Raw genomic sequence first — 142,846 nt, 5'->3', positions numbered from 1 at the left:
GAATATTAGCATAAAAAGGGGCTCAGCAAGATAGCATCAGAGAACTTGTTTATTCTGCTTGTTACACACCACGTATTGCCAAATTAGCTTCACTGCATGCTTGCCCTCTGGCCACCCCCCCTCATCCTATGCAGTAGATGCAGAGGCCTTAACCACATATGGTAAGGCACTGATTTGTAGAGTGGATGCCTATCACCAATGGAAATATCACATGTAGTTTTAAATATCACATGTGTTTTAAATCATTTCATTAGTGGTACAAAACATCCCAACCCTTCCCCCACTCACCCACCCAAGTGGAGCTATTGTAATTAAAATCACCACAGTGTAATTACCACAAGAATAACTGAAGACTCTGGAGGAGTTTGGGAGTTAATCCCGCCCTTTGAACCCCCTAAAGCCCCTTTAAAGACCTTCTTTTTCGTTCAGAAAGAAGCTTCACGGTAGTTGGAAAAATCCAGGTGGTAGAATGGGTCTAATAATGATGCTACTTCGATCAGGTGTTTTAAGCAGGACAAGATTCAAGATCCAAGATCCTTTATTTGTCACATACATAGTTCTGAGTACAGTGAAATGTGTACTAAAAAAGCATTATAATAATGGCAGTATATGCTTATTTTATATAAGGATAAAAAATAACCCGATAATAAATCGAGGGAAAGTGAAGATCTGTTCTTTTTTACGCGCTCAACATTTAAAAACAGAATAAAACAAACAAAAATCATGTTCTAATATTTCTGTTCAATCGTTTCCAATGTTTTCATTCTTTTCCTCTTTCAAAGTGGTACGTGCGCTCCGTCACTAACCCAGCCCACACTTTTATGTGATGGTGGTGGAGGCTGTAGCTGACTCACGGACACCTCATTGGGCCCACATGTGGTCAAATGAAACAAACTGCGACATGAAGGAAGCATTACGGCAACGAGGAGATTACAGTGTGTGTTCACTGTGAATAAACCACCTTTCTGTGCCAGTAATGGGACAGCGGGTTCAGTGACGTCACGGAGGATCTCGTGTGGGGTTTTTCCGCCCCATCCATCAGTGCCGGTGGGCACGTTGTAGCTCTTCCGCGCGTAATTGCGCGTTCAAAGACTGCGGAAGAACTCAGGAAAACTGCCAGCGGAGCGGAGAGATGTTAAAGCCCCAGGCAGTTTATTTATTTATCTATTTTTTTTATTCTTTAAAAAAAAAATCAGGACCACCGTAATTAAGCAGTTTGAGGATATTAGTTTCCTTATTGATGTTCGACAGAAGCAGCTATACACATTCAGCAGAATAGAAACCCGGTGATGGACTACACAAAGTTAATCCAGCCTCCACACAGAAAACGTATGCTAGAGGTGCGAGTATTTGGTATTTGAGGGATTAATACATCATAAATAGAGTCTGCCTACACGAGTAGTTGTAATCACACACAGATGTTTAGTCTTTAATACGAATACAAAAGGAAGGTATGAATAGTTCACTCACCCAGAGATAAACTCAGACATGATGGAATGTGATTCAGATGGAGTCAGCAGGTTGTTCTGTGTTAGAGTGAGTCCTGTCGGTATTATTCGGGTTTCCTGATGTGGGACCGGTTTTAGATTCACACCCCCACCCTTCTATGTCACTGCTGGCATAGCATGACATCGGAGGCTCTGATTGGTCCACCCACAGGCGTGTGCCTCTGATGCACTGGTTAACACAAGTAGTCATAGCAATCGGTGCTGCGTTCAGGATACAGCGCGTCGACATAAGGAAGGATGTGTGTGGAATTAAGACAAAAATCCACACGAGGCAGCCTCTTGAGGAGCCGGGATCCGTCCTCTGTTTTTGTTACAAAAGGAAATTAGTGAGACTGCTCCCACTTTGACTGAAATACACCTCTAATACTTAAGAATGAAACTGAAAAAATAACTACGAATTATTAATACGCATTTGTCCAAATATACCAACTGTAAGACATTCTTTATTAATTATATATAATATTCCCTTAAGATGAGTTAACCTTGTTAGCCTTTTATTATAAACCATTTAAATTTACTTACTTAGCTCATATATTCTATATTACCTCGCTTTCTTAACTTTCTCGAGCTTTTATTTAGCGTGTTTTACACCCAAATAAAACTGCTGCGCACACAAGAATATACCCACTTTGGGATAGATAAAGAACAACAACGTTTTTAATAACGGGATCAAAGACAAGCAAATGTTTCTGAGGGATATTATTGTTATACTATTTGAAAAGGAGATTGAAGGTAAGACGTTGGGAGTTATTCTTTAGCTTTTTGAACAAGCATCAAAACTTTGGTCGAATTTCCCACAGGACTTGAAGGCAGCACCGAACCCCATTCAAGAACGTGGTTGTGCAGATTTTGGTGCTGATGCAATCGCCCTGCACGTGATACAAAAAGGACCATAAGCTACATAATATCCGGCATATTTTAATTTCTTCTAGTATTTACTAGAAATATTAGAAGGAATAAATTGTCACAGCTCAAAAAGCTTACCGCATACAGACTTTGTTGACAAATGATGGGGAAAGGCAAATCAACTTTCCAGAGTAACTTAGCCACACGTGGTAAGAGTAGGCATTTCTTCATGTACTTAAAACAATGAAAAATTCTAGTTTATCATCGATCTGTGTTTGGAGGGATGAACTGATTCACAGGAAAACGAACTCAGAAGATTTTAAGCTGTAAGTGTTGATTGAGATAGTGAGAAGGCGATTGTGGATCAAGTCTCAAGGTTGTACATTCCCATGTGGCACTACTTAGCAGTGTGAGCTATCCTGGGTTCTGTGTGCAAATTTTACGCTTTTAATAAAGTTATTATGAAAGAAAAAAAAAGTTTTTTTTTTTTTAAAGCAACAGCTTGCAATTGTTTTCTAAAGATACAGTCATTTAAAAGAAAAAGAAAAGTAAGCCCACTTTCAGTTCTAAGGTTTTATCTTTATATTTATCAGGACATTTTTTAAAAAAAAGTCATCTGTCAAGCACAGGGGGTGGTCCTCGCGGTTAATGAGCTGACCATGATCTACACTGTATACCAAAGTATTCTACAGTTAATGATCCCAAGCACTGCAGCAAACTGAATGGTTGAATGCTGGATTGTAATTAGTTTTTCACTCACTGCTTCAGCATTTTGCTGAATTTCTCTTTAATATATAATAACACTGTAATAAATCATGTACCATCAATCATCTGAGGTTGTTCTTAAATAATTTTAGAACGTGCTGAGAATTATTTATAAGATGAGTGTAAGTTTTTCAAGAGCTGAAAAAACATTTTTCAGCCTCTTCAGATTATTTTGTCAGTCTGCTATTTTCCTACAGCTGTTGCTGCTTACAGAAATGAACTGTCAGGACTGGGGACCCTTCCTCTGCTCATGGCTGAACATGCACTTCTCCTCAGGCATGAGGGGACACTTGGGTAAAAGGGCTGGGCGTCTTTAACATTAAAACGTTTCATTTCATTGGTAGCGAGGAGTTCAGCACTAAATCTGCCCTTGGGCTCTTACATAATGAAATACTACACTTCAGAGGAGACATACTGCAGATGTTGGTGGAACTAGAAGAAAAGTATATGTTCCAAAATGAAGGATATGTTGCTTTTGGGATTTAGTGAATATTTTCCATGGGTTTTACCACAAACATTGGGTCTAAACTCCTAAAGATCATTGCAAGTGTTGCCCCAAATTTCACCAAAATCTAGTGAGCACTGTTTAAGCACCAGTCATTCTTTAAAGTGTTGACTAAGTAAAAATCCTAAATTGATGTTTTTACAAAAGGAAGGCCGAACACTTTTCCAAAATAATCAGGAATAGTCCTTCAAGTACAAATTAAATGGCAGCCCATTTGTATGCATGTGAACATAACAGTAGCTTTAGTGAATAAAGAGTTTTAAAACCAGATGGTTTTAAAATGACAGGTTCATACACGTGTAATGTATGCATGCCAGAGTTTATGTGTTCACTATATCACAGTGTGTCCTGTGTTATATACCTGCTTTGGGAGCTGTACAGAGCAGCCAGTGTTCTGTTACATACTATTATGTAACTGCTGATTTGCATTCACACGGCTTCCTGACGTGCAAGCCAAAGCCCGCTGCTCTCACTCTGAATATAAATTAGTAACAGGTCACAAGTGCAAGAATTTTGCTTTGATAACCCAAAGCAGATTCGAGCTACTGTTTAATTGTAGGTTAATTGTCCTTTGACGTCCTTTTAAGGAGCAACAGGTTCACAATTAATTAACCAGAATTCCAGATAAAATTGGAGTTTATTATTTAGGCACGGCCTTAATGAAAGTTGTTACATGCATACTTTATTTTACTCTTTTTTTCCCCCTTTTACTTCCTCCACAACATCCACAACCTCAACCCTTCATCTTGAATTGAATTCAGTTGAATGTTGAACACATTCATGTTATTTCCTGTTGTTTGTAGGCCTCAAACCTAACCAAGCTAACCAGTTAGATTTGAGCTGCAGTAGTGAGGCATCCATGCGCATGTGGATATATTATATATAGAAACACAGTCAACAGAATGCTGAATGAATGAATAAATTAAAAAAAAAATCAATATTAACAACTTAATTTAGTGAACCAGAGCTATGATTTGTTTATTTGAGTGTTGGATCCTGGAACAAAGTATTGTTCTGCACTAAAACCCTTTTTTCCAGAAGCAGGAAAGTCAAAGTCGCTACGCGAAGGCTGAGAGTTGTCAAGTAAAACTGTCTGCACAAGGACGACTGGTTCAGCTGTGGCTCACCAATCAGCCTCTTAGACGATTTAACATTTTGGTTGAGTAACTTTCTACTTTCTGTTCTTTTACAGATAAACTTCCAAACCACGATACCAAGGAAAAGGATAAAACAAACTTGATCTTCTTTTGCTTTCTGTTGTTTCCTGTAGGGGTCGCCACAGCCCTCTGATAAAGGACGAATGAGGCTGAACTGTGAAGCTGAAGAAACTTTTGCCTTTAACGCACATTTATGTGTTTCAGTGTGTCTTTGAAGGGGAGCATGTCCTACTGGATGCAATGCTTATTCTGTAACATGCATTTCTTAACAATGAAAGAAACTGGGTCATTTTTTGTGTTCTGACTACAGACCTATGAGCTGACTTTAGCCCTCATGTTGTGTTCATTTCGTGTCAAACAATTTTGTGTTCCCACTTTATTAATCTCATTAATCTGATCTTATATGTCTTGAATTTGAGTTCTTATAGAAACACAATTTCTGTCTTATATTGATTATAAGAAATAATCGGATCAAACGGTAAACTGTGTATTAGAGACTACTCTGGGTCAATATTATAATGAACTTTTGTTTTGAAACATTTAAAAGTTTTATACAGTCACATAATGTAACCTGTTGTGTTCCTGGTCAAAAGTGAATGTTTTATTTGTGCACCGAGGAAAGTATCCCAAAACTACACTTGCTTCTGACACAGTTCCTGACCAAGACCGCACAAGATGAAGAAATTATCATCTTATGTCCCCGAGACCTCCAATCAAGCTCCAGAACCACAACCTTTGCTTGTTTCTTTTCAGGAAATCTTCTTTGTGGACAAAGACATGGAATCTTAGGTCAGTCTGATAAGTCAACTACATTTTTTGGAGGTAAAACTTTTAAAGTTGTCAAATTTGACCTAACACAACATTGGGGTTAAAAGCATCATATCACTAATGATGGCAGTTTTGAATAGTTAGATAATCAACTTGTTATTTTGTCAAAATAAAGAAAATAATAAGTAGTATCATATCCATCCCTAAAGACTGGAGTCGTCGTGGAATAAAGTGGTTATTATAGTTGCTTTCATTATTTTTCATGAAACTTTAACAATGAAGTCACACACCAACGAGCATAAATTGAGGGTTGGTGCCTTTGGCCACCAGTAGGGGGCGCTCCAGTCTTAAAAGCTGCTGATTCAGTAGGGGACGCTGATACTTCACTAGGTAATGATTTGGAATTCAAAGAAAAATTCTCATACTGAGCAACTGTGGTTCTAGCAGCAGTGCCAGAGGTATTATAAGTGTTGTCTGGACACCAGATCAGATAAGTTTTCATGAGGACTTTCTTAAAATTCCTTGCTCTTGGACTTATTCATACAGGGAGTGCAGAATTATTAGGCAAGTTGTATTTTTGAGGAATAATTTTATTATTGAACAACAACCATGTTCTCAATGAAACCAAAAAACTCATTAATATCAAAGCTGAATGTTTTTGGAAGTAGTTTTTAGTTTTAGCTATTTTAGGGGGATATCTGTGTGTGCAGGTGACTATTACTGTGCATAATTATTAGGCAACTTAACAAAAAACAAATATATACCCATTTCAATTATTTATTTTTACCAGTGAAACCAATATAACATCTCCACATTCACAAATATACATTTCTGACATTCAAAAACAAAACAAAAACAAATCAGCGACCAATATAGCCACCTTTCTTTGCAAGGACACTCAAAAGCCTGCCATCCATGGATTCTGTCAGTGTTTTGATCTGTTCACCATCAACATTGCGTGCAGCAGCAACCACAGCCTCCCAGACACTGTTCAGAGAGGTGTACTGTTTTCCCTCCTTGTAAATCTCACATTTGATGATGGACCACAGGTTCTCAATGGGGTTCAGATCAGGTGAACAAGGAGGCCATGTCATTAGTTTTTCTTCTTTTATACCCTTTCTTGCCAGCCACGCTGTGGACGCGTGTGATGGAGCATTGTCCTGCATGAAAATCATGTTTTTCTTGAAGGATGCAGACTTCTTCCTGTACCACTGCTTGAAGGTGTCTTCCAGAAACTGGCAGTAGGACTGGGAGTTGAGTTTGACTCCATCCTCAACCCGAAAAGGCCCCACAAGCTCATCTTTGATGATACCAGTACTCCACCTTGCTGGCGTCTGAGTCGGACTGGAGCTCTCTGCCCTTTACCAATCCAGCCACGGGCCCATCCATCTGGCCCATCAAGACTCACTCTCATTTCATCAGTCCATAAAACCTTAGAAAAACCAGTCTCGAGATATTTCTTGGCCCAGTCTTGACGTTTCAGCTTGTGTGTCTTGTTCAGTGGTGGTCGTCTTTCAGCCTTTCTCACCTTGGCCATGTCTCTGAGTATTGCACACATTGTGCTTTTGGGCACTCCAGTGATGTTGCAGCTCTGAAATATGGCCAAACTGGTGGCAAGTGGCATCTTGGCAGCTGCACGCTTGACTTTTCTCAGTTCATGGGCAGTTATTTTGCGCCTTGGTTTTTCCACACGCTTCTTGCGACCCTGTTGACTATTTTGAATGAAACGCTTGATTGTTCGATGATCACGCTTCAGAAGCTTTGCAATTTTGAGACTGCTGCATCCCTCTGCAAGATATCTCACTATTTTTGACTTTTCTGAGCCTGTCAAGTCCTTCTTCTGACCCATTTTGCCAAAGGAAAGGACGTTGCCTAATAATTATGCACACCTGATATAGGGTGTTGATGTCATTAGACCACACCCCTTCTCATTACAGAGATGCACATCACCTAATATGCTTAATTGGTAGTAGGCTTTCGAGCCTATACAGCTTGGAGTAAGACAACATGCATGAAGAGGATGATGTGGACAAAATACTCATTTGCCTAATAATTCTGCACTCCCTGTACAATAATCTTGCATCTAAGATACATTGTAGTAATATATATGTCTGTATATACATATATATTTCTGCAATGTATCTAAAGTGTTGTTGAGGAGATGAAATACTATCAGGTGTGAGTGATTGGGCCTGCAAAGAGCATAGCAACTGGTGGCCTGAATGTCTGCTGTAAACTCACATATAGTACCTTAGATATTGAGGTCATTACCCAAACTTCCTGTTCCTGTTAAGCACATTTTCACCTTAACTTTATCTTATGGAAACTTGCTGTTTTTTCCTTGCAAGGGAAACAGGTCCCTGTGATGTGGCTGTGTGAAGAAATAAAGGTCATCTGAAAATGAGTAATACGTGTACCACACACACACACGCAAACACTCACTCACACACACGCACACACACGCACACACACACTTCTCAACCCTCACCGTTACCTAAACCACAGTGAGTTATACTATAATGACTTGTTTTTTTTTATCTTAAAAGGGAGCTCATTCCTCAAATGATCAATAGTAGGAAATACTGTCATATGTTTCCCTCTGCTGACTAAACCTGGAATTGCAGCAAAAGTCAAACTTCTGTAATTGGTCTTGCACAGCTACTATTTTTTAAACAAAACATCAAACATCCATCCATCCATTTGTCTATTGCCTAAAGCTCATCTGAAGCTGACAGATATTGAATGAAACATAGTATGATATTATGTATTTTTATTGTTATTATTGCGGCATCATAATTACATAATGCTGGATGCTAAACATAATGAATGAATGAACCAAGTCTACATTTTAAATAAACCCTGAATTTGTAAGTCTGTCATGAATATTGGCAACAAGTTTTTTTTAAACTCTCTGTAACCTGATGTCTGTGTTTTCACCTTAGTGAATTCACCAAGCAGAAGTAAGAACCGGAAGGAAGTGGGAAAAACAGCAAAACAGCAACTAAATGTGCAGAGAGAATCAGATAAAAGGCTGCAGAGAGAAAAAGGAGGGTGAGAAAAAGAGTTTCTAAAGAACGGAGGTAAGTTCACCAACACCAGCCAAGAGCACTGACTGACCCCACCACACACACACACACACACACACACACACACACACACACACACACACACACACACACACACACACACACACACACACACACACACATACCCCTACTTTTTTTCCCTAGCATGCGCATGAAGAGAAAAAACGGTAAACAGCTGATTTTTTTAACAGCTCTTCATACTGAAACTGAATCACATGCATGCACGCATGTATGTCTCGATGTCTCGAGTACTTCAGCACCTTGAGGTTTTAAATGATCAAAGTCATGCTCAAAAAGAGAAGATGGTGAGATCATTACTTTTTTTGCAGGTACCATATTTGATGACATATCTTCAATTAGAATATGTTGATACTAATACTTTTTAACTAAGTGAGAAAAAAACCCATCAGTAAGTGGTATAATAAAGATAAAGTTTTAAAGTAAAAGGGAAGCCATATTTTTATCGTTCCCCCTTGCTTGGTCCAACTTCCTAGTCAAGTCAGAAGTACTGACTGTAATTTACAAGAACTGTGGAGGAAATTGAATGTGGGTTGAGTGATGCTGATACAGGTTGGGGTAAAATTAGCACTGAGGGTCGACTTTACGTTCAGTGCACAAACTTACATATAATTAGTGTGCAGTACAGCAACTTTATTTGGACAGATACTTTTCTCACATAGTTACATAGTTAATAAAGGTAGTTTCCGCACATAATATACCTGCCAAAAACAGATAAACTCTAGACTGCGGGGCTATTAATGCACGTGCAGGTTAGCATGCATTATTTTAACAAAGTGAAATACTTGGCTAAATGCTCGAATGTTGTTGTGTTGTGATAACTGGATTTTCAGGCTAAATTACTTAGAGCTTGATTGTCACTGTGACCACAAAACAACCCTTGAAGAAAACTATTACTTCTACTTTTACTTTAAACTTTATAAACTAACACACACTTTATAATTCTTGCGCTCATACACTAATGTTGAAGTACAAGCACCTTGCGTGGAGATGCCCTGCAAAATGCAGGAACAAATAACCAACTAACTGCCACAAATGAGAAGAATAAACGTTCATGCTGCTTCAGCCTACGCTTTGATTTTAGGATTCTTGCTCCTGCAGCTTTAGAGATGTGCATGCAAAAACTGACTGCGTAAGAAAAGTTCAGACAGCGTGGTTTAATCTTATCTTTTTCCTTCCTCTTCAAAGGCCACACGCTTGCATTGCCACGATCACACATATTTTCCGTTTCTTTTGAATACACAGAAAACTTTTACACAGTTTCACAGTGGTTATTTAGTTTCCACGATACTGACTTCCTCTTCATATATGTGTCTTGTTTTTTTGGCGGTCGGGGGTAATACAGAAAGGCTCCAGTGTTGCTTTAAAATAGAACATCTTGATGGCAACAATAACAACACAAAAATAAAGTTCAGGGCTGATCCTGCACTTTGTTCAAAGTGGACTCTTCTGCACATGTGACCAATGGTCCTCATTGACCAATGGTCCTCTTTCTATTAAATAATGCTTTGTCACCCTCTCCTGAGCCAAACCATGGGGTTGTATTCACCTCACGGATGCCCCTCTTTATGTGGCGGAGCTTAACAGGATGCTCCGTACAGACGCTCTTGGACACAGCAAACGCCGGGCACAGAAGAAATGAATAGGGTGCTCTGTGGTTTCCCCTAAAAGAGTGTTTGTGTGTGTACTTGTGTGTGTGTAGGTTTGCTGCAGGGGGTGGTTTGTTAGGGCCATTTGTTGGCGCGTGCACATGTCCTTGTGTGCGTTTGTGCAGAATGTGCACGCGAGGCACTGAACATGTGTGTTTATTTCTCTCTGCGTGAATCTGGTGTGCTGCCTGTATGATGTATTCATGGCCCTTTGTGTCATTTTAATAAAAACAAAAGGAAAAAGGGAGACTGTGGGGAGTGGCGATCAATTATTACACCAATTACACAGACTTTCAGGACGCAACAGGGATTCAGGAATGAGAGAGCTCAGGGGGAACAGTGAGAGAGGGGCCTGTTATAAAGCCAAGTCCTGTCACTTTGGGAAGAATTTGTAGCCAGTGAGAGCGGGCTTTGGGTCCGAAACAAGAGCCCGATGAGCCAGTGACTGTCTCCATAATTCTCCTCAGCAGTGTATCAGTGTCGTGGGACGCAGGGTGTTGAAGTTACTCCTGCAGAGTTACAGTCCCAATTGTGTCCTGTGAGCATGACAACAAAGCAGCCATGTGGACGAAAGGCTGAGGCTCCAGGCTCCTAACTCCTCTCTGTACGGGTCAATTAGATTGCAGCCTGCGCTGAAAAGGTAAGCAAATGAATTCTCAACAAAGTGCGCTGGAAATACGAAAGAATAAATCAGAGTTGGACCCGATGATCATTAGACTCGTAAAGTAATAATTCTCCATGGAATTAATTCTCCAGGACAAAGCGATTGTGTAGATGTGTGTAATTATATATTTGAGCTTATTAAATTGATTTGATTTTTTACTGCATGTATTGTTGAACCTAAACAATATTTCAGAAAATGCTGACACACTGCAAATTAGATCATGAGAGCATTGCCTTGCACAATCAGAGGTTGCAAAACACAAAAATCCATGACAGTAGCATAAACGATCTTGAATATATCATTTACAAAATAAAAAGTTAATAAAGGGGACTTGTCTTTTTGTGCTGCATTTTGAAGTAAAGTTTCACAGTTCCTTAAAGTGTTTCTCTTAATATCTTGGTTTCCGGAAGATGATAGATAGATGGACATTTTATCAGCAATCAGCTTGTCAGCAATGATCAGTTTGTTCTTTCCATCTCTGTAAAACATACCATATAAAACAAACTTAAAAATGCTTTGAAAGCTGTGGATACAAATCGAGTTCAGTTTATTTCACAGTGTAAACCAGGCAGAAGGTTTATTATTGTGCATATTTGCTCCAGTTTATTATTTCAGTTTACCTTAAAAAAAAGTTCAATGCTGCCTCAAAAGAGGTAAATCAACAGTTTTTGGTGAAGATCTGATCAACACTTGAAGAAGTTTACACTTCCCCGCATCTCCATCGCAATGAAACTATAGCATGATATTGTCGATTATATTTCCCCAAATCTGATCTTTAAAGAGGGAGAACACGTCTAATAAATGAACTTTAGATCGTCAGTAAAAAGACGCTTAGAGGATGAGAAAAAAGTTTTTATTTCTTAATGAATCTTAATGAATTTTTTGACAGAAGGAAAAAAACAAAATAACAAATAAAATAAGAAGGGGGAGAAAAGTGTGTGTGAGTGTGTCTGGAGGGGAGGGAGGGGGATTACTCCTCACTCCAGAATACTAATGAGGGCCTTTTGTCACAGATCTTTCTCTCTTTCCCCTTCTGTCTGTGTGCTCTCATTTTCCACTTTACTCATTTCTCCCTCTCTTTCATTTTCACACACACACACACACACACACACACACACACACACACACACACACACACACACACACACACACACACACACACACACACACACACACACACACCACTTCACAGGACATTCAGGACTTTCACTCATTCATTCATTCACTCAAAAAACTTTAATATAAGCTTCCCTACCTACAAGCCTAATTCAACCAAAATGCACTGATTTGTGTTTACGTTGTGACGACTTGCTTTTCTTCCATCAGTGAAACGTTGAGTCCTCACAATGTGAAGACGTATTTATACTGACACAACATGACTGGCACACATGCATAGCTGTGCACTTGTATTTACATGCATACAAAATGACACACCTACGATCACATAAAAGACACATGTAATTTCAATCCTACTCTCACATAATCACACACACTCTCGCACACGCACACACATGGATGGGCACAGAGTCGTATTTGTCAATGGCGCCTTTTGTTTCTTTTATCTGAGCTCGCAACAAAGCATTCCTGTGTACACAGAGGGGAGAGAGATAGAGAGAAGGAAGGAAGGAAGGCGAGAGAAAGAGGAAAGGAGAAGAAGAGAGAGGAAAAGAGAAAGAGGGAGATCAGGAAAACATCCACTGCTCTTTTTGTCAGACAAAAGTTTTGATTGAGTTCTTGGATTCGTCTCACTGAGGCTGCAGGTACAGTAAAGTTGTAGCGCTGCCATGGAGATGGAATACATCCTGCTGGAGAGGTTCGTTAATAGTTTCCCTCTCATTTACTCTATTAGTTATCTGATACATGGCTGTAGTGGAATTTGCGAGCGTATTCGTGTGTGCGCGGCTGACAGGGACAGGGCTGGGTAAGAGGGTGATGCAGAGTTGAAAGAGTGAAGTTTTCAATTGATCCATTGTAAGTGCAAAGCCTTTGAATGGCTCACAAAAGTGTGATGTAATTAAAGCTGATCGGTTATGTAATCCACAATCAGCAAAGGAGCTATTTTTGATTTATGCTACGAGGCAAAAGTATATGGACACACCTGGTCTAGAGATGAGAATGAGGAAATAATATTTTCACATCTGTGCAAAAAAGTAAAAAAATTTTTGCAGTTTAGAATTTATCAAAAACCCTGACCTCAGCCCTATCTAATGCCTTTGGCACAGATGCTGGCTGCAGGCTGGACCGTGACAGTGTATAATAATTAAGTCCTTTACCGCACTTACATGCAGTTCACCGGAAATTTATTTGACATTGCAGACGAGTAAGAAAAGTGTTTCTAAACTCGTTTGCGTGCAAACTTCCTCAAAAGCATCTCTGGGCCTGTTGTCTTGTTGCAGATGTGAATTGTTACAAATTTCAGCAAAGCGATTTTTCATCTCTGAACTGTTTATATGAATTAATTTTATTTCGCTCAAATTTTCTAGGGGCAAAATCTGTTATTTAGAAAAAGGAGAGAAAGTAAGAGCTGTTTGTTTTTCTCTCCTATACCTTTTACACATCTTTGTTTTTATTGTGAACATCCAAGTAGGGTCCAAACTCTAGGCTGAGAATCCAAGTAAATGATAATTTTCGTTTATGCTATGAAGATGACACATGTAAGTGCCTCTAAAGTGAAACATAGGAGACAGAAAAACAGTCCCCAGCACAGCGGCATTATGAAGGGTGAGAATCTTGAATTAGGTTTAAAGTTTTGCTTTCAGATTCTGTTTGGCACTCTTGCCATCAATTCCTTTTATGGAGAAAACCCCTCAAAACTTTGCCTTGTTGTTTGTGTGATGTGATGGTGATTACACCAGACCTCATTTGCAAGACAGCTGAAGCTTGCCCAACTTATGCTTGCACGAGTAATTTACATTGTCATTTTTGGAGGAAGCTAGTCTGTCAGAAATAAACAACTGCTTTAGAAAAACAGTGTAAATGCAGCTGAAAATAGTGTCAGTTTGACTAGCTGCAAGAATAAAATGCCGTTAAGCCACAAATTCACAGTGTTTTTAGTAATATGTCTGTCACACTGATCATTATATGCAGAATATAATAAACACAATTTTATTACAAAAGATTTCAGTTGCATTGCAGGACTTCTTCTTACTTATACATCTGAGTATTACTTCCACCACTAATATACGTTTGGAGCTCACCGATGCTTCTGTCATTGAGTGGGATCAAATCCCTGAAGCCAGGCTCCAAAATTTTATCAACAATCAGGAAGCTGAAATAAGATTCCCAGTAATCACAAATTATCATGTTAACAGGTGGCCACTTACTTTTTGGCCTGAGAGGACCATGAAGACTAGAGAGCTTTTATATCCTTTTACATGAAAAGGAGAATTTTACATTCTGCTTTAATGAGCGTGAGAAGTTCTCACAGAGTGATCTTCTGAGGATCCAGAGTGTAAAACACCCGAGAAAAGACTTTACAGGAGTCAAGTCTCAGGCTGAACAAGGCCAAAGCACACAGAAAGCTGAACTGGCCCTTTCCCTATCCATCTCTCACTGTCTCTTGCTGTCTCTGGTTTCCAGTCAGAAGTTCACTCTTTGTCCACTAAAGGTCTCCCTGATCAGAATCAACAGTAAGCTTTTTAAATAAACGTTATCTTGATAAACGTCTGAGTTTCCAACAAAGATTTTGACCTTAATTGACTCTTTCAAGTTTCTTCTCCGTCCTTTGGATCACAAATGAGTCTCTGTGTGGGTTGTCTGTTGCGTCAATGAATGCATCCTAATTACTGTCTTCTTTCTTTCTTTCTTTTCACCTTCCTCTTCCTTATCTCCCTGTTTTGTGGGCTATTCTCTCACTTGACCTCCATCATTTGTTGAACGTAAGTGAGCATGTCAAATTATGCAGGAGCTAGCTGTCTGACATGACCTGTATCTAAATATTCTTTCATCTACATATTCATGCAAACATACCAAAATGTAAAAACTGAAAAACTGAAATACTTGCTATCAGATCACGGGGACATTTGAAATTCAATTTGTCTTTCTAAAGACAGAAATAGACAGGTCTTTTGTTTTAGATGAGGGTTAGTCCAAATATGGGACTAAAAATTGATTAGCAGCTGTTTCTCTTCCTGTTTTTCACATCAAGTATACATCGCCCAAACCTGGTCTTAAGAAAGATCTAACCACACTAACAGATGTGTGAGCTTGTACTTCCTCTAATACCAAGTCTCTCCTCTTTAGCATTCACCATCATGTTAACTGACACAAAGTGGAGCTGACAGCTGACAGTGATGGAGATGCTGTCAGTCTGAAGAAATGCATGCATTTCAAAGAACATGCTAAAGGAGTTAGCATCTATGAGTCAGAAATATATCATAGTTTATCTTTCCATCACTGGTCACATATTTGTTAGTTAGCTTTTTTGGTTAGTAGTTTACAGCTAGTGAGTCACAGGCACGACATGGTGAGAAAATGTATGACTTCCATGCGTAACTATACTTAGTCACTGAAATTTACTTTTTGAAACCACATTTTAATGACTCACTCTACCGTTTAACCACCATAAAAAGCACCAAGCAGCCCACCTTACCTGAAAAACATGTACAGACTATTCTAAAGAAATGATTTACACAAGAGGAGAGTTCTCTATCTTCTATGTGACACAACACATGAAGCTGAAACCCAATAAGTTTTGAAACGTGAAGAAAGGTTTGTTCTTCCTGTTTCAGGTTTTAGTTTCAAAGATCGCAATCAAAAGAAGAACAAAGCACCCCTTTTGGGCCACACAGTGACGGCATATGTCACTTCTTCATGACTATATTTCAGTAAATTTGCAAACACCAAGAATGCCTATTTACGGAAATAATGGGCAGGGTACAGACATTTAAAATGTGTTAGTGTTAACTTGCCCTCTAAGGGTTTCTTCTTTTATTTCTCACATTTTTTTAATGGTGTTATCTGTTTTATATTTTTAGGGTTTACACAGTCTAACTCATCCATACTATAAGAACAGCCAGATGGCACTGGCCTTGCCTTCTCATAATCCTTGATTTGCTGCCTCTAAACTGTTGGCAGGGTGGCACTTCTCATTGCTGCTAAAATATTCATGCTTCAGAAAACTTTCCTTGAGCCATGATATTGGAAATGAAATATATGGTACATGTTAATATGTGTATTTATTCATTCTTCTGTCAGAACTACTCACTGAATATGTGGTGTTCTAATATTAACACAGTGAATTTTAGTAAATTCCTCAAACTATTATTACATTCAATCAGTTTCTGTTGGAGAGTGACTCATGACCAGAGAGGATTCCTGTCTGAGTGAACTCCCAGAACAGTTTCACCAGCTAAAGAATTTCCCACAACAACATGTGTGGGTCTGCATGACCTTTCATCTTTGTTATTCTGTTATTAAAATTATTACCAGGCTGAAACAAACACATATTAGACACGTAGTTTAAATGTGTTAATGAGAGAGCAGATATCTGCAGGGAAGTTACTAACAGCTGCAGTTAGTCATAGTGGGAAGAGTGTAAAGTCTGTACACAGGAAGCCACTGTTATCAGATTGGCTCTGCTTAAATATGAAACTAAAGTTCCTCTAACATGTGTCGGATGTCACACTCAGCTTGCCTCTTTTCAGCTAGCAGGCTTACTGTTCTGAAGGAGCTCAAATCATGAGCTTTTTTTGAAATCCAACCAATTAACTTTGTGCCTACACCTAAAAGTAAAAAGCACAAAACCACAAAATGCAAAGGTTTCCTGCAGCTTACACCACAGCTTATACCTGCAGACCCCTAACAAGGATTGTGCAGATCCTGTATATTTTAAAACATAACATATTTTGCACTCCAGGATGAGAATGTGTACTTTGTGTCAGACAAATGACCAATAAAAACATTGTATTCCATTTTTTTCTATTTCCCAGATGACATCTGCCACACCTCCTTCCTCTCGTAGCTCCTCTCCACATAAAGTTTGCCACTCGCAGACACAGACAGATGTCTTAAAACCTTTACTTGGTGGTGGCATATCTAGTGGGGGAGGGTCTCTGAGGAAGAGGAGACGTGTCCTGTCCAAAGACGGGCGAAGCAACGTGCGCATCGAGCATGTCAGCGGACGGAGTGCTCTGTACATGCGTGACCTCTGGACAACATTTCTGGACATGCAGTGGCGCTACAAGTTCTTCCTGTTCACTGCCACTTTTGCAGGGACCTGGTTCGTGTTCGGGGTGCTGTGGTACCTGGTCGCACTGGTCCATGGAGACCTTCTTGGTGAGAAAGCAGGGAGAAATTTAAAAGAGCAAAGATCAGGTCATAGGTTCACACTGACACGCCTCACCGGCCTTGAGTTTGGCACATGGAGTCATTCTAAGTGATCTACAAGCGGGTTTTCAGTTAAAAGTTTCAACTGACATTAACAATCATTCACTATTACACCTGAAAAGTGTTTTTCAGTTACATAATTAGTAACTGAATCATACAGAAAGTTTCCAGTTTTGACTTCAAGTCATCTGCACAAAAAGTACCTAATCTTCCTGCGCAGGTTTGTGGTTTATTATGGGTCGAATACAGGAAATGTCTGAAAAAATGTCAGTGCTGACTTTAAAACCCCAAATTATTTATACATTTGAGAAACACTAAAACCTGCAGGTCAGTGCAAAAATATCTAACTATTCAAGTGTTTCAGTTGTCAACCACTGACAGTTTAATACTTAGACTTCCTGCTGACTTCTTTTAAGAAGTGAAAAACCGTTGTGCTGTGTGTGTGAATTCAAACCCATTCAAACCGAATGCACACAGTCATTGCATAAACTGAAACAGGAGTGTTTGCTAAGAAGCTTCCCAGACTTCAGGTGTTCATTGCGCTTTACACGTCATGACTTCTTGCAAAACCTCAGTCATGTCTGTTTAGGACACTCAACCTCAATGTATGTGCAACTGAGCAATGCAAGAAGAAGTGTGAAACAGATCTCATTTCCTTCTTCACACCAAAACAAAGAGACTACAGACAAGTGTGAAAACAACCATAATAGTGAATATAACCTTGACTAAAGAAGTGACTATAAGGGAAAGTGGAGCCAACAAGATCTCCTGTTCAAACTAAATGAAATGAAATTTATTTCTATAGCACATTTTAAAAGACCGGAGTACATCAAACTGTTTCACAATTGTACCGCAGTGCAGATAAAATTAGGGGCAGAGCATGACAGGTAAAACAAGGTACGAACAATACAATTACATAGTGCAATGCAACGGGTCAAAGTCAAACTAATTTGCTTCAAAAGCCAAGTTAAACAACTGGGTTTTTTTGGCGAACAATTGAATGGACTCAGCTGTGCGGACATCGACTGGGAGATTGTTCCAGAGTCTAGGGGTGGCCATAGCAAAGGCAGGGTCACCTCTGGTCTTTAATCAAGACCTTGGTTGCACTAATAACAGTTGGCTAGACGATCATAGTACTGTCTTAGGGTTATACAAGTCGAAGAGACCAGTTAGGTAGCTAGGCGCCAGGTTATTTCAAATTTTAAGACTAAGCAAAAGTATTTTAAAATCAATACGGTATTTAACGGGGAGCCAGTGTAAGTTAGCTAGGACAGGGGTGATGTGATCATGCCTTCTCCTGTCTTAAAGCTGCCAGTGCTATTCAGTTTAACTGCTCTATATTTTGTTATTTGTTTGAATTTAAATTTAATCATGCATTTAATAATGCATTTTACTTACAAATCTAACAGATCTATTGCCAAGAAGCATTGTTAAACAAAAAAAATAACTAACTAATTTCCTTACTTTTTGTGCTAACCAGGATGCATATGCAGTGAGGGTGAATGTTATAGGAGGCTTGTAAAGAGATGCAGAGGCTGTTGTTTCTTTTTTTTACTGAACTTATCTTGCGGTTAAAGTGAAGTTTTAGCTATAATCTGGCAACTATATCATATCTTTATTCTATCTTAGTTTTCGTTAACACACGCCTCTCCCCCTCTTCCGCTGATGTTACTCGTGTCTCAGCAGACAGTGTGTTTAATAGCAAAATCCCTTTTTTAGCCAGACTTTAAATATTCTGGTCTGTTGTTCCATAATAATGTGTATAAAACTAAAAAGCAAATAATAACAAAAGTGTTTATTTTTATATTTTAAAATGACTTAAAAGAGCTTTTGATGCTTTTTTAAACATTTTCCTCCAGAGTTTGACCCTCCATCAAACCACACGCCCTGTGTGATGCAGATGCAGACGCTAACGGGGGCTTTCCTCTTCTCCCTGGAGTCCCAAACAACCATTGGATACGGTTTTCGCTGCATCACTGAGGAATGTCCAGCTGCCATAATCCTTCTTATAGTTCAACTGGTTATCACCATGCTCATGGAAATCTTCATCACCGGTACCTTTCTGGCCAAGGTAGCCAATACATGAAATATCCATGTAAGATGCAATGAAAAGAGACAAGTGCCTTGTATCAACAAAGCCGTGCAGGTCTTAATTTGTGTTTTGAAAACATTTAAAAAAAAAAAAAAAAGCAGAAGTTGTCTTGACTAAAACAACACTGCAGTGTACATGTGAGCTGCAGGTTTACTCAATAATCATTAACAAAGATGACTCTGACCAAGTTCCTCCTGATCAGGTTGCCCGGCCAAAGAAGCGCGGTGAGACAGTGAAGTTTAGCCAACATGCTGTGGTGTCCGCCCACGAGGGCCGCCCCTGCCTCATGATCCGGGTGGCCAACATGCGCAAAAGTCTCCTGATTGGGTGTCAGGCAAGTATGCATGCAGATACTTTAAGTATACAGTAGCTGAGAAAAGTTCCACTTGTTACGGCAGGTCTAGCGGACCCGACCGCAACAAGAGGAATGATTCACCCCCAGTTCGACCCCAAGCAGCACATCACACCATAAGTTAAAATAAGAGATGGTTTATTTACAAGAACAAAACAAAAATGGGTTTCACAGGAGACACTCAGGCTTCGGGGTGGACCCACGCCAAAATAGCAGACAAAAGGAAACTAACTCAGAGGAGCGACTGCTTGCCTAGCCCCAAAGAAACATGACCAAACAACAATCACTTACTTCGCTGACTAACAAAACATGAGAAAACTGTGCCCAACTGCAAAGGCGGTCCACCCCTACTTCCTGCTGGATTCACAAAACAACACAGGGCATGTCGCAACCCCAGCTGGTTGAGGGTAAAACAGAGGATGGATGGATTGCCATCCTCAACCGTGTCATCTTATACCCCGCCTCCAGATCATCATCCAATCCAGGCACACCATCTTCAGGATCCACCACTCCTGGAGGCACACCTGCACAGTCACATTTATATGTCAGAACCCCAGCCCACGAAGACAGCCGTAACACACTCCATACTTGTAAAGACTAGACAATAAAAATAGGTTTAGAGGTCATAGATTAGTGTGAATGAGAAATTTGTCAAACTGGGAACCAGTTGAACTAAAGCAACATGTGCACAATATTCCTATCAGGTGACTGGAAAACTGCTCCAGACGTCTCTGACCAAGGAAGGGGAGACGGTTCGTCTGGATCAGAGAAATGTCCCCTTTCAAGTGGACACTTCCAGTGACAGCCCCTTCCTCATCCTGCCCCTTACCTTCTACCATGTCATCGATGACAACAGTCCCTTGAGAGCTTGGGCAGCCAAGGGTAAGTTTAGCGATGAGAGCAGTAGACTCGGCGGATGGTGTCACAAACTGCATCAGAATGATTTCTTTGACCTTTGTGTCTCATTCCTCTGTCATACAAACATCTGACCCTGAAGGTTTCTAGCACAATTTTACCTCCTTCCAAGGTGCTGGTAGGAAAAGGCAAATGCTTTCAGCAACACTTGTGTTATAGAGAAAAACATCATCCCTCATTCCTCCCTTTCTGGTGTAGGTGGAGAATTTAACAATAGGCCTGCTTTCCACAAATTGTAGTTAGTTAATAAGCCTAGTAATGAACTGTTAAAAATAGCTTCAGTTTCTGAGAAATGTCATGACTAGGTTTACAAAAACTGAATTCATGCAGAAATAAATTTCCTCTTTTTGGTTGTGAAGTCAAAAGATTAAAAAAAGACTTTAAAAAATGAAGCCACTAGCTTAATGTTTTACATGTTGCTTGATGCTGTATTTGTTAATGTAGTAACTATGTCACATTCTTCAGGGGTCTCACACTCATTTTAGTTCATGAGCCACATTATAGTTATTTATTGATCACCTATTAAATAGAGCCTAAATAAAACCAGCTTTTTAAAAACAGATGATCATTTGGAGAATTTTAACAGTACTTCCAGCAGAGACATAGTTTTGTTTCACTGAAAACGCAACAAAACTGTCTCAGTTCTTCATCTGAAAAAAAGAAATGTGAAATGAAACAACATGGTCTCTGATTCCCAACCAGACCATGGGTGATGTCCTTCCAGTAATTAAATGGCTGTAAAGCTGATGACAGTTCTGTCTCCATTACTTCTTTATCTGCATGGACACTTGTTTTTAACCCCAGTTTTCATCTGTATAAAGATTCACTAGCTGGGCCAACGTCCTCATTTTAGGTTTGACAGCGTTTTAGTAGGTAAAGGTGATGCTTGGACATGAATTGAGCTGCGGTTTGGGGAAGGCCTCGAAGGGGACTGTCGATGGCTCCCGGGCCTGGCAGATCTCCATGTACTAAATAGAAGTGAAGAAGTTAAGAATCGAAAACAAGGAGGGAGGGAGGGTGGGGCACGTCAACGAGAATGAACAGCTTGCAGAACTGGGGGAACCCATAGAGATGACAACCAGAAGGAGCGTGTTTGGAGGCGTGGTCCCGCTCCTGAAATTCCGATACATGATCTCCAATTAAAAGAAGATACACACAAAATGCTCATAATAACACAAATTAAGAGCACTACTAGTGGTTAAAAACCTTAACTGTGAGTCTTTAAGTGAAATATCTTTATAACTTTCTTTCATCCATTTTGTCCTAAGGATATTCTTGGTCTTTAACTTTAATGTGACATTTCTTTCCATTGTATGTACCTTCTTCAGGTGGTGGCTGGACTGACCCAGAATTGGCTGACTTTGAGTTGCTGGTGATCATGAGCGCCACCGTGGAGCCAACCTCCGCCACCTGTCAGGTTCGCACCTCCTACCTGCCAGATGAGATCCTCTGGGGCTACGAGTTTCCCCCTGTAGTTTCCCTGTCTCCCTCAGGGAAATATGTAGCAGACTTTGCCTTCTTCGACAAAGTGGCCAAGACCAAGACCGCCCCCATTTTTAAGCCATCCAGCCCCCAGCACGGGTACCAGAGCAATGGAGGGGGGACTGTACCTGAGGTGACTGATCCAGAGAAGATTCGTCTGGAGCAGAGCTACAGGGAACAACGAGGAGAGGACCGAGGTCGGGTCAGGGACGCTCCTCTGAGTGTTCGCATCAGCAACGTGTGAAGAGTATAAACCAGAAGGTTTAAAAAGCAACAGGAGATGTCGCCAAGTTCAGTGTAAATAACAAATCAGTGAAACATCATATCGATGAACAGAACAGATTAATGCTGACTACTGTATGAACATGTGGAGTATGTTATTGTCATATGCTTGCTGGGTATGATATATATAGATACACTCACTTGACTGTATTCATATGAAGGAATAACGTCATAACTACAGCTCTTTACATCTGATCACGGCACAAGTCCATTCACTTCACATACACTACATACAGTTTTAACTCAAAAAACTAAAATACAAATGATACAAAAATCAAGTAAAGAAGATGGAAATCTCAGTGGGCACTAACCAAGTTACAAAAAGGTGTGAGACAGTGGTGTTTAATTTTCATTTTTTCCAAAGTAGAGCAGAATAAAGAGTGGGTTTGGAGACGTTATTATGACGAAGTGAGATGGAAACACCCGCCCACTTAAGTAGAAGCACTGAACCGTGTATAATACGCCTAAAATGTATGCAAATGTGTGTTTAAAATACATACCCTGTTACATGTAAACATTTATGTACAAAGGTCATATGACTCTGAGTTTTTGCAGTAAAACAGGAGTAAAAGCAGTTTTTCTGCCTCCTGCAACCCCTCCCTACCCCCGATTTCCTCTAAATGAGTAATATATTTTATATTTCCTGGTAAAAACCCAAACATGTACTGTAATAGTTCAATTAAATGTAGCACTACAACTGAAAAGTAGACAAAGATGATACATTTTATGTTCAGTATGACCTGTATGTTGGTAATGGTGTTTGTATTTCATGATTTCTGTCGTGCGTGACTGCTGTTGCTGCTTCAGAACATAGCACTTTATGTATGTGATGTAAATTTGCACCTTGAAAGGTTAAGGTGAATGTGTGTTAAATTTTGAGTCTACTAAAAGCACTCAAACACTGAAAATTGTTAGTGTTAAAAACAGATGCTTAATTATTTAACAAATCAAACTGTTATGTCTCTCTAGCTTTAATAATGTTAATGTGTCCAGATATGCACAAACATTAAAGGAACTTGCCTTTATGAGAAAACTTGTAGCCTACTGTTCACTGAACACTTCCATGATAACTTTCTTGAATCCCCATATTTTATTTTAGTGTAGAAATCACAGACAAAAAGTGGAACAGTAGGATGAATACATCACAGGTGAGTACTGAAATGTGAGAATGTGGAATTGTAATAGTTAGAAATGAAGTGATCCATAGGCTTAATGGATCTGAATAGGATGAAAAATATGTTTTATAATATTTTATTCACAGCCTGTTGTGAGTCTGCCAACTATGTGTTTAGATATGAAATATATGCTCTTATTTTAATTAGTTTATTAGTCCATATACAGGCAATAATAAATCGCATTTCTGGCATCTGATGTACGTAACTAAAATGATTGAAAACAAAAGAGAAGCTAACAGGAAACAGGTTTTCAAAGTGTTATGCTACTTCCTTCATTGCTCAGTTGAGAGAATCATGACTCGTGGTGTAGTCCTGTTTGCTTTTTCTTTGCTCTACATAATAGAAGTACAAGGTAAGAACTTGCTCTTTTTTTCACAGCTAATGCATTGTTATTTTTAAAGACCTTTTAGCAATACAAATCAAATGACAAAAATGCTGTTTTCAGTAATGCCTTTATTTTAGTCATGACGCTGATAAAATGTAATATTATGCAGTTAAATGCAGTTTTTACTGAGATGTTCATTTAGTAGTGTGAGTATCTGCTCACATTAGTCATGGGGCATTGGGGGGCAATAACATATCAATACCGCTTTACAAGGATAATCTACTCAGTATTAACATTGCTTTGAAAGGGTACAATGATCAAAATGTGGTATGTACTTTAAAATAGGACGAAGCAACACAAAAGAACCATAACTCTGTAGGTTATAGATACATAAAATACTATAAATATAAAATAATGACAAAAGTAAAATTAAAATAATCTTTTCTGTTTCATATCAGTATCTGTATGTCTGTATGTTGTGCATATTATATGTATATTATATTTATCTGTGTGTCAAATGAATTTCTTCTGCTGCACAGCAAAAACCCAATGAGGAAACCAGAGTTGGAAATACCTTTTTTTCTTCTGCACATTTCGGTATTTCCTTTGATTGATTGATTGATTGGTAATTTATTTCAACATGTGAACAATATACAAGTACATTTAGAAAAGAAATGAGAGAAAAAAAATATACTATACAAATTACATACAAAAAAACATTCTGATTAATTTACATGTTGAAAGGGAGTGGGAAGAAGTATACACTTATTTAATCCCACCCCTGTCCCATAAATTATCAGTGAATATTTAGTCAGCTTCCTTACTGATATAATTTGTAATAAAAATAGTGAACAGATTTCTGATATACTATATACTATAATATCACATCATGAATTTTTTGTTTGTTTGTTTTTAAATAGAGACATTCACTTAATTTAAATATTTTCCTTTTCTTTATAGATCGAGAAGATCATATTTTTATAACTCTTTTTGAACAGTTTTATGTTTGGACATTGCTTTAATTCCATATTCAGACTGTTCCATAGTTTCACTCCTTGAACAGAAACACAAAAGCCTTTTCTTGTAGTACGTACCTTCATTGTTTTGAAGTTACAAAAACCCCTTAAATTATAACTTCCTTCTTTCAAAAAAAACATACTCTGAATATTACCTGGCAGTTCTTTATTTTTTGCTTTGAATAGAATTTGTGCTGTTTGGAATTTCACTATATCGTCAATTTTCAATATTTCAGACTGCAAAAATAGTGAGTTTGTATGTTCCCTATAACCTGCATTGTGGATGATTCGAATTGCTTTCTTTTGAAGAGTAAAAAGTGAATGTAATGTGGTTTTATAGTTATTGCCCCAGACCTCTGCACAATAGTATGTACAAAAGTATGGTGAAACCAGTAAACAGTAGAGAATATGAAGTGATGTTCTGTCGAATACCTGTTTTGCCTTGTTTAGTACTGCAATGCTTCGTGATACTTTGGAATGAATATATCTTACGTGAGCTCTCCAGTTAAGTTTTTCATCTATTATTACCCCCAAAAATTTATTTTCACTGACTCTTTCAATATCAACACCATTTATTTGAATCTTTGCATTTGTATTTAAACTACTATTTCCAAATAACATAAGTTTAGATTTATTCAAATTTAATGATAATTTGTTTTTATCAAGCCAGAACTTCACTTTACTTATTTCATTAGTCATATCCTCCAATAAATTCTGCAGATCATCACCAGAGCAAAAAATGTTTGTATCGTCAGCAAAGAGAACCATTTTTAATACTTTGGACACTTTACAGATGTCGTTAATGTACAAGTTGAAGAATTTTGGACCCAAAACTGACCCTTGGGGTACACCACAAGCAATGTCCATACATAAGGAGCAACCACCATTTATTTTCACAAACTGCTTTCTGTCACTTAAATAACTCCGGACCCAATCTAAAACTACCCCTCTGACACCATAACGTTCCAGTTTTCTTATTAATATATCATGATCTATAGTGTCAAATGCCTTTGTCAAGTCTATGAATAACCCAGCCACATATTGCTTTTTGTCTATGGAATTTGTGATGTATTCTATTGAATCTAATAGTGCCGATGATGTTGATCTGCTTGATCTGAATCCGTACTGACTCTCAGTGAGTAGTTTATGTTTATCTATAAATTTTTCCAGTCTGTTTTTAAACAGTTTTTCAAGAACTTTTGAGAATTGAGGTAGTAAAGAGACAGGCCTGTAGTTTGTGAAATGGTGTTTGTTTCCAGATTTGTATAGAGGTATAACTTTTGCTATTTTCATTCTGTCTGGAAATCGACCAGTTTGAAATGATAAATTACAGATGTATGTAAATGGTTTTATAATAGCCTCAATGACTCTTTTAACCACTATCATATCAATATCATTAAAATCCAAAGATTTGTGATTTTTACATTTTTTGACAATTTCAAGAACTTCATTTTCATCAACGGCTGTGAGAAACATAGAATATGGATTTCTGTCAATCAGTGTATCGGGTTTTTCCTGTGCTTTCCCAGGATGAGTGATTGTTCTTGCTAAATTTGGTCCAGCAGTTACAAAGAATTCATTGAGACTATTTGCCACAACATCCATATTGTATTCTTCATGGTCATTACAAATGAAATACTTGGGATAGTTCTTTTGTCCAGTCCCACATTTTATAACACTGTTCAGGATTTCCCATAATCTTTTATTATTATTTCTATTTATATCTAATTGCTTCTTATAGTATTCCTTTTTACTAAATCTAAGTATATTAGTTAACCTATTTTTATATCTTTTGTATCTGATTTCAGCATCTTTAGTTCTCGTTCTTAAGAACTCTCTGTATAGAGCATTTTTCTTTATACATGCATTTTGCAGACCTTTTGTTATCCATGGACAGTCCATATATTTCTGTTTCCTACTATATTGCTTTATTGGACAGTTGGTATTGTACAGTAATGTAAATATTCTAAGGAATTTATTATAAGCACTATTAACATCCTGTTCCTGATATACTTCACCCCAGTTTTCCTTCAATAAATCTTTTTTAAATGCATTCATTCTTTCTTCTGTTCTTACTCGTCTGTACTCTTTTTTACTGTCCATTTTATTGATCTTGTAATTCCTATCATAGATTGTAAAAATTGGAAGATGGTCACTTATGTCGTTAATCAGGAGTCCACTTACAGTCTTATTTTCAATGTCATTTGCAAAAATGTTGTCTATGAGAGTTGCACAATGTGATGTAATCCTGGTAGGTCTAGTAATTTTAGGGAATAGATTCATACAGTGCATTGTGTTTATAAATTCCTCAGTGGTTTTATGTTTATTTGGGTTGTGACGGAGTGACCCGTCTCAAGGCAGAGTCCGCTGAGTATGGCACCGCCACCATTAGATCGCCACCATTAGTTCGATTTGGCACCCGGGGTGGCGTATCTTTCTGACGACCGAGTAGAGGAATAAAAGGGGTGAGGAGCAAGTTGTCAGCCGCATCGGGGGTGGCTAGATTTTGGTTCCCACTTACTTGTTAAGGGCGTCGGTCGGGGAGACGTGCGGGGGGATCGCCAATCGTGCAGGGTGACGCAAGCCGATGGTATGGGGGTGTGGGGTTTAAATAATGAGTTCACGTGTGTCTGGACCGTCATGAGAATGGCCTCATTACGTGGGCCGTTAATGTGTATATGAAGTCGGGTAGACTTCTGGGAAATAGTTGAGAGCCTGTATCAATGTATATGTTTTGTGAGTGTATAATGAAAAAGAAATTCTGGGGGAGGGAGACGGGGATTAAAGTTAGAATAAAGAATTGGTGGTGACGCCAAGGGGGAGGGGTTACGGGATATAAGAGACGGCGAGCCGGATATGAAGGGGGGTGTGTGTTGTAACATACAGGCTGTGTAGCGTGGCTCTCAGTTTTATGTCTTTGCAACAATCTTTTTATGCACTGGGGAGGCCGTTTCAAATAAAGTATCCACACTAATACCTTACCGACTACGCCTGTGTTTGTCCGGGAGAGGTCGGGAAGGGGACCCCGTGACATATGGTGTCAGGAGTGGGATGGCTAGTCGGAAGAGGAAAACGCGCCTCCCAGCGAAGCGCACGGAGCTGCGGTCCCAGCAGCATGAGCTTCCGGGGGAGAAGACAGCAGAGGAGCTGGCGTGGGACACAGTGCCGGCGTCATCTTCTTCAGCAGAGGAGGAGGAGATTTCCGGCAGGATTGGTCCGGAGTTGCCTACAACCTCGACCGCAGCACGTGATGGAGAACTGATTGCGATGATGAGGGACTTCCTGGCGGGACAGCAAAGGAGAGAGACGGTGTTATTGGCAGAACTCAGGGGGCTGAGGACCGTTCCCTCTCCTAATGCGCTGTTGCCGGCGGATTCAGCTAGTCAGCAGAGCTCAGGGCAAGTGTTAGCGGGAGCTAGCACTACGGCCGCTACGGCTACACCGAGCACGGTAACAGCGAGTAGCCCCAGGATGGTGCTGCCTACCCCGGCCCGGCAGCGAGAATACCGGCCGTCGTTGCTGGAGGAACCGGCTCGCCAGTCCCTGGCAACGACAAGCAGCCTCGACCAGACGGGCGGAGAGTGGAGGCGATCGGAGGGGCCAAAGATTCCACCGTACCAGATGGGGGAAGATGTTGAGAACTATTTGTTGCGCTTTGAGCGAGTGGCCAGAACCTGGAGATGGCCGGAGAATGAATGGGCCTGTCGGCTAGTTCCGTTGCTAGCGGGGAAGGCGTGGGAGGCCTATACCGCAATGGATGAAGAAAGAGCCCACTGTTATGAGGATTTAAAAGCTGCCTTGTTAGTTAAATTTGACATTTCCCCGGAGACGTATCGGCAGCGGTTTCGCTCTAACATTATTCCACCTGGGGAGAGCCCCACCGAGACGTACTACCGGCTGAAAGGACTGTACCGGCGCTGGCTTCGACCAGAGCAGCATACGAAGGACGAGATGGGAGAAGCGATTATTTTGGAGCAGCTAATTCGAGTTCTTCCAGGGGAGGTGAGGACCTGGGTGAGGGAGCATGAGCCCGCGGACGGACTGGCCGCAGCCAAGTTGGTGACGCAGTATTTCAATGCGCGGAGAGGAGCGGCCCCGGTCCGCTCAGCTGGGACGCCACAGCGATCGTCCCCGCAATCCGCGGGTCTGCCGAAGCGGGAGAGTAACCCCGAGCCATCCGGGGCCCCCAAGGTATCCACTCTACGAGGAGCGGGTAAGGACTTTCTTTGTTATTACTGCCAGCAGCCAGGCCATAAAGCCTCGGTGTGCCCCATCCGGAAGGCCAAAGTCACTGGGGCCTGCTATGCACCTCGGCTGGAGGCGGAACCAACAAAGGTCCAGCCAGCTGAGGGGCAACGCTATAAAACTGTAAGGGTAAATGGGCAGCAGGTTACTGCTTTGCTGGACACTGGTAGTTTTATGTCATTAATTAAGCAAAGCTTGGTACCAGTGAACTGTGTGGACTATAGTCGACAAGAAGAAGTGTTATGTGTGCATGGTGACAAACATCCCTACCCAAAGGTGGAAATAACAGTGACTATTAATGACCAGCCATATTTATTGTCTGTTGGGGTGGTACAGAATTTGCCGGTAGAGGTTATTCTGGGGATGGATGTGCCTGTGCTTATGGATTTGTTGCAAGAAAAAGAAGAGCGGGACACAGAGACAAAAGGGAGGGAAACGGGGAATGTTCAAATGAAGGTGTTAGGCCCAGTGGTCACTAGGGCCCAGGCGAAGGCGGGATGCCAACCCCTGCCAGACTTGGACAGTAGTCTGTGCGAGGGTGGCACGAAAGGGCCGAGAAAATCTCGTCGCCAACGCCGCTTTGAGAAGCAGCTATGGTCCCAGGGACCGGGCAATAAGAACATGAAATGGGATGTACCTGAAAATATTTCTGTGTTGCAAAGGGAGGATGAGACGTTGGAAGTGTTGTTTGCTAATGTGCCTGAAGGGGGAACAGGGAAATGGGGAGGAAAAGAGAAGTTTGTGGTTGAGAAAAATGTGTTGTATGCAGTTGATGGGGACCACCAGCGGCTTGTGATCCCTGCTAGTTGTAGACCTCTCATTCTGCATTTAGCTCATACCCTCCCCTGGGCAGGCCATTTGGGTCGCCAAAAAACCTATTTACGGGTTAGTACGCGTTTCTTTTGGCCGTCAATGTATACGGATGTACAGAAGTACTGTCGTGCATGCCCTGTGTGTCAGAAAACTTGCCCAGCGCGCAAATCGGATCGGGCTCTGCTACAACCCTTGCCGGTCATCTCTATCCCCTTCCGTAGGGTAGCTATGGACATTGTGGGTCCGTTAGTAAAAAGTGGTCGGGGTTATCAGTACATATTGGTGGTGTGTGATTACGCGACCCGTTTCCCAGAGGCGTTTCCGTTGCGAGCGATCACAGCCCCTAATGTTCTGCGCGCACTGATACAGTTGTTTTCTCGGGTGGGGATACCTGATGAGATTTTGACCGACCAAGGGACTAACTTTACGTCGAAGTTAATGCAGCTCTTCCACACTCAGTTAGGCGTTTCGGCCATCAAGACGTCACCGTACCATCCACAGACAGATGGGTTGGTGGAGAGGTTTAATCAGACTCTCAAACGGATGTTACAGAAGTTTGTGTCAGACACGGGAAAAGATTGGGACCAGTGGTTACCCTTTCTTTTGTTCGCGTATAGAGAGGTTCCACAGGCGTCCACGGGGTTCTCCCCCTTTGAGTTACTCTATGGGTGGGAGGTACAGGGGCCGCTTGATCTCGTTCGAAAGGGGTGGGAGTCTTCGACCGTGGCTCCAAATGAGAAAGGGGTGGTGCAGTTTGTGCTGGAGATGAGAGAGCGGTTGGAGCGGTACCAGGCCGAGGCCGAAGCCAATCTGCGGGATGCTCAACGAAGCCAGAAGATCTGGTATGACCAACAGGCCCGGCAACGTGAGTTTCAGCCCGGACAAAAGGTGCTGTTACTTCTCCCTTCTTCCAACAGTAAACTGCTGGCGAAATGGCAAGGGCCCTATATCGTGCTTCGCCGAATGGGACCAGTGACGTATGAGATCCATCATCCGGGAAAAAAGAAACCGAAACAAACCTACCATGTGAACCTCCTGAAGGAATGGGTGGAGCAGCCCCGTCCGGCTCCGAGGGAGGCACTGATGGCCAGGGTGGTGCAAGGAGGAGGACAGAGTGAACCTGAGCAGGCTACGGATCCAAGGTCTCCGGTATTGACTCATCTGACCTCACCGCAGGCTGCGGAGCTACTGAAAATTCTGCAGGAGACGCCTTCGCTGTGTTCCGTTAACCCAGGTCGGACTACCTTGGTTGAACACGTGATCCGGCTAAAAGAGGGACAGCCCATCCGGCAACGGCCCTATCGGGTTCCGCAACACTTGGTGGAGAAGCTGCGACAGGAGGTGGAGAAGATGCTGGAGCTTGGAGTGATCGAGCCGTCCTGCTCCGAATGGTGCAGCCCGGTGGTCATTATCTTCAAAAAGGATGGCTCTTTACGCATCTGCATCGACTTTCGAAAGCTAAATGCCATCTCCGAGTTTGATGCGTACCCCATGCCGCGAATTGAGGATTTACTGGAGAAGATTGGGGCTGCCCAGTATATCACCACTTTGGACTTGTGCAAAGGCTACTGGCAGGTGCCACTGGAGGAGACGTCGAGGCCGTACACTGCTTTCAGGACCCCTGCCGGGCTCTTCCAGTTTACCTGGATGATGTCGTCATCTTCAGCCACACGTGGGAGGAGCATATGCAGCATTTGTCGGAGGTCTTGGGAAGAATTCATAAGGCCGGGCTGACTCTGAACCCCTCGAAGTGTGAATGGGCGCGGCAGGAGACTCGCTACTTGGGCTACCAGGTGGGACGAGGAGAGGTGCGACCGCAGCTGGATAAGGTGGAAGCTATCCAGAATTGTCCTCGGCCTCGCACCAAGAAGGAGGTGCGGGCTTTCCTGGGACTGGTTGGTTGGTACCGAAGGTTTGTGCCCCAGTTTGCAACAATGGCGGCGCCGCTGACGACATTACTGGGGAAGAACCAACGAAATCCGGTCATATGGACCGCAGCATGTGAACAGGCGTTCCAGGGACTGAAAACTTGCCTGTGTTCGACCCCCGTGCTCTGGAGTCCGGACTTTAAGAAGCAGTTTTTGGTCCAGGTGGATGCCTCCAAGAGCGGCCTGGGAGCCGTGTTGGTTCAAGGGGACCCGGGCGAGGAGCACCCGATCCTATATCTGAGCCGCAAGCTGCTGCCGCGGGAGACCAATTACTCGACGGTGGAGAAGGAGGCTCTGGCGATTAAGTGGGCGCTGGAGAAACTCCGGTATTACTTACTGGGAAGAGAGTTTGTGTTGGAGACTGATCATCGGGCGCTTACCTGGATCCAGTCCATGAAGGATCATAATAGCCTACTTACACGCTGGTACCTCTCACTGCAACCTTTCAGGTTCGCCATCCGGCACAGACCAGGTACACTCAATGTGGTGGCGGATTACCTCTCTAGGTTGCCGCACATCGCCAACCTCCGGGGGGAAGGGGATGATGTGACGGAGTGACCCGTCTCAAGGCAGAGTCCGCTGAGTATGGCACCGCCACCATTAGATCGCCACCATTAGTTCGATTCGGCACCCGGGGCGGCGTATCTTTCTGACGACCGAGTAGAGGAATAAAAGGGGTGAGGAGCAAGTTGTCAGCCGCATCGGGGGTGGCTAGATTTTGGTTCCCACTTACTTGTTAAGGGCGTCGGTCGGGGAGACGTGCGGGGGGATCGCCAATCGTGCAGGGTGACGCAAGCCGATGGTATGGGGGTGTGGGGTTTAAATAATGAGTTCACGTGTGTCTGGACCGTCATGAGAATGGCCTCATTACGTGGGCCGTTAATGTGTATATGAAGTCGGGTAGACTTCTGGGAAATAGTTGAGAGCCTGTATCAATGTATATGTTTTGTGAGTGTATAATGAAAAAGAAATTCTGGGGGAGGGAGACGGGGATTAAAGTTAGAATAAAGAATTGGTGGTGACGCCAAGGGGGAGGGGTTACGGGATATAAGAGACGGCGAGCCGGATATGAAGGGGGGTGTGTGTTGTAACATACAGGCTGTGTAGCGTGGCTCTCAGTTTTATGTCTTTGCAACAATCTTTTTATGCACTGGGGAGGCCGTTTCAAATAAAGTATCCACACTAATACCTTACCGACTACGCCTGTGTTTGTCCGGGAGAGGTCGGGAAGGGGACCCCGTGACATGGGTTTAGCAAATCAATATTGAAGTCTCCACAAATGAAAACTTTTTTGCGAGCTATTTCAATAAATGTTTCTTCTATCCAGTCTTTAAATGTCTCAATACTACTACCTGGAGCTCTGTATATACAGCTAATGATTACATTTTTACTTTTTTCTTTACAAATTTCAACTGTAATACATTCTAGTACATTATCAATCACCATCGTCATCTTTTCCACCACATTAAATTTCAAGGATTTGTCCACATACAAGGCCACTCCTCCTCCTCCTTTGTTTCGCCTAGTTATAAATGTGAATTCATAACCCTCCAGTTCAAAGTCTGTTCCTTTTTCCATATTGATCCAAGTTTCTGATAAGGCAATGACACTAAATGGATGTGAAAGCTGGTTAAGATATTCTTTGATATGACTAAAATTAGCATAGAGACTTCTACAGTTAAAGTGGATAATTGATAATTTATTCTCAGTTTTAATCCTCTGATTGTAGTCTTTATTTGTATAGTAGCAGCAATTGTTATTGTTAGATGAGAAAAAGTTGTTGTCTGGATCTATTTCATATTCCAAGTCGTGTGTATTGTGATCCATATAGTTAAATGTTTTCAGTTCCAATTGATCATATTCTGCAACTGTCTGACTGATGCAGCTGATTCTTCCAGATGTATCTGAGTTCTTCCTTCCAGTGTGTGTCATAAGTGAGTGTGTGGTTGTCTGTTACCTTGTTTGCCGTCCAGATCGTGTTGCTCACTGATATTTTTCGAGATCCGCCATATTTTTAATGGTCAGAACTTTGGCTTCCTCTGGTGATCCGTTTAGTTTAATGAATATTTTGCAGTTCGTCGTCCAAGTGCCTTGGATTTTTCCCAGCTTCTTAAGGTGTCGCGCTTTTTTGGCTATTTCAGCGTTGTGTTTGGTTAGATGTTCATTGATAAAGACATTAGATCCTTTTAATTTTCTTCCTTGTTTCAGCAGCGTTATATTGTGCTTTCGATTTACAAACCTTAATATAATAGCCGGTATGTTGCCGTTCCTCCTGTACTGTTTGAAAAAAATCCATCCATTCATTCGATTCCGCGTATCCTGTTCAGGGTCGCGGAGGGCGCTGGAGCTTATCCCAGCTGTCATAGGGCGAGAGGCGGGGTGTCGCACATAGAGGCACTCATGGGCAATTGAGATTAACCAATTACCCTTTCCCCACTAACTGCATGTCATTGGACTGTGGGAGGAAGCCTGAGTACACGGGAAGAACGTGCAAACTCCACACAGAAAGACCCCGGCCTGATGGTGGAATTGAACTCAGGACCTTCTTGCTGTGCGTCAACAGTGCTAACCACCGTGCTGCCCTGTTTGAAAAAATATTTAGAATTATTAGAGTGGAGTCAGCTGTACGTTTGCTGCCATGACTGTTAGAAGATGGTCTTTTTATTTTTATGCCACCAACTTATAACCAGTCAGACAGGCACAGTAATAATATCTTCATTAATACACAGCAGGCTCATTAGCTGACGCTAAATAATTTTTTGTGCTACACAGGTCAGCTTGTTAGGTTTCTATGGTGGCTTAGTTTGTAATAATGCTGCTCTACTCAGGACAAATACTGAGCTCCACCAGAGTCTTAGTGCTCAGTGCTAAGAAGGGTTTACCTTTCATTTTATAAACATAATGATTCTATGTTGATCTGAATTACTGCACTGTTTTCAGAGAGAGCGCTCTCCCTCATGCATCCTTATTGGGTCTGCTGGAGTTTTATTCAGTAACTTTTGTCTCAATCTTCTCTTGATCCATCACTTATCTCAGCTAACCTGAAGCAAAAATGCATTTAAAATGATGCAAACTGAATTATACTGAGCCTTAAATACACTTTGATAATTTATTGTTTATCATAATCTCATTTTAAAGATCTTACATAAAAGTGCAAGAAAACAACTGGACAAAAACCAGATTTTATTACCGCAGTGTTAATTTAACATTTTTTATTAAAAATTCATAGCATTTAACAAGTTATGGAATTAAACTGAATTAGAGTTATAGTTATGATTGAATAATCTGTGTACTTTGTGTCACCGTCCAATCATTTGTTTTCATGAATGCTCAGCTGGTCTGTCATTATCAACTATGTGACGGCATTTTCTCCTCTTATTTCATAAAGGATGATCGCAGTGCATCCTTTGCTAAAGTAATAAATGAATAAAGAAAGCACTGAAGTTCATTTTCTTAGCAATTGAACAGTTCAATTCTTATTATGTCCACCACACAGGTACTCAGGTAACTTCACTCATTTAGGAACTTTCCCTAAGCAAAATGGTCTATTTCAAATTCAAATTTTCAAAATTCAAATTTTATTTGTCACGTACACAGTCATACACAGTACGATATGTAGTGAAATGCTTGGACAACTGCTCGTGACCTAAAGAAAACAAAAAAGGAAAGGCTATGAATAAGATAGGAAATAAATATGAAAAATTAAAAAGGGTAAATTTAACTAGGAAGGAATAAAATATAAATTAAGGTTAAAAATGAAATAACTGTACAACACAAATTAGAATGAAGGGTAAATTTAACTGGGAAGAATAAGATAAAGATAAATATATAAATTAAAGTTGAAAATAAAATAACTGTACAACAAAATACACAATACACAATATAGAACTATATAAGAATGTATGAAGAAATCTAAATATAAATAAATATATACACAATAACAGCAGCTGTACAAGTATTAACCGGAAATGAAGAATATAGTGACCAGTGTTGTGCAAAACCAAAGTCCAGAAAGTCCAGTGTGTGTGTAAGAACCATATGTGTGGGTCAGTACTGTGTGGTGGTGTGATTGAGAGACCGTATCGCCTGCGGGAAGAAGCTCCTCCTCAGTCTCTCTGTGTTGGTCTTCAGGGAGCGGAATCGCTTTCCTGACCTCAGCAGAGAGAACAGTCTGTTGTTGGGATGGCTGAGGTCCTTCACGATCTTCCTGGCCTTGGTCCAGCACCGCCTGCTGTAGATTGAGTGCAGGTCAGGGAGCTCGGAGCGGATGGTGCGCTCAGCTGACCGCACAACCCTCTGTAGAGCTCGTCTGTCCTGCATGGTGCTGTTCCCGAACCAGGTTAAGATGTTTCCCGCCAGGATGCTCTCTATGGTGCAGGAGTAAAAGTTCCTGAGCACCTTGCAGGGCAGTTGGAAGTCTCTCAAGCGTCTGAGGTGGTAGAGACGCTGTTGGGCCTTTTTCACCACGGTGTTAATGTGACAGGACCATGACAGGTCCTGCGTGATGTGAACTCCGAGGTATTTGAAGCTGTCCACTCTCTCCACTGGGCACTCTGGTAGTTCCTCTCCTGCTTAGTGCTGAAGTCCACTATCAGCTCCTTTGTCTTACTGACGTTTAGAAGGAGGTTGTTCCTCTGGCACCAGTTCTCCAGATTCCTAATCTCCTTCAGGTAGGCCGTCTCGTTGTTATCAGAGATCAGGCCCACCACGACGGTGTCGTCAGCAAACTTGATGATGGTGGTGGAGCTGGTAGTGGCCACACAGTCATATGTGTACAAAGAGTACAGCAGGGGGCTCAGAACACACCCCTGGGGGGCTCCAGTGCTGAGAGTGGTGGAGGCTGAGACATGTCCGCCCATCCTTACTGCCTGTGGTCTGCCAGTTAGGAAGTTGGAGATCCACTGACACATAGATGAGCTGAGTCCCAGATGCTCCAGCTTGGTGGTGAGTGTGGAGGGAATTATGGTGTTAAATGCAGAGCTGTAGTCTATGAAGAGCATTTTAACATAATTCCCCCTTCTAGTGTCCAAGTGAGTGAGTGATGTGTGGAGGAGATGAGAGATGGCATCGTCTGTGGAACGATTTGGACGGTAAGCGAACTGTAGTGGGTCCAGTGTGTCTGGTAGTGAAGAAATGATGAAGTCTCTGACCAGGCGTTCAAAGCACTTCATCACTACTGAGGTGAGGGCTACAGGGTGATAGTCATTGAGAGAAGCAGGGTGGGGTTTCTTCGGGACAGGAACAATGATGGACTCTTTGAAGCATGTGGGGATCACCGACTGAGATAAAGAGATGTTGAATATCTCAGTGAACACAGGAGCTAGCTGGTATGCGCAGTCTCTTAGGATACGACCTGGGATGCCGTCTGGTCCTGCTGCTTTCCTGGTGTTCACTCTCTTGAAGGCTCTCCTTACTTCATGCTCGGAGATGACGAGCACGTTTCCGGTGCTGGCAGTATCTTCCTGTCTGCAGCCGTTAGCGCCGCTAACACTAGCATTGTTGGAGACCTTAGCTGCAGCCTCGAAGCGAGCATAGAAAGTGTTCAGCTCGTCTGCCAGAGTCACGGCCGCGTTCGTCATACCGGTTGTTGGTGCTTTATAGTCCGTTATTGTCCTTAGTCCCCGCCACAGGCTCCTAGAGTCACTCTGTTGGAGTTGTGACTCTAGTTTCCTCCCGTAGCGCTGCTTCGCCTCTTTCACCGCCCTCCGCACGTTATATGACGCGGCTTTGTACGGGTCCATGTCCCCCGTCATGAGTCCCGTGTTGTAGGCAGCGGTGCGGGATCTCAGAGCGTCGCGGATGGTTTTATCCACCCACGGCTTCTGGTTGGGAAACGTTGTGATAGTCTTTGTCTCCACGGTATCATCCGCTAGTTTCCCGATGAATCCCACAACCGCTTCCGTAAACACGTTGACGTCATCGTCGGAGCTGTTTCTGAACATGCCCCAGTCTGCGACATCGAGTGCGTCCTGTAACGCGGCCACCGATTGATCCGTCCAGCGCGCGACCTTCCTCTGAACCGGAACTTCCTGTTTCAGCCTTTGTTTGTATTTTGGCATGAGGAAGATGGCGGCGTGATCAGATTTGCCAAACGGGGGGCGGGATTGTGCCTTGTAGCCGTCCTTGACCGTAGTGTAGCAGTGGTCCAGTGTCCTTTCACCCCTGGTGGGGCAGGTGATGTGTTGATAAAAGTTCGGCGCTGCGCGTTTGAGGTTGGCGCTATTAAAGTCCCCCGTCACAATAAGCGCAGAGTCCCGGTGTTGTGTCTGGTGCTGTGTGAGTGCCTCATGCAGCTCGCATAAGGCGGTGACCGTGTCCGCTTGTGGTGGAATATAAACGGCACTTACAATGACCGATGTAAATTCCCGAGGTAGATAAAAAGGACGACACATGATGGACAGTAGTTCCAGATTTGGTGTGCAGGAGCGTGTGAAATTGACCCAAGATGTTTCTTATTTTAGCAATAACTCATAGATGAAACAAGGGAGTCATTTTTTTTAAATGAGTGGATTACTGGGTTACTGAAGACCAAAGACATTAAAAACTGTTTTATTGATTATAAAACAGACTATATCGGATTCATATCGGTATCGACAGATATCCAAATTTATGACATTGGATTTGATATCGGACATAAAAAAGTGGTATCGTGTCATCTCTAGAACATACTGCAAAGAAGGACACAACAAAGCACAGAAGGAGACTAAGGCTGTGTCCCAATTCAGGGTCTGCACGCTTGAAGTACACGCACTACGCATACTACGTACTATAAGTACTATAAGTACGAGAAGTGCGGAAGTGAGAGGCTTGTGAAATGGGACGGTCTAGCCTGCGTCGCGCTGTTCAGGTTGCCTTGCAACCATGATCCTAACCGCGAGAAACGTTACATACAGCTTTGTGTGACAGAAATGAAGGAGAAAAAATGTCTTGTTGGTCATTCATTTTTGTCATGACATCACTTTGAGTAGTTGAGTATCTGAGGCTGAGACCAAGTTGCAGTTATTTATATTTCCTATCACCTTAAATCTTCACTCAAAGGTGTATATAGAGATGTATTATACACAAGAGACAAATATTGTTCGTTTAATATGTTGGCATCATTACATTTGGCTCAATGCTTACATATATGTGTAAAAAGGAAAATGTACGAGCTGTGAAAACTGTTTCTGATAGAATGAAGAGTAGACTGATATATTAAATATTCCTTTATTGGGTGAGAAAATCAGACCATGTCATAACTGTCATGATCCTGGGTCCTTTTGACCCAGCATTTTGTGTTTTCTCTTCGATTTTGGTTCTGTTCTTCCTTTGTTTAGTGTTTACTCTGTTCTGCCCGTGTGTTCCTGTTTTATTGTGAAGGTCTGCGTCTTATGTGAGTGTTTTCAGTTTGCCTCCCTAGTCTCGTTATGTTAATCACTCCCAGCTGTGTTTCCCACCTGTGTGTAATCTCCCTGTGTTCTCTGAGTGTATTTAAGTTGTATTTTCTGTCTTAGTAATTGCTGGTTCGTCTGTGTTGTTTCCCCTTGGTCTCCCTGCGTTTTCCCATATGTATTTCTCCGGACCTCCCTGCATCCTCGTTCTGGTTTGTCTTATTAGTTTACCCAGTTTAGGTTTCCAGTTTCATGTTTTGTCGCCACCGCTGTTTGTACTTACCCACCCCTGTTAATAAACACTCACCTGCACCAGAGCTGCTGCCTTTTGGGTCCTTCCTACATTCCACACGGCTTGCCCCGGCAATCCGTGACAGTACGAACCAGCCACCATGGACCCAGCAGCAGTAAATCCGTCCGAGGAGCTCCAGGACGACGTTACATATAACGTGGAGATTCTCCTCGGGCTGTGGCTTGAAAACCCTCCAGAGGAGCTTCGCCGCACCGTCGAAAGCCGGCTACAACGGCTCTTTTCCGGCCTGCCATGGCTTCTAAAATCGCTTCCTCCGACCATGCAGGCTTTTCTCCAGCACACACCTCACCTTCTCTCAGCCACTCCTGCCTCGCTGCCCGACTCGCCGGATGTGATCTTGCCCGGCCTGTCGGAGCCGTCTGCGGGGAGGAAACGCCGATCGCGCCGCCGACGCGCCACCCCACAGCCGGACGTTCGGACTTCTAATTTACCGGCTGTGGTGAGTGAGGACTCTGTGTCTTTTCCAGACAACGTGACTGTTCATTCAGGGGCTGTGTTTTGTGTGGCGGATGTCAACGCGAGCTGCGTATCGCCTGTGCAGCTACTCCCAGCTCAGTTAGCTCCCTCGCAGCCACCCTCAGCTCAGTTAGCTCCCTCGCAGCCACCCTCAGCTCAGTTAGCTCCCTCGCAGCCACCCTCAGCTCAGTTAGCTCCCTCGCAGCCACCCTCAGCTCAGTTAGCTCCCTCGCAGCCACCCTCAGCTCAGTCTCCCGTGTCCCCCTCAGCTCAGTCTCCCGTGTCCCCCTCAGCTCAGTCTCCCGTGTCCCCCTCAGCTCAGTCTCCCGTGTCCCTTTCAGTTCAGTCTCCCGTGTCCCTTTCAGTTCAGGCCCCAGAGCCACCCGTGTCCCTTCCAGTGCCGCCTGTAGCACAGGCCCCAGAGCCACCCGTGTCCCTTCCAGTGCCGCCTGTAGCGCAGGCCCCAGTAGCTCCGGCTCCAGTATCGCCGGTTTCACTCATTCACTCCATGCAGGGAGAAAGTCTAATATCACCTCAAGGGGCTTTTCGCGGTTCAGCCGCCATTGGCACAGTTTGCCGCTCCAGGGCTTCCCCAGAGGCTAGGTCTCAGTCCCCAGCTGATTCTGGACCCCTGAAGTCTATGCAGCCACCTGAGAACTGCACCATGTCAGCGTTGCCTGGGCAGAGCCAGTGCTCAGTGCATTGCCAGTTGCCTTCGTGTTTGCCAGAAGACTCCATGACTGCTGGCTTAGTGTTGACTTCTGCTGGAGGGTCTGAGGGACCGCTCCGGCCTTTGTCTCTAGTCTCCGCTGGAGGGTCCGAGGGACCGCTCCGGCCTTTGTCTCTAGTCTCCGCTGGAGGGTCCGAAGGACCGCTCCGGTTTTCGTCTCATGTCTCCGCTGGAGGGCACACGGCTTCCCCGGCAATCCGTGACAATAACTGCTTTAAGTCATACAGAATAGACATCAGAGCCTTAAACAGGCTGGCTTCTGCTAAATGGATCAAACTGGGCAGAAAGTATACAAACACATAACATCCTTATAGAATATGATGTAACACTATAGATCAACTTACCTCAGAATATATAAAGCATATAAACAATTACAGCAATATGATGCAACAAACACAGCAGTGCTACTGATCCAAAATACTCAAAGCTTCATAGAACTGAAACAAACATTTATTTTAGCTCCATTCTGCTGCTCATACATACTTTAGGTTTCTGAACATTAAACTTGTTGCTGCCTTTCATAGTGCGTAACTTGAAGGCCCTGAGTACTTTCTCCCACACTGGAAACACTGGGATGATCAAATTATTTGAACATTACCTAATAAGACTGATTCAGGACAGACAGTTAGTTATTTTAAACTTTTCTAGCAGTCCTTCACAAACAGGGAACAGTCTGTCTATTCTCTCCATCTGTCAGCTGCTGCTGGCTCTTCCTCCTCCTCTTCCTCACACACTGCTGAGTTTGTCCTGGTGGATCATCAGGGGTGCAAATCCTCACAGATGATGTGCAGCAGTGGGTCCCTCAGTCTGTCCTCACTCTGGACACTTGCAGTTGTCACACATGGAAATCAAATGTGTGATAAGCTGCAGGATAAAAACACAAGTGTAACTTATAAACACATGGTCATACTTTTATTCCACAATCAGAGAGAAAGAAACAGAGAGCGAGTGCAGGACAGACAGACAGGTGACAGTCTCAGGTGTATACACTGCTACAAAACAGGAGGATTTAGTGTTTGTGTTATTACGAGTGCTAAACAAGAAGAGTTCCCAGATGGTACAGTGGACACATGTGTGACTCCTGTGATTAAAGCATCTTTCTTTCAGCTTAACGAGTGAACCGTCAACTCGTTCAAACACATGTTAAAGTCCATTTGGCTCGACACCACCGAACAGAGGCAGCAATATAACATAGCTAACATTAACAGTGCAGTGGATCCTGCTTGTGCCGTGATATTCAGGACTGCAAACCGAGCAGCATCACTGACTTTCAGCTTGTTGTGTTTGTGGATATATGAATGACTTTAATTATCCATAAAATCATCACATTCTCTGTAAGATTAAGGTCGACTATATATATATATGTAGAGGCTTTAAAACCAAGTTAACGCTGAAAGTACAAACATCACTAATGTCACACAGCTTTGCCGACATGTGGCCAACAGCAATGTTTTAATGTTCTTCATTATTAAACATTCGCACATAAATAAGTGACATTATATTCGGTACTTACTTTTGACAGTTCACTCTTCGGCCGCTCCCTTCTGCCGTACTTTGTGGCAAAATTATCCACACCCACCGCTGCGCTATGAATTGTTGGATATATGTGACCACGAAGCGTGCACCGGACCACACTTGATTTTTGGGGAAAATCGTATTTGGAGTATGCATTTGAAGTACACTTTGAATTGGGACAACCGTCGTCGCGTGGCAGTGACGTCAAATTCTATTATTTATAGAGATATGAATGAATGTATCAAACCATCTAAAACACATCTATCCAGGATTGAGACCAGGAAGCAGAGAGGCAGTCTTGCATATCTCTCAGCTGCTTTTGTCCTTGTGAAATGCCCACCAAGACCCCATCCCCACAGAGACCGTCTTCTCACAGACCACAGAAGATAAACAAAAACAAAATATTAATTACCCTTAAAATTTATAAATAAAAATTATTTCAGTTGCACCAAAGAGGAAAAATGCAGACCAGCTAGCAAAACGACGTCAGTTATCTTATTAATGGTGCTGTGGCTGTTTCTTTCACATTTAACTAGAGACTGAATTTTATGTAATTTTATTTTATTTTGTATTCTATACAAAACTTAACACAAGTATAAAAAAAAAAGAGTGTTTTTCACAAGTGACTGCTTCTGTCTTGGATGAGTGATGAAATGTTTTTCCCTTTACATGGATGCCTGCCACACAGCCAGCACTGACGTGTTTTTTGTCTTTCTGTTCTTTTAGGGCTCCAACATGTGTTTGCGCTGCATGGAAAGGACTTACACTTGGATGTAAAGGAACCATTTAAACTTGTAAAACAGACAGATGTTTTTTCCTGGAAATTTAATTCCAATGCAAATATTGTAAAACATGTTTTAAATAGTGAACCAGACGTGTCTGACAATTATAAAGGAAGGGTTGAGTCGTTTGGACCAAGTTACTCTTTGCTATTAAAGAATGTACAACACAGTGACAGTGGAGATTATACTGCAATTGTGTCTGTGCAAAGCGACAAAAAGGTTGCTGAATACAAGGTCATAGTCCAAGGTAGGTTTCTCTTCTAATTGTTTAGAAATGTTCACACATCATAGACCTGTTTTTAACGCTTTCACATCTCTTGGTTCTCAGATCCAGTGACTCCTGCTGACCTGACAGTGCACCTTGTGTCCAACAACTCAGACTCCTGTAACCTGACTGTGACCTGCAGCACAGTGGACTATAACATTAGCAGTAGTTTTAGGTGTGATGCCCAACACTGCTCTCATGCAGACAAAAATAATTTGAATACCACAGGAAATGTTTCCTCTCTAAAAGTTTACCTGCATCAAGACACCATTTTCTGTAATCACAGCAACCAAGTGAGCTGGAATCAGACCATGAAGGTGCTCAAATCTTACTGTGACATAAAGACAGGTGAGAAAATATTGAGAAATTATTAATGAATGAAACACTGAAATAACCACTTTTTAAAAGACTTGCTTTGTGGTGTTTGCGTGTTCTCCCCATGTCTGACTATATACCTTTGGATTTTGTAGCTCCCATAATCCAATCCAATGAAACGTACTTGGTGGCATTGACTCAAATGATGATTGTGAATAGTTGTCAAAAAATCCAAACCCGTATTTCATTTTTAAAGAACGTGTGTAAGCAAACTGTCACATGCAATACTGCTGTGATCAGTAAAATATTTGTTGCCGTAATAAATCGGGGGGGGGGGGGGGGGGGGGGGGGGGGGGGTGTGCATAGAAATCCTAGTACTGTACCGTTCAGATTTTTTGTGGTGTAATATTTTTCTTTCATTACAGATTCCAGTGGAGCCACCATAATTGCAGCTTCAACTTCTGTTCTCTCCTTTTTGACTCTCTCCATTACACTTTGTGTCATCATGAAATGTAAGTTTCAATGTTTTTTGTTGTTGTTTATACTTAAGCTACACAAATTATATTTTGCATTCAAGCACACACTTTAAACAAATACACATACACATTGACAAGAGAAGTCCAGATTAAATTATACTTGGTGCAACAGTAAACATCTGCTTTATGTCTGTTCTGCGTGAATCTGTTTATAACTGTGTTCATTCACTCTGAAATGGGAGATTTAAAAAATAAATAAATAAATAATAATATTAAGTAAATAATATTATTATTAATAATAACAACAATAATAATAAATCCATGGAAATGGTAAAACAAAGATGGTGGAATTGCCCAGAAGGAAATTATTTTCCTTTACCCCCTGTAGAAAAAAAAAGAAAAAAAGAAAGAAAAGAAAAAGTCAAAGACCACAAGGAAGAATGACAAGGGAGAAGGTGGTCCTCAGCTGTGCCAGTGTACATCTTAAAGCATAGACTTCCCTGGTTTTAGTTAACATGTTTAGCTTCAATAGGATATTTTACACCAGACTTTTGAAGCTCAGCGTTGCTGCCAGACTTCAGCGAAGAGCACCAAATCAGTGACCATCTTCAAAATTAGCTCCCAGACTGTTTGTCAACATTCAGTTAATTTCAATGTGGGTATGATACAGAGGAAGTTATGACCTGCCATTGTGGCCAACATCTTGGGGCTTTGTTACTTATAAACAGTCACGTTTCTCCCCCAGGCACACTCTTCTATAGGGGTGCATCTAGGTTTTACTGTAAGACTCAGTCAAATGAAAAAGGCATTCCCCTCCTACCAGGCTGCCACAGCAGACAATATATTCACAGTGAAAGGGGTACAAAAAAATACAACTTCACAAAGCTATTTACAACAGTAATGTTCTAGCGCCAGACACACATCAAGTTATACTTACAAATAAACCAATTTGCTAAGTTATCAATCAGAGACACTCAAAGTAGCAATCGGAAACACAGGCTAATTGTTGTGTGGTGGACATCAGGAGAGAGGGAGCCAGATGGCTGTCATCTTGTGGTTAAGTACTGGTTGATCAACCAATTATCCAATCAGTCCAATTACTCAGCAGGCACTAGTCTCCATTAAGACACACCCATCTCCACACCTGAGAGAGAGCAGAAAGAAAAACCCACAGCCATCCTCTGGTGGGAGGAGTCACACACACACACGCACGCACGCACGCACGCACGCACACACATATGACCCACATGATCTTGGGTCATAACATTATATGCTATGATAAAAAGTTAGTGTTAAATTGATATGCAGTGTATACTCTGTGACTATGTGGGGGTTACAGTGTGGTCACTATAATAGTATGGCTGCTGTTTTTGGTTTTTTTAATGACTATGACAGCTTCTATAGGCACGTTTTTTCACACTGAATGAAAGCTGTAAAAATATGAAAATCACTTTGACTGCAAAGAGGGATGAGTTTTTCTTCTTGTTTTTAAGCAGACTGATCTTTTTACAGTCTACTGACAGAACAGGGTTGCATCAAAAGTCTATGTAATTAGCATGAGTTAACATACAAAATCTGGAATAAATGTTATTGTATTAGTCCACTATATCACTTCTGTTTGGCTACAGTAAGATCATTTATTTGTGTAATAAAAAAATCACCTTGTAGAATATCTAAATAAGGAAATAAAATGTAAATTTTAAGCAAGTCAACCTATATTTTCTATGCCTGACTTACAGGTAAAGGTAGAAGAGGGAACCAGGAAAATACTATATATGCGGTTCCTGAGGTAAGCATATTTTTTTTACCCAAAGAGAAGAAAAAAAGCTCCCACTTTGCTAGTCAAGCTGTAGGAACAAATGGTTTAATTGTGAGTAATTAAATTATTGAGAAACTTTTTTCTGAAAAAAATCCTTTTATTTTAAACTGAGCTGAAATCCACACTTATGAATTTCATAAGTCTACAACCATACACATGATCAAACACTATTTCACAAACTACTTTCTAAAATCAACACCATCTCCTTTCTACACCAACTGTTCCATCTAGTCTGCTGATGCAGATCCAAACTTATGCTTCTTCTTGCCACATTTAGACATCACTGTTTGTGATATTTTCTTCCTGGGTTATTATTGTATAAACATGTAAGATAAATATTACATTTTCCTAACAAAGCACTTTTGATTTATTTCCAGGAGGTCACTCAAGGCCAGACTCAAAGTCAGACTCCTTCAGGACATGAATCATGTAATTCTCCAACATCTACTTATGCTTTGGTGGAGTTTCATACTGGACAAAAATTGACTAAGACTGAAAACATCCCCCAGCCAGAGACAGTGTATGCTCAGGTTGACAGAGCTGCAAAGCCCAATTCTACAGTCCAACAACAAACACCCAAAGCTGAAGAAAACCAATAACTGTATTTATAATGATGTACCATATGTGCAAAATGTGGGTGTTCATGTTACTGTGACCGAGAGAGGAACATTTTAATCAAAAGGCATATGTCTGTTCAATCACATGTAGCTCAGTTTAGATATGAGAGGCTGGTTGGTGAGTGATATTGTGGACTAACTTAAAGATAACTCAATTTTTTAAATCTTAATTTGAATTCACAGAGCTAGTTAGCCCAATTTTGTTGAATCATGAACTCTGACCATTAAAGAGACATGTGAAGCTTGGAGTTCTTTAATTTTGTTCTAGGTTCTTTTGTGACATCTTTACTCCTGCTGCCTGGTCAGTGTGCTCTGACAGTAATATTGGTCGGCTGGTCACTCCTGGGAAGCTTCAGCACTGCTCCAAGTTTTCTCCATTTGTGTATAATGGCTCTCACTGTGGTTCATCTAGTCTCAAAGTATTAAAAATGGCTTTGTAACCCTTTCCACACTGATAGATGTCAGTGACTATGCTTCTCAGGTGTTTCTTTACATTGTAGCATGTTTTGTTGCTTTTTGAGATCTTAGCATGCTTCAGTTTGGCATACTGCTTCTATTTAAGAGAATCAGCAGGTCTGCCACTAATCAGGCCTGAGTGTGTTTATTGACACTGTATTCAGCTTTCCAAAAATGGATTAGCATTACCTGGATATTACTTAACCTTTTAGGCAATAAGACTGTACTTAGTTTTTCACAGGCCTGCATAGAGGCCTGTTCAAACTTTTATTTTCACATGAATATGTACTTGATATTTTGAGCATTTACACCCCAGTAACATCCATGTGACATGACTAGATGGAGGAAGTATCATGGTTGTGGGTCTGGTGACCCAGTGTTCATGTGTTTTTGAGTTGTGTTAATATTCTTTGATTTAGTGTCATTTGTGATTTTACTTCTCTTAAGTGTTTTGTGCTTATTTGCTTATGGTATAGTTTCTGTCCCTGTGTTTCACGTTTCTCGTGTCTCCGTGTTCCATGTTCCCTCTCTGTCTCTCCAGGTCAGTCATGCTCCCATGTTTGTCTCTCTCTCCTGTTCTCATTGTTAAGCTTGTATATCTTCGTCTGGATCTCCTTATTTGTTGTGCTTCCTGTTTTATTTTGATAGTCCGTGTCCTATGTTCAGTGTATTTAGTTATGCCTCCTCTTTGTGTCATTATGTCACATTTGTCCCAGCTGTGTTCCCACCTGTTCCCCATCCTCTTGTTATCCTGCCTGTGTATTTAATTCTTCAGTTTTCCCCTGTTTGTTGTCACGTTCTCCACGTTAGCTGTGGATTCTTGTCCCAGCTTCCAAGTTCAAGCGCCTTAGTTCTAGTTTCTATCTGTTTCCCTTAAGAATGGCTTCTTTATAGCATCCTTTCTACTGAGACCACTTACACACAGTTACATTTATTTTAAATTACTAGGGTAAGGTTAGGGGTTGCCACCTCGGCATGCAGTCAAGTCTTGCTAATGACCTACTAATTTTATTCAGGTGTGTTGCATGTTAAATATCAACACTTCAAGTTCTTTTGATTCCTCACAGGCATCCGATGGAAGACAAAACACTGCTCAGTAGACCATTTCACACTTTATTCTCTTACACAATTATTTCTAGAAGGGAGATGCGTCCTGCATGACACGTTGCCGCGGGTCTCAAAATGGTGGTGTGCCCCTAACGGTTTTATTACAGAAGCTCTTTCATTCTAGTCTAAACAGCAGTGTCTCAGTAACTTTCCACTTGAAGATGGTCCCCTGTTATCTACTTTTCTCCCTGGCAAGCAAGAGCGAGAGTCTATAGCATTCCGCTCCACAAGGACACATAGTCTAATGCCTTTATTTTTCAGGGCTGTGTCCACTTAATACTATACTATATAACTTTATTAATAAAAAGCATAGCATTTTTGAGGCACTTCAAATAATTTAATCCCAACATGCAGCAGGGACACATTTAAAAGTTTCAGGACACTGGCCCTCGAGGACTGGAGTTTGACACCTCTGTTTTAAGAAGAAACTCCGCAACATGCTGAAATATATCAGGGTTCTGGCTATTAATTCTTGGGTAACCTCCATATCGTTTTCAAAATGCTATTTGATGCTTATCATACTTTGTTACTGATGTTTTTCATAGGTTCTAAAGGGATATGAAGAAATAGTTTTGATACTGGCTTCCAGCTAGAAACTGCTTCAGGATACAATTTAAAATTGACTCGTTGACTCTTTGTAAAGTAGTCTGTTAGGTGTCAACACAATACTGATTCATCCCTCAAGTTAGATGTCTTTTCTATCCTTGAATGATTCAGTCACTGTTAAATAGTTTAACGAATTTACAAAGAAAAAGAAAAGGAAAAAGGTTTTCCTCTGAAAATATTTAGGTACAAGGACTGGACTGAAAATGAACCACAAACTCATGTCAAATTATTATACTACAACCTTCCATTTTATCTTGTTCCACAATTTAATTATGTTATTTTCATACCTTTTCTCTCAGTGCAAAGCAACAGTGCCACTATCTAAAACAACAACAACAAAAAAACAAAACAGAGGCTTTATTTCATATTTCCAAAATTCTGAATTAATTTTCTCTCAGAAAAGCTCAATTTTACTGCTTTAAATGAGTGGAAAGTTATTTGAGTTGCTCTCTATTCACCCATTGATAATCATTTCCGTTTTCATAGGTCTATGTTTCAACACCTCTTGCATTTTCAGCTTAGTCTGAATGTTTGACAGATGTATGACCTACTGCCCTCCGTTGGTGACACTGAAGTAACGTCACATCATCAGCAAGTCTATACACTTTCTGACTTCTCTTTGGCTCCCTCTTTCCTTTTTCTTGATCTGCTCCCCATACATTAATAACAGAAAAAACTAAAACCAAAAAAACACAGAGGTTTATAAAAAAAAAACAAAACAAAAACAAAAAACAAAAGCTGGTCAGTGAACCAATACGGAACCGAAATGAGAAGCTTGAAATGACCCACAAGTGTGGTTTGACAAACTTTATGTAGACACTAAAGCTGTTGTGCCAAAATGTCTTACGAAGGAGGATGATTCTTTAGATACAAGGGGGGAGCAAGCGAGTCAGAAACCCAGGGCACAGAGATGTAGGTCCGATCAGAAACAGTTTATAGGGCAGGGAGCAAGAAGATAAACACTTCTAAAAAACATAAGCAATAAATTGTTCCCAATATGCTAAAAGTCCGCTCTGGAAATTGGAGAGCGGCCTGCTCATCTGCCTCGTCCCAGGCAGATGAGGAGGAGCCTCCTATCCCCCTCTCGTCCCTTCTCGACCCTCGCCCAGGTCCTTTAAACAGCTGATAGGCCACCTCTGGACACACCCATGCCTTAGCAGGTGATCCCTTTCAGCTAATTTGTCACATGCCCAGCCAATCCACAGTGGATTAAAACAATGTCAAATAACACACTAAAAACATGCAATACAAACAGAATAAAATCATGAAAATAAAAACTACACTCCTAAATAAACAGTAAAATCAGAATAAAACCAGTATAAAAGATAAATACAAGTTTCCACTGTTTGACAATTATGCTACCTTCTTCATTGCTCAGTTGAGAGAATCATGACTGGTTCATTTCCTGGTAAAAACCCAAACATGTACTGTAATAGTTCAATTAAATGTAGCACTACAACTGAAAAGTAGAGAAAGCTGATACGTTTTGTGTTCAGCGTGACCTGTATGTTGTTAATGGTGTTTGTATTTCATGATTTCTGTCATGCATGATTGCTGTTGCTGCTTCAAAACATAGCACTTCATGTATGTGATGTACATTTGCACCTTGAAAAGTTAAGTTGAGTGTGTGTTCAAAAGTACTCAAACACTGAAAATCATTGAACTGTTCGTTTTAAAAGCAGATGATTTTTTTTTTTTTAGCAAATCAAACTGTAACAGTTTTTTTATATGTCTCTGTAGCTTTAATAATATTAATGTATCCAGATATGCACAAACATTAACTCTTCTTTATGAGAAAACTTGTAGCCAACTGTTCCTTGAACACTTCTGTGATCTCTTTTTTTTTTTAGTGTAGAAATCACAGACAAAAAGTGGAACAGTAGGATGAATACATCACAGGTGAGTACGATGTGAGATGTGAGAATGTGAAATATTAATAGTTAGAAATCACGTGATCCATTAGTTTAATGGATCTGAATAGGATGAAAAATACATGTTTTGTAATATTTTCTTCACATTATGAGTGTAAAGTGTCTTTAAAGACCAGCTCAGTGACTTATTCTTATCTTTGCTTTTCTTCATCCTCTTCTAGAACAATTCACCCTGGAAACAATCTCTGGAAAAACTCACTCTTCTAGGAAAACTCACGTGCCATGTGGACTTTGTGCTGTTCGTCAGGGAATTCTCATCTCCTTTTGCACTTTCCTGTCTTTTTGTAAACATTTTTAACTTTTTTTCTGAGCCTGTTGTGAGTCTTCCAGTTATGTGTTTAGTTATGCTCTTATTTGAATTAGTTTATTAATTGTGGAAATATTCTGTATCCAAGATAGATGTTGTTGCTCAAAAGTTAAAAGCGTCAGACATTGGGGATATGAAATTATGTGTAGGCTAGTGGAAACAGGAAAGAAAATGAGTGTTGTGGATTTTATTATGACATATATGCCTGTATACACTAGATATGTAATCATAATTACTCACATAGATTCTGTGTAATCATATATACACATATATATACCATGCACACTTACAATGAAGTGTCCTATATAGTGAAATCACTGTGTTAAGCATTCAATCTGCATGTCAAATCACATGACCCATATATTTAGGTCAAACATATCTACCACTATATTAATGAAAAGTTTGTGCCACTTGTTGTATGAACACATGTTGATTAATACTGTTTAAAAATGTAAAAATGAGAATCAGTAGGAAAACACTGCGAGTGTTATGGCCAACTGTGACTAGTCCAACAAATGATTAATACAGCTTGGCATTGCTAAAGTATGCTGCTTCACAGCGTGTGCAGCCTGTGTGAGACGGCTGTACAGCAGAAGCATGCAGCTGCTTGGGATGGCTGTACAGTAAAAAAATGCAGTCCTCTAAATTGATGTAAGGTAAAAACACAAGGCCCCTTAAATGACTGTAAAACAAAAACACAAGGCCCCCTAAATGGCTGTAAGCAAATGTGTACAGCTCTCTCAATGAAACATGACAGCTGACAGATGGGGGTTAGTGGAAAAGTATAAAAGTAGCTCTGTCAAGAGGAGATGCTTCAGATCATCCTTGGAGCATACTCTGCGGGGCCCAGGGTGCAACACGGGTGATCTCCATATGCATATGCTTTGTTGAATAAAGAGTTGACGTTGGACTTCACCGGCTCCGAGGGACTTCAAGTCAAGTCAAGTTGGCTTTATTGTCACTTCAACCATATACAGTTAGTACACAGTGAAGCGAAACAACGTTCCTCCAGGACCAAGGTGCTACATGCAACATAAATTTACAACATAAATTAACAATTCTTTAAAGACTTCTTGCCTTTAAAGAATTGGGTGAAGTCGGCGTGCTTCGACAGGTTGCAGCACAAGTGTTTTGGAGTCAACAGGGTTTATTTTTCCAGCTGAGTAACAAAAGGATCGGAGAGATCGAGTGGGGATCTTGTCATAATCCACATACAGGCAGCAAAAAACAGCGTTTCTGGCATTGGATGTACATAACTAAAAAGATTGTATATAGGTCTTAGTCAGCTATATGCTCATGTGCAACCATCTTTTTAGACTGTAAGACTTAAAATGAAACTGCAGTTGAGGTTTAAGTCTTACTGACACTATGTTAACCTCAGCTGCATCCTACTGAAACTCTAACATCACTTTGTCAGAAAGTCTGTACATTTGTAAAACACAGCTTTGCTAACATGATCATTTGTCTTTAGTCCAGACATAAAGTGGGTGGATCTAGTTGGATGACTTTGTCTCTCTTTGATGCCATTTCTGACACTGACACATGGCAAAGATACATTTGTATTGTATTAAAACACTGAAAATAACCATTTCATTGCTTATCTTTTTAAAACATTTTGACTGAAAAGCCTCTTTAAACTATTTATTTCTTACTGAAACATTTTTAATAAAAACTAAAAACAAATAAACATTTAACCAACCCAGAAAAGAAAAAAGAAGCTAACAGGAACCAGAAGTCTGGTTTGTCAAATTGTTATGCTACTTCCTTCATTGCTCAGTTGAGAGAATCATGACTCGTGGTGTAGTCCTGTTTGCTTTTTCTTTGCTCTACATAATAGAAGTACAAGGTAAGAACTTGCTCTTTTTTTCCACAGCTAATGTATTGTTATTTTTAAAGACCTTTTAGCAATACAAATCAAATGACAAAAATGCTGTTCTCAGTAATGCCTTTATTTTAGTCATGATCCTAATAAAATTCAGTATTATGCATTTAAATGTAGTTTCTACTGAGATTTTCATTTAGTAGTGTGAATATCTGCTCACATTTGTTGTTGGGGCATGGGGGGGGGGTCAATAACATATCAGTACTGCTTTACTAGGGTAATCTACTCAGTATTAACATTGCTTTGAAATAATACAATGGTTCAAATGTAGTATGTACTTTAAAATTTGATGTAGCAACACAAAAGAATCATAACTCTGCATGTTATAGATACTGGAAATACTATAAATATAAACTTTATGACAAAAGGAAAATTAAAATAATCTTTTCTGTTTCATATCAGTATCTATATGTCTGGCTGTATGTTGTGCATAATATATGTATATTATATTTATCTGTGTGTCAAATGAATTTCTTCTGCTGCACAGCAAAAACCCAATGAGGAAACCAGAGTTGGAAATAATTTTTTTTTCTTCTGCACATTTTGGTATTTCCTTTGTAGTGTTTGAAAAAATATTCAGAATTGTTACACATTAGAGTGGAACCAGCTGTACGTTTGCTGGCATGACTGTTAGAAGATTTTCTTATAATTTTTATGCCACCAATTCATAACCAGTCAGACAGGCACAGTGTTAATATCTTCATCAACACACAGCAGACTCATGAGCTGATGCTAAATTGTTTTTGGTCCTCTTCTACACTTTGCACAGGTCATCTTGTTAGGTTTAAACGGTGGCTTAGTTTGTAATAATGCTGCTGTCCTTGGGACAAATCCTGAGCTCCACCAGAGTCTCAGTGCTCAGTGCGCAGGAGTTTGTATCAGAAGGGTTTACCCCTCTGTTAAAAACATATTGATCCTCTCTTGATCTGAATTACCCCACTGTTTTCAGAGACAGAGAGAGCGCGTTCACTCACGCATCCTTATTGGGTCTGCTGAAATTTTTGTCAGTAATGTGCTGCTAACGCCAGAATGCTGGTTATTACTGAAGTGTACTGGCTGGATCTTATTTCTCCTTAAGTTATGGCTCTCAGTTAGTATCACCTTGCGACTGTGGCATCACAGTAATTTGCCTCACTGTCTCGATCTTCTCTCGATCCATCACTTATCTCAGCTAACCTGAAGCAAAAATGTATTCATGATGATGCAAACTGAATTATACTGAGCCTTAAATACACTTTGATCAGTTAATAAATATCATAATCTCATTTTAGAGAGCTTACATAAATCTTCTCAATGCAAGACAACAACAGGACAAAAATCAGATTTTATTACAGCAGCATTCATTTAACATATTGTTTTTAAAATTTTATAGCACTTAGCAGGTTATGGAATAAAATTGAATATGATGTTATAGGTAATGTTTGAATAATCTGTGTACTTTGCGCCACCGTCCAATCATTTATTTTCATGAATGCTCAGCTGGTCCATCATTATCAGTTATGGGACTGCATTTTCTCCTCTTATTTCATAAGTATGATCACAGTGCATCCATTGCTAAAGTAATAAATTAATAAAGAAAGCACTGAGGGTAATTTTCTTAGCAACTGAACAGTTGAATTCTTCTTCTTCTTATTGTCCACAACCTTCCTAAAGAAAAATGGACTATTTGAAATGACCCAAGATGTTTCTTATTTTAGCAATAACACATAGATGAAACAAGGGAGTCCCAATTTTTTTTAAATAGTGCATTACTGGGTTACTGAAGACCACAGTAATCCTGTTCAGTGTATGTAACTGGTTAAACACCATTTTTCTGAGGTTACTGGTCAAATACTTAAAAAACTGAGTTTTGTCCCTGTAGTTTAAGTAGTTGATATGATCTGCTTTGATTGATTAAAAATAACTGTGTATCATCTTCATGACAATGAAAATAAATCCAGTGTTTCATATACAGAATAAATATAAACCCAATGCAGCAATACCTATTCCTATATTCTGATATCTGTAGTAATATGTTGTGATCAGCAGTATCGGATGCTGCAGTGAGGTCTAACAGGACAAGCACAGAGGCCAAGCGATCGTTCACTAGTGCCATTTTTGTGTTATGATGAATCTCTGCAAATGATCACATAGCTGTTTTACAACAACTTGTTATTTTTTTAAGAAAGATGACAAATTAATTTTAATTACATAAGCCTTCAAGAAAAGAACCTTTATGAGGTTAATTGCCCTCTTAAAGGCGTGTGATAAATAAATCATAGAATAAGATCAATTGATCATATTTAAAAAACCAAAACCAAAACTGAAGCAATAATTAAAGGCAAGACTTGTGTGAACAGGTTTGTAGGGATGGAGTCCAACAAACAGCAGTTACTAAGGTTATAGCTCAGGGAGATCAATTGAAGAGAAGAAGTCTGAAAATATACCAGAAGTTAATAAATGTAGGAAGGCTGTGATTAATTATTATTATTTTTTTATAATAAGTAGCATTTTATTTATAAAGAAATTCATAAATGAATTTCAGAAGTAATGCAAGGCTCAACAGAGCTCTGAGTATTTGTCAGCAAGGCTACAGCGCTGAAAAGAAATGAATAATTATTTCTTATCTTTCCATCTGAATATTAATGATTACATGTTTTTTTAACAGTAAACTATTTTATCAGACAGTCTTCCACATTGCTGGAAAGTCACTTCCTTTTTAGGTTCTTACTTTTAAATTGTATGGAGGAGTCAATCCCAGATCCAGAGCCTCACTGGAGCCTCATACTCAGTGAGGCTCCAGCACCATTAATAAGATAACTGACGTCATTTTGCTAGCTGCTCTGCATTTCTCCTCTTTGGTGCAACTGAAATCATTTTCAATCATTTTTATTTATAAATTTTAAGGGTAATTAATATTTAGTTTTTGTTTATCTTCTGTGGTCTGTGAGAAGATGGTCTCTGTGGGGATGGGGTCTTGCTGGGCATTTCACGAGGACGAAAGCAGCTGAGAGATATGTAAGACTGCCTCTCTGCTTCCTGGTCTCAACCCTGAATAGATGTGGTTTGGGTGGTTAGATATATTCATTCATATCTCTAAAAAGACCTCCAGCTGAGGCAAACCCAGGGCAGTTATCTGACAGATTTTGGGTAAAGGGGGGAAAAGAAGCAGGAAAAAAATAAATCAAAGTGTAGACAATCCACATTCAAACTATAGTAGAGACAAGGCAAATGCTAATGACATGAAGTATATAAACACATTGTGAGTAAAAGGTTGATGAAGAAAGGCTTATTGCATTTTGGGAAGACCCCCAGTAATTTCAGTCATGATGATGATGAGACCTGATCATTTAACTTTTTATGTGTAAGAAGAAGAATTTTAAACTAAATTTGTGATTTACCAGGAAGGCAATGAAGAGACACTTGCATAGAAAAAATATAACTTCTCCTTTTAGTTTGTGTTGGTGCAGTGTTTTGGACTAATTGAAGGCTTCTCAGGGAGCTTTTAGAACAACTTGATAATGGATTGCAATAGTCCATCCTAGAACATGAATAGTTTTTCAGCATCAATCTAAAACAGGGGATGTGTTTGAAAAGCTACTTCCTATCTCCTTTTCTTGACCAAGGAAACCAAGGAAAGGTGAGTAGGAGAATTCATAGCAAGAATTCAGAGCAGTACACTAAAATTCTGAACAACTTTCAGGGATCAAAGCTGTGAGCGCGGTGCCAAAACATGTATTCTAAAACTCTTCACTCATTCCTCATTATGAATGTTTAGATTTGAGCTCCATTTATTTCTGCTCCTCAGTAATACTGTGATTTTGATTGGAACAGAGCAGAATTCATCAGATCTCAGTCACTACAAAGTGAGTACTGCCATGTAACACTGTTATAAGTGTCCAAATAAACTGACCATAACTGGGAAATATAGAACACACTGGGGACACAGGTATGAGGGAGATCACAAAATGGAAATAAGGAAATCTGAGGACTTTAGTACACACACAAGACAAGGGACTGGCAAAATAAAACAGGAAGCATAAACACGGTGACTGAATGACAAATAAAGATAACTATAAATACTGAGTCTCAGTCCTCAGAACCTCATGCCCAATGCCCAGCAGTTTATATCAGAAGAGCACTTTGTACAATTTGCGTCATTCACCCGTTCATACTAGCACTTTTTCCATGCCTTTCTATGTAAGTGCTTCTGTAACATTCACACAGACTCATCGGAGAGAAACTTGGGGGGTTAGTATCTTACCCAATAATTTTTGGCACGCAGACTGGTGCAGACAGGAGCGAGCCACCAACCTTCCGATTAGTATGTGACCTGTAGCCACAGTCACCCCTAGAGCTCCTTAAATTACGGCTACACTTTTATCAGTTGTAGATCATAATCTCAGTGTGGAGATCTTACATAAATCGTTATGCAACAACAACTGGACAAAAAGCAGATATTATTACAGCAGTATTCATTTAACATGCTGTTATTAAAAATTCATAGCATTTAGCAAATCATGACATGAATCGGAAAATGCAGTTATAGGTAATGTTTGCATAATCTGTGCCACTTTGCTAAAGGAAGTAATAAAGGAAGTGCTGGAGCTCTGTTCCTTAGAATATGAACAAACAGTTCTTATTATGTCCACCACACAGATTCTCAGGTCACTTCACTCATTCAGGAACCTTCCTAAGCAAAACGGACTATTCAAAATTACCCAAGATGTCATAGATGTTAGCAATATTGCACAGTTGAAATAAGAGACTCCCAATCTTTAATATGTATCTGGTTAAACACTATGTTTCTGAATTTTTATGGTCAAATACTAAAAACCTCAGTTTTGTCCAAATTTAGCCTGATGTGTTATCTGCTTTCATTGATGAAAATAACTGGGTATCATGTTCATAGCAATTAAAATTTAATCCAATGTTTAATATATAAAATAAATATGATTCAAACCAGTTCAGCAATACCAGTGCTGTATTCCAATATCTGTAGTAAGATGTTGTGATCAGCAGTATCGGATGCTGCAGTGAAGTCTAACAGGAAAAGCACAGAGGACAAAAGATTGCTCATTAGTGCCATTTCTGTGCTATAATGAATTTCCTCAAATGATGACATAGCTGTGAGCTTTTTATTATTTTTTTTCCTTAGCCATTTCAGTAAAGAGGTAAAAACCAAAACTTGTCAGTGTCGAAAATATACATGGGTATTGTATATACCTAATTGTTTATACAATACCCATGTACAATATATACAGTATATACTTTTTCAGCTGTGGTTTAAGGATTTGGGAGTTAGTAACACTTGATTATTAAAATCAATCACTACCATAAACTTTCACTGAATATTTAATAACCCATGTATAATAGTTTTCTTCTTTGGAGTATGTGAAATTATTTTTTAATATTTTTTGTTTATGAATTATAAGGGTAACCCTTTTTTTTCTGGTTCATTTTCTGTGGTCTGTGAAAAGACGGTTTCTGAGGGGATGGGGTGTTGCTGGGTATTTCATGAGGAGATGTGTAAGACCGCATCTGTGCTTCCTGGTCTCAATCCTGGATAGATATGTTTTGGGTGGTTTGATATATTCATTCATAGTTATTAAAGGTCCACCACCACTGTGAGATGGAGCCTGTAATTCCAAAACAACCAGGCTTCCCACAAAAGGTTTATCTGCTATGTGAAGCCCACACCATTTTCTAGACACCACAGACAAAAAGCAGTTGGATGTGACTAAACAATGATAAAAATAATCAAACAAATAAATAATAAAAAGTTTCATTTGACTTAGGAAGACTGCAGTTACATGTTTACTATTCTGATGTTCAGCATGGTCAGTTCTGAGTTTTTCTGGAATATTCTTTTAGTTTTTGCAGTGAGATTTATTTCTTGTATGTAGTCCTCTGAGTATGATATTGCTGCTTTGGTGTTTATCTTTGCCTTTAGTCCTCGGTTCCACATTAGATGATGCTAATTATCCCAGTCTTGTCTCCGTGTTTTGTCTTCTGACTGTGTCAAGGTCAGTGTTTGTCATTTCCTGCTTTATTTTGGTGACCTCTTGTCTCTTATGTTGTTTTGGTTCAGTTCAACTTCCGGTGTCTAATTACTACTGATCAGCTTCAGATGTTTTCTCAGTTGTTGCCTTTTCCTTAATTATCCTGTGTGTATACAGTGTGTCTCAGTCTCCTTTTGTGCTGTGTTGTTTCTGTCTTTAGTCATTAGTTTGCCTTGTTTTTTCCATCCAGCATCAATTTGTATTTTGTTTAATTGCAGCAATAAAGCTGCTTTTTAGCTTACCTCTCTTTTTTTTGTTCTTTTAGGGCTCCAGCCTGTGTTTCTGCTGCATGGAAAAGACTTACACCTGGATGTAGAGAAATTTGTTAAACTTGACAAAAAGACTGATTTTCTCTGGAGATTTAATTACAGTAACAATATAGCTAAACATGTTTTTAATAATGATCCAGTCGTGTTTGACAATTATGAAGGAAGGGCTGAGTTGTTTGGACAAAATTACTCTTTGCTATTAAAGAATGTACAACACAATGACAGTGGAGATTATACTGCAGTAACAATCAGCGGAAAAGAGCAAAGGGTAGCTGAATACAAGGTCACAGTTCAAGGTAGGTTTGTCTTTTCATTATTTTGAAATGTTGACACGTCATAGGCCTGTTTTTAATACTTTCACACCTCTTGTTCCCCAGATCGAGTGACTCCTGCTGACCTCACAGTGCACCTTGTGTCCAAGAGCTCAGACTCCTGTAACCTGACTGTGACCTGCAGCACAGTGGACTTTAACATCAGCAGTAGTTTTAGGTGTGATGCCCAACACTGCTCTCATGCAGACAAAAATAATTTGAATACCACAGGAAATGTCTCCTCTCTAAAATTTTACCTGCATCAAGACACCATTTTCTGTAATCACAGCAACCAAGTGAGCTGGAATCAGACCATGAAGGTGCTCAAATCTTACTGTGACATAAAGACAGGTGAGAAAATATTGAGAAATTATTAATGAATGAAACACTGAAATAACCACTTTTTAAAAGACTTGCTTTGTGGTGTTTGCGTGTTCTCCCCATGTCTGACTATATACCTTTGGATTTTGTAGCTCCCATAATCCAATCCAATGAAACGTACTTGGTGGCATTGACTCAAATGATGATTGTGAATAGTTGTCAAAAAAAACCCCAAACCCGTATTTCATTTTTAAAGAACGTGTGTAAGCAAACTGTCACATGCAATACTGCTGTGATCAGTAAAATATTTGTTGCCGTAATAAATCGGGGGGGGGGGTGCATAGAAATCCTAGTACTGTACCGTTCAGATTTTTTGTGGTGTAATATTTTTCTTTCATTACAGATTCCAGTGGAGCCACCATAATTGCAGCTTCAACTTCTGTTCTCTTCTTTTTGACTCTCTCCATTACACTTTGTGTCATCATGAAATGTAAGTTTCAATGTTTTTTGTTGTTGTTTATACTTAAGCTACACAAATTATATTTTGCATTCAAGCACACACTTTATACAAATACACATACACATTGACAAGAGAAGTCCAGATTAAATTATACTTGGTGCAACAGTAAACATCTGCTTTATGTCTGTTCTGCGTGAATCTGTTTATAACTGTGTTCATTCACTCTGAAATGGGAGATTTAAAAAATAAATAAATAAATAATAATATTAAGTAAATATTATTATTAATAATAACAACAATAATAATAAATCCATGGAAATGGTAAAACAAAGATGGTGGAATTGCCCAGAAGGAAATTATTTTCCTTTACCCCCTGTAGAAAAAAAAGAAAAAAAGAAAGAAAAGAAAAAGTCAAAGACCACAAGGAAGAATGACAAGGGAGAAGGTGGTCCTCAGCTGTGCCAGTGTACATCTTAAAGCATAGACTTCCCTGGTTTTAGTTAACATGTTTAGCTTCAATAGGATATTTTACACCAGACTTTTGAAGCTCAGCGTTGCTGCCAGACTTCAGCGAAGAGCACCAAATCAGTGACCATCTTCAAAATTAGCTCCCAGACTGTTTGTCAACATTCAGTTAATTTCAATGTGGGTATGATACAGAGGAAGTTATGACCTGCCATTGTGGCCAACATCTTGGGGCTTTGTTACTTATAAACAGTCACGTTTCTCCCCCAGGCACACTCTTCTATAGGGGTGCATCTAGGTTTTACTGTAAGACTCAGTCAAATGAAAAAGGCATTCCCCTCCTACCAGGCTGCCACAGCAGACAATATATTCACAGTGAAAGGGGTACAAAAAAATACAACTTCACAAAGCTATTTACAACAGTAATGTTCTAGCGCCAGAGGAAGTCAGTGACCTGCTGCTACGTTCCCCCCGCAGGGGTCTAGGCATGCGAGTGAGGGGACCAGTAACAAATGTGTCCAGAAACAGAATGAAAAGGAAAACAGACAGTTGTTCTGTATTAATATAGTTTTATTACAAATGATATAGGTTTATTACAAATTACATTAACTTAATGAGCCGGCAACGCCATTTTACCAATAATGCCAAAGAAACAAAGGAAACACTCGCAGCAACAAAAGACAAGAAGACTACTAAACAAAAAGGGAGGCACTTCCCACACTTCTTACCCTACTCCTCACCACAGAGAGCCACTCTCAGGGCCCACAAGCCCATCTACTCACTAGTCAGAAGGTGGCTGTCTGTCCAAAACCTAACACAAAACCGTGTAGCGCCACAGAGGGTGAAAAACCACCCTACTCACAGCTCATCCCCAGTTTAAATAGCCTCAGAGGTGATTGCTGACTGGAGTCAGGTGGCAAACGAGGCTAATCAAAAGCAGCTGTGTCCTGGGGAGAGAGGAGAGTGAGAGAGACAGAGGGGGTAGGAGTGGCAAGAGAGGAGGAGGCAGGGAGAGCGGGCAAACACCCCACCCACACACTCCCACAGCCTCACAGGATGTAACATTCCCCCCCCTTACATTAAAGCTCTACCAAAACAACAACAACACCTTATTGCGAGCTGCGTGAGAGTGCATCAGCCACTATATTGTCAGTACCTTTCTTGTGTATGATCACCAGATTATAATCCTGGGCCAGGAGTGCCCAGCGCATCAGTCGTTGGTTGTGGTTGTACATCCGGTTCAGAAAAACGAGGGGATTGTTATCTGTGAAGACTGTCACCGGGGAAGCGCTGGAGCCCACATACACTTCGAAATGCTGCAGAGCTAGAAGCAGAGCTAAGGCTTCCTTCTCTATGGTAGAGTAGTTCAGCTGATGGTGTTTGAACTTCGCAGAGAAATAACAGACCGGATGGCACACACCCTCCTCATCATCCTGCAGTAGAACTGCAGGATGATGGCCATCCTCTTGGGCTCCGTCACTTACATGTGTCCCCTAGCCAGAAGCTTCTACTGGGGAGTAGCTATTTTCTACTGTAATTATGCCCATTCATTCAGTTCATGGCTCCACAAGATGGCTCTTCCTTCTCAAACACCGTTTAAATACAACAAATTTGTATAAAGTTTTTGTAGGGCAGGCACAAAAGCTTTATACAATTATTTTTTTATTTTGTGTTCCTTGTGCACACCAGCATTGTCTGAGGGGGAAAAAAACAAAGCAAAAACACTGGAACAGAAAACATTGTTTTCATTAGCTTTAAGAGGTCATGTAATGTTGGTTGCAGCAATTCAAAGGCAATCTTGACTTCCACAACCCATTAGAGACAATTGAAATTTGTATTATTTATGTAAAGATGTACGTTGTCTGTAAATATATCATAAATATACCTCAAACTACTTAAATTTATATAAAATGAAAAATGCCAGTGTTAAATTGATATGTAGTGTATTTTCTGTGACAATGTGGGGGCTACAGTGTAGTTATTACAATAGTATGGTTGCTGTTGTTGTTTTTTTTAATGTGTGACTCTGACAGGTTCCATAGGCATATTTTTTTTTTACACTGAAAAAAAGCTGTAAAAATATAAAAATCACTTTGACTGCAAAGAGGGATGAGGTTTTTTTCTTCTTTTTTGGGCAGACTGATCTGTTTACAGTCTACTGACAAAACAGGATTGTATCAAAGTTATATGTAACTAGCATGAGTTAACAAAGAAAATCGGGAATAAATGTTATTTTATTAGTCCACTATATCACTTCTGTTTGGCTACAGTAAGATAATTTCTTTATGTACTAAAAAAATCACCTTGTAGAAGATGCAAATGTAACACTTTAATAAGGGAAAGAAATTTCCCCTGTAAAATGTAAATGTCAAGCAAGTCAATCTATATTTTCTATGACTGACTTACAGGTAAAAGTAAACGAGGGAACCAGGAAAATACTATATATGCCGTTCCGGAGGTAAGCATAATAGATTTTTTTTTTTTTAAAAAGAAACTCTCCCACTCTGCTAGTCAAACTGTAGGTACAAATGGTTTAATTTTGAGTAATTAAATTATTAAGAAACGTTTTTGTTTCCTGAACAAAATCCTTTTTTATTTTAAACTGGACTGAAATCCAGGTCATCCAGCTATATACATGAGCAAACACTGTTTCACAAACTACTTTCTGAAATCAACCCCATCTCCTTTCTACACCAACTGTTCCATCTAGTCTGCTGATGCAGATCCAACCTTATGCTTCTTCTTGCCACATTTAGACATCACTGTTTGTGATATTTTCTTCCTGGGTTATTATTGTATAAACATGTAAGATAAATATTACATTTTCCTAACAAAGCACTTTTGATTTATTTCCAGGAGGTCACTCAAGGCCAGACTCAAAATCAGACTCCCTCAGGACATGAATCATGTAATTCTCCAACATCTTCTTATGCTTTGGTGGAGTTTCACACTGGACAAAAATCCACTAAGACTGAAAACATCCCCCAGCCAGAGACGGTGTATGCTCAGGTGGACAGAGCTGCACATCCCAATTCTACAGTCCAACAACAAACACCCAGAGCTGAAGAAAACCAATAACTGTATTTATAATGATGTACCATATGTGCAAAATGTGGGTGTTCATGTTACTGTGAGGGAAACATGTTAATCAGAAGGCATATGGATCTGTTCACTCAGATGTAGCTCACTTTAGACACAAAGGTTTGATTGCTGAATGATATTGTGGTCTAGCTTAAAGGTACTGTAGGTGGATATTTCTCTTAATTTGAATTCACAGAGCTAGTTCGCTCAATTTTTATTCTTTCAAAGCCTTGTTTTTGAGAAAATGAAATAGGCAAAGAGTTTACAGACATACCAACAAAAAAGGGTCAGCTGAGAACCAATGAGTGTATGTACCTGCAGACTATTGTGCAATATCTGCAATATTTAGTGTGTTCTGTTATTTCACTAATAATCATACTAATATATGTTTTCTCTTTAATCTCTTTATTAACTTGTCATAGATAATGATTGTTGCAATAGTAATTGTACTCTAACTGCACTGTTTTTATTATACACAAATCCAGTGCAGTACTCTTTAACTTTGTAATATAATAAAAATATAATATTGTAAGATGATACAGTCTTGAAAATGTGAAACTATTTATAGCTAGGTAAAAAGGGCAGATGTCTCAAACAGGAGGAGAATACATGAACTAACACAGTACATGTAAGTCTTAAAAAAAAAAGAAATGCCAATTTATTTGGATGCATTAAACTTGAAACCGTTCAAAGGCAGATAAGGTAACATCACTTTTATCACACTGTGCAGCACACCTAATCATACAGATAAATAGACTGTTCTAATAAATTACCAATGGCCATTTTTCCAGACTTGTGAAAAAATGTCACATGGTTGTAAAAAAAACAGTAGCCATAAGTGTATAGTCAGTATGGGCTTGTGTGCAGTTGTGGCAGTGATGGAGAAAACAGAAAAGGAAAGTTTTCTGCTTTTCTTTGTGTCTAGTCAGACTGACTGCAGTAATGATGTGTTTTCTTTGTAGAGGTTGAAACAATAAAGAGATGAACACTAAGTCAGTTTGAGAGACTTTAATACATGTATGTGGATTCCTCTTACATGCAAAAAGGAAAAAAGACTCTAACTACGGTATATATAGTGTCCATGTCCGACAGATCTGTCCTCTCAGGGGCCGGCCTCTAGAAAGAGGCCTTTTTGTCCCTACATATTGGCACCTGTATGATAACCCATATCCCCTAAAGGTCACTGATCACATTGTTGTTTCCCTTACCCTATGAATGGCTTCTTTATAACATCTTTTCTACTGACACCACTTCAGTTGAAGCTTCAGAGAACAGTAGATGGATTATCTGAAAGGCCAGTTGCATCTCTCAGGTCCTGTGTCAGGTCTTTACTGTACCCATTTTTTAAGGACATTGCTTTCAGATACTGTGCATCTGCTGTAGATAGTTTTTAGGCCGGACAATTCTTTTGTCCTTCAGATCTTTTTAGGTGAAACTCCACACCATGCTGAAATATCTCAGGTTTCTGGCTATCAATTCTCAGGTAATCCCCATATTGATTCAAAAATACAAATTGATGGTCATCATTCTGTATTATTACTGATATTTTCCATAGAGACTAAAGAGATATGAAAAATATGTTTTGTTGCTGTTTTTCAGTTATGTGTCAACACAATACTTGTCCATCCCTCGAATTAGATGCCCTTTATATCCTTGAATGATTCATAAGTCAGTATTAAGTAGTTTACCTAAATTTAAAACAAAAAGAAAATAAAGGATATCCTCTGAAAATGTTCAGGTACAAGGACTAGGCTGAAAATGAACAACAAACCAGTGTCAAATTATTATACTACAACCTTCCATCCTAAGTTGTCCTACAATTTAATTATGTTATTTTCAAACTTTTTCCCTCAGAACAAAACAACAGTGCCACTACCTGAAAAAAAAGATGATACAGTAGAGGCTTTATCTTTTGTTTCCAACATATGTAATAATACAAAATAATACCAATTTCAGTCTCTTAAACCTGCTTTCTATAGAAAAAACTTTTTTGTTGTTATTTGTTTTTAGATGAAATCCTTAAAACAATTTAAAATGATATACACTTACAAAAACATTCTCTTACATGCATTAAAACATTTGGTTTACAAAATGAGTTTATTGCTGTTATTGTCTTTCATTGTAATTTAACTGAGAATTAGAATTTAACTTTTGTGATACGAATGGTTATTCCCACATTTTATTGTTTTATTCTATAAACTCTCACATTTTGTGAATGTGATTGCATTACAGTAATGATGACAGATGACAGGCGGATGAATGATTACAGAGCTTCCTTATTGAAGCTTCTATTTCACGACCCACAGAAACTCTCCTTTCCCTCAAACGTTTTCTGTTTACCGACAAAATTATTAGCCCCACCATGACATCTGATGGAGACATCGGGAAATAACCGTGGATGCACATTACTCCTTTTGGCTCCTCTTACTCCATCCCAATGCCTGTATGGTCCGTCCCACCGAAGAAAGCAGGGAATGGAGGACGAAGTTGCAATAATTCCTCATCCTGATTTACAGGGAGTGGCTCATTTTTCCAGACTGAAGTAATTTCATGGATCTGAAGTCATGGATCGCATAGTGTTTTTTGGAGCTGTTTTATGCTTGTGTTCATGTAAAATAGACAGACTTTAATACATGTACAAAACTGTTGGGGGAAAACTCTGTAAAAGACCCAGGAGAAATAAAGACACAATGAGACAAAGTTACTTTCTTTATCAAACGTGTACACGGGTGAGCTGCTAAGGACAACTCACACCATGCACAGTGGCTTGGTAATTTTTATAGGGAAGACAGTGAGAACAGGATAAGAAAATACAAAACAAAATAAAATAAACAACTCCATATGTGGCGCTAGTCTCGTCAGCAGAGAGCTGGGAGAAGGCTGTGAGAGATAAAACAATCTAAAACAATATGTCCCAAAACAGTATGTCTTTGCTGAGAAAGTCTAAAAAGATAATTCTAAACTAATCTAACCATAGGCAAAGGGCAGACAAAAGGCATCTTTGTACATTTAAAAGAAGGTAAAGAAACATAGAATCATTTTTCCTGTAACATTCCCTCCTGTTTAACGTATTTTAAATGTATACAACAATTGTCTGTGAAGGTTATTTATTAAGTATCTTAAACAATTTTTAATTTTTCAAAATGTCAGCATAGCAGAAATGGCAGTCATTTGGTCTAAAGAATAAAACAAAGGAAAATAATAAAAAGAAAAACATAGTAAATGAAATAACAAGTGGAATAAACAAGAAAAATAACAAAACTAAAACTACAAAAAATAAAGGAAAAAAACCTTATATTTTAAAACGAAAACTTACAAAAAATAAAAGAATGAAAAGTAAAATGAAAACTTTATATTTTAAAAATGATGAAAACCTAATATGTAAAATGAAAACTTCAAAAAAAATACAAGGATGAAAACCTTATACTTAAAATGATGCAAACCTTAAATTGAAAACTTTATATGTAAAATAATGAAAACTTCATATTTAAAATGAAAACTTCAAAAAATAAAGGATGAGAACTTCAAAAAATAAAAGGGTGAAAACCTTATATTGTACCTGCATAAACTACTAATGTGTTAATCAGTGCATGATCACTTGAAAAAGGCAGAAGTCATTTTTAATCACCACGTCATTCATTAGCAGTTATTACAAGTTCTCCTCTAACAGAATTGCAACGGGATGCTGTTCTTCTTTAGGCACGGCAACATAAGCAGTCATTGTAGTTGTTATCATCTTTGAAATCATTACTCTTAGACATGGCGGTGTAGCTGCTCCGGATGTGTGGTCAGTGACATATTTTTGCAGAATGGACAAATTCTGCAAAGTTTCATAAATGTCTCCTCCAGTTTCGTATCCATCAGGGATAAAAGTGCAACATGTTTCCCCGATCAGCTTGCAAACTCCTCCTTGTGATGCTGTTAGCAGGTCTAGTGTCAGTCTGTTCTGCAGCACCATCGTTCTGATGGCCTGCTGTTCTCCTGCTAAGGCGGTTCCCAGGGTCTTAGTCAAGTTGATGTGTCGTAGCAGAGCATATCGGTTGATTTCCACATGATCCCGCACCTCGGCAACTCCAATGCCGGGGATCAAGCTCTGTAAGAATTTCACTCCTCCTCCCCAGATGCGAAACTCTCCCGGCACTCCAGTGTCCACAGTAATGCCGAAAGAATTGGGGGAGGCGATGTCCACTTCACGTCTCTGCCGGCTGCTTGGGTGATGTGCAACACTTTGCATGAAGAAAACGTGATCTGATAATTCCACCAGGGCGCACAGACCTCCCCAGCCTTCGGGGAGTGACAGATAAGCCTTGTTGCCACATAGGAAGTACCAGTCAGCCAAAACTCTGGTTCCTTTGCTGCTGGGTGCCGTCCGTGCACATCCTGTCTGGTACTGAGTCTTTGTTTGTAGTGGCATTCGGTAGCTGTAGTCGGAGCGACAGTTTAGGCCCATCAGCGTCGTGTTACTGGCACAGGTTTCGTTGAGTGAACAGTCCATACACTTCCTCTCGTTCCTTGGTGGGCAGAAAGTGTATATGTATTTGCATAGCAGTCAGTTTTATTATTCAAGTAAGCTGTAGTGTTCATAAACTGCCACCAGAAATTAGTGGCATAGCCATGGGGAAACTTGGTGTACTTTCCTTTGTCATACAGTGTCTGCCTTTTCTCCATATAACGTGACTTGTTGTCCCTCACGGAAGCAAAGGTGAGGAGCCCGGCCATGGTCAGGGCCGCTGCAGTTGTTAAGAGCCACCACCTCATGACGACGGGACACACCCTCCTGTCGCGAGTAGACCCCCCGGCCAGGAAAGCTGACCCCTCCACCGGGCGAGATCACAACAAGTAGGCAAGCCTGCCGTCAGCTGTGTTTAGATGGCTTCACTGACTCGCCTGCAGTGACTCTGATGGACCCAGGATGGTCGTTCCGCAATTTTGCAAGCGGTCGGTGTAGTGAGGAGGACTTGGTATGGCCCCTCCCACCTGGGTGTGCTCCAGTTTTTCCTTTGGAGCACCTTGATCAGAACCCAGTCACCGGGCTTTAGTCTGCAAGACACTGGAGAAACATCATCAGGTTGTTGATTATGTACAATGATCTCTTTGTTTTCTAACAGCTTAGACATCCATTCTGCTAATGTGTTTTCTCTGATTGCTTTGTCTATTGGTTGACTGGTAATAGGCAGTGGAAACGGCCTGCCATGAATGATTTCAAATGGAGTTAGTTTATGGGAGCCTTGTGTTAAGCGCATCCACATCTTCACTAAACCCAAACATTCAGGCCACGGCCTTCCTGTTTCTGCCATGCATTTCCTGAGCCTTTGTTTTATAGTGCCGTTAGTTCTCTCTACAAGGCCTGCGCTCTGAGGGTGATAAGCACAATGGTGTTTTATGCTGAAACCGAGTGCTTCAGAGACCTTAGTGATGACATCATTTACAAAATGAGTGCCGTTGTCTGATCGTATCAAAGCTGGAATGCCATATGTGGGTATGAAGTGATTGCACAGGCACTTTGCTACTGAAATTGCATCTGCCTTTTTCACTGGATAGATTTCCGGCCACTTTGAGAACACGTCTATAACCACTAGGGCGTATTTTGACCCTTGACATTCGCTTAGTTCAATAAAATCCATATGAATTGTGTGAAAAGGATGAGGCGGAGTTGGAAAACGGCCTCTTCTTGGTCGCAGGTTACCTTGAGCATTATATTTTTGACACGTCATGCACGTTCTGTTGTGCCGCCTATTTTGCTGCTCTGTCAGCAAAATTGTTGCCTGTAGTAATGAAAGAGTCAGGAGGCGTTGTAAGAGGTTGGCATACTGGTTTGCCAGTTGGTGTAATCATTCCTCTGGTTTTCCAGATTTTTTGCAAAATGATGCACAGCAGAGAAAACATACTGGCTGTCTATATAAATGGTTATTTGTTTATCTTTGTGTATTTCACATGCGCAACAATCTCGTGTGAAGTGACCTTCCTCTCCACGGTTCTAGCAGGCGTTGTCTCTATGTTATCTGCTGTTTCTGCGTGGCTGTCTGCGGCCTTGGTGTTTGTGACTTTGCTCGCCTCTCTGTTCCTGATAGCCACCTGCGAATTAGTGTTTTAGTCTGATGTCAACAGTCAGCCTTATTTTTAAGTTACAGAATGCTTCTCCCTTTTTTTGGTTTTTGTTTTTTTTTGTTTGGGAGAATAGATGCAACTCTACATTTTCACTTAAGGCAGTTTTAGATAATTTCTAGTTCTTCAAACAATGCATGGATCTCACACATTTCAAACTTTCAAGTTAGGGTTGTTTCCCATTTATACAAATATATATATTTAACTTTGCATTGCTCACAGCTCATAGCTCACAGCTCTAAACCTAGGCATTTTTCAATCATTTGCCTAATCACTATGTGTCACTGTGATTCTCAAGTATGGTCACAAGTTCGTTTAAATTCGTTTCCAAAACCAACAAAATAATCAAACAAAAACAAAAAACATAAACGTGTCAGGACACAAAAGAAAAAGAGGAAAAAAAAAAAAAATGCTGCCACCCGAACAAGGCAGAAGTCTGCATATGTTGGCTTTTAATAGCATGCAGCTTGTAACATACTAGACTAATGTGCCTGTGTTAATTCAGCTCCATATTATTGTGTGAAGTTTCACTGGGTTGGGAGTGGTTTTGTGTGTGTCACATTTTTGGTGAGCCAATGGCTGGAATGGGGTTGGACTAATTAGAGGCAGGTGTACTTGATTGCACTGATACACTGGTCTACTTATAGCCCACACTACAACCACTGCTGTTTTGTTTTGTCTCTCTGTGCAGGTATGTAATGTGATGAAATCAGATATGATTGGGATGGATTGGTTTTACGCTATGAATTTTATATTAAGTGTGTCGTTTTGTCTCTCTGTGCAGTCCAGGGCCTATTATATGCCACAGCCTAAAGGCAGCAGAGTTCCAGAGGCTTGAGTGACCACTGACTATATGCTTGCAGGGTGGTGGGTCTCCAAGGACAACTTCTAACCCTGTTAAAGGCAACATGTGGGGTGCAACTTGGCTGTGTGGCATAGCTGGCTCTGGCCTTGGGACTGTGTGTTTTTATACAATTCTTAAGTGGGACACTGGACTGTTTTATCTTTTATCTCTTGATATATTTTTCGTCAATAAATTATCTTTTAGAATTTTATTGACTGACATCTTTTTGCCCATGACTGAAACGGTTGGTCAGACCTAGAGTCTTTCTTTGGGCAGAATAGCAGCTTCTGCTCTAAAAGAAACAAATAAAGAAAAAGAAAAGAAAATGTGGAACATGCTCATCAGCTTAGCAGTGTCTACATATTTAATTCAGCTTCTCAATCCTGTAGTTTTAGCTGTTGTCTACAGGGTTTTGCTTATTGGTTGTTATTATAGGTGTGCTCTATCTCAGCAATGTGTCATTCTAGAATGATAAGTTTCAAGCTGGTCAAGTGCCTCTATGCACTTCATTAGTTTAGTTATTCTCCGTATTGTCTTCATCTCACATGTCATTACACTGAGTTTCAGCAAACCTTAAGCTTGATGCAGACTACTGCTTAACAATTATCCACCTCACATCATAACCGATTAAGGTGCCTCTTCATATTAATATTATGTCATTGTTAATATTATCCTTTGTCTTATATAACAGTAATAGCATATTATAATATTTTATCAGTGTGTACCATTATACTACTACTGAGCCAATTTGTTAGTTAGGATCATCTTATTCAGCAAACAGATAATTTAGAATTCATCCAATCTGCGGTCACATTTGTTCTCTCTGTTGCATGGCGGACCAGGCAGTTCTATTATAATATATTATTTATATTTTATTTTGTATCCATCAAGGGCTTCAGATGACCTGCAGAATCATCCTTTTCCCAAGGTGGAGACAGTTACCTTTTCACACACTGTCCTTGGCTGAACAGTGACACAGCCTTAATATACTTTATTTATGTTATTAAAATATTTTCGTGTGAATTATTTGCTTTATATACATTTTATACATTGTGGGCATGGTCATCATGCCAACTGTGTTTCATTGTTAATATCACTTTACAGGTTGTTATCCTTGCTATTATTAATTTCAAATATTCTAAAGATAATTTCTACTGTAACTTTCCCTTTGTTCATCTTTATTTCGTACTTTTTATATTTATATCTACTCAGTGGGGTCTGTTTTCAACCCTTTTAAACTACTTCAAACTACTTTGATCTCTAGTTTTCACTTAATAAGGGATTATTAAGTTCTTCCTGATATGGGTGTTGCTGCAGATGCGGCTGCAGGAATGAGTGATGGCTTTCTAAAAGGGTTGTGGGAACTGCACAGTGTCTCGTCTTCTGGTTTTACTAAACTGGCAGTTGGATTCTGTTCTTCTGACTGTTTATATTTTGTTTTCTTAAATCTCTCAGTTTACAGACACTGTTTTTGTCCGGCGTCTGGACTTTTCTTTTCTCACCACTGCTCGTCAGCAGGAGTGAGTTTTAATTTCACTTGCTTGATTACCCATCTTATTTATGTATTTACTTATTTTTGTTTAAGTAATATATACACAATACAGCTGCTATCACCTTCGCTGGTATTAGAGACGAGAGTGGTTGCTCACACGCCCTTCTACTTTCGGACTATTTCCAAAAGCGGTGTGAACTTTACGAGACGGAACTCGACCGTTCTCTCAACTCACCAGCACGTCAGTGAATAGCAGTAAAAGAAAAACACAGTAGGAGCAGCTCAGTCTCTTATTGGACCGTGAAAATTCAGCTTGCTCCGTTAATTAAAACAATACACACACACATTCACATTCACACCTATTCGCGCGATCGGAACCCTTATAATAAGGGGAGCTGCCAGTCTTTCTGTAGACGAGCTACTTATTCCCTTGACCCAGCTGGGGGAGCTACTCAGAGCTCCAAACCTAACCCACAAGAGTGGGGAGCTTCCAGTCGACGAGCTCCAAGCTACCAGCCGACGAGCTACTTTAAACCCACAGAAGTGGGGAGCTTCCAGTCTCGACGAGCTACTTTCGCTATTTTAAATTCCCTGAATTTAAAATACGATTTTACGCAAGATTGTGTCAGTGTGTCTGTATCTACCTGGTCAGTGTCGCCGGGTCTGGTCCACCTCGATCGGGCCCCACCACCGTGGGTCGCTTTCTAAGAACGTTGGCCAAGACTCGAATTTAACGCCCTTGGTCTTTGACCACACACCTAGTGTGTGGGCTGTCGACAGACGAGCAACGTGGACTGGTCACGGAGATGGGACACGATGGAGGCGCTCCGGCTCCGAAGGACCAAGAAATGTTGGGGGAAAACTCTGTAAAAGACCCAGGAGAAATAAAGACACAATGAGACAAAGTTACTTTCTTTATCAAACGTGTACACGGGTGAGCTGCTAAGGACAACTCACACCATGCACAGTGGCTTGGTAATTTTTATAGGGAAGACAGTGAGAACAGGATAAGAAAATACAAAACAAAATAAAATAAACAACTCCATATGTGGCGCTAGTCTCGTCAGCAGAGAGCTGGGAGAAGGCTGTGAGAGATAAAACAATCTAAAACAATATGTCCCAAAACAGTATGTCTTTGCTGAGAAAGTCTAAAAAGATAATTCTAAACTAATCTAACCATAGGCAAAGGGCAGACAAAAGGCATCTTTGTACATTTAAAAGAAGGTAAAGAAACATAGAATCATTTTTCCTGTAACAGATACTGTGCATCTGCTGTAGATAGTTTTTAGGCCGGACAATTCTTTTGTCCTTCAGATCTTTTTAGGTGAAACTCCACACCATGCTGAAATATCTCAGGTTTCTGGCTATCAATTCTCAGGTAATCCCCATATTGATTCAAAAATACAAATTGATGGTCATCATTCTGTATTATTACTGATATTTTCCATAGAGACTAAAGAGATATGAAAAATATGTTTTGTTGCTGTTTTTCAGTTATGTGTCAACACAATACTTGTCCATCCCTCGAATTAGATGCCCTTTATATCCTTGAATGATTCATAAGTCAGTATTAAGTAGTTTACCTAAATTTAAAACAAAAAGAAAATAAAGGATATCCTCTGAAAATGTTCAGGTACAAGGACTAGGCTGAAAATGAACAACAAACCAGTGTCAAATTATTATACTACAACCTTCCATCCTAAGTTGTCCTACAATTTAATTATGTTATTTTCAAACTTTTTCCCTCAGAACAAAACAACAGTGCCACTACCTGAAAAAAAAGATGATACAGTAGAGGCTTTATCTTTTGTTTCCAACATATGTAATAATACAAAATAATACCAATTTCAGTCTCTTAAACCTGCTTTCTATAGAAAAAACTTTTTTGTTGTTATTTGTTTTTAGATGAAATCCTTAAAACAATTTAAAATGATATACACTTACAAAAACATTCTCTTACATGCATTAAAACATTTGGTTTACAAAATGAGTTTATTGCTGTTATTGTCTTTCATTGTAATTTAACTGAGAATTAGAATTTAACTTTTGTGATACGAATGGTTATTCCCACATTTTATTGTTTTATTCTATAAACTCTCACATTTTGTGAATGTGATTGCATTACAGTAATGATGACAGATGACAGGCGGATGAATGATTACAGAGCTTCCTTATTGAAGCTTCTATTTCACGACCCACAGAAACTCTCCTTTCCCTCAAACGTTTTCTGTTTACCGACAAAATTATTAGCCCCACCATGACATCTGATGGAGACATCGGGAAATAACCGTGGATGCACATTACTCCTTTTGGCTCCTCTTACTCCATCCCAATGCCTGTATGGTCCGTCCCACCGAAGAAAGCAGGGAATGGAGGACGAAGTTGCAATAATTCCTCATCCTGATTTACAGGGAGTGGCTCATTTTTCCAGACTGAAGTAATTTCATGGATCTGAAGTCATGGATCGCATAGTGTTTTTTGGAGCTGTTTTATGCTTGTGTTCATGTAAAATAGACAGACTTTAATACATGTACAAAACCCACACACATCTTGCATGTAAAAAGGAAAAACAACAACCATTTTATGATGTTATGTATATATAGACCAGTATATATAGTGTCCATGCTCCCACAGGTGCCAGCTTCTATAAGGAGGTCTCCTTGTCCCTACATATTCCAGTGATCCTGGGACCTGTATGATAACACATATCTTCTAAAAGTTACTGGTCACATGCTTCCCACTTAACTTTGGATATCTGTAAATGCACATGGATGCATATGTCACACAAACCACACAGTGACAGTGAAAAGGAAAAACTCCTTTTAATAGGATGAAACCTCCAGCAGAATCAGGCTCAGGAAGGGGCGGCCATGGGGGTGAGGGAGGAAGACCAAATCAAGACATGCTGTGGAAGAAAGCCAGAGATTAATAATGATGACAGAGAAGTCTATAACATGGTAAGTGAAAACGTTGTGTGAAGAAACTCAATTCATCATGGAAATCTCCCATCAGCCTAGATCTATTGCAGCGTAACTAAGGGAGGATTCTAAAGCCGTTTCTGTGCTGTGATGAGCTCTGAAACCTGACTGAAACTCTTCAAATAAGCCATTCCTCTGCAGATGATCTGCTAGCTTTTTTTTTTTTTTTTTTTTTTTTTACAGCTACACTCTTAAGATTTTTGAGATAAAAGAAAGTTTGAAGATTGGAGAAAACATACCTCAAGTGATGATTTTTTAAGTAATGGTGTAACTACTGCCAGCTTGAAGGCCTATAGTAAATAGCTGATTATTAGAGACAAGTTTTTCATCCTGTTTGTAGAATGGCCGATTTATTTTGATTCCAGCCATTGTGAAGAAAGGTAGCTGCACCACTCACCTCTGTAACTTTGCTCTGCTTCACTTCAGCAGCATCAGGTAATGTTCATATGTTGATTAATGGTTTTCTTTCATTTTTGATCTACTGCAGAATATTTTTAAGGTCCTCTGCTATAAAATCCCAGGCAAGGAAAATCGCCTTCATGTTTTTCTGTGTTTTATCCTCAGTTACTTTGACATAAAGGCATCTGCTGTGATGCTTACATCTCTGATAAAGTCTCATAATTGTCAGCTTTCTTTTTATAGATATATAAATATGGATATGAACTGATACGTGATCAGAATTATAATATTTCTGACTGTCCTAGGCAAAACAGATTCAAATCGAATCATATCGAATCGTGGATCGAATCGATTCGGGACCTTGTGAATTGGAATTGAAGGAAATCAGTGACGATACCCAGCCCTACTCAGTTGTGCATCTTTGAACCTGTGTGAGCTTTTCTGGTTTCTAAAAAGACTTTAGGATTTCTTTAGGGGTGAATTTTCCCCTAGGTGTCGTTGTCTTATTTATTTATTTATGTAACCCAGGTCCCACGTAGCTATGGTAAAGCTAGAGTATATAGTACAATGAGACTGGGCCTGGGTTCATAGTGCTACTAATAATGATACCTGATACCCTCTAATTGCTATAATAAGGACCACCACAACTGTATTTTACACAAATTTATCCCTCACCGGGTATTTATTTAGACAAAAAGAAATAAAATAAACAGTTACTTTTATAAAATGAATTGAATTAAAATAAACAAACAAAATTACTGTAAAAGTGACTACATGGGTTTTCAATAAAAGATTATCAAAACAAAATACCTCTTTCTTAGGTGCCAACTGTTATTTCAGTTACAACAGCTCACACCTTTAAAATGGATGAATTTCAACCTTTGATAATAACTTTGATTAAAACTACACACTTACTCAATTTAAACCGAATTTGTAACAGTGGGCCCACACACACACACACACTTTAACCTGTCCACACTACACCTGTAGCACGGTGCTTGATGCAGGCCTGATTCGAAGTTCGGGTGCGGTGAGGCCTAAAACTGATGGCCGCTTCACTCAAACTGAGCAATAAACAAAATATGTGCACTTTAGTTCCAGTTAGTACTCACGAGTCCAATGAGTTTGTTAGTGGGGCAATCAAAAACGGGCAGTTAGTTCACCAGTAGTGAAGACAGTCAGGGGTAAGAAAACAACAGTCAGGGGCGAGGAAACAGCAGGGTCCATCCGGGCAGAAACCTCTCTCTCCCTCTCCTTTCAGAGCGTCCATCGGCTTCTAAACATATTAAAACACTTGAGCTACAATACCAAATGCTATCACATAACGATTTAGCATTAGCATGCTTTGACTGAAAATAACAGAGCTAAACATACAGCATGGCATCACAGCACATAACGCGGTAAGCTGCGCTAATTAGCAAGCCGCTAGTTAGCATCACATATCACACCATTTTACCACTATAACGAATAGTTACAGTACAAATGTCAAGGCACTGAAGGATATAAAAAAAACAACAACAGCAATAGAATAATATTAAACACAAAGTGAACCCGTCTTCCTTCATTAAATAGGTTCTTTTAGATGTTAAGGAGGAATTGACTTAACCAGGCTGGCGGAGAATGAAGACAACCGGACACCTGCTGCAGATGGGGAATCAGTGAACTTTTATTGAGACAGAGACAACCTCTCAACACAGCTCACATCAGGAGATTCCTCATATTTGCTGTGAGGATGGGTATATATTCTCTAAAACTTACAGGAGGGGGTTGTGAGGAAAGTGCTGCATTAGCAGAAAAACAACTCCATAAAAGGAAAGCGGCCTTGGGTGTTCTAGTCTCTTCGCTTGCAGATATCTTGCACCTGCAGGATGAGGCGATCGCTTCTTATCGCTCTCAAGGCCAAAGTCGTGAGCACATTTTTTATTACACAGTTGCACAGTAACTTTAAAGCTGAACAATATTTAAAGCTGAATAATGTTTGATCAGATTATATTTTCTTCAAATCCCCCTTTTGACCCATCTTAAATGGGTCAACACACAAACATAAGTAACATTCAAAGGAACACAGAGACGTGTCGAAGCCTGGCTCGAAAAACTCCTCGGGTCTTATCATTTGTCTTTATCTGTCATTGCAGATGAGGAGAAAAGAGTCCAGGCACCACCCTGCCCAGGGGTCGGCTGCAAGCAGTCTCGGTTCCCGACGAAAGCAGTAACAGCTGTCCTGCACACAAGGATACAACGAGTTAGTGCAACCAGGGTAGTGACACAAAATTAACAGTTCCTGTAACTCAGCAACCAAAAAGCATAAGTAATGATAAAAATGTGGAGAGTACAGAGTATACTATAATAATGAGAGATATAAACGTGAAAATGTGAAAGAATAAATCAACCGTAAAATAAACTCAGAACGGTAACTGCTAAGGACATTCAAAAGTGAATATGTTAAAAAGTGAGGAAGGGGTGTGGAATAAAACAATTTATATCCACTGGTGGGAGTACACATTCGCTCAGGCTTAAGTCCGGAGACCCTGAGAACATCGCTTAACCCTCACAACCCGACCAGACACAGTTCAACCAGATATATCCTTCAAGAGGAAGTGGGTGAGGGAAACAATTAATAACAAGCCTAATACAAAACACCACAGAGAAACAACCATTCTAGAAGAATTTAAACAAGAGAAAGACGATAATGTTCGTCACCCTCACGATCAGAGTTTTCATCATCCGTTGGCGAGGAGGTGGGAAGTTGACTAGCCAATAAAGGCATCTGCCGGGCGAGATCCTTATCCTCAGGAGTGAGAGCTGTAACAATCAGTCTGTGGATGAGGGATCGAATGCATGGAATACAACAGCAACCGCAGGTGACTAGGATAGCAACAAAAACTGAGATGGAAACTAGGATGGAAGCTACAAGGGCCTTATATTTGCCAAACATGTTAAGCCAAGAGTCCCACATGGCAGTATCAACGCCCGAGTGTTCCTTCATTTTAACAGTAAGAGCTGTGAGACCAGTAATAGCTTTAGTGAGGGAACCATCAGGAGCTGTGTTATTGGGGATATAGGTACAGCACTCCTGACCAAAAAGGCTGCAGACTCCGCCTCTTTCTGCGAGGAGAAAATCCGTTGCGACCCTGTTTTGGAAAGCCATTAGGGAAGTGGCAGATAACTGTGCATGCACAGCTTCAAAACCATCTCGAGTGTAATTAGCCAGCAGTTGCACATTAAAGTGAATGTAGTTAATTCTGTCTACATTCGCATTTATTTCAACCATCCAAAGTATCGAGGCCCATCCTGCTTTAACCTGGTCTCGCAGTTTATATTCATCGGGGACCCCACGGGGTATACCTACAGCATCAATATAGGTTGGATTATGAGCTGAACCTGGGATTAGAGAACGTTTAGAGCGGCGTTCAGAGGAGGATGGGAGGCCAACTTCGTGTACTTCTATAGAGAGATCTACTGGAGTGACTAAAACAGGTAAAATAAGAGTTATAAGAGCGCAAAGACCTGACGCATCCCGAGGGAAACCATCATATAACTTGTTATTGCCACACCACCACCACAAATCAGCCCTAGCCGTAGGTCGGAAGTTTGGTTTCATAACCGTCATCTCAGTGCACCAAGAAGAGTTCAAGCTACCTAGTTTTACTGCATTGCCAGTCAGGTTAATACAAGTGAAATTGTTCACAGCTACATCTGAAGAAAAGAAAGGTGGTTTATTAGAGACCGAGCGTTGAGTTTTAGGAAAGTGGTTTTCCAGATATGAGCAATGACCTCGTTTTGTATTGTTCATAAGATGCAGGAGGCATGCACTATTGACTGGCGCCGGTACCACCCGTAAAGTGGGGCGGGCTCCCATACAAACTATGCAGTCGGAAGCCGTCTTGTCAGCAGCTTGTTCAGCTAGTAGTAACCAGTTGTTTGTTGCTCCAGAAATACCGGTTAGAATTTGGAAGAGGTCATCTTTAGACATTTTATTTGTGTCTACAATGCGTATTCGGCCGTTTCTCCCCCCGTTTGTATATGTCACCGGAGGGCCATTAAAGGTGGGGTTATCATCTTTAACTACAGAGCTTGGAGCTGCACCAACGCTAGGGCATATTTCCATTTGCCAATACAGGGCGGTGCGATCAGTCCAAGGGGCAAGTATAAATTGTTGACAGGAGGTCAAGGCCAGATCCTTTAGGGTAAAAATTAAGCCTGAAAGATCCGGTTTTTTTGCTATTCTGAGCATATTTTGGTTTCTCCAGTGCAAAGCCTGACCCCTAGAGTGCTTGGACCAATCGAGGTCCGTTTCTGACACTAAACTGGACCACTTCCACTGATGCCAACCTCCCAGGGTTATATACCACACTGAGGAGGAGAGATGTACTGCAAGGTTAAAAAGATCCCCCCCTTGGTCTTTGGTGACGGGAGTGACTGGGAAGCTCGCGAAATCTATTTCGACTACCCAACTTTTATTGTTGGGGACACAGAGAGTAATCATTCTAGTCGTACTTGGGGTGCAGGAGGTAACCGTGTGTCGTTTTTTTCTAAATGGGTCGGGCGTGGGCAAAACTGGAGAGGAAGTGGTGGGCAAGACCCTAGGGGCTGCATTTGTCAGATTGGGACTGTCAGAAGGGGGCGAAGCTTTTGAACTTGAAAGTGTCAGAAGTGTCGGGGGCCCTTCACAGATCAGGATTATGCCAATGGGAATGAGACCCAGGGCCAGGAAGCAAACAAAGACGCAACATCTTTGCCTGCCTGTCATTTCAGGGGGAAAGGGCCAAGACATGTTTACTTAGCTTGGATGTCGTCTAATAGAGGATGATGGGGCACAGAAAGGTGGTCCAGTTCCCCCCACCTCGCCAAGGGCGTGTTCTAGGAGTTAAAGAGCAACAAAAAGTATCAGTGACACAACTTTAAATGAGCTTTCAGCGGTTAAAACTATTGCAATGTAAAATGTAAATCTTAAAAACTCAAGCCAATATAAAAGCAAAGTCATAAAAGATGTTAAAAATAAAAAAAATGTTTAGTTCAGTATGAAGAACACCCCCTTTTGTAACCAGCCGGCTTGTAGGTTGAGTTTTGGCTCCCTCAAGTGGTTGGTGATGCTGTTGCAGCTCCTTCTGACAGGTCCTTCTGCACCTCTCTTAAGGTTCTTCCTGGTTCGGTGGCAGCAGCGCACTGTGTGTAATGAAACCAGGTGTCACCTTTCCCTTCGAGCCTGACAGCGTGGGAGGTCCGCTCTGTTATGCGGTAAGGGCCTGTCCAGCGAGGCTCAGCCCACTTTCTCTTTGTGACTTTCAGGAGGACGTAGTCCATTCCAGGTGTAGCCACCTCTTTCAGCTCTTGCTGGTTTCTTTCAGCGACCTGTGAGGAATACTGGGCAACAAAACTGCGGAGCATGTTATAATATGTCCTCGGATCGAGGTCTGAATCAGCTTCATCCGACATTAACAGGCGAGAGGAGGGGCCAGGAAAAGGCCTGCCATGCTCCAACTCAAATGGAGTGTAACCAGAGGTTTGATTTACTGAGCATCTTATGGACATTAATGCAAGAGGCAATGCCTTAACCCAATCTAATTTGGTCTGTGCACAGATTTTAGCCAATTTAGTTTTTAGAGTTTGATTCATCCTTTCCACTTTCCCCTGGGACTGGGGGTGGTAAACTGAGCCAAACTTATGTTTCAAACCTAATGCGGCTTCAACCCTCTGCAGATCGTGGTTCCTGAAATGTGAACCATTGTCCGACCTTATGACCTCGGGAAACCCATGCTGTGGTATATAATGATTAATCAGACACTTCACCACAGTTCTACTGTTTTCACTTGCTGTCGGCCAGGCTTCTGGCCAACCTGAAAATGCATCCACAGCCACCAGCAGGTACCTGTAACCACCCACTCTGTCCACCATGTCTGTGTAATCAATGATTATTTCTTTCCCTGGGCAAAGTGGGATGGGGAAGTACCCTGCTATTGGCTTGAAGGCGGGCTTGATTCCAAATTGGTTGCACTCCTTACAGGTTTTAACCATGTATTTTGTCATGTCTTTTAGATAAGGGTGCCACCAGGCGGCTAAGTTCCTCATCATTTGTGCAGGTCCCACATGCCCCACTCCATGTGCCTCTTCCATTGCTGTCTGTCTGACCCCTGGCGGTAAAATGGGCCTTCCATCTGGGCCACGCCAAACATCTGTGTTTGTGGCCCCTCTTGTTACCCACAATGATTTTTCCTGGGGGCTGGCTTTGTCCTGTAACTCTCTGATTGTGGCTAGGCCTAGTTGTATGGGTGGTCTTTCTGGAGGGGGTGTGGCTTCTGGGTCCATTACCATAATCAGGGAGGGTAAGTAACCAGCTGTCTGCTTAGCTACTAAGTCGGCCTGTTTGTTACCTAATGCCACTAAGTCCAATCCGGCACTGTGTCCTTTGCATTTTACCACTGCCACCTTAACAGGTAACAACAGTGCTTCCGCTAATTCCCTCATTTCCATCTCATGTTTAATAGGCTTTCCGCTGGCTGTCAAAAAACCAGCTCTTAGCCACTGCTTGAGCTCCACATGCACTGCTCCCACAGCATAAGCTGAATCACTGTATATATTCACTTTCTGTCCCTTTCCCATCCTTAAGGCTTCAATCACCGCTCTCAGTTCAGCTCTCTGTGCAGACTGTTGTCCTGTCAACTGCTCTGCTTTCACTGTTTTCCATCTCATGTCTGTCTGTTCCACTATTGCCCATGCAGCCTTCAACATTCCACTTTCAGTTCTGAAACAACATCCATCTGTGAACCAATCTTTTTCTGCATCCATTAGAGGTTCTGCCTGCAAATCTGGCCTGATTTTCTCCTGTACCTGCACAACCTCTTCACACATATGTGGTTCCCCCGATCCCATGTGATCAGCCATGTTTATGCCTTCATGTGAGTAGGTGATGTGTGGTGCTTCCAAAATGGTACTGAGGCGTCTCTGCCTGAGTGAAGTGAGTGTGAAGGCCTGTGAGGAGACGTAGGCCACCACACTGTGTGATGTCAAAATTTTTAGTGGGTGGTTCATCACTATGTGTGCTGTTTTCTGAATGATTTTTGCAAGTCCAGAAACGTGTTGTGTGCACGGTGGGTGGCGTTTTTCAGTGTTGTCCAGCATTACGCTTACATATGTCAACACTTTTCTCTCTCCCCCTTTTTTCTGGAACAGGATACCATTGATATGGGTTCCAGTTCCAGAAACATCAAGATGAAAAGGCAAAGCATAATCTGGCACAGCAAGGTCAGAGGCGACAGAAAGCTGTTGTTTTAACTTTATAAACGCCTGTTCTGTTTCTGTAGTCCATGAGAGGGGAGCAGAGAGGTTTCTCATGCCTTGTTCATTTACCAAAGCGCGCAAAGGGGAAGTAAGGCCAACATAGTCTGGGACATAGGTCCTGCTGTAACCAGTCAGGCCCAAAAATGACAACATGTCTTTTACAGTTAGAGGTTTTGGATGGTGCAAAATGGAGTTCCTGTGTTCTGGGGACAAGGAAATACCGGACTGTGAGACCATGCGGCCTAGAAAAGAAACCTGTTTTCTTGCAATCTGTAGTTTGTTTTTGCTCACTTTAAAACCTGTGTTGGCCAGGTGTTGAAGCACCACTCTGGTGGCCTCCAAACAGATGTCAGCCGTGGGGGCAGACAGCAAAAGGTCATCCACATATTGTATTAACATACAGTCAGATGGTAGTGGGCTGGTTTGTAAAAGTTCTTTCAAACACTGATTAAACAGTCCTGGGGAGAGGGCAAATCCCTGTGGTAAGCGAGTGTAACGCCATTGTCGGCCTCTAAATGTAAATGAGAAAATGTCACGCAGTGACTCACGAAGTGGGAGGCAGAAAAAGGCATTAGCCAAGTCAATGCAGGTGAACCAGGCATGAGATGGTGGGAGGTTGGTCAAGGCAACATAAGGATTAGGCACAGGCAAAGTAGGAGTGCCAAGTAAGGCATTAATCCTTCTCAAATCATGTGCCATTCTGAACTTCCCCGTGCCTTTTTTCTCAACGGGTAGGATGGGCGTGTTCCACTTAGAGCAGGAGGGCTCCAAGACACCGGCAGTGACCAAACCAGAAATTGTTTCTGCAATCCCAGCCTCAGCCTCCGGTCTGTGTGGGTACTGAGGCTGCCACAAAGGGGTAGCAGATGACAGTTGAAAAGAGACTGGCTCCACATCAACTAAACCTACATCTGTGGGTCCAAGGGACCACAAACAATCTGGAAGAGAGTCGAGTAAAGGCGCAGCATCACAGTGGTCTGTGTGTTCTCTGCCATGTGACCCGCTGACCACTCCATGTTGCAGTGTTGAGGAATTAAAGCAATCATTTAAAATTTGGTATGTCTTGGTAGATGGAGAAAACAAAACCTGTGGGAGTTTTGTAGGTGTCCAGTCAGTGGCCGCAAGGGAACGTTTAACCATTCCACCCAGCTCCTTAGCCTGGTGTCCAGGATGTAAGGCCAGTGACACATGGGGAGCTGCCTCATCAGACATCATGTACCACTGTAATTGATCTGTTGTAAAAGTAACCGCTGCTGCCACTCCCTCCGGTGCCGCAAAAATGCACGACATGTTCAGAGACCAAGCCCGCCCCTCACACTGCTCTTGGAACATGTGCTGGTACCAGGTGGTGTCATGCCTGTCATAAAACAGTGTAACATGAGGTGGGTCAGGGGGAGGGACATAAGGATGTAGGAGTGAGAGCCACGGCCGCCATTGCTGAAAAGCAGTACAAACTCCTGGTTCAGCAGGTGTTTCAACTTCCAATAATGCCCAGTAGATGTCAGCAGAGTCCGTCAAACAGGAGGAGGGTTGCAGCAGAAACTGACCACCTCCCTCTGGCCCATTAGAACAGGGAAGCACAACCCCAGTAGGGAGAGTCACAGTTAGGCCTTGTGAAGAGCAGAGTATTGTGGCTCCTAATTTAATCAACAAGTCTCTTCCCAGTAAATTCACAGGCGCCTGTTTTGAACAAACATAGCTGTGTAACAAGGTCTGATCTCCAACCGTTGTGGGGAGGGGCACGGTGTAAGGCAGAGTTTTAGGTTCCCCAGATATGCCCACCACTGTAATCACTGTGTCAGTAAGTCTTTCACGAGCAACATCCTTAATGGTGGAGTACGTAGCTCCAGTGTCCACTAAAAAGCTGCTTCTTCTTCTATCTACAGTTATGGACAGCATAGGGTCCGCCGTTGTCCCTTCACCGTCCTGGGCAGTCTGTGGGGTGTCCTATAGCTGGGGACCACCCTCGTAGTACTCCCACCCCATCACAGGCATCTGTGGGGCCGGGGGCACTTCAACTAAAGCACCACGAGGTCCACCTCTGTGGCCAGGATGCTGATAGGGCCCACCACGGGCTCCCCTGCCTCTTCCAGCAGCCGGGTTCAAAGGGCACGCTTTAGCCCAGTGTCCAGGTTGTCCACACCGAAAACAAACATACATCTGGCCTCCCCTACCACCTCCCATCTGACCCCTTCCCCTGAAACCACCTCTGTTTCCTCCAAATGGGGAACCTCTCTGCCCATAAGGGGCCGGTGAGTGATAAGCACCATACTGGGGGGGCTGTGGATCAGTTGGCCATGGGTTCGGATACAAATCAGGGGCAACTGGACCAGGAGGGGGAGCTGCAGCGGCCACAAGCTGCTTTTTAGGCTTGTCACCTTTTCCACCCAGGTCGTTTTTAGCTTTCTGCAGCTGAACCTTCAACAGTTGCAACTGTAAATCTTCGACGCTCTCCGCTTTATCATCAGACTTAATCTGCACTTTGTTAAGATTAAAAATCAAATGTTTCTTCCAGATTGCAAAGTCACAGTCCTGCAAATCAGGATTATCCTCCATTTTCTGGCTTACTGACTCCGGAATGCCCCTCAGCACCGCCCTTCTAAACCACATGCTCTGTGAACAAGTCCTACTGGGGTGATGACCTGTATGGTTCACCCAGTCTTCAACAGCCTGATTTAGATAATGGGTGGGATTTTGCTTTCCCTCCCATTTAAATTTCTGTAAGGTGCCTTGATTTTTGGGTGGGAATTGTTTGCGCAGGGCCGGTCCAATAAACCTCAAGGCCTGCATTAGTGGCACCTCGTTCTCATGCGTGGTAGTACCCGCATTTTGTTCCAGGTCCGCTGCCTGAGATCGGGATGTGCACCTAGTTATAATAGCTCTAAAATCTCCCAGTGCGAGGTCCTGTCCAGCTGTGTATTTATCCAAACCAGCCAACCAGGCATTCCCTCCCTCCATTATGTCAGGGAGTTTGTCCACTAGGGCCTGGACATCTCCGAATGAATAAGGTTGATACACTGGTCTACGTTGCGCTTTAGTCTGGACCAGGGGAAACATGCCTGGAGGCTGAGGCACAGGGCCCTTAGATCTAGTCTGATATCCTAAACTGGGAGGGGTAGAGGGGGGTGTATGGTTAAGGTCACTGAGTTCATCATCAGTATCCTCAGTTTCTTCCCCGCCTGGTGGGGTATCAGTGTCAGCAAAAACGTGGGCTAAACTCATCTGTGTTTCCGGATCCTGACGGCCCACCAAAGACATGGTAACTGTGACATTTGGTGAAGTGCCAGGCTCAGTTTTTGCAGTAGCGGTCAGATCTCCCTTAACAGCGACAGGAGTGCTGGCAAAGGGGTTGGACCGGGAAAGAGGGGCTGACGCAACACGATTTTTCACCTGGACCACTGACCTATGTTCATTTAAGCAGCTGCGTAATGCTGCTTCTTGATCAGTTAATTGTTGTTCAGTGGGTTCCTGTCTGTTCATTCGAACCGCAAATGGTGCGCTCGCAAATGGGTCAGTTAGGCCCTCAGATCCGGTTCCAAAACAATGGGACATGGAAGAGGGGGCTCTACTACTAGCTGAGGATGTCGCCGACAGAGAGGAGCTTCCTGGGCAAAAATGCTTGGTATCTATGGGAGTTGGAGCTACGGGCGGTTCTTCTCCAATAGTCATTATTCCACCAGAGATATTAAGTACCGGATATATGCCTGCTGAGGGAGGAGTTGAGGCAGAATAGGGAGGTGGCTGAGACCTATTTTTCTTCATGTGTGGTTTTGCAGTTTCCCATAAACACACCCAGTGATTAAATTTAGCTTTGCGGCCTGCGTGCTTATCTGCTTCCTTTCTGTGTCTCACCCCGCTCATCACACCTGCACCTGCTGCTGCTGAGTTGGCTTCTTCCTCTTTCTCTTTTGCCTGCATAGCCTTATTCTGCCAAATTATTCCCCAGTTACCACTACTCCCCTCGTCCTTTCCCTTTTCTTTCATTAACCTTTCAGCTGTTTTCCTCAATGACTCTTTCTGCTTTTTTGCTTCTTTAGGCTGGTGTGTGGAGTTGATGACTGTCTCAACACATGTTAATTGTTCTCCCAATGTGCTAAGAATAACACCGGGACCCCAACCATCATCATTAGTTTCTCGATCTAATTCTCCATCCATTTTACTGTCAATGGAGGAGTGTTCTTTTATTGATTTTAAAGGAGAATTTGGGCCAGCTGGGTTTCTGCCTCTGTTAGGCACTAATAGCTGGGGCGCTGCTTTAAAGGTGAGTCAGCACTGAAATATCCCTTCAGGTGTTACCAAGCTTCTACCAAACCGGAGTCTGGCGGGTAACCTTGCCTAGAGCTTCCTGATAGGGGTGCTAGTTGGTTGTCACCTTGTTCACACGTCTCATTCACACTTCATACATTACCTGCAGTCACTCATTACCCTCCTTATGTATGTAATAAATGTGTAAAAAAAATTCTATGTGTGGTGTATTATTTTAACCAAAAGAGGAACCTAGTTCCTTTAATTGTGTAATCTGTGAACAACGGAGAACCAAACTGTCCTGCCCAGTGTTCCACAGCAAGCATTCAGCGTGTATTTATGTGTGTCCAATATCAAACAGAACATCAAAACATTTAAAACACTAAAATCATCGGGGTTTTAAGAAGAGATCCGTTTTCTCCTATTGATCAAAGGGACCCCTCCTTTGGACTCCAACCAGTACTTCTCCTTTTTAAGTTTTAGAGGATCTTTTCTAATAAAGTCCTCTGGGCCTTCCTAACCCTTCTGTAGTTTAGAGAATATTACTAAAAAATATTCTCAAGGCCTTTAACCTTTTAATTTGTTTAGAAAGGCGTTACTAATAAACCCTTTCAAGGTCCCAGACCTGCACTGAGGTATTTATCCGACACCGGAGAGCAACCCGTCGGCTGCAACCGTGGTCAGACCTCAGTTCACTCTTATCTTTATTCACTTATTCACTTATTTCTTATTCACTTATCTCTTATTCACTTGTCTGATTCTCAACAAGCCTTAAGTAAGCCAGACAATTTTGGTTATGAATTACTAGGAGTTTGGACACTAAGTATTTTTATAATGTTCAATATAGCAGAAATAAAAGGTCTGCTTACCTTGTTTTTGTGTGCACACAGCTTTTGTCCAAACTCCGTTCACTCAGACCACTGCCGATGTCCTCCCATCCGTTCCAGTTGCCCTGGAGCGGATCCTGTTCCGTGACGCCAATTGAAGGATATAAAAAAAACAACAACAGCAATAGAATAATATTAAACACAAAGTGAACCCGTCTTCCTTCATTAAATAGGTTCTTTTAGATGTTAAGGAGGAATTGACTTAACCAGGCTGGCGGAGAATGAAGACAACCGGACACCTGCTGCAGATGGGGAATCAGTGAACTTTTATTGAGACAGAGACAACCTCTCAACACAGCTCACATCAGGAGATTCCTCATATTTGCTGTGAGGATGGGTATATATTCTCTAAAACTTACAGGAGGGGGTTGTGAGGAAAGTGCTGCATTAGCAGAAAAACAACTCCATAAAAGGAAAGCGGCCTTGGGTGTTCTAGTCTCTTCGCTTGCAGATATCTTGCACCTGCAGGATGAGGCGATCGCTTCTTATCGCTCTCAAGGCCAAAGTCGTGAGCACATTTTTTATTACACAGTTGCACAGTAACTTTAAAGCTGAACAATATTTAAAGCTGAATAATGTTTGATCAGATTATATTTTCTTCAGCACACAGTCTCATTTACCTCTTGCAGATCACAAATAAGTAATATCAGGACCACGGGTAGTCGACCTCAATGATACACTTAGATGCAAAATCCACACCACGTTTGCCTTACAACATCTCTCTCTTCGGACTTAGCTTCTGTGTCCGCTCCCACAGATTCACACAAATCTTACCACTCGTCCCGCCCCCATAGCAGAGAAGAATGACATTGACTGGCTCGTCAGCACAACAACCAATGACAATACAACATTGAGATAACTGACATTAGATGGGTAAATAAACTTAGGTTACACCCCAACATATTGATTCTGCATAGAAAATGAACTCTAAATCATGAAACCCTTTTATTTATTGGACTCTTAACTGTAAATGAAATACATTTGTACCAAAGCATATGATTTTAAACCTTTTATCAACTATTTATATTTTAACCATTTTTTATAACAGTAGACTTTTTTTCCTTTACCCTGTAAGCCTGAATAATTTCAGACAGGGCTACATTTATTTATTTTTATAACCCCTTTGACCACTTCGTCACACTTAAGTGATAAAGTATTGGTGTTTTCATTGTACACTGTGGTGGGGCGTGGTCTGCGGTGCCGTGCAGGGAGGGCGGACGCACCTGCACGGCATCCTTAATCACGCCCGCCTAGTTAAAAACACGGGGACTCAGGGGTTTGGGGGTGTTGTGGTGTGGTGAGATGTAAATAAAGATGACTCTGAACGTTGCTCCGTGGTCCCGCCGTGTCTTATTCACGCCACATTGGTGCCGAAACCCAGGAGGCAGCACGGCGGGTCCATATCGGAGCCAGGGAATGGAGGAGCTGGCCCAGAGGGTGGCCGAAATGGCGGCCGCCCAGCGGGAGCAGGCGGCGGAGGTGCGTCGCCAGCAGGAAGAGCTGCAGGACCAGTCCGAGCGGCACCTGGAAAGGATTGGGGAGCTGGCGGCGCTGCTCTGGGCCTGGGCGCCACCCCCACAGGTGTGTCCCGAGGACAGTGAAGCGGTGGAGGAGCCGCGTGAGGCACCTCAGCAGCCGGAGGTGGCAGACGAGGCGCGCGGGGATCTGCGCCTGCCGGAGGAGGGGGAACAGCCAGGTGAAGGGCTGCTCCTGCCGGGAGTGGTGGATGAGCCGCTCCAACCGGAGGCGGCAGACGAGGTGCGCGAGGGTCTGCGCCGGTTGGAGAAAGAGGAGCTGCACGAGGGGCTGCTCGAGCCGGGAGTGGCGGCGGAGGGAGCAGTAGTGACGGAGGAGTCGCGCTATGGGCTGCTCCAGCAGGGAGCGACAGCGGTGACGGAGGGGCCGCGCAAGGAGCTGGAGGTCCCAGTGCCAGGGGAGCTTGCTCGAGTGGAACTGGCGAGCGAGGCGGGCGCCACGCTTGAGATCGCCGTGCTCGCCAGACCGGCCTCACCACCACCAGAGGCCTGTACACGCCACACCTCTGCCCAGCCACCTGTGAGCTGGGGCTCACGCTTGTGCCGGCCGCGCCGGGTGCACCTGTCACGTGTCCGACTTCCGAACCAGCTTTGCCTGCGCCGCTGGATTCGCGGGCGGCCGCCTGAACTCGCACCTCCCCGTCGCTTGGCCGGGGCCTGGGGGTGCCAGCTGTCCGGGCTGATTCCCTCTCCCACTGGCGGTGGGGGAGTAGGTTCGGCCGGATGGCTCCCCGGCCTCAATCGGGCGATGGGGGTATGTGGTGGGGCGTGGTCTGCGGTGCAGTGCAGGGAGGGCGGACGCACCTGCACGGCATCCTTAATCACGCCCGCCTAGTTAAAAACACGGGGACTGAGGGGTTTGGGGGTGTTGTGGTGTGGTGAGATGTAAATAAAGATGACTCTGAACGTTGCTCCGTGGTCCCGCCGTGTCTTATTCACGCCGCATACACATTTTGCATTTTCATTTTCTAATTGTCATATCTACTCTCATCAGTAGCAGCTGAAAAAGAGAAAATTAATACAGAGCCAAAGTGAGTCCAGCTTTTTGCTAAAGGTTTCCACAGCAGTCCCAGTTTCTCATGTGGTCCCCTGAGAAAATTAATTGCCCACCTTTGCTCTAAAAACAAGCTTGGCTAGAAACCTGCAATCACAATCTATGTGGTTGCAAAGTGCTGACATACATTCAGTAGCTGCTTAGATCAGTGTCAATAGACTAAGAAATACTAGAATTTCACTCACCAAAACTAAAGCACAACCTCTGAGTATAAATAAAACCATATTATTTGTCAGATAATTTAATGAAAAATGATTTAAAAGGCACTGACCGCACATACATGGTTTGCACATCACACAGTAAAGGTAGCCACAGCCCTAACTTAAACTAAGGAAAGAAACCAACTGGATTTCTTTCAGTTTCATGAAGGTGTTTCACCTCTTATCTTCTTCAGCTTCAAAACCAGATAAAAAGTCCCAGGTAGTTAAACCCTAGTGGGGCTTGTCCCTTTAGGTACTTGCAAAACAGAACCAACTCTATACAACGCGGGTTTCTATAGACAAAAACATGAATGTGTCATGGGCTCATCAGTGTCACCCATTGCAGCCAACCTCTACATGGAGGAAGTGGAAAGTAAAGCTCTTGGCACTTTCAAAGGGAAAGCACCCAGCCACAGGTACAGATACTTGGATTACACATGGATCAAAATCAAAACCCAAGATCTAGAAGCCTTTACTGTTCACATCAACTCAGTGACTAAAAACATAAAGTTCAGCAGGGAGGATACAAGAGATCATAGTTTGCTGTATCTAGGCTGTGCACATAGAGGATGATGAGAACCTCAGGATAGGGATTTAAATTGGCGAGTGGGACTGTAGCCTGAAGTGTGTATGGTTAAATGGGACATGTTTAATTTCTGGTCATTTTATGTAGAAAATTTTCTCCTGAGAGAAATAAGTAGTGTACTATATTACTTTTATGAAAAGTCATCTTTGTAATATGTGTAATAATGACATTTCTTGAGTAACAACCCCAAACTGATGACGGGAAAGAGGAGACATACCTCCAACATGCACAACCATATTACCACGGAGGATGCAATTCATAAGCACTACTGTAATGTCTTTGATATGCTGTTTAGCGATGGCGGTGACTCTCAAAGCAGAGCCAGTGAGAACTGATAAGGAATTCAATCACTCAGTGATATCATTAATGGAATCCAAATCACTACATTTTCTTCAGTTCCCAACTGGTGAACCTCCACTGCTCAGCCATTGAGAGGATACTTACATACTGCATAAGAGGCTCCAAAAAGTGGTCAACAAAATGCAGCAGATCATTGACTGTTGTTACAAAAGACTTCAGCCATTCTACATCTCACCTGTTTGACCTACTGCCCTCTAGGAGGCACTGCAGTCTATCCAAATCAGCACCAACACTCTCAGGAACTGTTTTTTTCTCCTCAAGGCATCACTGCTGAACACAGACACCTCCCACTCAAACTCACGCATCAGTCTTTCTCAAACCCATAAATAACACACACACTAAAGCATGCACATCACCACCACGCAAGTCAATTTACAATACAGAGCAAATTTGTACATTTGAATACTCTGGTACTTTTAGATGTGATGATGTTTAATGATAAACATTTAACGTTTAATGAAGAAGCTTCTCGGATGAGAGGTGAAACGTCTTCAAGTAACTTAAAGAAGTCCAGACGCTTTTCTTTGCAAGCTCCTTTGACTACGATGACCTGGATGACTGAGAACCTTCACAGACATTTAATGATAAAGTTTTCAGTTTCAGTCACTGCATTAAGCTCTTACTAAAAATGTAATGTTTGTGTTTTCAGTTTTCTAATTTCTGTTGACAGAAACTGTCAATTTCTCAGCAAAGCTCAGAAATTTATAGTAAATTTATATAAATTATGGAACTTTAAAACTGTCTTTTTCGAAGATGGAGGGTAAATGGGACCATCAGTGGCGATAGATCAGTTGAGAAGCGTGAACGAGTCAGAGAAAAAACCTACACAGAAAGTGTAAAACAAAACAGGATGTTCAAACTTCCTGAGTCAAGCTTTACAAGAACTTTGAAAGCTTTACCAGAATTTTGAAGGCACATATCAAGATGCGTTGCATTTTATTTTGGGGCGCAATTTTGTGGATGTATTCATCTGAAACAAAAGGTAAATAGCTAGTTTTTATACTAATATTTAAACTTGTTAATATCCTACAATTTATGTGCCCATCATTCATGCTCCAATCAGTTTAATTTTTAAAGGCATGTATGCTGGTAAATAAAAACCTCCCTCGGGTGCTTTAAACCTAAAGTAAAAAAAAGTAATAGCCTGTTTTTAAAATATAAGCTATTTCTCTTAAAATGTATGGAGCAAAAGCAAAAAGCTATCATGAAAGTAAATACTGAAATAAAGTAAAGATACCTAAGAAGTCTACTTAACACGGTAACAAAGTATTTGTACTTTCTTTCTAGCACGAACTAACAATGTAACAAAGTATTTGTACTTTGTAATTTCAGAGGTCTGCTTTTTAGGTGCTGGTTTGTAAATTTCATTGAGCAGGGCTCTAGACTAACATTTTGCCTCGGTTGCATTAGTGCACTTAACTTTTTTTCTTAGGTGCGCCCAAATATTTCAAACGCATTGCAGAACACCACAGTTTTACATGTTCACCTTTTTTTTTTTTTTGAAAATTGCTGTCCATACAGACAATATTGATTTATAAATGGTTAACTATCAATCTTGTCAACACAAAGTTCTTTATTTGGAGCACAGTTCTACAAGAAAGATAAGTTACTGAAAAAGTGCTTGTGCTTCAAGTGTTTCACCGAGCTGAAATTTAAACTTAAAACATCTCAAGATATATTAAATAAAAAGTAAATCTAAATTAAAAGGACCTCAAAGTGTCTCAAAGGCTTAAAACTGAACATCTTAATATCTGAACAGTTGGATATTTTATGGACGATCCTCCATTGCAGTCACATGCCCCTCAGATGGCCACCCCCCCCCTCCACACACACACCTTTTTTTCCCCAATGTGTCTGTGATGACACCAATAAATGTATGTGGGGTTTACGTTTAAGCCATTTTTCTTGTGAAGAATTATTTCAGACTTGGGGACATTTGGGCAATGTATTTATCCTGGTATATAGTGTGTTTTCTGGATACTAGGCTACTCTGTCCGTCAGCACTTTTGAAAGTACACACACGTAGGCCTAAAGGAATAAAGGAATATCTGTACCATGGCCAATCAGAGAGGTCCTGCCCTTGACTATCTCTGATTGGTTTGACCATGATATGGGCATGTTGTGTATCTGTTGTTGACCACATGGAGACTTTCAGAGTTATGAAGACTTTAGTTTTTTACTTGAACAGCTGGTAGCACCGATGCGACGTCAGACTTTTTTAGTTGCACCATTGAGAATTTAGGTTGCGTCGCACTCTAGAGCCCTGCTGAGGAGTGAATCCTCCCTAGGATGTTGATTTAATCTTCATAGGAGCCACAGTATCCTGCACTAAAAAAAAATATATAACAATTTTTTTTTTAGTGCGTGGGAGGCCAAGAGTGCAACTTTCAAAGTAACCCTAACTGACCTGGTCTTTGGTTGATATATAAAGTAGAGTGAAAGATTGTTGGAACTCCTTTGCTGCTGTTATTTACTAAGAAGACATTGAAGAGCCCATTAGCCCATATATAACGGGGCGATCGTGGCTCAAGAGTTGGGAGTTCGTCTTGTAATCGGAAGGTTGGGGGTTCGAGCAGTCTCTGTCATTCACCCGTTGCCTACTGGTGGTGGTCAGAGGGCCGGTGGCGCCAGTGTCCGGCAGCCTCACCTCTGTCAGTGCGCCCCAGGGCAGCTGTGGCTACAATGTAGCTTGGCATCACCAGTGTGTGAATGGGTGGATGACTGGTTGTGTAAAGCGCTTTGGGGTCCTTAGGGACTAGTAAAACGCTATACAAACACAGGCCATTTTTTGGTGCAGTTTAAACAAATAAACTATATATTTTTTTTAATTTTAAGGGTAACTTTTTTATTATTTGCCTTATTTCTGATCTGGAATCACCGAGAAATATACTAGGGCTGGGTATCGTCACTGATTTCTAGAATCGATTCGATTCCGATTCCGATTCACAAGGTCCCGAATCGATTCGATCCACGATTCGATTCAATTAGATTCGATTCGATTTAAATCTGGGAAATTTTGCCTCAGACAGTCAGAAATATTATAATTCAGATCAGTACATTTACATATTTTTGTATCTATAAAAAGGAAGCTGACACTCGCAATGCTTTATCAAAGGTGTAAGCATCACAGCAGAGGCCTTTGTGTCAAAGTAGCTAAAGATAAAACACAGAAAAACATGAAGGTGATTTTCCTGGCCTGGGATTTTATAAAAATATTCTGCAGTACATCAAAAACGAAAGAAAACCATTAATCAACATATGAACATTACCTCTGAAGTTACAGTGGTTTTATTACAGACACAGCTAAGCGTTTTGCATTTTACATAATTTTAAAAAGTTTACATTTGTTCAGTAACCTATTGAACAGCAGAAATTAGGCTTTCTTTTCGGAAGTAAAAGGGAAAAAAACAGCGGTAACAACGGTAGACTTGTGCGTAACAAGCAAGCGAATAATGCAGAAAACAGATTTTTAGACGGGAAACTGTTCTTGAAGTATACAGAGAGAGCTGTGCATGAAGTGTGGTGGAAGCAAAACAGCAAAGTAAGAGGGAGTCCATGACGATGTTTATGTGAAGCGTAGTTTGGATCTTCTTTTGCTGCTGGTTCGGTCAATAATGTTTGGAGAGAGATAAAACTAACAGTTTTAGAATCAGCGCAAAAAGGGCATAAACACAAAGCTCGGACCCGCCGAAACATCGGAATCAGCAAGCTGTCGGCTTTCAGCCCCGACCGTGTCAGTGCCGTCGGGTGAGAAAGGCGACATCTCACTGATTCTGTTCCGTCGGCAGGTCCGAGCTTTGTGTTTACATCTTTGTGCAGAATCTGTGTACCTGCTCTCATTTACTGTTTTAGCTGTTTGGTGGTTCTTGAAATTTTGTGAGGTTTAACCTGAGATTCTGGCGTTTTGGGCAAAATAAATTAATATTAAAAAAATCCATTCAGGATTTTAATGAATCGATATCACATTATCCAAGCCAGAATCGATTTTAATCGATAAATCGATTATCAAAACCCACCACTAAAATATACCCTTAAAATCCCAACACACAGAGTCTCTGTGGTGATGGGAATTTTAAGTGTATAACAGTAGGAGATAAGCTGCAGAGAGATGTGTGAGACTCTGCTTACTGGTCCAAACCCTGGTCATGTTTTGATTGGTTTAATATATTTGGTCATATCTCGAGACATGAGAGTTGCACTGTCTGAAGTGAGATTGAAGCTGTATCTCATAAAAGTTTGGGTTTTCCACAAACATAATTTCCTTAGGGATGATTAAAGTATTCTGATTCTGATACTGATTATCTGATGTGTGAAACCCATAATGTTTGGTGGGTGCCACAGACAGCAAGCAGTTAGATGTAAATGGACTGGTTCTTATATAGCCCTTTTCTACTCTGAGAACTCAAAGTGCTTTACACAACTTGCCTCATTTACCCATTCACACCAGCACTTTTTTTCTATGCCCATGTGACTAGACAATAATGAAAATAATCAAATGATAGGGTGGAGCAGTGGGTGGTGTCAGGGGAGGTTGACCAACACAGCTGGTCTCCATCGTTCAATCATGCCTGCCCCTGTGTGAGTAGATTACCAAGACCTGACCAAAGTGCTTTGTGAGGTGTGCAAAGAGCAGAAAAGCTCTGGTGAAAAAAGTACTACAAAATAAATATCCACAACACTGCAACAATATTTGTGTCAGGTCTTTTTTGTATTACTGTTGTGTTTGGTTTAACAGAATTGGAGCTGAATGTTCATGATTCTGATACTTTTTGGTTTCTTTTCTTTTAGGGCTCCAACATGTGTTTGTACTGCACGGAAAGGACTTACACTTGGATGTAGAGAAACCTGTTAAACTTGAGAAAAAGACTGACTTTTTCTGGAAGTTTAATACCAGTAATTATGTTGGTAAAATCAGTTATAATAAAGAGTCAGTATTGTTTGGCAGCTATGAAGTAAGAGCTGATTTTTTTGGCCAAAATTACTCTTTGGTATTGAAAAATGTAAAACACAGTGACAGTGGAGATTATACTGCAGTAGTGACTGGGGGAAAAGAGCAAAGGGTAGGTGAAATCAAGGTCATAGTCCAAGGTAGGTTTATTTTTGTCATTTTCATTTCAAATATTGACACAGCATATATCTGTGTTAATTCTATTCACACCTGCTTTTAATTCCCAGATCCAGTGTCTCCAGTTAATCTGACATTGACCTCCAGCAGCTCAGACTCCTGTAACCTGACTGTAACCTGCACTATAGTGGACCTGAACATCAGCCGTACTTTTAGATGTGATGCTCACAACTGCTCTCTGTTGGAAGAAAATCCCAGCACCACAGACATGCTTTCCTCTCTGATTGTTTACCTGCAGCAAGACACTGTCTTTTGTAATCATAGCAATGAAGTAAGCTGGAAAAATAGCATGATGGTGCTAAAATCTCAATGTGACACGAAGTCAGGTAAGATTAGATGCCAAAGAAATAATGAATGAAAATTTAAAAGATATCCTTTTAAAGATGTCATGCAACAGAACTTTAGTGAAATACAAACTCTAAAAATAAAAATATTTGAAGATTGAGTTTTCTACTCTAGCAAAAAAAACAAACAACTGCCTTAAATATCTATTATTATTATTTTTTGTATTAATAATATCAACTTAGAATTGTACAGTGCCTTTGTAATCAGTTTTGTTTTTCTTTTACAGGCCACATAGATGCCAACAATACCACCGTGACTGTGTGTGTTGTTGTTGCTGCCATCATCATAATCCTCGTTATAGGTTATATTCATCATCGAACGAAACATAAAAGTAAGTCCAAGCAAGTATTTATCAAGATATTGCAAAAGTAAATAAATAAAAAAATCGTCAAAATACTTGTTGTTGCAAAATACATTGCTTGTTATTATTAACCCCGCAAATGTGGCTTTTCTGTGAAGCACTTTGATGTACCAGAGACTTTTAAATGTGCTATAGAAATAAAATTGAAACTGAAACTGAAACTTTTGCCAACGTACTTTACTAATCCCAACTATGAGTGACCACTGTTTCCATTCCACGCTTTGCCTTGCTGAAATGTGAAATCTACATGCATGTAGAAATTGCAACAACAGCAGAGGGAGATATTTTATTTCAAGCCAACATGAAAATAATTATCTGAAAGCATTTAAATGGACATTATTAATACATTTACACGTGTATACATATATTAAGAACCCTGGAATGTACTTCATCATACCTTTTTCCTCACTACTGACTTTGTTGCTTTAAATATTTTATCTTATTCTGCTGGTACTGCAGCGTTCGCATAAAGTAATGAAACTTCTGCATGTGTGTCTTTTTTACACTTTGGAAAGGCGAAGCTTGAAATGGACGCAGTGGACTGGTGTGTCTATTACATGCTCTACCGTGATATCAGGTTGGAGTGCCATGCCAGGTCTAGTTTATGTGTGAGAATTCAATTATTTTGATAAAATTTGGATTTAATGTAATATCAGCTGAAATGACTTAGGAATGCAGAATAATAGAAATCGTCAGTTAAAGCCTGCAAAGAAAAATATAAGTTAAAGAAAATCACTACATATTTATTTATTCATGTCTGACCACCAGATACCAGGGAAACCATTGAAAACACAGTGTATGCAGTTCCTGAGGTAAGTGTGGTAAATGAGATTTGACTTAGGTAGAAGCAAGCAGCCTCTAACTGACACATATTTGTGTTACTGGTCACACTACGTGTTTTTGCTCAGGTGCTTTGAACTCAGTCGCTCTGCTGAATCTTTTGATGTTCCAGTGTGAACAGTTGCATCTGGGATGCTGCAATCTCGCGATTGCGCCTCCGGCTGAGCCGATGTCCACATCGGATGGGAGGAAAGCATGGGAGGCGTTGGGTGAGGGCGTATCAGTATCAGTGTACGTGTGTGCGTCTGTGTGGGGATGTGTATCCTGTGTTCAGCCTGAGAGAGTGTCCTTTCGACTATTAGGTGAAAATCAACAGTCCGCAGCCTACGCAGGTGGCCTTGTGGAATAGGGCAAGAGAGTCAGTTCGTTCTTGGTATTGTATCTCTGGGAAGAATTGTTGTTGTTCTCCTCGGCATCAACCTTCAAGCATTGTCCAGCTGGCGCCGTCGGGGTGGGGGTGTTGTAAATGTTGTTTTGGGATGAACAAACTGTATCAATTTTACAGTTGTTCTTAATGTCCATCACTGGTCTCCTGTTGTATCATCTGTTTTAGAACCGTGAGCTCCTCCAAGATCTTTCCCATATTGCGTTCAGTAAGAACAGTCTGAGTACTCACAGCTCTTCCCACATTTTCGATAATAGCGGCCAGCCTTGTGGGGTTTTGAAAGGCATTCACCGCTTTCTTCAATTTCCGATAAGCCAGGGCCAAGCCAGCTCCGATCAGCAAGAACCCCGTTATCATGGTTCCGAACAGGTAGATGTCTTCAATGTCCTCAATAGACAGTCCAACCAGGCACACGACGTGCCACTTCTGCCACTCGTCCATCGATTATCCAGCAGGGAACGTCCCTCCAGGACACTTGGGCTCTCCCGAACCCAGGCTTCTCGTCGAAAATAGAGTGCCAATTGCATTGACAAATATCCAGTTATAAGAACAAGTGACACAAGCAAATGTCATAGTTTGGTTACTAACTGGACAACTAGAGGAAGGACAGAAAGGCTATTAACTATTAACTGAAACAAACAGCCAAAAAAAAGGCTGTGGCACCCTCCAGCCTTAGAATAACCCACACTTGATTGTTCTATTCAGCTGTCGGAAGCATGGAAAAACATGGAAAAAATAAAAAAGACTCCCCTCACTGGTGAATCACCAGCACAAAGCAAAACTAACAATTTCATCTGAAACTTAAAAGTTAAACAGGGAGGACAGCCAAAAAAACAAAAAACAACAACAAAAAAACCCCCCCCACAGGCCACAAATCCAACCCAGCAGTACCATTACAACATCTTCCCTTCGCCTCCAGGCAGCTGTAGACAGTTTTTCAGTGGAAGAACATGAAATGTAGTATTAATTTTGGCAGCAGGTAGTTTTAAAAGAAAAGCTTTTGCATTGATGATTTTCTTCGTTCCGAAGGGTCCAGTATACCTGGGTGAAAGTTCTTAGTGACACAAAAAATGAGTGACGAAAATCTTCTGAAAACAGAGACAACTGTTACTTCAACAGAAGGTTGGTATGGAAGTAAAGAATGAAAGGAAGAGAGACCAGCTACACCAGAAGTTAGAGCATTGTGTGCATATTCTATCCATGTATAAAACAGCTTCAAACCCTTAATTTAGTCTTTCAGTTTGGACCTGATTTGAAATGATCTTTTTCAGAATACAAATCTACAGTGAAGATAACGCTGTTGCCTTGTGATCAAAGTAAGCAGGAGACAAGGTCTGAAGTTATGTGAGTCAGCAAGGACTGTAACTAACCTGAGGTGGGTTAGGAAACAGTTTTATTTCTAGCAAAAATATTTGTGGGTGTCCTTATCTAGAGTGGTCCACCAAGTGGCAGGTGAACTTGGCAGTGTGGGCCCAATGGATAATCCATGAGTGTATTGAGAATGACCTATAGAGTTTGCTAGGATGGGCTTGAGCTGGAATCTGGCTCAATAGATTAAACATCTGGTTAAACAAACTTTATACCTCCCAACGCACAAGATAGTGACAAAGTGGTCTCTTTAGCTGGTTAACTAGATTCGGTGGAGAACTGCTGAGACAGCATCTGATTGAATGTTTCATGAACCAGAGTGTTAGCGAAATTAAAATGACCCCAAAACAGTGACTATCTAGCCTGCCTGGAGTTTAATCATTAGATTTTGCAAGAATGATATACTCCTGTGGCCAGTCTGATGCTTGCCCCCTTCATCCAGTGCCTCCAGTCCTCCAGAGCTATCTTCCCAGCTAATAGTGCATGGTCTAAGATATAGTAATTCCTTTATGTGGAAGACAGACAGTGGGAGAAAAAGACACAGTGGTGGAGTTTAGCTTTAGAGCCAAATTACCTCAGCCACAAATTGCTAGTGTAGGTCTAGTGCTGAGTTGAAGACTCTCCCTAATTCTTGTAAATTATTCTTAGCCTCTGAAGTGCACTTGCAGGTCATTGCACTGTTGATTAAGAATATCTTAAAAGTATGTGTTGAACACATTTTAATAAAATGTATTTGGATAAAAAAAATTATTGTAATTTTCTTTTGCAGTCATGGATACAGGTGATCTTTTGTTAATCACAGTAAAATTCCTGCTTATGTTAATGGCACTATTTACAAATAAAGTCTTTCTATTAAGTCTGAAGCTATCTATAATTTATTTTCCAGGTTATCCGAACAACACCACCCATGGAACAGAGTCCAATCAGTGATACTTCTCCAACATCCACCTATAGCTTTGTGAGACCTCACTCTGGACCCAACAGATCCACTGAGGCCAGAAGCAAAGCTTTGCCCGAGAGCTTGTATGCCCAGGTAGAAATTCATCCCAGATCCTAAAATCTCTTCAGAAAGCTTGAAACCTGGATCCCCCGTAGCCGGTTACCAAGATTACGTGAAGTACCCTCAGAAGGTCTACTCGATGATGTTAATGCAGCACTATGGATGATACCTACAGCCACGCTTACCGAGACTAACAAGCTGATCTACAATACGGCAGCAGTGATCAGTGAGATGCTTGTGAGACTGCTTTGAACAGCACACGAAGGACCTTCATCTGGTGGTTCTTCTTCTCCTTTAGTTTGCACCGAAACACTTTCCCTCTGCTTGGAGTGGATATATAAGATTGTGGGGTGTTTCTGATTACAGACCTTACGTTTCTATGGAGAACCACAAGAGTCACACGCATCGAAATAAAGAATTCTGTGCTTAAATATTGAATTGTAGAATGAATTCTGCATTTGTAAATTCATTTTTTGAATTCCAGTTTAATAAACTGATTTTCAAAATGCTTTTTAAAAACTTCATTTCAAAAACGTTTTTTGAATTTCAATTTAATAAAGTGATTTTCTAAATGCTTTTTAAAATGGCGATTCCACTCCTCATTTCAAAATCCATTTCCCTTTCCTGTTCGCTCAGGAAGTTCTGCATGTGTGTCCATGTCATGTCATTCTTTGGAGAGACAAAGTGTGAAATGGATGCACTGGACCAGCATGTCTATTATGCCTTTATGCATTCATAGTTCTTAAAAACTCCATCTTATCATCTCTTGTATTACCTGCATGGGTTGATCATTATTTACACTGGGACCAATAGTTCCGATTAACCACTAGCCAATCAGAATGCTTAGCAGTCCCCCCTGCCTCTATAATCAAGAGCTCAGTCTGATGATATAGTTGCAGAACATAAATCTGAGGGACTATAAGCGGACTAATGTTGCATTCATGGAAAGTACATTTGTTTTGTGAAAACTCTGTTTCATATTTTATGTTCTGAGTTAATTAGATCAGGAAAGCGGAGCCATGCTTGACACCGTGTTATTACTGCCAATGTAAGAACAAACTACTTTGTTACAGGTAACAGGTAAGAACAGAGTCTGTTAGCACTGCTTCACTATTTCAGCTAATAAGTTTATTGTCATTGGGGAGAGCTTATGATTTATAATAATATACCAGTTTTACTGCCAACACCTATATGTAAAACCTAAAAACACATGTCAGAGGCTAAGTGGGTGATTTTGAGTCGAGTATAGTGCAAGGTTGATGTTAAAATGATACATTTTTTTGGGTGTAAATATGATTCTGTCTTCATTATCCCATATATGACTGTGTTCCTGTGATTTTGACCCTGTATGTCTGCTTCCTGCCTTACAGTAGGTGCGGCCTTTTTTTGTGTAGCTGACTCTTCTCTGCAATTAGTGAGCTGTGCATTGTGGCTGCTTACTCCTGCTTTGTGAAGAGGAGCGTATGTTGATGATTTAACATCACTTTTATGTTTAGTAGCCAACTCTTGTCCTCCTGAAATACAAAGGGACCCCAAATCTTCTCAAAGTGAGCTGCAATCCACTAAAGAAAACCATGGAAGTCCAAATCCTTCTCAGAATTATAAGACAATATGGCAATGCTGATGATGAGCAGAGATGGAGCTGAATCCAAGTCCACTTTGTAAGTCCACCTTCTGGGCAGCCATCAATCCATCTGGTGTCTCTGCTGGAATTTCCAACTGTGAGCTGATTTCCAATTTTATGTCCAATTATATATTATAAAGAATAAAGTTACAACTAGCAAAAACACACAAAGAAAAGTATCACTTCTACCTCTTCTTAAAGTCAATAAAGAGTTCTTTTACTGATGGCATGAAGTTGGCTTTAATGTTAGTTGTAAGATCTTGGGGTTGTTACAGCTTCACCTTGATCACAAACTACGCCACCGTCGAACTAAAACATAACATAAAATCCAATGAGATAGTAAGACGAGTGAATTAAAGACATAAAATGATCTATATAACATACAAACATACCTCGCTGGCTGACCCATGCTTTGAGGCAGAAATGAGCACTTTACAGATACTTTTAAGAAACAACTTTCTCTGAATTAAATTGGCTTCTCTTGCTTCAACTTGCCATGCTCACATATCAACATGGGCGTGCATCTCCCTCAGGTGCACCAGTGGAACCAAAATGCAGTACAATAGTTCCTACATGAGAATTTTCACAATAAATGACCTAATGGCATATAAAATATGCATAGTGCAAAACAAAATACATTAACTGAAAGTAAGGCAGTAAAACTCCCACCAAATCACAAAACTATTGTGATTTCTACTTAAACATTATAATAGGAACATGTTTACAATTTAGCATTTATTCTGCTTCTAGCAATAACACAGTTTTGTGTACTGGCCTATCAAGGTACACTGGTTTGACAGTCCTTTTGCCATCCTTATCCAAGGTTGAATCACTGAGCAAAAGCTTAACCTTTCTAATTCTTCCATCTGCACTTGGATATATCTCTGTTACTCTTGCCAATTTCCACTTGTTCCTTGGAGAATTGTCCTCTTGGAGAATAACAATGTCATTCACCTTTGCATTCCTTTTATCTCTTTGCCAGATTTGTCTCTGTTGAAGATTGAGAAGGTATTCCTTTTTCCACCTAGTCCAGAATTCATTGGCCAAAAACTGAACTTGGCGCCATCTCCTTCTTAGGTACAGGTCCTGGCTCACAAATTCACCAGGAGGAGGTAGAATAACACTGGACTTCATCATGAGAATATGATTCGGTGTAAGAGGCTCTAAATTTGGATCATTTAGGTTCTCTACTGTTAATGGCCTGCTATTCACAATAGCCATGACTTCATAAAGAAATGTTCTGAGTGAGGAATTGTCAAGTCTCTTAGAAGTGTGATCCAAAATAGAAGTTAAAACACTTCTAATAGTTCTAATTTGCCTCTCCCAAACACCTCCCATGTGACTTGAAGAGGGGGTGTTCAGAACAAACTCACATCCATATTGTTTCAACTGTTCTTTGTCAAAATCCTTTAGTGCATTCAAAAACTCTCCCTTAGCACCAACAAAATTAGTACCTTGGTCACACCTAATTTGTCTTACATGTCCACGAATAGAAATAAAACAACGTAATGCATTCATAAAGGCATCAGTGGTAAGGTCATCCAGCATTTCAATATGTATTGCCCTAGAACACATACATGTAAAAAGAAGACCATACATTTTAAGTTCTTTTCTACCCTCTTTTACATAAAAAGGTCCAAAACAGTCAATGCCACAGTAGGAGAATGGGGGTGTTGCTTCCATTCTATCCTCTGGCAGATCGGACATCCGTTGATCTTGAGTATGTCTCCTGTACTTTCTGCAGGTTGTGCACTTGTAGATGTGAGAAGCAACTGCATTGCTGCATCCTGTGATCCATAGTCCATTGGAGCGCAGCTCGTTGACAGTTATTCCTCTTCCTTGATGTTGCACCTTTTCGTGGTAGTGTTTAATAAGTAAAGACGACACATGACTTGATTTGGGAATAATGGCAGGATGTTTGATATATGGGTGCAGAGTTGCTCTTGTTAAACGTCCTCCCACCCTGAGCACTCCCTGCTCATCAACAAATGGACTTAGGCTGTACAGCTTGTGTGTCTTATCCTTCAGTTGAATGTCCTTTCCTCTAGTTAAGTCCTTGATTTCTTTGCTGAATGTGTTTTCTTGTGCAAGTTTTATTATGAACAGTTCTGCCCTTTGTCTGTCCTCAACACTTGTGTTTTCACCCTTTGTTTGGGTGAGTCCTTTAAAATCCTTCACAAATTTCTGTAGACGAGCAATAGCTTTAACCGCTCTTCTCCAGTCTGAGAATTTGGTGAGACGGTCTAGTATTGTTCTCCTTTCTTCTACTTTGGTGTTGAACACATGTACTGTTTTTAGCTCTGGATCATTGGGCTTGACTTCCGTAAACTTGCCATTTTCAACAGGTAGCTCGCTTTGCCACAAAAACTCTGGACCTTTAAACCAGTTAGAGTTGAGTAGCTGTTGGACACTGAGTCCTCTTGATGCATGGTCTGCAGGATTACTTTCAGATGGTACATGATGCCACTGTCGTGGGTCTGTGAGTGACCGTATCCTTTGAATCCTATTTGCCACAAACACGTGAAATCGCTTTGCATCATTATTCACGTATCCCAACACTACCTTGGAATCTGTCCAGAAGTGTTCTTCAAGATCACTTATCTCCAGTTCATTTCTTAACATTGCACTTGTTCTTGCGGCAACTACTGCAGCCGTTAATTCAAGTCTAGGGACAGTAGTGACCTTGGTTGGGGCTACACGTGCCTTTCCCAGGACTAGGGCACAATGAACATCACCCTTTGATGTTACTGTTCTTAAATAACTGCACTCTCCGTAGCCTGTCACACTAGCGTCTGAAAAATGGTGTAATTCACACTGTGCAATGTCTGTGTTTGCAGGTAAGACATGTCTTTGAACTTTCACCTTTGACAGGTTTTGAAGCTCTAGGAGCCAGGATTCCCACTGTGTGCTGAGATCATTTGAGAGTGGCTCGTCCCATCCAACTTTCTCTTGACATAACTGTTGCAGGATTTGCTTTCCTCTTAGGATGAACGGTGCCACAAATCCCAGTGGGTCATACACTGATGCTATTGTGCGCAGAATTCCTCTTCTTGTCATTGGGTGCTCTTTTACAGTTATTCTGAACTGAAATTCATCAGCAGAAACGCACCACTGAACACCAAGAGCCCTTTCCATTAATGGCTCTCCAAGTGCCAAATCTAAATCCTTAATACTTTCTGCACACTCTTCTCTCGGCAATGACTTTATCACATTTTCACTGTTTGATATGAACTTGTGTAATCTTAGTTTACCTGTGCTACACAGTTCTCTTGCCTCTTGGACTAGTTTTATGGCTTCTGACTCTGACATAACACTAACAAGTCCATCATCTACATAAAAGTTCCTTTGAATGAACCTTACAGTGTTTGGAGTGAACTTTCCCTCACCTTGCGTGGCTAGATGTTTTAACCCAAAGTTGGCACAGCCAGGAGAAGAAGCAGCGCCAAAGAGATGAACCTTCATTCGAAAGACTGAGGGTGGAACGCTTAGGTCACCATGCTCCCACCACAGGAAGCGTAAGTAGTCCTGGTCTTGAGGTGTTACATGAAACTGGTGAAACATGCGTTCCACGTCACACATTACAGCAACGGAGCCCTTCCTGAACCTACAGAGCACTCCCACCAAAGTGTTTGTGAGGTCAGGCCCTGTAAGCAGGTGCATGTTCAGCGAAGTGTCTTGATATTGTGCAGAGCAGTCAAAGACTACACGTATCTTGCCGGGCTTCTGAGGGTGGTATACCCCATGGTGGGGGATATACCAAACAGGTGTATTACAGAGTTCTTTCTCCGGCACTTTCTCTGCGTCACCACATGCTATCATGTTCGCCATAAAATTTGCATAGTCTGTGTAGTACCTTTGGTCCCTTTTGAATCTGCGTTCGAGACTACTTAAACGTTGCATTGCACTTGGCATGTTATTGGGAAGATCTGGCCTGTCGCCCTTGAAAGGCAGTGGCATTTCATAGTGTCCATCTAGCTTTTGCTTTATTCCTTCTTGTAGCTTTGTAATAAAGCGGACATCTTCTTGCGAAATGCTTGTCTCTTCCACTGCTCTCTCTGTAAAGTCTGATTCAAGTGCTTTGATTACATCTGGAAATGTTACTTCCTTTACTTGTGTCTTGCAGATGTAATGAACCTTATTCTTTAGTTTTGTGGGTGACTCAGTCTCTGGTATAACTTGTTTTACAATGATGCGGTGACTTACTCCAATTACATCATTACCTGTATCACATGAATCACAGTAGCTGATGATGCTCCAACCCAAATCTGTTCTCTGAGCGTATGGCTGGTTTTCTTCACCACATACGACCTCTCTGGGCATTAAGGCTTGTGTGCAGTTGTACCCTAAAAGGAGTCCTATATCACAGTCCAAAGGGGGTGCAATATGTTCAGTGAGATGCTCCAAATGTGACCATGCCCTTGCAGTGTCTGGAGTAGGAATATGACTACGATTAGCGGGTATAAAGTCTCGTGTGTAAACAACTGGTACAGTGAGTTTCTTCTTGGAAAACAGTCCTCTTATTTGCAGAGCTTCAAGTTTTGTGCATGGTACAGTAGTTTTCTTGGATGACATTGTAGATAGATTGAGCTTAACTTGAGTTTTGGTTGTGTCCAAGTTATTTGCTACTTCATTAAGAATAAATGAAGAATCACTCTGTGTGTCCAGCAGAGCGTAGATCAGTACTTCTTTACTTGGCTCATTTTGTGTGGATACGTAGACTGGGACTATTGCGGATGTCTGTGTGTTTTTACTTTCATGAGTCACTCTATTAGATGTGGTCTCATTGACTATGTCTTGTGACTGTGTTACCTGATGCTGGGTTTCCTTCAGTTCACTTACTTGTTGCTCTTTAGGTGGTTCTTTCTTTGCCTCTTGTCTTTGTCTTTCTTCATGCAGGCATGTAGGATGCCGTTTTGAGCATGTGTTGCATGTCATCTTGTTGCTGCAGTTCTTGGAGAGATGGCCACTATTTAAACAGCCAAAACATAATTTTTCACCTTGAATGAATTTGACTCTCTCAGCGACAGGTTTCTCAGTGAACTTACGACACTTGTGTAAGCCGTGTCCTGCTCTTTTACAAAACACACAAGAGACCATGCTTCTTTCAGTAGAGTTAGTTGTGAAGATTTTCACTGTATCTTGTCTCTTAGGAATGGGTGTAGGTTGAGGTTTTGTCTTTGGTTGGTCAAAGTCACTTTGTCTTATGGCTTGGTATGATGTAATGGGATTACATGCGATACTTGCCTCCATTGACAGGAATGTTACAAAGTAACTGAAACGTGGGAATCTTTTGTGCTCCAGCTGGTACTCTGTAGCCTTTCGGTTCCACCTGTTACTTAACCAATCTGGTAGTTTAGCAGCAAGTCTTTGATTCTCAATGCCATCATTGAGAATGTTCAGATTCTCATTATTAGTCATTGCAGATTGGCAGCTTTGTAAAAAGTCCACAAACTTTCTTAGCTCTGCACTATCTTTTCCTGTGACCTTTGGCCAGGTGTGTAACTTGTCTCTAAAGGCCTTAGCAATGACAAAAGGCTCTCCATAACGTTCATTGAGCATATTCCATGCTGCCTCATATGAGTCTTCAGAGCCAATCAGAAAATAGCCATCTAAGGCTTCCTTAACACAGCCACCAACATACTTCTGTAGAAAAAATATCTTTTCGGCAGTGGGAATGTTCTTTCTCTCTATTAGAGTCTGAAAGGACGCCTTCCAATGCTTAAACTTAAGTGGATCCCCACTAAATACCGAGGGCTCTGGAATAGGCAGTCTATTAGCTGACATAGCTTCTGCCAAAACCTTTACAAGCTCACCTGTGCTCTCATAAGTGACATTTAACTCTCTTCGTGGTTGTAAGGGTTGATTAGCAGTATTCTTGGACTCTGTTACCTGTAAGTTTGCAGGGTTTAGAGTGACTCTTTCTTGCTTTACTGAAATGTAGTCTTCCTCATAAACTTGTAGTTTTGCCTGTGCTGCCTTGAGTCCTTTCAGATTTTCCAATCTTTCAATTTCTCTTCTTAAGTCCTCAACTGACCTTCTCCTCGCAGCACTTTCCTCTTGTTGTCTCTTTATCAGGGCCGCTTTCTCCTTTTCTCTTTGTAACTTGCGCTCAGTTTCCTCCTTTTCCTCTAGGAGACGTTGTGACATTGCAGCAGCTGCTTGCTCTGCGAATATGCGTTTGTCTTCTTCTTCAAGCATTTGCATTCTTTCTCTGTACTTCTCTTGTTCTGTCATTATCTGAAGCACAGCCTTTGTGGCTTCATACTCTGCTGCAGCTTCTTGTCTTTTGGAGGAGGAACCATTAGAAAGAACTGTATTGGCTTTAAATGGACTATGAACTGAGACACTAACAGAGCTAGAGGATGTAAATATAGAGCCTGCATCAGGCCATACAATCTCCTCTTGAGTTTCTCCTTTAATGTGACATTTGATCTTTTGCAAAACTACTGTAGTCACTGATGTGCATTTGTCTAGCTTGGAACGCATATCATGAGGTGGTCCATCCATTGCTCTGTATTCATCATAAATATCATTAAGCTCGGCTGCTTCTCTTTGTACAACGTTCATGTGACCTTCAAGAATGTCAGGTGGATCTCCTTTTATAACAGATTTTTTTGCCACCTTGATTAATGCTTTCCATCTGTCATAAATACTGTCAAAGCGACGTTGCAACCCTTGTAACCTTTGATTATGGAATTCTTTTCCCTTTTCTGTGAGCATGCGAGACCTTTCACTTCTACGTTGCTCTATTTGCACTGTTTGCTCTAAAGAGGTTTCATCCACTTGCCTTGCAGCTTGTTCTGCACTGGGAGCTTCAATTTCTGTCTCATTTGTGTCTGACATTTTGTTTTTCTTGTAATGCATTTATTTGTTGATGCAAAATCTCCCTTTAACTTGACTTGAGTAATGAATTGTGAACTTGGGTGCATTAATTCCCTTCTTGCTAACTTGTGATGCTGTTGTTGTCAGGCTTAACACAGTTCCTTATTGTTTCTCCTTCCTTGTGTCATCTTTCCAAACATAAACTTTAATGTCTGGCTTCTGGACATCTTTATGAAGAAGCAACTGTGAACCTGTGTGTCCATTAACATTTGCAGCAGCTTGGTCCTTGGTGCACTGGCACGATGTTGCCACCAGGGGGCCGGGAATCATGCAGGTCCGAGTTCGACTATCACTTCTACCTCTTCTTAAAGTCAATAAAGAGTTCTTTTACTGATGGCATGAAGTTGGCTTTAATGTTAGTTGTAAGATCTTGGGGTTGTTACAGCTTCACCTTGATCACAAACTACGCCACCGTCGAACTAAAACATAACATAAAATCCAATGAGATAGTAAGACGAGTGAATTAAAGACATAAAATGATCTATATAACATACAAACATACCTCGCTGGCTGACCCATGCTTTGAGGCAGAAATGAGCACTTTACAGATACTTTTAAGAAACAACTTTCTCTGAATTAAATTGGCTTCTCTTGCTTCAACTTGCCATGCTCACATATCAACATGGGCGTGCATCTCCCTCAGGTGCACCAGTGGAACCAAAATGCAGTACAATAGTTCCTACATGAGAATTTTCACAATAAATGACCTAATGGCATATAAAATATGCATAGTGCAAAACAAAATACATTAACTGAAAGTAAGGCAGTAAAAAAAAGAATGATTTAGCACTTTAAGCCTTTTCACCCTCTCTCAGATGTAATGAGAAGTGAACCGAACTTCAGTCTCTCTCGATCCGACCGTTCTCCACATCAACACACAAACCTGCTTTGTAATTTCCGAAATTGCACGTACTTGATTCCTCTCAGTCCCTTTCACCAGAGATGCGAGTGACGGATGTGAGAATAGGGTATTAGAAAAGGAACTTAACAAGTACATTCTGGCAAATGACTCAGTTGACTGGAATCAAACTGTCACGTGTGCAGGGAGTGTTTCTGCTTTCTCAAACCAAAGCTGTGAAACTGTGTCAAGATGGAGCGGATTGTGTTTTTTAGCGCTTTTTTATGGCTGTGTTCATGTGAAGTAAATGGTAAGAACCAACTTTTATACTAACTGGATGAACTCAATTTATCTTTAAACCTAGGTGTTACCTCAGCACTAATGAATATTGTAAAATTTGTACAGCAAATAAAGCCATTAGGGAATGAGAGGAAGAAAGTCAAGTAAATGTAATATAAATAAATAATAAACAGGTATTGACATGTTTTATATAAGCTGACAGGCACATCATAATACATCAAATGGAGAGAGAGCATTTCTGAAAAAAAAGTCCAGAGCGCTGTAAGCTACTAGGAAGTTTGGGCTAACCGTTACAAAAGTGGTTTTGTCACAGTCCTGGGTGCGTTTGTTTTAAGTTCAACATTTTAATTTAATTTTGTATTATATGTCAAGAGTTTTGTTTTCTAGATGTATTTTATGTTTTGTTTCCCAGCATTATAAAGCTAATTTCTGTTTAGGTTGTGTTTTTTTCTTTCATAATGTTTTAATCATAAAAGACATAATTTGTTCATGTCTCCCCAAGAACACTTATTGCTTATAGTTAATTCCCAGTTTTCCTGCTTTTCTGTGTTCCGTGTGTATGTTAAGTCAGTGTTCCTGTGATGTTCCAGTATTAAGTTACTTGCTTGCCTTCAATTTAGTTGTATTTTCCTTGTCTCATCCTAATTTCAGAGGATCTGCAGTACACATCATCATATACAGTGAGGTTGTTGTGCTGTTAGTGAGATAAATGACAGAGAGTGACGTTTAGGTAGTTGCTCTGTATTATGTTGGTACATGACGCAGACGAAAATAAAAGAAGAGGGATCACTTCCTTAAATTTAGTTTCAGTATTTTTAGATGGACGCGTACAGATTTGTTTTCCTCACAGTGTTGTATAGTTCATTATTATACATTTAAATACTATTTAAAAGTGATCAGATAAAAATTGGGAATATTTTAAATATTTTGTTTCTATCCCAAATGTCAGGACAAGTTTGATTTAAAATAATGAGGAAGTTCCCCAAAAACACAACTGAAGGTTTTGGAGAGACAATGTGACAGAACAGTTGTGGAAGTAATATTAAATAACTAATAGCAAACAGACTAAATCTTTCCCTGCTGCTCAGAACTCTGGATAGTCATGTTTTGTGAAGTTTAATACATTTAAGCACATCTCTGTATAATAGTGTGAAAGTGAAACCATCCCTTTTAGTGGGAGCAGGTTTTCTTACTATGAAGCCCATATAATTTGCTTGGCACCACCTCAACTGACTGGAGGCATTTTCCACGTTTCACTTCTCAGATTGGGCAGGAGAATATAGAGAAGTGAATCTGATATAGTTTTAGGTGAATTAAATGCTATTTCACATTATTTTAGTGATATTAAGTTGACATCACCTTCTGTCATTAAATTACATTTGACCATATGTAGCTTTATGCACATAATTCTGATATTTGTGTTGTTGTTCTTTTTTTAATTCTGTTTTTTTTTTATATTTCTGTTCTTTTAGAGTTCCAATATGTGTTTGTGCGGCATGGAAAGGACTTACATCTGGATATAGGGAGATCTGTTGTACTAGACAAAAAAACAGATTTGATCTGGAAATTTAATAAAACTAACAATGTAGCTAAATGTGCTTTTAATAATGATCCAGTTGTGTTTGACAAATATGAAGGAAGGGCTGAGCTCTTCAGGCAAAATTACTCTTTGCTATTAAAGAATGTACAACACAGTGACAGTGGAGATTATACTGCACTCATGGTTAGCAATGTAGACCAAAAGGTAGCTGAATACAAGGTCATAGTCCAAGGTAGGTTTCTTTTTTAATCTTTTTGAAATATTGGTCAGGCATAGACCTGTTTTAAATCTCTTCATGTCTGTTCCTCTTCAGATCCAGTTTCTCCAGTACACCTGACAGTGGACTCTGTGTCTGGCAGCTCAGAGTCCTGTGTCCTTGCTGTGACCTGCAGCACAGTGGATTCATCCATCCACCATTCTTTTAGATGTGATGACAAAAACTGCTCTCAGGTCAAAGAAAAACCCACAAACTATTCATCCTCTTTCATTGTCTACCGCCACCAAGACTTTATCCTGTGTAATCACAGCAACCAAGTTAGCTGGGAATACAATAAGATCAAGTTTGACTGCAAGGCAATTACAGGTAAGTATAAGAGCAATGATGATATGAATGATAAATCCACTTTAATATATTATTCAGCTCAGTGAAAAAAGAATTGTAAACCTAAAAGCATTTTTTTTTATCCTAAGGATTTTATCTGTTTCCAGGTGAAACAAAAGGTTTCTGTTAAATTCTCAAAACCTCCCATGTTTGGTTTGGTGAAGAATTCTACAGGGAGTGCAGAATTATTAGGCAAATGAGTATTTTGTCCACATCATCCTCTTCATGCATGTTGTCTTACTCCAAGCTGTATAGGCTCGAAAGCCTACTACCAATTAAGCATATTAGGTGATGTGCATCTCTGTAATGAGAAGGGGTGTGGTCTAATGACATCAACACCCTATATCAGGTGTGGATAATTATTAGGCAACGTCCTTTCCTTTGGCAAAATGGGTCAAAAGAAGGACTTGACAGGCTCATAAAAGTCAAAAATAGTGAGATATCTTGCAGAGGGATGCAGCAGTCTCAAAATTGCAAAGCTTCTGAAGTGTGATCATCGAACAATCAAGCGTTTCATTCAAAATAGTCAACGGGGTCGCAAGAAGCGTGTGGAAAAACCAAGGCGCAAAATAACTGCCCATGAACTGAGAAAAGGGCAGCACGGTGGCACGGTGGTTAGCACTGTTGCTGCACAGCAAGAAGGTCCTGAGTTCAATTCCAACATCAGGCCGGGGTCTTTCTGTGTGGAGTTTGCATGTTCTCCCCGTGTTTGCGTGGATTCCCTCCGGGTACTCCGGCTTCCTCCCACTGTCCAAAGACATGCAGCTTGTGGGGATAGGTTAATTGGATAATCCAAATTGTCACTAGGTGTGAATGTGCGAATGAATGTGAGTGCAAATGGTTGTCTGTCCCTGTGTGTTGGCCCTGCGACAGACTGGCGACCTGTCCAGGGTGTACCCTGCCTCTCGCCCTATGACAGCTGGGATAGGCTCCAGCGCCCCCCGTGACCCTGAAAAGGATAAGCGGAAGCGAATGGATGGATGGAATGGATGGAACTGAGAAAAGTCAAGCGTGCAGCTGCCAAGATGCCACTTGCCACCAGTTTGGCCATATTTCAGAGCTGCAACATCACTGGAGTGCCCAAAAGCACAAGGTGTGCAATACTCAGAGACATGGCCAAGGTAAGAAAGGCTGAAAGACGACCACCACTGAACAAGACACACAAGCTGAAACGTCAAGACTGGGCCAAGAAATATCTCGAGACTGGTTTTTCTAAGGTTTTATGGACTGATGAAATGAGAGTGAGTCTTGATGGGCCAGATGGATGGGCCCGTGGCTGGATTGGTAAAGGGCAGAGAGCTCCAGTCCAACTCAGACGCCAGCAAGGTGGAGGTGGAGTACTGGTTTGGGCTGGTATCATCAAAGATGAGCTTGTGGGGCCTTTTCGGGTTGAGGATGGAGTCAAGCTCAACTCCCAGTCCTACTGCCAGTTTCTGGAAGACACCTTCTTCAAGCAGTGGTACAGGAAGAAGTCTGCATCCTTCAAGAAAAACATGATTTTCATGCAGGACAATGCTCCATCACACGCGTCCAAGTACTCCACAGCGTGGCTGGCAAGAAAGGGTATAAAAGAAGAAAAACTAATGACATGGCCACCTTGTTCACCTGATCTGAACCCCATTGAGAACCTGTGGTCCATCATCAAATGTGAGATTTACAAGGAGGGAAAACAGTACACCTCTCTGAACAGTGTCTGGGAGGCTGTGGTTGCTGCTGCACGCAATGTTGATGGTGAACAGATCAAAACACTGACAGAATCCATGGATGGCAGGCTTTTGAGTGTCCTTGCAAAGAAAGGTGGCTATATTGGTCGCTGATTTGTTTTTGTTTTGTTTTTGAATGTCAGAAATGTATATTTGTGAATGTGGAGATGTTATATTGGTTTCACTGGTAAAAATAAATAATTGAAATGGGTATATTTGTTTTTTGTTAAGTCGCCTAATAATTATGCACAGTAATAGTCACCTGCACACACAGATATCCCCCTAAAATAGCTAAAACTAGAAACAAACTAAAAACTACTTCCAAAAACATTCAGCTTTGATATTACTGAGTTTTTTGGGTTCATTGAGAACATGGTTGTTGTTCAATAATAAAATTATTCCTCAAAAATACAACTTGCCTAATAATTCTGCACTCCCTGTAGTGTAGTTAAAATAGTGTTTCCTTTACACGAGCCATAACCCACCGATTTTTCAAGAATTTGAAAAAGTTTTCACATTCTGTTCTGATCCTGAATACCATGCATTTACCATTATGGTCTACCCTCACTCTGAAGAAGCAAACATACCATTTTGTGTATGCAAATGTTTGTGACACTAATTTGTTGTAGTAAATTGGCACAGCAGTAGATATGTTGTTTAATAGTTGTTATTAGAAAAAAAATCACAATCACTGAAATAGCCACTGAAAAACTCTAACAGAGCTCAAAAGGTTTTAAACCAACATTTGCAAAAGTTGAGTGCTTGGGCTTTTAGAGCAAGTCTACCCTAACACATAATTGTACAGTTATTACAATGTTTCTAACCGTTTCTAACCCAATGTTTTGGTTTCTTTACAGTTCACAGCAGAGCCACCCTAATTCAGATTTCAACTTCAGTTGGTCTCTTTCTCTTGTCTGTCTTCATTGCCCTTTGCATTGTCACAAAATGTAAGTCCCAGTCTGTTTTTAAGCAGCAACAACAGTGAATCTACACTAAATACACAGAAATCTAGCATTGTATTAAAGCATACACTTCATGCACAAAAGCATTCCTTGTATGATTCTGCAATGCCATAAGAATGATTATAGTGCAGCTGAAATTATGTTTTGGTAAAGCAGTATAAATTTGTTTGGTATAAGGTTTTACAGATTCAGTTGTCACTTGAAACAGTGGTGGCCCAGAAAGTCAAATGCAGTGCAACTTCAGTAAACACAAGCAAATAGAAAAATTCTGCAAAAAAAATCAAAAAAGAATTAAAATAACAAGGAAAATAATGCAAAGATCATCTTTAAGTGGGCATGAAACACTACATGTATAAATGCTAGTTTACACCAAGTTTTCCCGTGTCAGTGTATTTACTGGTAAAGAGACAAAGAGTGAAAATGGGCAGTATATCCTTCCCAAAAAGGTGATTCTGTTCATCTGGATGTGGGAGAAATGTTTTGTCATTCATCCAAGTAATGTCTTCAGTTTCTCACGAGACTGCCCACTTATTGCAGACTTTCCTTACCTGGATGATTGAGCATGCATCAAGAAGCAATATATCCTTGATTTGTTAACACAGAAGTTATAGTTGCAGCACGGGGCAGTACAGAAATGTCCTCCTTAAACTGATTTCTATTTTTAGTCTCGTTATGTTGCCCTGAGTTATTGGTTGTGTTATTAGTAAGGTAACATATAATAATGTAAGTCTATTGACCGCAACCAACCAACCAACCTGATGCTGTACTGTAATGTTCTGTACTGACAGAAGATGGCGTTAAATATGTTCTATAAACTTTAAACACTTTATTCATTTTATACAGACTCTATACATGTAGTTTTTCATCTCCACTTTAAGAGAAGTAACTGTATTATTCCATTGCAGAAATCTTTGTTACATTTTGAAGGTTATTCCAGGACCAATGCACAAAACAGGAGAACTCTGTTCTACTAAATTCTGAAAAAACTATTTGTAGAGGAGCAAGCTAGAGGAGTGACAGACAAACTAAGTGTTTGTAAGTCATATGACAGTTCACAGATAAGAAGGGTGTTCAGCTAGAAAAGAACTGTGAATTAAAATATAAGATTGACGGAAGCCTACAGACACAACACTGTTGTGTCTGTAGGCTTCTTAGTCAGTAATGTGTAGTTCACAATGGATTTTATTTATAAAGTAAACTATATTAATAATAAGATACAGCCACTCAGTAACTCACTAAGTTTCTCACTTACCCGGAAGCATCTGCTGATTTGTACTTTATGTAACTTCCACTACAAGAATTCGTATTCATTCTATTCCACCTAAAGGAGCCCACAAAATTCTTGCATAATTGTACAATATATGATAAAATTATTTTGACAATAATATTTATCTAACATGATATTTTGGATTTTTTTCTAGAAAATCACACCGGACAAATATTGTAATCAGATTCTCTCAGGAGTGCCCTGAAGGATGATGGATGAGTTCAAACAAAACAAAATGTATTGGGTTTTTTTATTTATTTGGGTTTTGTTTGCCTTGTTTTGTTCTTTGGGGGGGGAGGTCTTTGTTTTTTTTAAACTGTACATTCTTTGTTCAATATCTATAAAATATTTATAGATTTGTCATAAACACTGGGATGTTGATGGACAAGAATACACATTAGATAGCAAGAAAGGAGGAGGACAGGAAAATGCAGCCTATGTAGTAGCATTGAAATGACATGTGTAAACCTAATAATACTTTTTACGTTATCACTAACAACTGTTATTGAAAAGGTTACAGTTCTAACAAATGTATTATTATTTATACTCAAATCAACAACAGTATATTTTAACTTCAAAGTAAAAGTACTGTAAGTACACTCTTGTATCATTTATCAGGTAATGTCAGTGGACTAAGGTGAATTTCATGTACAGTCTGTGAAAAAAAAAAACATTTTAAAACTTACATGGTTACATGCGCTAAAGAAATTATCCTGTCACCACAAGTTTACCACACGATTTATTAAATACACCTTGGACATTTCTGTGTTGGACCCTTTTGTCTCAGTTCTTAGAATGATTTTTAATCTTTTTTTGGTGAACACATGCAAACTATAGCCTCTGTTTCCTGTTCTTAGCTGACAGGAAGGGCAAACAGTGTGGTCTGCAGCTGTAAGCCATCTGCTTCAAGTTTTGATGTGTTGTGTGTTCAGACATGTGCTTTTGCATATCTTGGTCGTAAAGGATGGCTATTTAACTAACCAGTCTAATCAAACTTCTCAAAGTGTGTAGAAAAATCTTAGTAGATCATCAGTTTATGAAGTGCTCAGACCAGCCTGTCTGGCACATTTTTGTCTTGGAAATTTATCATGTTTTTTCCTTCCCCCCCATAATCCACACAATTTCAAGTTTTTGCTTTAAGTGATCCTAATACTGTTAAAATTTCTTACCATACCTATGGGGATTGAGTCTTTCTGGAGCAAATTTCAGCTTAGTCTATATCTTAATTTAACAAATATGAAACTGTGTAAGTGAAGCAGACTACTGTTGATCCGAATCAAACTCAACATTTCCAATATTAGGTTGAACATTTTGGTACGTAGAAACATTTCATTTATTTATAATCTTTTACTGTAAAAGATTTATACAGTAGGAATACAATGTAAAAAAACAAAAAAGTGACAATGAAAGAGAAAGCTCAGAAGAGAGGAGAGTCATTCTTTGTATTTATGTCACTGTCGTCACATAGAGGTTTTAGTCTTGGGACAACCCACACAGGCTGTGTGCATCACTGCTGAAAATCTTAAATGAGGAAGTTTGCACTTCCTGATTTTCACAGAAGGTGTGAAGATGGCACGTATTTTATTTTGGGGAGTTCTTTTGCTGCTTTCATTTGAAATACAAGGTAAACACTTATTTTTACACTCTGATTAATATTATATTTTTATTAGTATTATTTTGTACACTAATATGTCAAAGTGATTCGTCTCCTTTGCTTTTTGGAATCTGGTTTTGTACTATAGCACTAAATTGTTTGTAAAAGGCAAACAACAAATGACATATAATAAATAATTGTCAGGGAGGAAGAAAGTCAAATAAATACAGTGAAAAATGAATACCAGGCAAGAAAATCGGTATTGAAATTACAATAATTACATTGCAATAAGTATGCTTTTGACATATTAACAAATGAAAAATCAGACTGATTTTCAACATCGATGTTTCTGAACTATGAATAATGGTAACATGGGGCTGGTAAGTGCTGACTATCTGCTCGATTTCTTTGTGTTATTTTTACATTCTTTTCCCAAATCAATTTGGCTGAAGTTGAATTAAAATGTAGTTTTATCCGGCCCCTTTTTCACCAGAGAGGTGACGTTCCATGTCCCAGGCTAGTCTTGGTAGGGATCAGTCCACTTCTTCTTCAGTAACTCAACAAACCATGTAGTGCAAATAAACAAAATTCCCTTAATGGTTTTTTTGATAAACGCTGAAGTACTGTACTCCACTCAAAACCAGTAGAACACAAATTCACAAAAAGTGTCTGATATTAAACCGAAAACTGAAGCAGCCATGTTCACATGTTGTAAAAAGATAATGTGTCTCTCTGTCACATAGGCATACACACACACACACAGAGGAATGCGCACACACACACACACACACACACACGCACGCACGCACGCACGCACGCACGCACGCACGCACGCACGCACGCACGCACGCACACACACACACACACACACACACACACACAGATGTCAGTTGCTGACATCTATCTATTTAATTTGGTTTCCTCTTCTTTCCTCTTGTCAGTATCACTTCTCTCCCTCTGTCTGTGTTTCCACCCGTAACTTTGTGTTATCCATATGCAATTGTGAGCTAGAACTAGAATAAGCCACTTATTATATAATCATTTTAGAATAATTTGGACATCATTTGGCAGAACCCCTGATCAACAGGTTTATTTTTAAATGCAATGTTTTTATTACGATTTTGAAGAACAAAAGACTGTAAGAGGGAAATTTCTATGAGTGCCAGGTCAGGGTCACGTCACTCTTTTCTGTTTATACTTCCCCATTATAACTGGCTAATGCCTGCTTGTTCCACTTCTTTGGAACTACTGTAGTCTCCATACCCAGCTGAGTTCAGAAGAAATTACTTGGCTTGAGAGCAGGGAGAAAGGGGCCAGTGTAGAGACCTCTGTGTCGTAATCTACCAAATGTATATATTTTTAAATGATTCAAATTATACATTTCATTAAACATATATATTTTTAATATATATTTCAAAGCCAGAAGTTAAAAGACAATACAATTCTGTGTCATGATTACCACAATCTGACATCATGGCACAAAGCTTTTTCTTTTTTTTAACTGGAAGCCAAAAAGAGGACAGTTAGCAGGAAACTGGAGCACCAGAACTGTGAGAACTGACAGCAGAGGGGACCCAGGAAGAGCAGTCAGGGGAGAAAGGCAGGACAGGAGCAGGGGTGGCCCAGAGCTTTAAAACCATTTGCAAGTCTTCTCTTTAATGTTTCTATAATTTCCAGTGGTCATGTACTCTCAGATATGCTCTGATGAACTTAACTTCACATTGATAGTTGTATTTATTTACTTCCTCTGAAAAAAGGAAACATTAGACCAATGCATTTCTGCAGCTTCATTGCTGTGAAATTATGGTAATCATAGCAAGTAGAATCATCTACAATATTAACTCGGCTACATGAGTACCACGTTTTTGTACTGCACTCCTGCAACAATGCTTTACAAACTGCTACAAGCACAAATGCAAACATCAGGCAGACAGACTGTGGGTTTCTCTTTGGTCATCTGTGTACAAGCTTGACTGAACTTCCTCTTATAGTTAGTTTTACTGTGACAAAAACTAACAGATAAAATACTATTTCTGTATGAAGCAACAGTATATAGCAGTATGTCATAAAATGGGTGATCACATATGCTGAATGACTCCTTACAACAAAGTAAAATCAACAGAAACAGCATGATTACTGATCAAAGTTAAATGTGAAATGCTGCATAATAATATATAATGCTGATATTACAACTGAGAAGTGGTTAAGTGTGTGGTCACAGCTGTGAGACTGCAAGTAGATGAAGAAGCACATATGAGACTCTGATAGCTGTGAGATAAACTCCAATGTCTTCAGCTCCAACTAAAAATAAACACCAGTGTGTTCACTTTCTAATTTAATTCTGTCAGCAGTCACGAACTACATGGATGCTAAAATTATTCTACCGAGAAAAATATTTTTATTACCTCCTCTTTCTGAGTACAAACATTTATGCTTTGAGAGTGAAGTATGTTTTAGATGAACATTCAACTTAAAAAAACAGAGTTAGAAGAACACACACAAACAATTGATGGACACTATATATATATATATATATATATCACTGCAGACATATGCAAGCAGTGGATGGTCTGCAATTTTAGATCCTAAATGAGAAAATGTGAACAATATTACAGTAATACAGTATAAAACTGTATAAAACTGTAAACATAGAATGATGAATACCTACAGGAACAGTTTTAAGTTTGACAGCAGTTTTCATTTCAAACATGTTGTGAAGTCATCACTAGTTTAGTTATCATTATCTGTTATTCCTTTAGATCAGTTTGAGTACATATGTTGACAAAATGACAAAAAAGGGAGAACAATTTGATCTTCCTGGCCAATGTTACTTTGACATGTGGAGAGAAAGCAAAACGATCAAAGTTTGGAATCAAAGTGTGAAAGAAGTGTGAACTGAATGAACACAGCCTTTTTTGTTTTTCTTAAGGAACATGATTGATAGATTTTGCAATTCTACTAATATTTCAGTTTCATTAATCTTTATTTAATCTATTAAAGGTATTTGTTGTATCTTACAAAAAAAAAGCCCAAAATGCACACATTTGTGGATGTCAGCAAGAACTGAAACAAAAATAAGCAAATGATAAATGTAAGAAAATCAGCAGCTCAGTAGCTGTGGGGCTTTTGTCTGTTGAAGGAAATAACAGTTGAATCACCTCTTTAAATTTAGGCACAGCACTGTCACGTAAACTTCCAGTTTAATGAAAAAAAGTCCCCGGTGCTCGTTAGTTCATTTTTGTAAATGCAAATGATAAATAATAATTTTTTAAAAAGATAAGATAAAAGAGCGTTTCAAGAAATACTGTTTGATGTTCAAGCAGACACTTAGGGTCTGAAAGGCTAAGATTAAGGATTTAAAATGTTGTATAACTTTATCTCAGTCTTCTTTTAATTTTTCATGGTTGATTCCTTCATTGATGATTTTTGGTTTGGCTGGACATATTCTGTACAGGTTTGAGGGTTGCAGCTTCCCTCTTCCTCTCATGGAGGGAAGCAGAGAAGCTTCCTGAGACAAAAAAGTATCTGGTTAGTTTGGTTAGTTTCATAAATGTTGACAACTCTAGATATTAGAGGTGCACCATCTAAAGTTGGGTGGAAGCCATAATTTCCAATAGGATTTTCACGAGAAAGCCCACATTTTATTGTTGTAAATGTTTTGAAACCTAGACAACCAGTGACTGAAGGAAGATGTGTGGCATAGCATGTGCTGCATGTGATCGCAAGTCAGGTTGGGGAAGGGAGTAGGAAAAACCACAATCAAACATTTTGGCAGTTACACACAAATCTATATTAATATGAGAGATCTTTGATGTAAGGGTGTTTTATTACAGCTGAATACAATTTTAATTATAAACATATAAATATAAACAGATGATGTAACTATGTTGACTAAACAATAATAAAAATAGTTAAGAAAAAAATTCTGAAAAAATATCTACTGTATTTAATTTAAGGAGTTCCAGTTGCATGTTAATAAGATGATTCTGACATCAGGTTTGTTGTTTTTCTTTTAGGGCTCCGACATGTGTTTCTCCTCCGTGGAAAGGACTTACACCTGGATGTAGAGAAATCTGTTGTACTAGACATAAAAACTGAATTGATCTGGAAATTTAACGAAACTAACAATGTAGCTAAATGTGGTTTTAATAATGATCCAGTTGTGTTTGACAAATATGAAGGAAGGGCTGAGCTCTTCAGGCAAAATTACTCTTTGTTATTAAAGAATGTGCAACACAGTGACAGTGGAGATTATACTGCATTCATGGTTGGCAATGAAGACCAAAAGGTAGCTGAATACAAGGTCATAGTCCAAGGTAGGTTTCTGTTTTCATTATCTTTTTGAAATGGTGATACAACATAGACCTGTTTTAAATCTCTTTATGCCTGTTACTCTTCAGATGCAGTTTCTCCAGTTGACCTGACAGTGGACTCTGTGTCTGGCAGTTCAGACTCCTGTAACCTCACTGTGACCTGCAGCACAGTGGATTCTCAAATCAGCAGCATTTTCACATGTGATGCCCAAAACTGCTCTCAGGTGGAAGAAAACAGTTTGAAAACCCCAGATTATTATTCGTCTTTAATTGTTTACCTGCATGGAGACTTCATCATCTGTAATCACAGCAATAAAGTCAGCTGGACAGACAGTAAGACTAAACATTACTGTGATACAAGGACAGGTAAGTTTAAAGGCCGTAAAGACATGAATGACTGATTTAAATCATACCAATTTAAAGAGTTTATGCAGCAGAACAAAGAAGTAAAACTAATTTTCAATCTTTAAAGACTTCATCGCTTTATATTGGCCTATTCGTGTTTTTCTGTTGAAATAGAAGGTATTAAACTCTCAAAAACTAGAAAACACCAGTTTAGTTTCTTTATCCCTGATTTGTCTTCCTTCCCATGTATTTTTTTTGTCTAGTTCAGCCAAATCTGTGTTTGTTTACCTTTCTTTGTATTGTATATCTTAATCTATGTCTCAGTGTTGGTCATTTGCTGTTTTATAGCCTGTGTCCTGTTTCCTGTGTGCTAAATGTTCAGTTTTGCTCCCCTTGTCTCATTCATCTGTGATTATGTCAGCTGAGTGTCCCTCTGTTCCTTGTTTCAGTCTCTCTCACTCACCGTGTGTCCTGTCTTCCATTCTAGTTCGTAAATTCCTGGTTTCTGTCCAGTCATTCTCACCACAGACATGCCGTTAACCAAGGTGAAGATCTAAAAAGGATTTGCAGCTTTCCATTAACAGTCATAGAAGTGTATGAAAATTTCTAAATCTAATCACCTTTGGTTGGTGAATTTTGATTGGTAGTCCAAAACCTTTTGAGATTTAACACAAAGTGTTTGTGCTTCTGGTGTGATGATTCTGCCATTACTGAAATAACTGCAAATTTAAAATGACAGATTCTCGTCAGATTGTTTGTGATGTAATATTTTGTTTTCTTTACAGTTTCAAGTGCAAACATAATTATCGCAGCTGCTGGTGGCCTCTGTGGTTTCATTTTCATCATTGTCATCATTTGCATTGTCGCAAAACGTGAGTCGCAATTTGTTTTTTCAGCAAAAACAGTCAAATAAGAATTGTTGCTACTTTAAGTACACTGAAATCTAATATAATATGTAAGTATGCACTTAATGGGGCGATCGTGGCTCAAGAGTTGGGAGCTCGCCTTGTAATCGGAAGGTTGCCGGTTCGAGCCCCGGTCTCGGTCGTTGTGTCCTTGGGCAAGACACTTCACCAGCGCCAGTGCTCGGCAGCCTTGCCTCTGCCAGTGTGCCCCAGGGTGGCTGTGGCTACAATGTAGCCTCCCATCACCAGTGTGTGAATGGGTGGATGACTGGCTGTGTAAAGTGCTTTAGGGTCCTTAGGGCGCTATGCAAGTACAGGCCATTTACCATTTTAATATACATAAAAATACTCCATGAAAACAAAGAAAGTCAAGCCCAAATTTGGTACAATAGTATGGATCTGCTTTGTAAGGCATTTTTAAATGTGAATGTAATTTTCATTCAGAATGTAATTAGGTGACGCATTGGTTCTCAAATTTCCCCCAATTTCACACTTATGAACAAATGAGCAAAGATTAGCAATCAAATCAGCTGTAAGGTTTAAAATCTATGTATCCAAATTATCCTGTCTAGATTACTTTCATGAATGAATTGTCTTCAAAGCTTCGTGGATCCTCACAGCAAAAATGAGTCTAAAAAAATGGTGTCCCTCAGTAAGGCAATATAGGCTGGAGGAGATAAAATTAGAAATAAAGCACCGAGTTGCTGCTACATTTGAACTAAAACATACAACTGCTTTAAAATGTTAGGTAAGTAATGCACATTCACAGGCAGTGCTGGGGAGATTACTTTTAAAATGTATTCCACTATAGATTACAGAATACATGGCCAAAAATGTATTTTGTAACGTATTCTGTTAAGTTACTCAATGAGAGTAACGTATTCGGAATACTTTGGATTACTTGATATATTATCATGCTTTTTACAACTACATGAATGTACTATAGCTGTGTGATTTATTACTATCGCTGAAGGTTAATCACCACCGAGCTAACATTGTTAGCTGGCGTTAGCTGAGGTTAGTTCATAGACCGCAGACTGTTAGGTTTGATGGATAGCATTAACAACCTGCTAGCTGCAAATAACCATGTGCAGTTCTGAAAGCAATGCCAACTAGATTTTTAAACCTTAATATAAAATGAGTAACACTAGGGTGGACATTAGGTAAGGCTGCACTTTTTGCAGTGATCTTGTATAGAAAACTATTTCTGTATCAGTAATATGTTTTCTTTCTTTCTGCTTTCAGAACTGCACATGGTTATTTGCAGCTAGCAGGTTGTAATGCAGCCTTCATTAATATTCTTTTGATGCTGAGAGTAGCTTGGCTGATAGCAAACAGAGTCAGAGTTTGCCCATCCCTTTCTTCTTTAAATGTGAAGTGAAATTTCCAAGTAAGAAATGCATTCCTGCCCGTGCACTGCTGGCTCTGTTTTCCTGGCTTCAGGTCCACCATGTAACTGACACCACCAACATTAACAGGACGCTTATATTAGAGCCTCTTATTGCATGTTTTGTTTGGATTTCCTGCAATGTGTGGATTTACCAAGATTAGAGAGGGGATAGCCTAACATATGAAACGGGAAAAGACCGCTGTGTAATCCATTTATTTCAACAAAGTAACTGTATTCTAATAAGCGGTAGCTGCAATGGAATGCAGTTACTCATATTTTATATTTTAAATACGATACGCCGTTACATGTATTCTGTTACTCCCCAACACTGTTCACAGGAGGGTAAAACTGTAATTGGACTGAATTGTAGGATTGAATTTAATCCCACTGGGATAAGAAATTTGAATTTGGCTGAGAGAAAAACCACCACAAAAACACACGTATACACATAAAACAACAAAAAAAACAGACACAACTGAAATCTAATAATGCGACCTGTTACCTAAATATTTGGTACCGGCTAAAGAATGAGCAGTTAAAAGCTCTGATTTTTAGTGTATTTTTTCCTAGATGTGAAGCCACTTTGCCACTTTTGTTGCTGCTGTTTATTTAAACATTCACATTACTCTGTGAAGTGCAGCATTCAAGCCAACTCTGCTTGGACAAATATGTGACAGAAAATATTTTGTGCCTTTTGCCCTAAAACCCAACTGGGATCAGTTCAAAGTGTTGGCTTTGAATATCACATTATCTGTATCTCACCTGGTTTCCAGTTGTTGTGTGTTGTGGAGCTGTCTGAGCTCCACCCACATCATCAGAACATTGGATTGGATACAAGTACTGCATGAAACAAGTTTTGACCAGTAATTAATTAAAACTACTCTTTTAAAAAACAAACAACAAAACACCCCTGCAGACAGCTCCCTTTTTTTGCTGTCTTGCATCTGTGTTTATCGATGCAGCGTCTGCAGTTCTCTCAAGAAAAAAATAATACTGCTAATCCCACCTGGTTAAATAGCATTAAATAGTTTAAATATTTTTTTTAATAATTAATTGTTGGTTGTTAATTGCTGCCTTCTATTAACATGTCCGAGACATAACTGTGGAAAAAGAAGGGGCCACAGTTACTACAGGCCCTTAACCAGTTTGTTGTTCGTGACTACAGTAATGAGTAATATTATAATACATGAAAACCCACTAAACCTCACCTCTTCACCAATATTATAGGAGAGATACATGACATTAAGACTGTTGCATCTAGAATAGCACCAAGCATTAACAGTAAATATATTTTCTAAGGATGAAAGTTATTTAAAAAAAAAAAGGAAATTCATTTTGACCAATAAAGATCGATGATTTTATTTAATTTATTTACAGACTGATCAGTTCACTGTATGATAACAGGACAGGGGTGTATTAGTTCTCTGTAGCTAACATGAACTGATCTGGAGTCAATGTTATTTCCAGCGAGGAATTTAGACGTTCCGGTGGAAGATATGTGCTGTAAGTAAATCTGTATTTACTGTGACTGGCTTGCAGGTAAACGAAGGAACCAGGAAAATCAACTGTATGAGGCTGCTCAAGTAAGTGAACACTTTTTCTTAAGAGAAAAAAGAAAGAAAATGTGTGATTCAGCTTTATTTTAAATTCACTTCAAATTCAGAATAGTTTAATGAGTCTACGTATGAGCTAACACACTAGTTTTATGCGCCTGCCCAAAATCAACCTCCATCTTCTTTCTTCACTGCTCCACCCAGTTTGTTTGTTTTTTAACAAAACACTTTGGATTTGTTTCTAGGAGCATCCTCCAGGCCAAACTCGAAATGAGAATGTTCCAGGAGATGCCTCGAGTCTTTCCCCAACATCTACTTATGCCCTCGTGGAGTTTCACCCTAAAACAGAATCCACAAAGTCCAAAAAAATTCCACAGCCAGAGACGGTGTATGCTCAGGTTACCAGACCCACCAGGCCCAGAGTCACTGCCCAACAAACAGAGCTGGAGAACATCAGCAGTATAAATTCACAAGGCTAAACACATATGAACTATGAACACTTGAACTCTGCTTTTCTTTTTTCTAAAATGTTGGCACAGAGGACATGTTGGATCACATTTATCACCTGTTTAAAACACAAATGAACTGAATATTTTCTTAATGTTTTCAAACATTATCCTTTTTTGTAGTAATATTTTTGTGTTTTAGATGGTGATGGCTTACTGTGAAGTACAATATTTTGTTTTTAGAGCTATATACTTGAATCTCTTTTTCTTTTTCTTGTTTTTTGAAGTTTTCCTGAATAATGTAGTGCATATAATCTTTATCAATAATTATTGTAATTTTTTATATGTGTTGCAGGCTATAAATAATACTTAAAGTTAATACATTTCAAGTTTTCTTTTTATAGATCTAGACCAGGGGTGTGAAATATAAGACTCCAATCCAGCCCACTGGGAGCTTTTAAAAATGTGAAGGAGGGCATAAATTTTGGACTGTCGAATATATTTCAGTTGTTTTGCCATGGCGTTATATAAACTAAAATGAATTGGTTTGGCACACTTATCAAAGTGGGCTGGATGTGGCCAACACTGTAAGATCTGTTCAAAATCCCTGATCTAAACTTTATGGAGAAATGTATTAAATCAATTCCTCATTAGGAAGACTTTGTTAGTTAACAGCCACCTTAGGTTTGTTGTGGAACAGCTGCAACAGAAAAACTTTCTTTGTAATTTATATTTATTACAGAAAGAAAGGCATGGGAAGTCAGCAAAACAAGAATAAAGTCTGGAGGTATACAGAAAAATCTTAAACATTTTTCTACTGGAATTTTCAAAATTAAATTCTAAATAAGTGTATATAATAAGAATCTGTCTGGTTGTTCTGACCAAATGTCACATGTCTAATGGAGTTTCCCCATATTTACCCTCATGAGTACATGCTACTGCCAATCAGTACACTTGGTTTCTTGATAAAGATGACATGTCCAAAAGATCAGATCTCTTCCTTTTTTACGACTCAGACTGAATGCCTTTGTCCTCAAAGGTCATAGTGAATTACACACATACACCCAAAGCTAAAAGTACATAAGACAGAAAAAAGATTTTCATTGCCTTCATGTTTTTTTTTTTTTAATTTAGCTGTTGTACCAGGGAACTAAATTGTTTTCGTAAAAGTCAAATGTAAAGTAGACATTAACAAAAAACATGTTTTGCTTTTGAAGAGGTTTTACAAGAACAAATTATGAGAAATGTTTCAATTAATTTATCCGGAAGAACATTTTGAAAATAAATATTTTGAAACTGATTAGTGGTGAAAAATACCATGTTCATCATTTAAAGATAATGTTTTTATTGTCAAATATATTGGAATTACATGTTTGGCCTTTTAACAGCCAAACTGAGATGAATTACAATACTGATGTCAGTTGTTTCATGAAGTCTGAGTTTCTCTTTATTTCTCTTGTACAAGAATATACTTGTACCAAAAAAAGTCAAGAAAAACTCATCTTATTTAAAGGATTTCTGTCATTGTCTGTTGTGAAGTTAGAACTTCATATTTTCATAAACATTTCAAGTCTTTTTACCTGATTGGCTTTTTGATTTTCAAGAATCAGATCAAAAAATGGAACCGTTGTTTTCTGCAAACACAGTATCTGTTGCTGATTCCTTCTACTAAGTTTCGTTCACTCTCTTTATGTCTGTTTCCTCCGCCTCCTCAAGAACAAAAAGCACTCTACTCAGCAACCCTCCTCTGGCACTCTCTGATTAATTGACAAAGTTAGCAGTGCGGCTGGTATTTATCGACTCGTTGTGAGAGAGGGCAACCTTGACCCAATAAATTATCACAGATATATTGTTGTAAAATCATAGTAGTGACTTCAAGCAGAATCATGTGCAATAATGACTGTTACGGGAGTAACAAGTATTTGTTCTGCACTCTACACACAGGCACAACAGCAAGCACAAAGTGAAACGTCAAACAGAGAGATGTGTAGGTGTATTTGAACCCAACTTTATACAGACAGGAAGTCTCTGCTTGACTGAACTTCCTTTAAAGACAGATTGTAAAACGTAAATGCAACACACCCTGCATGCTGTATGAAACAGTATATGCAGTATATCATAACATTGGTTGTTACATCTACATGCTAACTCCTTACAACTGGAGGAGATGAATAAAAGATTATTACTATAGTTCAGAAAGTAAATATTAAATGCATATATCACATTTATCACATTTCACGCAAGGTTTAGTTTGTGGCTGTTAAGAACTACAGTATACCCCAAAGAGGTTGTGGTTCAGTTTGCTGCCTCAGTCCTTTCCTGATCATGTACACACAGACACACAAAGTTCAGACATTAGAACAGTCTCTTTTACTACTCATTTAACATACTGATCAAAAGGCAAACAGTTCTCCCTTCTATTTTCCCTAGTGAATTTCATGTTTCTATCCACTGAGTTGATGTGAACAGCGAAGGCTTCTACTTCTTGGGTTTTGGTTTTAACCCAGGTTTCCTCCACATCTGTACCGGTGGCTAGGTGCTGTCACTGTGAAAGAGCCCAAAGATTTACTTTCACTTCCTCCGTGTCAAGGCTACTTACAATGAGTGGCACTTTTGTCAGTGAAAACCCTTGTTGTATTTAAAATAAGTGGTGTGAAGGCAGAGTTCTAACAGCAAATCTGATTGGAGGGAAAACATCCTAGCTCTGATAGTGGCGCGGTGCTAGGAAATGTTGTAGTTGGCTGAGTTTATACTGCTAATGATGAGTCTGAGTAGGACTCCTTCTTTGTGGATCTTTATAAGTCTGTATACACAGGCTATAGCATCCCCTGGGTACAGATGGTTATACTTAGAGCAGTCAATGGCTTTATCCTATGCAAGTTAATGCTTGTGGGGTCTCATAGGTATTGTCACTGAGGAGTGTAGTAATCGTGGGAAGATAATCAGCTGAGCTGAATACAACAGTGCACCTCCCTTCGTCAGCTGGTAATATGTTAATGTTTTGGTCTTTGCACGGGGAGGTGATGGCCTTCATTTCTTGCATTGTGAAATTGCACAGAGGAATTCAATCACTTGGTAATCGTGTTGGACAGGTGGGCAGACCAGCTCAAAAGTAACACACTGCCCTCTTCTGGTGAGGTTTAAGAAACACATTTGCCCCAGGAGCAAATCCTCAAACATTTTCATGATGGGTTTAACTAATAAATAATCATGACTGTTTTCTTGTCTTTAGATGTACCGTATGATGTTGGCTTGAGTGCATTGTTGCATTTCTTATGCACAATTTTGTGTTTCCATTGTATAAGATAAAGAAACAGGGATTTATTTTTTAACCAAAGCTGCTACAAGTGAAAAAACAAACAAGCACAGAAGTTTTCTACATAAGACTGAGCTTTATATACATTAGAAATGTTTATTTTTGCTTCTTTTTCTTCTCCATGAGATGCACACTGATGACAGCAATCACCATGATAATCAGACCGACAGAGAACACGACTGTCTTCACCACACAGACGGAGATCCCATCTGAACCTGCAACACAGGAAAACAGACAGATTTCTCACAAAATGAAAACAGCATATCCAAACAGCTAATCCAAACGTTGAACAACAACAGAGCCCAAGTTCTAAACCACTAATTTCTCTAAAAAATGTGAATAGCAGTTTGTGAACTTTGTAACTGACCAAACTTTTTATTTCCAAATACAGGAAATGTATAGCAAAGTTTCAGTGACTGAGCTTGTGCAATAGCAGATTTGAAAACAGATAAGTTACTCAGACCAACAACAATTATTGTGAGATGTTACATTTTTGTTTTGACTTCAATAATAATCTCACCAGAAGAAATATCTTTTTGTTCATCAAAAGTAAGTTGTTAGTCCAACACATTTGGTGACATATCTGCGGGTGGGGACAATTTACTGATGGTCTTACCTGATTTTCTTTCACAGTACGGCTTGATCACCTTCTTGTTCGCTTTCCAGCTCACTTTGTTGCTATGATTACAAAAGATGGTATCTTGCTGCAAGTAAACAATCAGAGAATAAAAATATTTTGAGACGTTTAAGCTCTTTTCTTCCACTTGCAGGCAGTTTTGGGCATCACATCTAAAAATGCTGCTGATGTTAAACTCCACTGTGCTGCAGGTCACAGTGAGGTTACAGGAGTCTGAACTGCTGGAAAGATGGTCCACTGTCAGCTCAGCACGAGATACTGGATCTGGGGAATTAAAAAAAACTGTGAATGGATGTTTCTGATGTATTAACATTTAAAAATTGTACTGGCAAGAGAAACATACCTTGGACTATGACCTTGTATTCAGCTATACTTTGCTCTTGTCCTCCAACCACAACTGCAGCATAATCTCCACTGTCGCTGTGTTTTACATTCTTTAATACCAAAGAGAAATTTCGTCCAAAGACCTCAGCTCTTCCTTCATAACTGTCAAACAATATTGCTTCTTTATTATAACTAATTTTACCAACATAATTAGTAATATTATACTTCCAGAAAAAGTCAGTCTTTTTGTCAAGTACAACAGATTTCTTTACATCTAGGTGTAAATCACTTCCATGAAGGAGAAACACGTTTTGGAGGCCTAAAAGAACAGAAAAACAAAAATGTGTTGTCAGAATCATGTCATGTTCACCTGTGATTCCTTACTTTTATCAGATACAATAATGAAAATGAAAACAAAGGCTTGAAATAATACATGCACAATGAATTGAGAATACACAAAAATTTTTAATGAGATGTGTCGGAATATAAAGATCTTTTTCTACATTCTGTCTGTTAAAAGTGTTGCTTTGTGATTTGAGAGTCTTGAGAATTCATTAGTTATTATTAGTAATATTATATATTCTACCACACCATTTATCTTCAATGAGTTCTGAAACTTTGATCCATTGAGCTGTCCAATAGCCTAATGAGAGGTGTTTAAATCACTTTTGTATAATCTGTGCTATATTGGTTCCAGCTCCAACAGTGTAAAATGACAGAGGCATACAGTATATTTTCATTATGACCAAATTAATATAAATTATTTTTGTTTGTGCTATGGTAACTATAGTAGGGCTTGTTTTTGTGGCGTTAACAGGATACGTTTCTCGAGGTTTCATGAATAAAACATACTCCAGTAGAGAATCTGTAAACTATATTGCGTCACACCAGGAGAATACGGAAAATTACATTTTTAGAATGAGTGAAAACACGGCATTTCACCAGGATTTCAAACTAAAACTTGGAACATAAGGAGCTCGAGAGCAGGTGACCATAGTGAACATATCCAGGAACAAATACAACCACCTTTTCAAACTGAAAATTCTGGGTCACCTCACTGACCTATTAATCTTGCTTCATAGCACACTACTTTGGCATTATTGTTGGCAGTAACAGGTAAGAACCTTTACTTCCATTAACTACTTTGACAAACCGTCTTCAGACTCCGAAAGAAGCACATCGAATGCAATCACGATGTACTTTAAGACTTTAATATTAAACAAAGCCACTCGTGCTACTAACCTCCTCTTCCATACTGCTCTAATAGAATGGTACACGATTACAGATGACACATATTCATTACTAATCAAAAAATAACAACTACCGGTACTATAAAATAAAAGGTTTGCTCTTTTCCTGTTTGCCACTGTTGTTCCTGGTGTTCAGTTTGCTGATCACAATAAAACAAAACGTAACAGGAAATAACACACCAGCAACAAAACATGTCTCATTGCTTTGTGTGTAAATGATCAGGCAGATATCTTTTCATACCTTGTGCCTCAGTGCAGAACAGCAGCGCCAGTACCACCAAGAAAAACATTGTATAGTCTTAAGCTTAATGCAACACCATCAAAGCCATCAGTGTGTTACTTCTGTTTACAGCAATGATGGAACCAACAAAGCCCACCTCTTTTCACAACTTTGTTTCCTTGTCACAGACTGTCAGTGCAAAAACAAACACAAAAACATCTCCTCTATAATTTCCTCTCAGAGCCCTTTGGCACCAGTTAATAATTGTTGGAAAGAACTGAAATAATTGTTAAGGAAACAGTGTTAAATGTAAGTGCACAAAAAAGTACTAGTACTTCAATATGCATCTATAAGGGCATGTTTTTTCACAGGAAAAGCTGAGTCTCGCCTCGCTAACACACAAAAGAGCAGGAAATGTTCATGCAGAAGTGATATCTTCTGTTGTCAGTTTTAACGTGTTGGCCTTACTTTGAATAAGAATTCAAACAGATTGTCTTAAAAAAACATTTAAAAAGAAGTGTAGTAGTAAAGTGTATCCTATACTATCGAAGAATTTAGTGTATGAACTGTATAAACTTGAGAATAGGTTAAAGAAAAAACTGTACTGAGTACTTAATATTTTGCAGCAGATGTACTATTGACCTGTAGACTACCCAGAATTACTATTTTAAACACCTGATGTTGTAGTTGAGTTGGCGAGGAAATGGAAAAAAAAGGATTTTCATCAGCGTCAAAGTGATTCTGGAAACTGCCAGAGGGGAAAGTGGCACTTTGGTGGTGCATAGTGTGGATGGTGTGCTGCCAACATCGAGCGGTGGAAGGATTACTAGGAGGATCCCGCTGAGGAAGCAGAGGTGGTTGGCTTCTTCCTTAGAGACTGGGTGAGGGGTTTGATAGTTTGGGAGGTACTCAGTGTATAGCTCCTACTCCTCCACACCTAGGGAGCCAACTGAGTAGTTCAATCATCTGACTAGAAAGCCCTGTGTGCAACTCCTGTGCCACGTGTTCTGGGGATGCTCAGGCCCAGGGGAAGAGAGCAGGGCTGCAAAGATTCGTCTCCATAATGAATGACATCAACTATAAAGATGCGTCATATTGTAAAACCACGTAATAAATGCGCTTTTCTAACTGCAATACATTACAGGAAGCTATGGGGGCAGCAGTACCGCCTAATAACGTCTGCCAAAACTGCACTCGAGGAAGAACGTAGTCAAACGGCAAAACAGGAGGAGGGAAAAAAATGGAGGCGGGGAATTTAAAATATGTAAAAGCATTTCACAGAAAACGCACAAAATTAAAAGCAGACTGTGCAAAGCGGAGCATTACTCCAGTGCACGAGAACTAAAATGCACCGACACCCTTGAGCTGTGACGTCAGTTTAATTGGCATTAAGCACTTTATTTTTATTTATTTTAGCCATTTTTAAATGGTAAATGGTCTGTATTTATATAGCGCTTTACTAGTCCCTAAGGACCCCAAAGCGCTTTACATATCCAGTCATCCACCCATTCACACACACATTCACACACATTTTTAGTTTCCTATTTTCACTTTTTTTTTTTTGTTTAAATACTACTAGCATTTTAATTTATATTACCTAATATTTTGATTAATTTCATTTTTTAGCCTGATGGTAATGTTAAAATTACATTTGATTATTTTCAAATTCATGTTTCCTGGGTCATAATTTTAACTTGCTGTGGGATGAGACAACAGGGTGATTCACAGGTGGGAAGACTTGAGCAGGTGAGGTACTTTAGCCTAGAACAGGAGGTTTGCCCACAGGAAGCAGAGATAATAATTATTAAAATAATCATTGACTAATTAAAGAAAAATCAGGCAGATTAGTTGAAAATGAAAATAATCATTAGTTGCAGTAGAGAGATTCCCTCTGTCTAGTAGCCCTGGGAATACCAAGGTGTTCCCTTAGATGAGCTAGATGTGGGGGGTCTCACTTATTTACTTAGGAAGCTGTCCCTCAGGCATAAATTACCCTGATTTCAACTTGATAAGAAAAACATAAACATAAAGGTTGCTTTACCCATTAACGTTTATTTGTTCTGCAGCACTTGCCTCTAAAGGTCCTGAATGCTATTTGGACTAATATTGATTAATACTCATATATACGCCTTTATTGTTTCACAAGGGGTTAAAAACAGAATATCCACATTTTAGACTTGAATTGCAGATTTTATTACAGCAGCTTGGCAGGAGCTAAGCAAAAGCCAAAATAAATAAGAGAAGTATAATCAAATCACATCAATTCTACTCATTTAATTAACCCACTCTAAGCTAATGTTGATTTTTTCTTATCTTTGGGGTGAGAGAGGTTGGTGGTGAGACAGTTCCAGCACCATAGATGTGTTCCACCTCAGTGCTCTGTGTTAATGGAAATGTTTAGGAAAGCAGGATTTCTCAAAGTTATAATTCACAGGGCAAACCCTGGTCTTGAGACTCTGCGATCCACCTGGTAAATAATGGAAGTCCAAACCTTCTCAGAATTATAATTCAACATGTGAATGATGATGATGATGATGATGATGAGCAGAAATAGAGCCAAATCCAAGTCTGCAATTTCAGTCCACTGGCCAATCTCCCCCTGGGACCTCTGCTAGAATTTTCAGCGGTGAACTTCTGGAATCCCTTTGAACTGCGAGATGAGCAGTTCAAAGGGTTGAACTGCTGCAGACTGACCCAGTAGACCTCCAGGCAATTTATGCTTTATCAAGTGCCCAGTCGCCCCACCTATCTCTCTCTAATATCTAGCCAACCAATCAGATGTTTACACAAGTTTCACTGATCTTCAGCCAGACCTCAATATTCTTTCCATTTATGACCTTTCACCCACTTTAACTAAGGCGAAGGCCATTTCATTTCTCGACTTCATTCAGTTGAGATTTCATTAGCACATTCACTTCACATAATTCCTTTTAATACAGATACTTGTTTCTTTAAAACTTTTGCGTTTGTCATTCATATTCATTAAATACAATATATTCAATGCAATCCCCCTTTTCACTAAATCATACACTTTAAAAGTCAGACATTCAGTGTTCTTAGCATGCTCTCATTCACACACTCACACTCATATCTCTCAAGGCTGTTTCTACAGCTAGGCCTGAGTTAGGCCTGTCTCTAAAATCATTATTCTCTTTTCTTACTTTTCCTTATTCATCATTTTAGCCTCAAACATCTTTAAATTTACAGATTATGTTCTGACCAGTATTGCACATAATTAACTATCAGCAAAATCACATATGAATAATAATTCTGTGTTTAACCTTTACAACATTTAACTCTATTTTTCTTGTTCAAAAGTATAATGATGGGTTGGTGACATAGTTCTTATCCTCTTAAACTCCGACATGAATAAACAGGTCGATGATGGATTCGCGTTTACACACACAAACATTAGAATTTGCATTTTCACTACTCAGACTGCATCTCTCTGTTAACATTTAGATCAAACTTCAATCTTTGATCTTAAACCTTATAGATGATCTACTTACTATCAGAATGGGAAAAGGTCTTTCTAGCATTGTGACCATTTCAACACATAAGCCTCATATGGCTCTCTTCCACAGCATCCTGTCTTCCTTCTCTCACCCCAAACGGTCGTGGCAGATGGCTGCCCCTCCCTGAGCCTGGTTCTGCTGGAGGTTTCATCCTGTTAAAAGGGAGTTTTTCCTTCCCTCTGTTGCCAAAGTGCTTGCTCGTAGGGGGTCATAATTGTTGGGGGGTTTTCTGTATGTATTATTGTTGGGTGTACCTTACAATATGAAGCGCCTTGAGGCGACTGCTGTTGTGATTTCAGAATCAGAATCAGAATCAGAATACTTTATTCATCCCGAGGGAAATTAGGGGTTACAGCAGGCAGCACGCTAATGGCGCATGCGCACTCACAAAGGAACCTTCTGACCAACTTTACACAAACATCACATTGGGCAGGCATGTCAGAAGGTAGGCTGATAGGAAAAAAAACAACGAAAATACACTACATGAGGTAAGAGGAGGAGAAAAAAAAAACTCCACTCAGACTGAGCTCCTAGTGGGAGAACAGTTTGATAAAAGAAAAAACACCTCAGCACAAAAGCACATGACTATCAATACACCATAGAAACACGAGACAAGCAACAGGGGCGGGTAAAGGGTAAGAGAGAGCCGGCGTAGACAGCGCATCCGGTCCTGCAGCATCTGTGCTGGTCCAGTTGACTGCTATCATCCCCGGTAGGGCACAAGCATCGAAGGCGTTGGAAAGGGAGGGGGATGAGTGAGTGCTTATCAGTGTAAGTGTGTGTGTGTGCGTGTCCATAGTTTAGCTGAGACAGTGTCCTTCGGCCTATCAGGCTAAGTAAACAGTCCTCCAGCCAATCCAGGTGTCCTTCATGGGGCGGGAAGAATAGTCATCACACAGTCGTTATCAGGGAGTTGTTTTGGTGGGCTTGGCGCTATATAAATAAAATTGAACTGAACTGAAGGCTGGGTATCAGCTGTGATGGCACGGTGCATCTCTCCTTACTCCACGTTACACAACAGTAACCCACTGCCCTCTTCTGGTCGTGTTCTGGAAACACACACAGTTAGGCGAAATCGGACCCATAAATACAGTTTTTGCTGATGTTTTTTTTAAAGAACAAATCCTCAAAAAAAAAAAATCAACATTGAGTAAAGCATTATTTTTCCAAAGTGAAAAGATTTTTAAAAAATTATTAATACATGCCCTGTGAAATTTTCTTGTGAAGTATTTATGTACGTTTGTAGTCTGGTCCATTTTTATCTTTTCTTCTTATGCTTTGCTATGAGGTAGACACTGATTACAGCCAACACCATGATGATCAGACTGACGGAGAGCAGGACTGCCTTCAGCAGACAGATGGAGATGCCATCAGAGGGAGTCTCTGAACCTGCAACACAGAAAACCATGACTTCACCACAAACTCAGATCCAGAATGTGACATTAAGCACAAGATGGTCAAAAGAAAACTACTAAGGTCTAAATTTGAATTTAAATAGATTTAATAGCAATTTTTTTTTACTTTGTAACTTAGTGAACTCTAATTCAAAATACATGCAAGTACATGCATAAAAGGCTCCAAAGAAAGACCTTATGCAATACCACGTTTTAAGTTTTCAATATTTAATCAATTATTTTTCACTCTTTCTGATAGGTTTGTAGCTTGAACCTATCCGCTGGAACGTTGAAGACAATATAATTACACAGCAAAGCAAGACACGGGTAGGCAAAGTTCTTCATGTTACTCATGCATGAGGGAGACCTGCCTGGAGTCAAGTGTCGTTCCACCACTTGACCTCCGTCAGACTCTCAGCCAGGTTCCCCACAGCACTCCTTTTATTGTGGTTACATGAATATGCATAGGGTCATTAACATATAACATCTTACATAGGTATACATGTGAACAAAGAATACTGCATGTGTGTGTGTGTGTGTGTGTGTGTGTGTGTGTGTGTGATTTGTGTGAGGTCAAGATGTGACCCGCTGGTGCCAGGAGTCTAACGGGTCCATCTAAACAAAAGGCTCTTACACTCAAACAGATATACGTGTGTTTGCTATACCATATATCAATAAGAAAAGATAAAACCTCTCCTAGGGGGTATGTGATCTATTCCAGGACACTCTGTGGAGGAGTGAACGCACTCCCCTCTTCATGCTACACAGAGTTGTTACAGACCTCCTAGGATGAGACATTCTTTCAATCTACAAATGATTATATACTTCTAAGCATATATGGTTAAATATTTCTAAGCATAAATGACAATCAACAATACAAAACCTAACACTTTCTGCTTTTTGTCATGTCAAACATAACAACAAACTACTTGTAAGCCTAACAAAAAGGTTCAAGATTTATGTTATTATTTTTATGAGCCAATGTTCCACATGTACTTATTTGTATTTTTCTAAGTTTGTGAACATATTTAATTGGAAACACTAAATTTTTATTTTAAAAAAAGAATTGCTCCCACTCTTTAAGTTTAATTCCAACCTATAAATTGAAATCAAGCACCAAAGGCTGTGACTTTCTTGGCTGATTCTCAGCAGGTCTGAGTTTCAGTGTCACATTTAAAAGTGCTGCTAATGTGGGTTTAGTCTCTCAGTTTCTTTCTTTTTTTTTTATCACTAGGAAGCTACTGACAAATTTGGTGGTATATCTGTGGTGGAGAACATAAAACAAAACACTACATCAAATACAATGCATGATAAAAATATTATGCAAATACTTCTCCCAAAAATGAATGGGTATATTCCATTTGAAAAAGCAGCACTACTAATGGGAAGAAATTTATGAATGAACAGTAATTAATTATCAACATTATCTACCCAGGTCTTTAACATCAGTTTGCTATTAAATTCTATTTCAGATAAATAGAAGCAGACAAATGATTTCATATGATTAATTTTGCACTGCTTGTTGTGGTTCTGTGCTTATATAATACTCAACATGCACCTTGGACTATGACCTTGTATTCAGCTACCCTTTGTGAGATTGTCTTTTATTCTTACCTGAAAGTGTCTTGCAGTAAGATGTTATCTTTTCTGTCTTGTGTTTCCAGCTCACTTGGTTGCTGTGATTACAGATGATGAAGTCTTGCTGCAAATAAATAATGAGAGTGGAAGAACAGGGCTTGGCTTTTTTTCTATTTTCTACATGAGAGCAGTTTTGGGTGTCACATCTAAACCTGCTGCTGATGTGAGAATCCACTGTGCTGCAGGTCACAGTGAGGTTACAGGAGTTTGAACTGCTGTCCACAGAGTCCACTGTCAGGTTAACTGGAGAAACTGGATCTGAGGAGCAACAACAGGCACAAAGAGAGTTACAGCTGGTCTATGCTGCATGAGTATTTAACAGTTATAATAAAAATAGAAACCTACCTTGGACTATGACCTTGTATTCAGCTACCCTCTGGTTTTGTTCCCCACTTACTATTGCAATATAATCTCCGCTGTCACTGTGTTGCACATTCTTCAACAGCAAAGAATTATTTTGTACAAAAATCTTAGCCCTGCCTTTATATGTGCCAAACACTACTGAATTAAGATAATTACTTTTAGCTACTATGTGAATGATATTAAATCTCCAGAAAAAATCTGCCCCTTGGGTGAGTGCAACAGAGCCTTTTATATCCAGAAGTAAGTCTTTTCCATGCTCCACGAACACATGTTCAGGCCCTAAATAAAGACAAATAATAATTATAATAATATCATAATCAAGTACATCCATGTTTATTGTTTGTGTTGGTTGCATGTGTTTTTGTTATGATCACAAGTTGATTGAAAAAAAAATGTCTTGATCAATCAATCAATCAATCAATCAATCAATCAATCAATCAATCAATCAATCAATCAATCAATCAATCACCCTTTAAAAACATCCCAGAAAGTCAATTCTGAACATCTTTCACTCAAAACGCAGAAGAACAGAATCAGCTTGTTGGGAATTGATCAACAATTATTTTTTTTAGCAGTAAGCTAATTGTCTAAGGAGCTTGGAAAGAAAAGTGTCTGGACATCAGTTCATCTTCTTGAGTTCTAGGGTCAAATGGTGGAGAGGTCTGGGCATTCCTCAGACAAACTTAACAATGTAGTGTATGCTGTACAGTGTACATGGGTCATTTCAGCTCAGGAAATCGCATGATAGGTGAGGCTAGGTTTTACAATGAGCTTACCCGAAACCTTGCCTGATTGTGACCTACATCCGTTTTCACACCTTGGCTCGTGTGAACTTAAGAAACTTCTCGGATGAGACGTGAAACATCTTCAAGCAACTTAAAGAAGTCAGGACACTTTTCTTTCCGAGCTCCTTATACTATCATGACCTGGATGACTAAGAACCTTCACAGACAGTAAGTTAATTATTAATTCAAACAGTTTTTATAACAAACTAGAAATTTACAGAATTGAATCAATTATAATTTGACAGAAACATCTAACCAATTAAAAGCATTTTGGACATCTTTGGTGGAATATCACTTAGTTAATACCAAATTCAAATTCAAATCAAATTCAAATTTTATTTGTCACATACACAGTCATACACAGTACGATATGTAGTGAAATGCTTGGACAACTGCTCGTGACCTAAAGAAAACAAAAAAAGGAAAAGGCTATGAATAAGATAGGAAATAAATATGAAAAATTAAAAAGGGTAAATTTAACTAGGAAGGAATAAAATATAAATTAAGGTTAAAAATGAAATAACTGTACAACACAAATTAGAATGAAGGGTAAATTTAACTGGGAAGAATAAGATAAAATATATAAATTAAAGTTGAAAATAAAATAACTGTACAACAAAATACACAATACACAATATAGAACTATATAAGAATGTATGAAGAAATCTAAATATAAATAAATATATACACAATAACAGCAGCTGTACAAGTATTAACCGGAAATGAAGAATATAGTGACCAGTGTTGTGCAAAACCAAAGTCCAGAAAGTCCAGTGTGTGTGTAAGAACTATATGTGTGGGTCAGTACTGTGTGGTGGTGTGATTGAGAGACCGTATCGCCTGCGGGAAGAAGCTCCTCCTCAGTCTCTCTGTGTTGGTCTTCAGGGAGCGGAATCGCTTTCCTGACCTCAACAGAGAGAACAGTCTGTTGTTGGGATGGCTGAGGTCCTTCACGATCTTCCATTTGCTTTGTCTTTGATAAACAAACAAATAAAAAAAAAAACGTGCCCATGCTTACATAAAAATATTGCCAAATGCTAAACTAAGATCCAATAGTACTGCTTCAAGTTCACCATACTGCGGGTCACAGCCTCAGCTGTCAGAAAAAGAGTTCACTCTCAGCTGACCTGTACTGTTATTTAAGATTTCTTTAACATATTTTCCACACTGTGCTTGGAGACATGTTGGAACAATTCTTCTCCAAGTACTTCTGTTATTAAAATATCTAGAACAGGGGTCGGCAACCCTGGGCTCAGGGTTAACTGATGGCACGACCATAGATGGACTGGCCATCAGGCATACCGGGCATATGCTTTTTTTTAATTCTTTTTTTTTTTTTTGTAACGGTATAAACAATGAAAGGTGGTGGATTGGCTATGGCGGAGCTTCCACAGATTCAGTAACATTAGCAAGTGGTGGAGGCTGGCAGGTGGATGAGGGAAAGGGGAGGCAGGAGGAGAGACCCGAGGCAGCCGCCGGTCCGAGTGTCAGGTGAACTGAACTTCAGGTAAGAAGTTATTACCTGCAGTCTATCTGGGTCAGATATAAACCAAGTTTAGGTGGAGTTTATTTTTGTTGTGCTGACTTTTTACAGTCAGTTATATGGCTTTTTCCTATAGGAAAAGCCATATATAATACCTGGTGGGCCGGTCTCTAGTCAAAATGCCCGGGCCGATTTTTTTGTCCCAGTCCAGCCCTGGGCACCACACGCAGTGAATTAATCTGAGAAGGTGCATTAAAAAATAAATGGCTGCGCCAGCGGTGCACATTGCAAAGTAGCTCGCATAGACACATTGGTTGTGCCGCTTCTTAATGACGGTATTTTAACTAACAACCCCAACTATCAGATTCAACTTGTAATTGGCTAAAAATAACTTATCCTACCGGTGAGAGTGATGTTGTTAGCTTTCCACATTTCGACACTTCAAAAGCTTCAGGAGC

At 40.1% G+C, this 142,846-nt stretch overlaps 11 protein-coding genes across 18 annotated transcripts in view; 6 read left to right on the top strand and 5 right to left on the bottom strand.

The window, feature by feature from the left end:
- pnp5b (purine nucleoside phosphorylase 5b) overlaps positions 1-1,631 on the bottom strand; it is a 7,422-nt gene extending 5,791 nt beyond the window's left edge. Inside the window, exon 1 of the mRNA XM_026150569.1 lies at positions 1,471-1,631. Coding sequence (XP_026006354.1) covers positions 1,471-1,490 — 20 coding nt within the window. The 5' untranslated portion in view covers positions 1,491-1,631. The remainder of the gene's footprint in view (positions 1-1,470) is intronic.
- Positions 1,632-10,489: 8,858 nt separating this feature from the next.
- LOC113010453 (potassium inwardly rectifying channel subfamily J member 10) lies at positions 10,490-23,449 on the top strand. 2 transcript variants are annotated; one of them, XM_026149501.1, is made up of 6 exons: positions 10,490-10,942; positions 16,897-17,242; positions 19,153-19,364; positions 19,588-19,719; positions 20,442-20,619; positions 21,981-23,449. In XM_026149501.1, the coding sequence occupies exons 2-6, from the start codon at positions 16,897-16,899 to the stop codon at positions 22,376-22,378; spliced, it is 1,266 nt and encodes a 421-aa protein (XP_026005286.1). In that variant the 5' UTR covers positions 10,490-10,942; the 3' UTR covers positions 22,379-23,449. The 2 variants fall into 2 exon arrangements, with proteins under 2 accessions (XP_026005286.1, XP_026005287.1); XM_026149502.1 differs by lacking the exon at positions 10,490-10,942 and adding an exon at positions 12,628-12,779 and having other exon boundaries at positions 16,929-17,242.
- A 53-nt stretch (positions 23,450-23,502) lies between these two features.
- Positions 23,503-46,833, top strand: LOC113010454 (SLAM family member 5). Of its 3 annotated transcripts, XM_026149504.1 has the most exons (7): positions 23,503-23,943; positions 43,029-43,331; positions 43,413-43,524; positions 43,636-43,697; positions 44,090-44,176; positions 45,880-45,929; positions 46,337-46,833. In XM_026149504.1, exons 1-7 carry the CDS (start codon positions 23,787-23,789, stop codon positions 46,556-46,558), a joined length of 993 nt encoding a protein of 330 aa, XP_026005289.1. In that variant the 5' UTR covers positions 23,503-23,786; the 3' UTR covers positions 46,559-46,833. The 3 variants fall into 3 exon arrangements, with proteins under 3 accessions (XP_026005289.1, XP_026005288.1, XP_026005290.1); XM_026149503.1 differs by having other exon boundaries at positions 43,413-43,697; XM_026149505.1 differs by lacking the exon at positions 45,880-45,929 and having other exon boundaries at positions 43,413-43,697; positions 46,337-46,400.
- LOC113010452 (uncharacterized) lies at positions 27,960-32,527 on the top strand. The gene has a single exon (XM_026149500.1). The coding sequence runs from the start codon at positions 27,984-27,986 to the stop codon at positions 31,722-31,724; it is 3,741 nt and encodes a 1,246-aa protein (XP_026005285.1). The 5' UTR covers positions 27,960-27,983; the 3' UTR covers positions 31,725-32,527.
- Positions 46,834-52,771: 5,938 nt separating the features above from the next.
- LOC113010766 (uncharacterized) lies at positions 52,772-64,718 on the top strand. Its single transcript, XM_026149972.1, has 7 exons — positions 52,772-52,829; positions 59,148-59,471; positions 59,553-59,664; positions 59,776-59,837; positions 60,211-60,297; positions 63,141-63,190; positions 63,589-64,718. Exons 1-7 carry the CDS (start codon positions 52,772-52,774, stop codon positions 63,808-63,810), a joined length of 915 nt encoding a protein of 304 aa, XP_026005757.1. The 3' UTR covers positions 63,811-64,718.
- A 15,912-nt stretch (positions 64,719-80,630) lies between these two features.
- On the bottom strand, positions 80,631-84,827 carry LOC113010443 (uncharacterized). The gene has a single exon (XM_026149487.1). The coding sequence runs from the start codon at positions 84,806-84,808 to the stop codon at positions 80,708-80,710; it is 4,101 nt and encodes a 1,366-aa protein (XP_026005272.1). The 5' UTR covers positions 84,809-84,827; the 3' UTR covers positions 80,631-80,707.
- Positions 84,828-84,840: 13 nt separating this feature from the next.
- LOC113010444 (uncharacterized) lies at positions 84,841-87,135 on the bottom strand. The gene has a single exon (XM_026149488.1). The coding sequence runs from the start codon at positions 87,062-87,064 to the stop codon at positions 84,857-84,859; it is 2,208 nt and encodes a 735-aa protein (XP_026005273.1). The 5' UTR covers positions 87,065-87,135; the 3' UTR covers positions 84,841-84,856.
- Positions 87,136-92,700: 5,565 nt separating this feature from the next.
- LOC113009876 (SLAM family member 5-like) lies at positions 92,701-101,620 on the top strand. Of its 4 annotated transcripts, XR_003270258.1 has the most exons (8): positions 92,701-92,758; positions 96,565-96,864; positions 96,952-97,227; positions 97,473-97,577; positions 98,376-98,419; positions 98,560-99,954; positions 100,104-100,207; positions 101,087-101,148. XR_003270258.1 is itself a non-coding variant. In XM_026148444.1 (6 exons), exons 1-6 carry the CDS (start codon positions 92,701-92,703, stop codon positions 101,255-101,257), a joined length of 954 nt encoding a protein of 317 aa, XP_026004229.1. In that variant the 3' UTR covers positions 101,258-101,620. The 4 variants fall into 4 exon arrangements, 1 of the variants encoding a protein (XP_026004229.1); XR_003270259.1 differs by having other exon boundaries at positions 98,560-100,176; positions 101,087-101,149; XR_003270257.1 differs by having other exon boundaries at positions 98,560-100,207.
- Positions 101,621-110,735: 9,115 nt separating this feature from the next.
- Positions 110,736-128,449, top strand: LOC113011287 (uncharacterized). 2 transcript variants are annotated; one of them, XM_026150762.1, is made up of 6 exons: positions 110,736-110,854; positions 112,317-112,616; positions 122,912-123,190; positions 123,955-124,041; positions 127,004-127,047; positions 127,263-128,449. In XM_026150762.1, exons 1-6 carry the CDS (start codon positions 110,797-110,799, stop codon positions 127,494-127,496), a joined length of 1,002 nt encoding a protein of 333 aa, XP_026006547.1. In that variant the 5' UTR covers positions 110,736-110,796; the 3' UTR covers positions 127,497-128,449. The 2 variants fall into 2 exon arrangements, with proteins under 2 accessions (XP_026006547.1, XP_026006548.1); XM_026150763.1 differs by lacking the exons at positions 110,736-110,854; positions 112,317-112,616 and adding exons at positions 118,443-118,541; positions 122,528-122,827.
- Positions 128,450-130,875: 2,426 nt separating this feature from the next.
- On the bottom strand, positions 130,876-133,280 carry LOC113010764 (uncharacterized). Its single transcript, XM_026149971.1, has 4 exons — positions 133,232-133,280; positions 131,760-132,059; positions 131,396-131,680; positions 130,876-130,994 (listed from the first exon to the last, which is right to left on the bottom strand). Exons 1-4 carry the CDS (start codon positions 133,278-133,280, stop codon positions 130,876-130,878), a joined length of 753 nt encoding a protein of 250 aa, XP_026005756.1.
- A 4,372-nt stretch (positions 133,281-137,652) lies between these two features.
- LOC113011285 (uncharacterized) lies at positions 137,653-141,756 on the bottom strand (the record flags this gene model as incomplete). The annotated part of the gene is made up of 5 exons (XM_026150759.1): positions 137,653-137,774; positions 137,927-138,114; positions 139,734-140,015; positions 140,103-140,399; positions 141,738-141,756. Coding segments are annotated over 4 exons (729 nt in total), but the record flags the coding sequence as incomplete, so codon positions are not given.
- Between the last annotated feature and the right edge of the window lie 1,090 nt (positions 141,757-142,846).

This window comes from Astatotilapia calliptera, chromosome 18 (genome assembly GCF_900246225.1).
Source record: "Astatotilapia calliptera chromosome 18, fAstCal1.2, whole genome shotgun sequence".
Taxonomy (NCBI): Eukaryota; Metazoa; Chordata; class Actinopteri; order Cichliformes; family Cichlidae; genus Astatotilapia; species Astatotilapia calliptera.
The sequence above is the reverse complement of the archived record's forward strand: the minus strand, read 5'-3'. Positions and strand labels throughout refer to the sequence as shown.

What these genes read in the sequence shown, in the direction of transcription:
- LOC113010454 (XM_026149503.1), top strand. Translation starts at nt 23,787, where the DNA reads ATGTACGTAACTAAAATGATTGAAAACAAAAGAGAAGCTAACAGGAAA. An exon ending in TTACTGTGACATAAAGACAG is followed by an intron (nt 43,698 to 44,089) that starts GTGAGAAAATAT and finishes CTTTCATTACAG; the next exon opens with ATTCCAGTGGAGCCACCATA. An exon ending in CTATATATGCGGTTCCTGAG is followed by an intron (nt 45,930 to 46,336) that starts GTAAGCATATTT and finishes ATTTATTTCCAG; the next exon opens with GAGGTCACTCAAGGCCAGAC.
- LOC113010444 (XM_026149488.1), bottom strand. Translation starts at nt 87,064, where the DNA reads ATGGATGGAGAATTAGATCGAGAAACTAATGATGATGGTTGGGGTCCC.
- LOC113010443 (XM_026149487.1), bottom strand. Translation starts at nt 84,808, where the DNA reads ATGCTGTCCATAACTGTAGATAGAAGAAGAAGCAGCTTTTTAGTGGAC.
- LOC113010766 (XM_026149972.1), top strand. Translation starts at nt 52,772, where the DNA reads ATGACTCGTGGTGTAGTCCTGTTTGCTTTTTCTTTGCTCTACATAATA. An exon ending in AACATCAGCAGTAGTTTTAG is followed by an intron (nt 59,665 to 59,775) that starts GTGTGATGCCCA and finishes CTGTAATCACAG; the next exon opens with CAACCAAGTGAGCTGGAATC. An exon ending in CTATATATGCCGTTCCGGAG is followed by an intron (nt 63,191 to 63,588) that starts GTAAGCATAATA and finishes ATTTATTTCCAG; the next exon opens with GAGGTCACTCAAGGCCAGAC.
- LOC113010764 (XM_026149971.1), bottom strand. Translation starts at nt 133,280, where the DNA reads ATGTTTTTCTTGGTGGTACTGGCGCTGCTGTTCTGCACTGAGGCACAA. An exon ending in GTTCTGCACTGAGGCACAAG is followed by an intron (nt 132,060 to 133,231) that starts GTATGAAAAGAT and finishes CTGTTCTTTTAG; the next exon opens with GCCTCCAAAACGTGTTTCTC. An exon ending in ATACAAGGTCATAGTCCAAG is followed by an intron (nt 131,681 to 131,759) that starts GTATGTTTCTCT and finishes TTAATTCCCCAG; the next exon opens with ATCCAGTATCTCGTGCTGAG.
- LOC113011287 (XM_026150762.1), top strand. Translation starts at nt 110,797, where the DNA reads ATGGAGCGGATTGTGTTTTTTAGCGCTTTTTTATGGCTGTGTTCATGT. An exon ending in ATACAAGGTCATAGTCCAAG is followed by an intron (nt 112,617 to 122,911) that starts GTAGGTTTCTTT and finishes GTTACTCTTCAG; the next exon opens with ATGCAGTTTCTCCAGTTGAC. An exon ending in AACTGTATGAGGCTGCTCAA is followed by an intron (nt 127,048 to 127,262) that starts GTAAGTGAACAC and finishes ATTTGTTTCTAG; the next exon opens with GAGCATCCTCCAGGCCAAAC.
- LOC113009876 (XM_026148444.1), top strand. Translation starts at nt 92,701, where the DNA reads ATGCGTTGCATTTTATTTTGGGGCGCAATTTTGTGGATGTATTCATCT. An exon ending in TCAATGTGACACGAAGTCAG is followed by an intron (nt 97,228 to 97,472) that starts GTAAGATTAGAT and finishes TTTCTTTTACAG; the next exon opens with GCCACATAGATGCCAACAAT. An exon ending in CAGTGTATGCAGTTCCTGAG is followed by an intron (nt 98,420 to 101,086) that starts GTAAGTGTGGTA and finishes TTTATTTTCCAG; the next exon opens with GTTATCCGAACAACACCACC.
- LOC113010453 (XM_026149501.1), top strand. Translation starts at nt 16,897, where the DNA reads ATGACATCTGCCACACCTCCTTCCTCTCGTAGCTCCTCTCCACATAAA. An exon ending in GTCTCCTGATTGGGTGTCAG is followed by an intron (nt 19,720 to 20,441) that starts GCAAGTATGCAT and finishes TATTCCTATCAG; the next exon opens with GTGACTGGAAAACTGCTCCA. An exon ending in GAGAGCTTGGGCAGCCAAGG is followed by an intron (nt 20,620 to 21,980) that starts GTAAGTTTAGCG and finishes TACCTTCTTCAG; the next exon opens with GTGGTGGCTGGACTGACCCA.
- LOC113010452 (XM_026149500.1), top strand. Translation starts at nt 27,984, where the DNA reads ATGGCTAGTCGGAAGAGGAAAACGCGCCTCCCAGCGAAGCGCACGGAG.